We start from the raw sequence: 141854 nt of genomic DNA on the forward strand, positions 1-141854 counted from the left end.
TGTGACGTTGGAGCGGAATTACCTTATATGGGTCCTGAGGGCACTTCTCCCGGAAGAGCGCGCGCTCCCGTATAGCAGAGCAATGAGAGGCTGAGCACACTGATCAGAGCGAGAGCGTCGCAAAATGTCACAAAAGGAGTGTGTTTTTGGTTGCCAGGGCAAGACAACCCTGCACAGATTACCAAAAGAGAAACAGCATTAAGGGACCAGTGGATGGAGTTTATTTTTACAGAGCATCAACAGAGTTGCGCAAGTGTTTGTTCCCTGCATTTCGAAGATGCTTGTTTTACAAACAAGGTCCAGTTTGACGCCGGATTTGCACATCGTTTATTTCTTAAGGATAATGCAGTCCCAACGGAAAAGGGTCACGATCGTGTGTTGGAACCGCAGGCGGTGAGTAAAACTGCTTCAAATATCTCTGTGTTGTTAACTTAGCTATCGGCGCGTAAGCACATCAAGTAAACAACATGCGATGTTGTCATCAAACTGCACTTTCCACATGTACAGCTTAAAAAAAAAAAAAGACGACAAAGAAAGTGGAACTTAGTCATTTTCCAAAACCGCTAAGCAAATATATACAGTTTCAGTACATACCACATAGAGACTGATTGCTGATGCTGCTCTTGTTCAATTTCAGCCTCTGGATCTGATTCTGGATCATAAATATACACTGAATCTGACTGTTAGCCATGGTTTGTTTTGGTTGGTTTTGTCCTCACGGTGTCACAGCTTCCAGACGCGCTCAACGCAAAAGCCTACTCGCGCTCGTGATTCTTTAGCTCCGCCCACACGTCACGCCTCCAGCCACTCGTGTTTTTCCGGGAAAAATCGGTACAGACTATCTTTCTCTTATGAATATAATAAAACTAAAGACTTTTTGGAGTTATGAAGGATGCAGTACTACTCTATAGGTACTCAAGATTAACAGGATATTGAGTGAAAACGAGCATTTCACCCCCCCCCTTTAATTAAATTTCCCTCAGCATCTGAAAATAGCAATACACCTCCTTGACAATAAGACTTGAAATAAGTATCACTAACTGACAGTTCATTATTATTATTTTTTATTTTTTCCATCACCTGCAGTCATGCAAACTTACAGTCAACGCAGTGCAAGCATTTTAGAATTCTGAATTTTAAGCTACTCGGTTAATGATAAATAAGAAATATTTTCAAAATATAGTTTAAAACACAAAGTTTTTTCAATTTGTATTAATGTTGGTTTCATAGGATTTTGAAAAACTACAATTTATATATATATATATATATATATATATATATATATATATATATATATATATATATATATATATATATATAAATTCAATGTTTTAAACCTTAGTTATGAATTCCTTAATATCAATAAGTATTTGTTGATTTTTTTTTTCTGCAAGCTGTTTGCACCAAATTCATTTTACTGGTGGCTTTATTTTGAGGTTGACATTTTATTAAATATTACATGCTTTATGTTGTTAAATGTAATATTATTAATATTAAACCTTAACATGAATGATATGGATATTCTCTGAAAAAATAATAATTAAAAGGATGCCAATAATGGAAGGTAATGGCTTTTCAAGAGTTGAATCCCTTTACAGGGGGCTATTTTATTCATTATGATACCTGTACAGTTGTATCGTTCAGTCACTTTTTGGCTTTATGCTCCAGAACAAAAAAGGAAAAAAATCATTGAACATATCCAGACAAAAAGACATTGACCCTATTAATGCATTTGAACACAAGGTTAAAAACTCCAACACAGACTGCTCTATGATCTTTAATTACACATATGCAATCTTATAACCTGCATGAACAGCGGTGTCATATTGATTTGGCTTGAGAGCTCCTGGACTCCACAGAGAGTGCAGTCTTTGTTTGTTATTTTTGATGAAGCGCTGACTCCTGGCTTCACCTGTTTTTCTCTGAAGTGTGGCAGTGGCCGATGGTGTGAGAGTGTTGTTTCTGTAGATGTGCTTTTGAGTTGCCTAAGAGTGCTGATGCCATTTTACTGTCATCTTCTCTTCTAGGAGAGACACCTGGAGATCCCAGACTGGAGAGGAACTTTTGTGCTAAAAAGAGATTTCTAAAAAGTATTTTATTAGATTTTCTTAACTAATAATTAATTACCTAATTAGTTAGGACTTAATTAGAATTGCTTAATATAAATTGGTGAAAAGTTAAAATAAAACAATAAATGTATTGTTTTTTTTAAAAACTCTATCTGTCGATATCTGTAAAATTGAATAATGTAACATTGAGTATCACTGACACAAATCAATAAGACTTGCTTCTGTGAAAACACTTTGCAGTTTCCACTGTCCAAATGTACAGTTCAGTCCAGCTGGGCTTTTCAGTTCAATAATAATTTGTTATTTTTTTCCAGCTTTTCAGAATTTAGAAACATTCAGTGTGTTCTTTTAAAAGCAGGTGTTATGTAAAGGGTGGTGAGAGACTCATATGAGCTCTGGGAAAATGTCATTGACCCTCTTTCCCAATCTTTCCTGTTTGGGTCAGTGCTGTTAATACGTGTGTATTCAAAAAAAGGTTGGTCTTCCCTCTTATTCCAGGCATGTGCCATAATGCAGCCATCCAGGTGGAGAGGCACAGATCTCGGCAGGTCTGCTCAGTCAGAAATATTTGTTCACAGAATCTGGAAAGCATGTTTTCATCCTGTGCATATAGACCACATCTGCAGGGTTATTTGTCTCAGAGCTATTCTTTCAGTCACCCTCTCAATTATAATGCCTTCAAACACTCTCCTCTTTGCGCCTCTCCCCAAAGATGAAAACACATTTGTTTGAAAGAAAAAAAAAGGTCAAATTTAGTGCAAAAGTATACTTTCTGTGTACGTTTGCTATCTTTGGCTGTGGTTTGCCATTAAAAGAACAAAAGGAAAGGCACAGTAGCTAGTAATGGACCACTAACACATTTCAAAACATTTCCAGTCTTTTTCCAGTTTTTTTTTTAAGAAAGAAGATTTCTGTTGTCACATTTAAGCTGTCAGACAGTTTACAGGAATAACAATGTTTCCTGTGAGAACTCATGTGATGCTATAGCCGTTGTAAATATTGGTCTTGAGAGGGGTCAAGGCAACAAAAACAATTATGTTATGGTGTTTACTCTTGTCTTGCTCATAATGCAAGCTGTTTATAGCAATTTGACGTCCATTTCAGAAGCCAACATGGTCTAGACTCTAGAGAACAAAATGTTAGTTAATAGTCATTGCAGGCAGTTAGGAAACATTCTGAACATATGTCTTATATATCAGCACTGATATCCTTTCGCTCATAGTGTTCATTTGAACTTCAGTCTGTAGATATATAGAAGGAATAGAGATAGTTTTGAAGATATCAGTCCTGTTGAGTATATATATATATATATATATATATATATATATATATATATATATATATATATATATATATATATATATATATATATATATATATATATATATATATACATATATACATCCTATGGAGTCTGCCACCTAATGTTTGAGGATTTGGCTTGTGATATAAGCTGTCAACATGGAGCCCCAGGTGGCTGACAGTTTCAGGACCGTTGCCCTTGAACATCTGGGGGTTATCTAGTCCTACAATTCAGTGTTCATTAGGCTTCAACAAAGGATCTTTCAGAAAATATCTGATTTAGTCGATAGCCTATGCCAAAGATCTGCCTGCATGGACACTTTGGTGAAAAGAGAGGCTATGACAGTAGAATTAACACAATATTTACCCTATAGACCACATGTGACTTTTTTATTCCTATCATTTTAATTCAATGTAATGTTACGGAGCCCCACAAATGGCATGCGCAAATAAATAAATTGTGAGCACAATTTACTAATTCGTTCCCTCAATTTACTAAAACGGGCACACGATTACTATTGCGTTCCCTCGATTTACTATTGTGTTCCCAAATTAGTAAATAGTATGCACAATTTATAAATCGAGTGAACGCAATAGTAAATCGAGGGAACGCTATAGTAATCGTGCATTTTTTTTGTACATTGAGGGAGCGAATTAGTAAATCGTGCACACGATTTAGCCTTATATTTTTTTCTGTGTGTCATGTGCGGGGCTCCGTAGAATGTCATTTGACTGAATTAAATTTTTTCCTACTGATTTTGAGTGTCAAGTGTCAGTGTCAGGCCTACTTTATGAATTTTGAAGTTAATATCCACACAAATGTCCACACAAAATTGTATTTTGATCATTAAATTGCATGAATTTTGTAGGGGAGAATTTTTTTTTTTTTTTTTTTTTTTTTAAGGCAGAAGTGATCCGTTTACATACCTGAATTTATGTAGTCCAATCAAGTCATTCCTTTTTGCTGACAATTTGCTTCAAATAACAAATGCATGATGATCATTGGCTGTCAAGGTCAGTTGCAATTTTGCTTTGTGTATAAAAATAATAATACTTTTTTTTATTATTATTATTATTAGCTACATGTTAAGTGATGATTTATCCCAGTACCCTAGCATGCCAAATGACAAATCTAGCACCAAGTGTTTTTTTTGTGTGTGTGTTTTTTTTTATGTATTATCTTGCATAGTGCACCAGCTGAGTCAGGGCTATCACTGGCAGGCCCTGAAAAAAACTGGTGCTTCCCCTGGGCGTCCCGTTTGGATTATTTATAAGAACTGTTTTAATCTAAAAATACTCATTGAATTAGTCGTCTCCTATCAGTGTGGAGTTCCATTAGGAAAAATACACTCTAAATTTTGAATGCAGTAATTCCCTGGTAGAGTTAACAGCAGCACCTTTGTTCATTTGTTGCCTGTTGTGCAGGAAAAAAGGGATAGCAGTTTCCTGTTATGAAGAGAGGTTTTTAAAGAGCTGCTTTCCTCCAATCAGGCAACAGATGAGCAGAAAGGAAGCCTGGCCAAAGGCATTTAGAGAAACTGCATAACCTGTTTTCAGGAACATTTGTTTTTAAAATTTTCTACCAAATTTTTTTATTATTGTTATTATCTTACCTAATGATTTAAGCAATCATTTCTAGGCTATGAATCTAAATGGAATGGCAATGTGGTGATACAAACAGAATTGGATTAGAAATGACGAGTTATTATTATTACTTTACCAGTGACAGCAATTGAGCAGCTGTTTGTGAAATGGTTATTGGCTTTAGATGTTTTTCTCAGTGGGTTCAGCCATTGATCCTTGTATTACTGTGAGGGAGACTCGCTGTACCTCCCCAGGAAGCGCGCGGAAAACACCTCAGTCTTCAGTCTCCACGCGCAGATCGGAGCGCGCGTGCATCTCTCTCACTCCTTCAGGCGGGAAGCGCGCGGTTCTGAAGAGACCTTCTGCAACAGTCTCTAATAAAACTGATATCTTTTGGAAGCACGCCGTCGAATAAGTGATGAAGTGTTTATTGCTTACTCCTCAGGCTTTATGACAAATGTCACTGGAGTAAGTCCACGGCACCTCTGGATATATAATGTTGCTTCGGCAGAATATCAAGGAATAATGTGGAAATATATCAAATGCCATGGTGGATGACATCCGACAATGAACGCAGGTATGAAACCAAAACATTCAGAGTGAACTTTTCAGTACTGTTAAATTATGTGATTTAATAGTTCACAGCTCTGTCCGCAGTATTACATGGTATTCTTTGAATGCGTACATTATAGTGAAAAAAAAGTTTGACATAAGAAGTAACACTATTTTGACGGTGGCTTTCCCTTTTATAGAAAATACAGAAATATATAAAATGTAATTATAGTTCTTAATTTCTTAATTGAATAACACATAGATACGTGTAAATATATATATATATATACACACACACACACACACACACACACACAAAGCACTTTACAGCTCAAATCTCAGTTCATGTACTGATGGCTTTGCACAGTGAAGAGTGTGTTTCTCCCTTTATTCCTCCCATTGTGTTTAACCATTTGTTTAAAGGGAATTCTTGTTGCATAATTCATATCCTGTTATTTTGCCAAGGGGACCTTAGTTGGGATGTTAATGTTTCTCTTTTTATTGTTCTTTAACGCACTGAAATGACCTTTTCAGCCAAAAAATAAAAAAATAAGGGGAAAAAAAGAAGAAAAAAACAGTCTGGGGGTTGTGAGGGGTGGGATTTATCACTGGAGAGTGAATCATGGGAAGACTGACGAGAAGGAAGTGTATTTGTGTTGTGCAAAACTGCGCTCTTGTAGAAAAAAAATAGGGAGGGGGGTTTATAGAGGAGACGGGGTGCACTGTTAATGTCCTTCCCCTTTGCACTTCCTGTCCACAGTCCTTCCAGGAGAGTCTGCTGGAATAGTTAATTAGTTGTGTCAGGAAACAACATCTTAGTAGGGTGAGCACCAAGTGCATGGTGAGTTTAATAGGACGTGCGTCAAGGCAGGTAGCAAATAACAGGAAAAGACAAGGGGTGTATGAGTTTTGTTAACAGAAAGGGTGTGTTTCACCAAAAATGACCTTCAGGTTAACCCTTTTTGAGAAGATGCACTTTGAAATCAATGGATGGGATCTTATTAGTTGCTATTATTACCCTATTATTTTTAAGGTTGTGAAAATGCTGTGAATGGATTGAGCATATAATCACTTCATTATGTTCTATGTTCAAAGGTTGCAATTCATCAATCAAATGGTCAATGTAGATCAATCAATATGCTGCTCTAAAGGAGCAGCTCAGCTCATAATGGCATGTTGTCAGTCAGTTTGTAGATTATATCACTTATTTCTATTGCAAGGGCAAGGATATACAATTCAACAATGAAATGTAATTTTCTTCGCTCTTTTTGTTTGCAGATTTCTAGAAGCAATTTCAAACTTATCAACCAAAGACAAAGCCATTTGACTATAACTGTGTGCTCCACCCTGATGTCAAGGCCTTGTCCCTCCACCCGAGGTCCTAAACCTCATGTGGCACCAAAACCAAGGCTAGCCTCTGAGGTGAGCCAAAGCATGGTGGGCAATGGGGACATTACCTCCTCTGACAGACTGGAGCTGAACCAGGATAACGAATCAGATGTCACACAGGAAGAAGCAAATGCATCCAGAGAAAACTGTACAGATGATGACATCAAAAACAACTTATCTGACAAAGAGTTTATTGTAAATTATGACACTAACCATGACACTAGTTGCTATAATGAAATAGAGGAAGAATTACAAATGGCCGTGGATGAAACTGTGGGAGAGGATGAAGGTAAAATTCATCAAGCCACTGAAGTACAGCATGCAGCCTCTTCAGATTTATCGGAAGTGGTCGATAAAATTTTTGATTCAGCAGATGAGAACCACAGCAAAAGCACTGATGATATCAAACCAGCCGAGAATGGAGAATATGCTTATAATGTACTTCAGGACACCTGTGCATTTTCTGAGAATGAGACACTAAATATAGATCAGCCTGCAAGTGAATCTCAAAGTCTGTACGAGGAGTTTGAGGAACCACCATCAGACAGTTTTTATTGTCTCAATAATCAGCATGAAGAGGACACTAAAGCAGATGTAAAATGCATTCATGAGGCACAAGAAGATGAGACTGGACTTTCTTCAAAGGTTACAACCTGCAGTCAACCCTCACTATGTGAGGAATACCCTTATGATGTCATTGGCACATTGGATGACAACAGTACTTGGCAGGCTGAACGTGCTACCAAAGACCCATCTGGACGTTTCAGGTTTGCAGAGGAGACAGAAGATGCATTTGAGCCCTATTCTGTCATAGAGGTTGTGCCAAGTGATTTGATATGTACCTCTGATCCAGAAGCAAGATGCAGTGATGATGAGTCCAGCAAAGAGAAACCAATGGACTCTGAGATCGCAACAGAGGGAACGTCAAACCAAGAGCCTTACTACATATCATCAAATGATGTGGCAGAGTTGGAGAAGGAACAGGCAAATTTAGATAATGATGTCTCTCAACCTGCTTCTGAAGGTCAAGAGATGGCAAAAAATGAAGAAGTGGACGACTATGCTGATATCAAAGACAACGATGGTGAAGATCAGCAGGTGGAGTGTGTGTCATCTGAAGATTATGTCGAGATAGGAGATGAAGATGAGCCGATAAACATGGAGAGGAAAACCAAGGGTAAAAGTATAAGAGAACGAACAATAAGAAGGGGTCAAGCTCTTTTAAGTCAGAGGAATAGTTGCCAGCCACGTCTCAGACTTTGCAACATTACTGTTCCTGCTGACTTGGAAATGGGCAGAACTCCAGAACTTACAAACCGCTTGGTTTTTGCCCACACCACAGAAGCATTCGAAGAGGACATCGAAGAGCTGGACTGTCATATTGTGCCTTTCTTTGAGGACTCAGACACTGAAAGTGACGAACACATTTACGAGGAGGCTGGCTTCGATTCCGAGGGTGAGAATTTTATCTCTCTGGACAGGAAGAGCATTGTGACGAGATCCCGCTCGCTCTCTGGGAAAGTACCTGGATATGTTCCTGAGACTGTGCCTGAAGAGACGGGCACTGAGTACCAGTCTCACGACTACTACACTGTGGCCTTGGACCAGAATGGAGTTCCGCAGCCCAAGCTTTTAGATGAAACAGAGGCTGACCAAATAATTCCCTCACTGAAGCCAAGGCGCTTTCTTCTTTCTCCTCGGTTGCTTTCTGTTGAGGGCAGAGATTTACCATTCTCAGGGCACTTTGAGGGTGAGAAATCTCCTAGAGAGGAATGCAGATTGCAAAAAAAAGATGACACACTTTCTTTGCCCTGTGTGATTACTTCCTCTGGAAGCTTTTCTCAAAGAAGTCACCAGTCCTCCAGTGGTGTGTCGACACCTACATCTCTAGTTGATATCCCACCACCCTTTGAGTTAGCTTACATTACTAAGAGGCCTGTGACCAAAAGCTCTCCATCACTTCTAATCCAACATGAATCTCCTGATAACCCCAAAAAGAAGACTTCATTTAAACGTTTCTTGGCCTTAAAATTTAAGAAAAAATCTGAAAGCAAAGCCCGTGGAGATGGTAGTGTCCGCTCCTCCAGGTCATCGTCTGAATCTAGTCACCATGGGCCCATTCGGGTGCTGGAGCTTGATCGAAAGAGTACAAGTGACTCCCCACAGCTTCAGTCCCGTGTGGGAAATCCACAGCGTAACTCAGAAATACCTACCACATTTCTGCTTTACAAAGAGAGGCAAAGAAGGCAAGGTGCACCTAAAAGTTTTAGCAACAGGGGTATAGCCAGAGTGGAGTCTTTTGAGGAGCGCTCTCGGCCCCCCTTCATGCCCCTACCACTCACTAAACCACGCTCCATCTCCTTCCCAAGTGCAGATACTTCTGATTATGAAAACATTCCTGCAATAAACTCAGACTATGAAAATATCCAGATTCCACGTGGACGACCCACTCGGGCAGTCACTATTACAGAGTTCTTCGATGACCACAACTGGACAGCAGCTACTTCCAATGAGAACGATGGCTATGTGGACATGAATAGCTTTGCAGGAATAGAAAACAAACCCACCACTCAAGAGCAAGACCCTGAAAGGTATGGTCAGGTTTTTAATAAGGAACTTTTAAAAGGAACTTTTTTTTCCACATTATTAAAAATAATTGTAAAAATGATAAAAGGGATCTGAATATATTAGGAAGACTTATTTCTGTAGCATAAGATTGTCTGCAGAGTTAAATTTTGAATGTTGAAACCCCTTCCTCTGAACACACTGGCAGTACCATCACCCAAGTCTGGAGGAAGTGCTGGCCAAAACAATGTTAACAGGAAATTAGGCAAGTGTTTGGCCACTTTGATAGCTCAGCTTGCACCTCTCTTTGTCCAAAAACATTTTCTGTATTCTTCCTGGCTGAATAAACAATTCTTAGAGTGTTACAGAGATTCTAGTCTATATTGTGAATTACTGGAGAATGATATTGCTTTTTAGTTAAACTTAACATTTCAGAAGCATTATGGGCCAGTTGTGTTTCCAATCAAAAATAGTTGCAGACAAAGCAAAAGCAAGATCAACTGGCTGGAAATCCACTAACTGTTGTATACAGCAGTATACAATGATGCAAACTGACGTGCCAAACACTTACGCTGTAGGTGCTGTGTTGTGCATGTGGTAGTGGAGCAGCCTGTGGAGTTGAGTTCATGGGTTACAAAGACGGACTATGCTTGCAAGGTAGCTTATCTGATTTTCCCATTTGCAGGATTTGTTGGAGTACCTTATCTGTGTGAAAAAGAATTAAATGCAATAGTTCAGTGATACAAATAGTATTGGAAAAAGGTGAATTAAACATTAAGGCTATTTTTCACCTTTACTGCAATCCTCTCACAGCCTGGTGCAGCTGAGTGGAGGGGAATAGATGAGGAAACCAGTAAGAGATTTCTGTCCTCTGGGTGAGCATTTTAGTAGCATGTAGTGTTATTAAACCAAATTCCCCAAGTGTGTTTCTTTTATTGAGCTTTTGGGAGATTTGTGTAATTATTGAGGTTTAAAGACAGATGACTTTCTGACCTTCTTTTGAGAGTATGACCCTCTTTACTCTCACTTTACCACCCCAGAGTCATCATTAGAAACCTCTGCTCAATTACCTCCTGTGGTCAAAGACTCTGACTTTTTCAAGTGGCCTCTGGGTAGCTTTTTAATCAGATTTTCAGAGAAACACAAGGGAAAAGTTTCAGAATTGCTTATATTGATGTTAGTCTTTCCATTGTTTATCACTCTTTTTTGTCATTTGTTTGTCATAATTTTATTCAAAATAGAAAGAAATCTATTTTTTTATTGACTCTGTGAAAAAACATGTATTTAATGCTCACTTGTCTTCATTTATTCACATTATTTAGATTAAAATTGTATAGATTATGCATACATTAGTCATTGTGGATTTACTTTCCTAAAATAAAGCTCAGTACAGATTTCATGCTTTAATGCAAAATAAAATCCATTGCTAGAAGTAAAATGAAGTGATAGCATGATATAAAAAAATTCAAAATAAGAACATAATTCATCTGATTAGGTTCATTTGATATTTTTCCTATGGAAAATGACCAGGTATTTGTCGTTAAAATTCAGGTGTGAATGTCCATAATATCCTTTCCATAACGATACATTGTTTTTAGCTTTTCCCAGTAATTGTTATTGATTTATTTTTGAGTGCTGGGAAAAGTGTGAATTCATGCTGCATTTGGGTGTTAGTCTTGGACACAGTGTTAAGGTGGCACACTTTTGAGCATCCTCTATTATTCAGAAGATAATAAGGGAGCCAGGGAGCTTTTTTCTGGTGACATTATTGACTCATTGTGTTGCTGTGCAATCTAACAGCATTGCATTTTTGCAAATGGGCCTGTGTGTCTGCACCATTAGTTGCTCTGTGTCCCAAGAGAATCCTTCGTCAATGCTGATGTTCTGTGTGTTTTCGTTTGTCCTATTTTGAATGCTTTCAGAGAAAAATTGACATTGCCACTTTGGTGGATGGAGACACAATGACAGGAAAGTGATTGATTGCAGGTGCATAAAGCAAAAATTTGTTTCATGCCTAAGCCAATTACAGTGTAACACTTGGTTCTATCGGCAGAGGCTACACAGTTTAAAAATGAATTGTTTAAACATTTTAAATGTTGAATTTGCAGATAAAACAATAAGATGACAAATATAAGACAACAGAATTTGTATTACACAAAACGATGACACAGAACTAAAACAACACACTACATATCCAGAATGGTCAGTGTGTAATAGTCCAGACTCCAATGTCCACCTGTGTATACAATCCAGTAAATTTGATAATCTAACATGTAAGCAAAATATGCATCCTGGTTGGCAAGTAACTCAACTGTGGGTCCTCCACAACACAGGCAGAAAAAAACAAACAAACAGCCACCTGCTTCCAAGTTTAGTGCTGTACCCGAAAACTGGTGGTCAGTTTGTATGTACATGTATATTTCTGACTAACTTTTTGGACTTTTGATGTTCTAGTGAATTAATTAAATATTAGTTTAGTTATCACCAAAACTTGTTATATTTTGTTGTAGATCATCAGAGACAATCTCTTCAAGTCAAGAGATGTATTGTCACAAGAGAAATTGGTTACAATTTATTTTAAGGTGTCCTTGTCAGAGCGTAATTATACATTTAAGTACAGAGTAATATTAATTAACTACATGTATTTACTATATGGTTAGGGTTAGGATTAGGGTTTGGTGTAGGGTTTCTTGCATGTAATTATGCATAATTATTTGTTATTATAATAGTAAGTACATGTACCGTGTAACATGGACACCTTAAAATAGAGTGTTACAGAGAAACGTTTTGTCCTAATTGCTGATCCTCAAGGACAGTGGATTGTGTGAGGGAATGACTGAGGAAAGATATGATAGTCCTTTAGCATGATAGTGGGTTGTTTATAGTTATAATTAGTGTCTTTCGTGTATCAAACCCTCTATATTAACCCTCTACATTGCGATTAAATCACTTGCATATGCGACTACATTCTTCACTCTGGGTGACTAAATGATGTCTAATATTAACCATTGGCTAATAAATTCTCAGATTGTACTTACCAGTGTGTGAGTTGGAGGATAAGTATAAACACAGATATATTCTCACTCACAGAACACTTTACCTGAGCACTTCAGAGTTCTCTCTCCATCAAGCGATCTGTGGTATTTTTCATATCATTTCAATGGCTGCTGAGCGCACCTGTATTTCGCTTACCGTAAACTCAAGTGTGCTGGCACACGACTCACCTTCACTTAGCTTTTTTCTCAAACTGAAATAAAGAAACAGAGTGACAGTGTCTTACATAGCATACAGAATTAACACTCTACATGTAAACAATATTTTTAATAGTTTTTTCTTGTCAAAATACTGTGGTTTCCCATAGTAGGCGGAACTAATGCGCAAATGACAAGCACATTACTTGATACTTGATTATCATAATATCATATTATAGGCTAAAGCTTGACTGATTGATAAGAATATTACTTTCAGATATTTAAAAAGCTGTGCCATTTTACAAACATATATAGAGGATATTGTACATATTTATTATGTATATATAAATACAAATTTGTGCTATATTTTTAAGAAAAACATGTTATGTTTATATATTCAGTATATTTATATATACTATAAAATATAAGAATATAAATATATAATGTATATACATGTAAATATTTTCAAAATATATACTGTATGTTTGTGTATTTTGAAAAGTATTCATATAGAATATAATAATCAGAATTTAATCTATAATAACTTTAGAAATTATAGATTTGGCACTGAGGAAGGGTTAATACCCGAAAACGTTCTGCACTTGCACTTTTGCACTTCTTTCCACATATTTTTGTGACCTCTGTACAATAAATGGAATAAGCTTTATTATATATTATATATTATTTATTATTATAGCTTTATTGTGACAAGTGCGGATCTCTTTCATCTTTATATCTTTGTATATTTTGGATCTACACAATATATATATATTTTTTTGCCTATTGGATTTTTGGACGAGTGTGTTGAGCTCCTACCTTTTTTGTAAATTAGCCCATGAATTACTCCCCTTGAAGTCATCCTAGGTGTAAAGTATATGACTTTCTTCTTTCATACGAATCCAGTCAGAGTTATTAAAAAAATCGTCTGTGATCTTTCAAGCTATTTGATCCCACTCAGGGGTATTGCACTGCATCGGTCCATGAGAAGTTTAATAGAAAGCGCATTCATTAAAAAAAAGTGTTTCACATGGCTCCGGGGGATGAACAAAGGCCTTCTGTAGCCAACTCTTTTTGACTTTCTCCATACTTAAAACAATAATCACTGTTGTAAAATGGAAGCAGTTCCGGGGGAGTCTCGTGAAAACCAACATTTGTAAACAGGAGCAAAGGAAACAAATTTTCCTTACTTTAGCAAAGGAAAACCAGTCTCCTCTTGGCTTATATCTAAATCCTCTGACATTCTTCTTTACAAATCCTTGTTTTGTGCTTCTAATTAGTGACTATTGTTTTGTTTTGATCTCTCCTCTGCATTTCCACATGCATCACTTCTGAGTGGCGCATGCACAAAGTTGACCTCATACTTCATTCCCCTGGAACTGCTTCGGGATGAAGTATTCGGATGCAAGCTAGATTAAAATGACTATTAAATTTTTAATATGGATATTTTTCTCACAAAAACACATCGATTCACTACAGGAGGCCTTTGCCACCCCCGGGAGCCTAGTGAGACACTTTTTTTAAATGGATGAGATTTTTATTAAAATACTCATGGACCGATAAAGTGCAACACTGGGTTGCATCAAACAGCTTGAAAGATCAAAGATAATTTTTTTAATAACTCAATGAAAACAACTGAATTCATCTGAAAGAAGAATACACCTAAGATGACTTCAGTGTGAGCAATTTATGGCTTCATTTTCATTTTTTGGCTGAACTAACCTTTCAATATTGTCATTATTATTATTATCCAATTGTAATAAGAAAAATACAACATTCAGCAAACATAGCATCAAACCTAAAAAGAGGAAAAGAGTTGGAGATATTAAGATACTAAGAAATATAGTTTGAAACATAAAACCTACCAGATAACTGAGAGAAAAGAAACACATATTTTCATATGTGTTCTGAATGACTTTGTAAATGCATTTTGATGCTCACAAAGTTGGGTGTGGGTCTGGCCTGGTCTGTTCCGGTTCAAGTTGGGCCTGGTGCCCAGGGCTCTCAGGTCATTGCCAGGTTATCCCAAGAGGGGACGCACCCAGCCAAAGAGCCTCCACGCTGCTGTTTACAGGAAATGCAGGACCAGGGCGAGGGGACAGGGTCAGTGGGATGGGGTGGAGACAGGCAATACCGATCTCCCAGACTCCCCTGCGACCCAAACAACAAGACGAGGTGTGGCAGTCAGGAAAGCAAGGCTACCACAAAGATGTTGTTGTTGTCATTGTTCCCAGCTTTCTCCATGTCTTTCTAATATTACAGTAAAGGCTGAGGGCCAGTGTTTGACTTGAATAATATTTTCAATGTAAATATGTGTACACATTTTTGTGAGAAAGCAGATCATCTAAATTGAATGCAGTGATTTTAAAAGCCATATTTAACACAAAAGAAAAATTACTTGGTTCACAGATGACTATATAAAGAATAATCTCATATATAGATTAAATTAGACCCATTTTGAATCTTAGACCCACCAAACTAAAACCAAGCAGGAATATGCATCTCTCGGTTCATCTTACACACATGCTGCTCGTTGCTCTCTCCTCATCTGCATTCAGATACGTTTTGTTAAATGAAGTCTGGTAATGAAGTCGTCTCAGTGATGCTTATCTTCTATAATAGCACTATTACACAGAGTCAGACAGAGAAACACTGGGGTTTCTAATGTATATTTTATTATCAAGAGTTTAAATCAATTGAATTACATATAACAAGCCTCAGGAAAGCATCAGGCAGTATGACATATAGATGCGTTATAGGAAATCATTGCAGTCTCTCTGTAATTTTGTGTAGTAAATTTAGCTCATGGGTACCTTAAAGCAAACAGCTTAGAGAAGTACTTTGCTTCATGATTGCTTCTCATAAATGGTAATGTTGAAGAGTCAGGAGGATTGTGTAAATTGTCACTGTTGGCAGATAGAGAGATTATGTAGGATTGATGCACATTTTTACACAAACTTTATTTGTTCCCAATGCTTTTTTGTTTGTTAAATTTGTATTTTATTTTATTTTTGTACTTTTTTATATAATACTGTTTCTTTGAGATGTTTATTTATAGTATATTGTTATGTATTTTTTATTTTACTATATTTATATATATTAGAATATTGTGTTGTATTATGTTGTTGTTGTGTTGTGACAATCCCCTCTGCACAATGCAAAAGATGTAAATCAAATACCAGTCTATTATACAGATGTGTTAATAATTAAATCTTGGTTTTATTTGATCCTGGAGAGCTACATATGGGCAATTTCAGTTTGAATTCCTTTGAAAGGTGTTTGAGATGTAAGAATCAGCTTGTTTTGTCTTATGCTAACTCTCGTTCCCATTTCACTGAAAATGGAGTCCTCCGCTGGTGATTGTTGTGACGTCCTGCCAGAAGGCTTCTATATGGTTCATCTGGGGCCTCTAAACGAACTGTCACCTTAGCCATCCCAGTTCAGCTGGCTAAGAGCAATGAGCAATTTCCACTTCCAACATTACACATTTTGTGTGTGCAGTGTACAGTATCCTTGAGTAGTATGACACGCAGCTGGGCACCTCAAAATCTTTTGTACATTGACATTATGCATACACAGTAACTTTAAATGCTTTTTTTTTCTACGCCAAAGAGTTGCTTGCTAATGCCTTTAAATAAGTATAAGTGCAAATGCACTAAAAATGTCCCTCATGTGCATCTCATGTTCCCTCCTCAGTATGAGCATCTTCATTATGTGCATATTTGCGTATCGTCGGATCCTTTTTTTTTTTTTCGGTTTAAGTGCTCACCACAGGATCACCAAGCCAGCCCTTCATGCCCAACTGTAAATGTCCTCACAATCTGGCCCCAGCCATCCGTGTTACTACTGTAAGGAGGAGGTTGGAGGGGGGACAAATTATTCTCACCAGGGCTTGTTAAATGAAGAGGGGGAATCTTTTGTATGGCTGGACACCGAAGTGTATAATACAGTAACTAATCCATAGTGATCATAGTGCATTTAACATTTCTGTCATGTTTTTATCCATTCACAGTGCCTACACTGAGCCATTCCCTGTTTGTCCTGTGTCTGCCACTGTGTCCAACGAGGAAGACCATGGACGCACATCTGAGGAAGAGGATGGTTGTGGAGACCACTGCCATGACCGACAGGTCAGTTATCAATTTTATATTATCTCATGCAAATATTCTAATGTCAGTGCTCACAAAAATAAGATGTTTCTTGTAAGAAATTCTGCATTCAATTTGTTATAAAAGATGTTATTTTAAATAAATGCTGTTCTTTTGAAATTTCTGTTCATCAGACAGTCATGAAAAGATTAAGCACCACAACTGTTTTTAACATTGATAATAAGAATTTAAATGTGTGTTTGTGTGTGTGTGTGTGTGTGTGTGTGTGTGTGTGTGTGTGTAAAATCAGCTTATTAGAATCATTTCTGAATGATAATGTGACACTGAAGACTGGAGTAATGGCTGATGGTAATTCAGCTTTGCAATCACAGGAAACATTAAAATAGAAAAGATAGAAACAATGTTACTGTTTTTACTGTCATTTTAATCAAATAAATTCAGCCTTGATGAGCAGAGCAGAATAATAATAATAATAATAAAAATAATAATTTACGATACATTACTTACAGTACAGTACAGTACTTTTAAAACCTAATACAATATAAATATTATACGATATAATAAAACTAATTATAAACACAAATCTCTTTCACAGTATAAATGGATCTTTATACTTTAACATATTTAGCTTTTTTTTCATCACTTTTGTAGGTTACTGATAACAAAAACTGAAACCCGTGTGTACCCAAGTAATGACAGGTTTGCATGCTAAAGTAGATAAAAACAAGGACCCTCCCTGTTGAACTGGAATTCCCTGTGTGTGCAATTTTTGTGAGATTCAGGTTCATACGTCTCCTGGCAGTCAGTTCAGTGCTGGAGTGAGAGGCGGACCCCACCCCTTTCCTCTGCCACTGTAATATCAGCCAGGGCCCGGCCTTGTGACGCCTGTTTCGTTGTTTTCTTCGTCTTTAAAAAGAAAAGAATATCTGGGAGTAACCTATCCCAGCCTCATTTCAGCACAGCAACAAGCTGGAAAAAAGCCAGCTGCTCTGTAATTGGTTTTGTTATGGATTTTACATACATAAAAGTGAGCCTAGCACAGATATTAAAGACTTTTTAAGAATCTAAACATGAATATGTAATATATAGTATTAGCAGTGAAGTACCAGTCATGCAGTCATTTTCTCCTAAACACAGCCATTCAGTAGTAACACTTGTGTTCAGACAGCTGTGATTAGCTTGCAAATCAATGGTAGAATTGTGCTTGCCATGAACACAGCATCTCATCCATAATGCATCTGTGTTTAAAGGGGCACGTCCAGGAAAGCTTTCCCGTTTGCATTGTGCATTAATGAAATAATCTGTCTTCTTTTGACAGGATTGTATGAGAAATTAGATCAGAACATGAATCCCCCTATCACTCTGTCTTCATTTGTATATCTATCATTATTTTTATTAGTGTTGTTAATCGATTACAATTTTTACTAATTGTAAATTTTTCTGAATCCCACTTAACAATAAAGTTTTTAAATATACTTTTATATTTTAATAATTTCACATTCAGTCTTTAAATTAATGTAGAAATAACATCACTGATACCAATACTACTGATGTCTCTAGGAAAGGGTTTTTTTTTTCATAATATTTAACCATTGACTATTGCCGTTAAGCATAACAGTATAATTGAGAGCTATCAGTTTTACCATTTATTAGACTTTTAAAAAACAACTTCTTATTTAAGTGAACTTTTTCAATCTTCAAATAAACCCTATAATAAATATAATATTTTGCTACAGTACTTGTGCCCTTCAGCAAGTAGGAAATATACAGAAATTGAACTGAAGTTATCAAACACTGAATTAAATATAGATGAATCCTTAAAGCTACAAAAGTCATTTATTCGTCTCTTTGTTCTTTTGTTCTTTGATGAACAGACATCACAGCAGCGGGGTTATTAGGTTATTTTGGCTGGTTTTAAGAGCTGCAGATGCTAAACATAACGCGGATCTGACACGCATCATATTTTCTCTTTACTTTTTCTGACCCACTTCAGGTCTTAAAGTCTCTAATGAGCTGATGAGTTGAATCAAGTGTGTTAGATGATGGAGACAGTGCTGGGCTGCTCCAGAAAAGTTTTCAAAACATGTTCAGAGACATGTTTTTAAATGTGACTCATGCATAACAAATACAGTACATGCATGCACAGTTTTAAGGCAGCTTTAATTGCCTTTTTGGTAAATTCATGACTTAACTGATGACATAACTACAACATTGCATGCTCGTAGTTTCATTTGCACTTTAGTATGAAATAATATACAGCGTGCAGTTGCAATTGAAGAGCATGTGCAATGAGCATAGTATAACGGCTGATGGTTTTACTGACATATGTCCTGACAACATCTCATCTGACCGGGGTTCACTGTTGTTCTACTGGAGCTCCTCGTCACCTTTACCTTTTCCATGCTTGTTTGACTAGTGCCTGGCACTGAGGTAAAGTAAGAGTGCATGTCTGAAAGTCTCCCATTTGATGTGTTCGTAAAGATGTTCTGTGTCTAAATAAACAGAGAAAAAAGAGACAGAAGGAAGCAGCAGTTGTGGGTGGGGTGGCCAACCCTAGCTCCGCCCCTGTGTTAAATGCATTAAATATTTTTCATGTGTTAAACTGAACAAATTAATATCATGCTTTAACGTGCTAATTTTGACAGCACAAATTTTTCTACATACCATCTATATATTTCTCTTTAACATGTTCTGTAACTGAACTATGTGTACTTAAACACTGGATTTTTTTCATTTATCTCTCATTGCATTCTTTTCTATCACTCACAGATCGATGGCCAATCCAGAGCCTACTATGTTGCCAAAGACCTGATGGACTCAGAAAGAGAGTGAGTGTTTGTCTCTGTCTGGATTTAAATGCAATCCAAGTACAGTATTATTGTTTTTCATGTGATGTCCTTTAGGGATCTTCTTTATCTAGGCTCTGTCCACATCTTTATCACTGTCTATTCTTATTCACTCAGCAGCTCCTCTGATACTCAAACTGACAGCCTATTACTTGACTGTGTGCCTTAATATATTGCATTTCAGCAGTGACTCAATGGAGTCATTAAGTGTGTACAGTACATTTATTAAATGTGATCCAGCATCTAAGCAAGCCTGCTTTTTTTCCCCTAAGCCCTTCAAATGTTTTTGTTATGGATGTCAACTGGCTTCTTAATTTGGCTGTCGAAATGTTGGTATCACTTGGATGATCAAAGACATTCCTGTTTGACAGAATTGGACAGATGTTTTTTTTTGAGTCAAATAATTTATTGTTTTGAAATTTTCTACTAACAGTAATGTTGTCTCTTTTCAATAATCCACAGACATGTGAAGGCTCTGAAGATTCTTCAGGAGGTATGAAAATCTTTATAATATTCAAATTAATAACTTATAATTGTTAAGTATAATTGTGGCCGAATTGCAATTGTAATAGATACAATTTTTTGCATACATTATCTTTTAAAAGTTTGGAGTCAGTAAGATTTTTTTAAAAGAACTAATATATAAATAAAACATCAGCAGTTAATGCAGTAATAAATAAAAGTTTTAAGTAATGCAACCTTTTTCAACAGTGATAATAGTGAGAAATGTTTCTTGAGCACCAAATCAGCACATTAGAATGATTTCTGAAGAATCATTCAGATCATCTGATGACACTGAAGGCTGTAATGACTGCTTAAAATTCAGCTTTGCATCACAAGAATAAATTACATAAAAGTTATTGTAGTTATTGGAACAGTTATTGTAAACTGTAATAATATTATACAATATTACTGTTATTAGTGTATTCTTATTTAAGTAAATGTAGCCTCTGTAAGAGGAATAATTAAAAATCTTACTGACCCTAAACGTTTGAACAGAAGTGTAAATTAGGCATTCAGTTACAAATCTGTTTAGACATTAAAAAATTATGGCTGTTTACCACTTTGATAAATCACTCATGGGGCTTTATAACAGAGGCTTATGTTTAGCAGTGTGTAGAAATATATATGTCTTGTCTATCCAAGACCTCTGTGGATTATTGCTTATGTGAGGACGTTACAAGCAGGTTAAAGCCACTGAATCTATAAGCTCATCTCACACAATTCTGGCAATGTATACACCTCACAGAGACATTAAAACTGTCCTCAGCCAGTAAGTTTGCTACCAGCTCGTATGTGGGTCATCTCTTGATGATACTTTGCACTGTGACCAGTGAAATTATGTTTAATGAATTCAACCTTATTTTTAATTTAGTTTTGATTGTTAAGGCAAGCACCATTATTACCATTAGTCATACACATGCAAATTAAGAAATGCTGCAAATCCTCACAACACATGCATATAATGAAACGCGCTGCAAATCCTTCACAACACATGCATATAACGAAACGCGCTGCAAATCCTTCACAACACATGCATATAACGAAACTCGCTGCAAATCCTTCACAACACATGCAAATTAAGAAATGCTGCAAATCCTCACAACACATGCATATAACGAAACGCGCTGCAAATCCTTCACAACACATGCATATAACGAAACTCGCTGCAAATCCTTCACAACACATGCAAATTAAGAAATGCTGCAAATCCTCACAACACATGCATATAACGAAACTCGCTGCAAATCCTTCACAACACATGCATATAACGAAACTCGCTGCAAATCCTTCACAACACATGCAAATTAAGAAATGCTGCAAATCCTCACAACACATGCATATAACGAAACTCGCTGCAAATCCTTCACAACACATGCAAATTAAGAAATGCTGCAAATCCTCACAACACATGCATATAACGAAACTCGCTGCAAATCCTTCACAACACATGCAAATTAAGAAATGCTGCAAATCCTCACAACACATGCATATAACGAAACGCGCTGCAAATCCTTCACAACACATGCATATAACGAAACTCGCTGCAAATCCTTCACAACACATGCAAATTAAGAAATGCTGCAAATCCTCACAACACATGCATATAACGAAACGCGCTGCAAATCCTTCACAATACATGCATATAACGAAACGCGCTGCAAATCCTTCACAACACATGCAAATTAAGAAACGCTGCAAATCCTCACAACACATGCACATTAAGAAACAATTAATGAAGCATTGCAAATTTATTTTCATTAACCTTGAAATTATATTTAGCTGAGGATATTAAAGTTAGCCATCTTAAGTAACGTTTTACATTTAATCATGTAATAATTCAGCTTATAGGCTAATAATATCCAAAAGATAAAGGAATCATGCAATCAGGGTGTTAAAAAAAAAAGCTTGCAGTTCACCAACAACTCCACTGACCAGTAGCCACTGTACAATAAGCAAATCCCAGCTGGGACGACACTTTTTGGGAACTCCTTGAAACATTTACATTGTGGTCAGTGCTATTTGCAGCGCGTTTGTTAATTTGCATGTGTTGTGAGAATTTGCAGCGCATTTCATTAATGCATGTGTTGTGAGAATTTGCAGCGCATTTCATTAATGCATGTGTTGTGAAGAATTTGCAGTGTGTTTCGTTATATGCATGTGTTGTGAGATTTTGCAGCGTGTTTCGTTAGATGCATGTGTTGTGAGGATTTGCAACACTTGTGTTGTCAAACTGATGAAGATGTTTTGTTTTTTTTTGCTGGTGTTTTTTCAATTTGCATGTGTTTTCTTAAATTGCAGCGCATTGAGCTCTCTCGGCTACCGTATAATACCCAATTTATGTGTGTTGTTAAGCAGAGGTATGCTATTACTTTCCTAATCAATCGGACTAGAACATCTTAAGAACTAAACAATGCCATAGCAACACCCTGGGAACCACCCTAGTCTTACTGTAACATAATTTCATTGATATTTGCAAGGGCAAAACTCATGGATTTGAAATGACACAACCTTTGTAAAACAGCTAGATTTGATTTCATGAGAAAGGCAAAGGTCCTGTAAAAGGGCTCCCAAATTAGTATTGTACTGTTGCTGTCACATGTGTATTCTGTCTTGGCAACCAATTGCAAATGCACAAATGTACATTGAACCTTTACACACATATGTTTACACACATTGAGAGACACACACGGGTGGGGTTTTTTACAAGCCATTATCCGTGTTGTTTCAGTAACTGAGACTTCCTGGCCTTGACAACCTTGTCTTGAAAAAGTCAGCCTGTGAGTGACGCAATACCTACGCACCAGGCTTTTGTTTTGGGAATCTTCACGTGAGCCTTGTCACTTCTAAACATAAAAACACATCAGTTGTGTATGAGGCGCCGTGTAGGATTTAAATCAAACTTCGCTTATCAATACATACATAAAACACGTGCATATACACCTATAAATTACTCGCATATACATGCATACTACTGAATGTTCAAAAATACATATATAAAATACACGTGAACACTAATATGAAATCGATACCAATACATATAATGTTAGCAATGTATGCATACACACTTGTGAATAACTTGCGTATATAAACTTGACACGTGCATACACCTACAGACACTCACATATACATATTAACTTGATCCATGCATATACACCTATTAAACACTCGCACATACATATAAACTCGCTGCATACAAACACACCTGCACATACTCGCACATACATATAAACTTGATCAGTGCATATACACCTATTAAACACTCGCACATACATATAAACTCGATGAGCGCATACACATCCACAAAACACTCGCGCATACATAAACAATAACATTTACTAACGTATACAGTTCAGATGAGAAAAACATGTGTACATGTATATATGCGAGTGATTTCATATGTGGATGTGCGTGAATTTTCAGTATAAACGGAAGGCATTTCAGTGTAAACGGAAGGCGTTTAAGTGTGAACGGAAGTAACCAAATTTGCAATTATGGACAGGGATCTGTGTCATTCCTAATCGTTTGCTCAGTCATTCAAAAAAAAAAGTTTTTAATAACAAAACGAAATCGGAATGTTATATATATATATATATATATACACACACACACACATGAACTGGAAGATTCTTGATCACATTTTTTTTCCCCCAAAACTGATACATTTAGTAGATAAAATGTACTCTATAGTTAAAAAAGGTTGTAAAATGTCTTTATACACTTTGTTTTTGTCTTTAATCATATACTGCATTGTGGTGCACTTTGAGATGAATTGTCCACAGACCATGCTCTTTTTTTTTTTTACAATACCCTTTATTCACGAAACATGTTTTATTAGGTTGTGCTTGATTTGATTACCTTTGATTATCTTGATTTCAAAATTGTGGATTTCAGGAACAGAATGTAGTAAAACTTTAAAACTGGTTAATAAAACAAAATTTGTATCAAACAAGGTTTTTTTTTTTTTTTGCATATGATGTTTAACTATTACACTGATAAAGTACACATCCACCATCCCCTACATCAGATAATAAAAAACTTAATTCTGAGAAGGTTGGGTTTACCCATGTCTTCATGTATGTGTGCAGTAGTGGCTCATATATAACTTGAGAATGAGTCTCCCCCATTAGAAGAGCTTCTGCAAACTAGGAACAAAATAACAGGCAGAAGTGCAAGTATCAAACTCTGCTGATTTGTAACATATACATTAATTACAAACAAACATTCTCCACATGAACTGTAGGCTCTCATGCACTTCCATGTGAAACCTTTTTTAAGGAGAAAAAAAAAGTTAAATAGTTGTTACTGCATACGAGTCTTTATATATAGTTCTTTATTCTCAATGACACCAAATATCTCAGACACTGAACATTTCATAACACCGGCGAGTTCAAGGACCATAATATCACACTCGTCAGCAGTAAGTTAATTGGCAGTTTCCATCTAGAAAAAGGTGAGAATTTCACAATTTCACTTCTATGCAATCTTCACGAAATAGTCCCAGTCCCACTTGAGCTTAGCCATTTTCAGAAATAAAACCCTTTCGCACATGAGTTTAAAATATTCTAGCTAAGCCCCAGCGTGAGTTTCTTTAGGCGACCGTTATTTTAGAATGTACCGCCTTAATGTTTCCATGGCGACGCGTCATGCTTGTCATGTGACACAACACAGCCACAATAGATCTGTATGACACATGGATCGCTTTTATTTTGTTTTGTTCAAAATATTTGCAAACATACTCACTATATTATGAAGTTATGATATTCCGATTCTGTGCAAATAGCTTAAACACTTAATTTTGAAAATGGCTAAGTTCACTAGTGGGACTTAGTTGGGAACACATTTTATATTTTTTAACTAGAGGCAAAACTGTCTCTCTCCCTCTCCCTCTCTGTATGTGTGTGTGTAACGTTAACTTGCATAGCGTTTGGAAGTTATTTCGTGAAGATTGCATAGAAGTGAAATTCTCACCTTTTTCTAGATCGAAACTGCCAGTTACTTTACCACTGACAAGTGTGATATCACGGTCCGTGAACTTCGCCAGCGGATGATCGCATCGTTTGCGGTGTTATTGATGCTTTGTATGCCACCAAGGCTCGAAGGCCGAAACAAAGTGCGCGATTTAGATTGTGTTTCTGACTGCAGGCAGAGACTGCAGGTGAGCAGGCAACACAAACTGATGGTAATTGATCTTATAATAGTGGGCGAAAAAAGAACATTCCGCAAAATGCTTCAGGTGTAGCACAGTCCCGGTCCATGATTGCAAATGCGGTATTTAGACAGGTTACTTCCGTACACGCTTAAACGACTTCCTTTTAAACTGAAACGCCTTCCGTTTACACTGAAATGCCTTCCGTTTATACTGAAAATTCACGCACATCCACATATGAAATCACTCGCATATATACATGTACACATGTTTTTCTCATCTGAACTGTATACGTTAGTAAATGTTATTGTTTATGTATGCGCGAGTGTTTTATGGATGTGTATGCGCTCATCGAGTTTATATGTATGTGCGAGTGTTTAATAGGTGTATATGCACGGATCAAGTTTATATGTATGTGCGAGTATGTGCAGGTGTGTTTGTATGCAGCGAGTTTATATGTATGTGCGAGTGTTTAATAGGTGTATATGCATGGATCAAGTTAATATGTATGTGCGAGTATGTGCAGTTGTGTTTGTATGCAGCGAGATTATATGTATGTGCGAGTGTTTAATAGGTGTATATGCATGGATCAAGTTAATATGTATATGTGAGTGTCTGTAGGTGTATGCACGTGTCAAGTTTATATGTATACGCAAGTTATTCACAAGTGTGTATGCATACATTGCTAACATTATATGTATTGGTATCGATTTCATATTAGTGTTCACGTGTATTTTATATATGTATTTTTGAACATTCAGTAGTATGCATGTATATGCGAGTAATTTATAGGTGTATATGCACGTGTTTTATGTATGTATTGATAAGCGAAGTTTGATTTAAATCCTACACGGCGCCTCATAGTTGTGGCAATAAACCCCAAATAACTTGTCAATATGAATGAATTGACTCGAATTCCGACCTTTATTTTGACGGCACTGAGAAAGGCAGCGACTGAGCGCACACAATACTCACACTCTCCCTCTTGTTCGCTGTCTTTGTTAATAGTTCTGTCTAATATAGATAGAAGTCTGTCTAATAATCAGATAGAATGGTTAAACAAAGGAATTATATAACGATTTATTTTATGTAAGGCCTATTAGTAATTGAAAGGCAAACATTACATTTCACAAAACTTGCAAACTTGGTTGAATCCAGCTATGAGATCTTGTGAAGTGTTCATTTTTATCCAGCATGATCACGTGTTCTCTGCGTGATGGTCAGTCCATGTAAATTTAATGCTTTAAACTTTAAACTCGTGATTTCAAATTATGCTGCACTTTATGCATTTGCTCACTGTCATATTCATGTCATTTTCACTGTGTGCTGTATGTAAAATGAGGGTTACCCTGGCTTGATTTGAAAAATATGATTTCCAATGCACACAAACTTCCCAGATACTGAGTGCCCTATTGGTTACAGTGTTTACTTTTTTTATATTTTAATCTTATTAAATATGTATTTATTTGTGAAAAATACTGTAATCTAAAGAATAAGTATGATTCTTTTACACAATTATTTTTTTAATCCATTGTTAAATGATTTCAAATTTCTTAAATAATAATAATAAAATTATCTGCCCTCCTGCTTCCAAGATATTGGCATCGGCTGTCAAAAAACACATATCGGTCAACCACAAGTTAAAATAAATTATCTGTATGGTATTTTGAGCAGAAACTTCATAGGCACATTCAGGAGAGCCATAAGATTAATATTACATCTTGTAGAAAGGGTCATAAAAGGTTGCCTTTAAATAAAAAGGAAAAATGGTGGCTTGGCATCAAGCTTAAATGACTTTAACTTGTATTTCAAGTTAAAGTTATGTTTTTATGGTTTTAGTTTTAGTTAAATATAATAATCCTGAGCTACACACACACACACACACACATAATATATTTTAAAGAATGGTTGTGTACATGAATGTCAGTGGTTTAAAACAAAATTGTTCCCTCTTGACTTTTATTGGATGCAACACCGCCACTCCCTACATGCAGAGTATGCAGTCTGCGTAGGGCACCAACCTGGCTACTGTTGTAAAATGTTGAGAGATTCAAACAAATAGTTATCAATAAATAAAATTTAAAATAAATTTAAATTTATGCATTTAGCAGACACTTTTATCCAAAGCGACTTACAGTGCATTCAGGCTATCAATTTTTACATATCATGTGTTCCCGGGGAATCAAACCCCCAACCTTGTGCTTGCTTGCTTGCTAAGCAGTGCTCTACCAGTTGAGCTACAGGAACACTACAAATAGAACAAAATAAAAAAATAAAGACTGCAAGTGATGTCACTAGCGGAATTGCAAGTGTCTGAGAGTGCAAGTCTGAGAGTGCAAGACTGAGAATGCAAGTGCAAGTCTGCAGCCAGACCCTACTCGTTTTTTTCCATCATCATATTTGAGGAAGGGGGGCACAACAATACAATCCTGCTTAGGGCACCCATTTGGCCAGCAGTGGCCCTGATTGGATGAAAAAAAAAACATTGTATGGACATTTTTTTAAATAAATGACAACAGAATTATTTTTCTTTTTGGGTGAAATGACCCAAAACTAATCTCATAGATTCAGATTCATAGACTTCAGAATCTGATTAAAGGAGCGTTTTACTGTGTGTCTGAATTCATTGGTTCTTCACACTATACTTAATATTGCTCTGTCATGTACTGTTTCCAATTTAAATGATCATTTGTTTTCATTAGCTCTCCCACTCTTGACAGCCAAGTGTCTTTCTAACCTTGTTCCCTATAGGGCCGTGTGTGTTTGTGTGTTTATGTGTTTGTGTGCGCATGGCTTGCAGGGCCCGTGTGAGCAATGAGATTATCCGGAAAAATCTGTAACCTATTGTTTTAAACATTGCCCTCTATACTGTAACCTCATGATCAGATTTAGCACTTTTGTTTTCATGATTAATACAATATGTATCCCAATTATCACGTTGAGGTGGGGCTGAAGGAGCAATTTAACACAATCCAGTGTGAACTAGAGTTCTTCATATGGTGCACCTCTTGTAAATTACTGTACTTCATATTCACCATTTTAATTGCCTCATTTGAATAAAATAAGCCATAGTCAATAGAATCGCTGTCCTATTAACGACTAAAGAATGCTAATCATATACATTCCTGTGTGCCTCGTATGCATATGCTGTATTGTATTACTGTAGAACTGTTATTATAGCTCCCCTTATTCATACATAACGCTGTGGATTTGAATTGAGCAGCATAATGGGAGGGATCGTGAATGGAGCAAAATGAATAGGCATATCAGAGCATTGCTGCAATAGTATTTCATGTCTAGCTTTCTTTGGGAGAACGTTCAGTTTGATATTGATGTGCTATAAATATTAATACTGCATTTAACAATTAGTGAATATGTGGAAAAGATAAAGATTTCATTAATCACCCTCTCTGTGCTGTGCGGAATAATAATGAGCTGGAGGATCTGAGTCACCTTGATTCTCTGTCCAGTATGACATCATTAAAGGTGTCATGATGCTGCTAAAAAGAACATTATTTGGTGTATTTGGTGTATTGAAATGTGTTTTAAGCGTTTTAAGGTTCAAAAAACACATTATTTTCCACATACTGTACATTATTGTTTCTCCTCTATGCCCCGGATTCTGAATCGTGTCGATTTTTACAAGGCTTATCGGTCTGAAAAGCGAGGTGTGATCTGATTGGCCAGGTATCCAGCGCGTTGTGATTGGCCGAACGCCTCAAGCGTGTGACGGAAATGTTACGCCCCTTAAAATAATGTCTGTCCAGCTGGAGCGACGAGACATAAAAATAAAACCCATTATAAATGTGATATAAATATGATTTCAATTCGTGTCCTCTTTTGGAAGGGCAAACAAAGCAGTTCTCAACGAAAGTTCTCAAAGTCTTTCGCAACGAAACAGCGTCACACACCTCTACCTTGAGTGAGCGAAGGTCGGCTTGAGAACACACAGCGTCTATACGACATATCGGCAGCGGCAACAACAATACTACATCGAGAATAGAAGGTACGCCTTCTTTCTTTGTGTGAACATTTGGAGTCTTTGCAACTTTACAGTTCTTCTTTATGCACTAAGAGCTTGTAATACCCCAAAGAGAAAGGAAAAATTTAAATCGCATCATATGACCCCTTTAAGCCAGTGCTGGCTGCTGTCAACGGTGACTTTAAGGGTGTTTCCTTCCCCACTGTGGAATGGAGATTTATACAGTTTTTAGGTTTAGCATACATCTCTTAAATGTCCTTGATAGTACTGTTTGTATCTATAGGTGAAGAAGCTGAAGAAACAAAGCAAAATAGCTCAAATAGAGTCACTGCATTATATTTTTTTAATAAAAATGTATTTATTTTGTTCTCAGTGAGATAAAAGTAAATTGAGATCAAATGGAGACTTTTCCTTGGAAGTTCAAAAGAACAGTGTTTAGTTGAGATAGAAATCTTTTGTAATATTATGTCTTTGTCGCTTATGATTTTTTTTTTTTACGTCCTTGCCGAATTAAAAAAAGAAAAAATGTACACTATTTTATAGCTACAAACACATACTTTATGTCAACAATTGTATATATATTTTATTTCTAATTATGAATTTTAGGGAAGAAATCAGAATAAAAATATTTTCCTGGGTTTCTTGGCTTGTCATTCTTTCCATTTATTTATTTTATTTCTGTTTTGTGTACTCTGAAAGGAACAGAGTGCTCCATCAGAACGCTACAGGACAGAACATGTGCTCTATTGTTCCATTGTTTGTTATTGAATAACACAAAAATACTAAGAATTTCCAGAACCTGTCCCTAATGGGAAGTTTTGCTTTTAATTCAGGTTGCTAGTCATGTGATTTTTGAGAATTTGCAGCTTGGTTAATTTCTCTTGGTCTTGAGCGAGAAGTGAATAGCATGGAGAAGCATAAACGCAAATGAATACAAGTTATTTCCCACCAGCCAGTTCATTTCTGTGTCGTGGTTTATGCATCTGACTCTAGAAAGCAATAAAACTATAATGAGACTTCATCAAGGCAACTGTAAAACAAAGCACTTTCATTGCAATGAACGTCTGGAAATTTGTCAGGGAGTTTCAACTATTGAAATGCTATTGGAGGAAACAAGTTTCATAGTACATAGGAGGACTGTAAACAGCTCTGAGTAATTTATGAGGGCATTGACAGATGCTGACACGGCTGTGATCAATATGCATTGATTCATGTGTGAAGCTCAGAAATGAATTCCAGCATACCTCCAACCAGCATGATTGCTTACACATCTGTGTGCGCATGCATGTCAGATTTTGTTTTACGTCATCACTTTCCTCATAACGGATACACATACTCTATCGGCTTTGCCTCTGAAGACATTTCAGAGAAGATTTTACCCCCTTCTAGGCGATTCATTAGGTAAATGACGTGTATGTATAGTAGGTCAAGTAAATAAATCCTCTCTGGATCTAGCCATCAGGCTAGCGGTCCCTGAACAGGTCAGCTCATGGCCGCTCAATTTAACGGTCTGTTATGGCCAAAACAAATATATTCACCAGAAACTAATAACATGATCCCTCGACGGGTGGTATTGTGGGCAAAAATTATGTCAAAGTTGGAGGCTTGTGCACAGCTTTTAGCTCAGTCCAGTAGCTTAAGCCTGGAAGCTCATCCTGAGGGATGAATATGGTTAGAGCTCAATTTTTTTTTTTTATATGTATTTGCACGGAACTCTGGATCACTTTGTCAAGTTGGTATAGTTCTTTGCATTTTTTTTTTGCCACTGTTATTAATATAAATAATGAATATAAACAATGAATTCTACTGTATATCACCACTTTGAATGCCTAGCACAGTCACGGCTATCTAGCTGTTTTATTATAGAACAATATCCTTATGATGTTCAATCCAGGTGTTAGGCTATAGAATATGTATCATGTACTGTAACAAAATTTTTGTATAGTTTATTAAGTATGTACAATACTTAATGTGAACATCTGTTCATCAAGCTTCATGCATACTCAATCTAGATGTATATTACTGTACGTTTTTTAACAATAATTCTAATCATTTTTTATGTACATTACAGTATGTTTTTGATTAAATTTACTAATTTATTAACTGTCCTGTTTGATATTTGTGTATGTATATAAGTTCCTAGAGCTTCATTCCAAATTACGCGTGTTTGCACACTTGTCAATTAAAGCATATTCTGGTTTTGAAAATGGACTGCAGAGTCCTCTGGAATGGATTTAAACATGATCAGTTATGTCACTAGTACGCTTTTATTGGCAGCTGAAATCATCATACAGAACAAAATATTTAAGGGAATAGTTGAACAAAATGTAAAATTTGCCTGAAATGTACTCGCCCTAAGGCCAAACAAGATGTAAATGAGTTAGTTTCAGTACAGATTTGCACTGGGTGCCATCAGAATGAGACCGAACAGCCGATAAAAACATTGCAATAATTCACAAGTAATCCTCACCACTAAAGTCTGTCAATTAATGTCTTCTGAAGTGAAATGCTTTATTATTATAAGAAACAATTTCTTCATTAAGACACTTTTGACATTAAACCATAGTGACTGGCTAAAATACCAGTCCATAATCCATAATTAAGCTTCGTCTCACGTCACTGGTGTTGTGTGAATTACTTTTTATGCTTTTATCAGTTGTTTGAACTCTCATTCTGATGGCACCCATTCAATACAGAGTATTCACTGTTGAGTGATATAATGCTAAATTTCTCCAAATCTGTTCTGATGAAAAAACAATTATGAACCATCTTGAATGGCCGGAGGGTAAGTCAATTGTCAGCAGATGTTCATTTTTGGATGAACTATTCCTTAATAAACCTTAGCATTTATTGTTGAACTATGTAATTTTGTGATTCCTCATGCCAATCCATGTTCTTCCAGGATTTCAGGGCGGCAGTGGAGTCAGCAGGAGATGATGAGTTACTTCTGTTAGAAAATGGGAAGTTGGACGAGATCCTGAGCACTCTTCCTCAGGCCTACCACCTGCACAATGAGATCCTCAGTGAGCTAGAGACCCGCATTAAACATTGGTGAGAACACATAAACTCAAGCACATTACACAGATAGACACTTAAATAATGCACAATAGCAACTGCAAAATGTACACATTCATGCACACATTTTATAGCATGTCATTCCATAAAAAGTCCTTATTTGTGTTATATATAACATTTATCTTTTACAAGGTGCTAATGCATGCACACTGCATCTACTGTACTGTATGCATCTCCCCACCTGACCTGAGCCACATACTAATATGGACAAGCTGATATGTTCTTGCCCACATTACATTACACACTCTTATCTCTTTCATAGCAGTACATGTGATGCTACAGTAGCACAATCCATTATAATGCCAGCATGAGTGTCCTTGGATGCCCTCTTAGAAGTTCTCATTTTTCTCATTCATCTTCAGGGAGGACAGTCCGAGAGTGGTTGATGTCATATTAATGCGCCATGCTGAGTTTTCTTCCTTCGCGACCTACATCTCAGACTATGACCGCTGCATGTCACTTCTGGAGGAGACCTGCAAACAGAGTAAAGCTTTCGAGGATCTGGTCAAAAGGTTTGAGGTGAGTTCTGACACGCAAATGTGGGACTTTTGCGTGGTTTGTTTGGGAACTGATCACAATTTGATAATCTGGAGGAAAAAAAAATCAGCAAATCAGCAAGAAAAAACTTTTTATTTATACTGTGGAAATGAAAAAGCACATTTGCAAATGTAAACTCAGAATTATTTTTAAAAAAAAGTCTGAATTGCGTTATTTAAACAATTTATAAAAAACAGAATTCAGACTTTTCTTTTTACTTTATATCTTGCAGATCTGACAATTGGGAGAAAAAAAGCTTTTATTTTTTATTCTATTTTGTATTGGTGCTACCAGATTTTTGAATGCTTGTATACATGTTATTTCACATAATTTATTAATGTAATAAATGTATATAATTTTAAGATATATTTGTATAATTGTTTATATAGTATTTTTATGTAAACAAATTTCTAAACAACAATATTTATATTAGTTTTGTTTTAAATATGAAATATCAACATTATATGTGTTAATGTTGCTTAATAATATTTTATTCATATTTTTGCTTTTAAAAGAGTGTCTTCAAAGGCATATTAAACTTCGTTGTGAACTTGGTATTGAGAATCATAAAATCTGGTTTCATCAACTGCTGCAGTTTTGGTACCTGCAGGGTAGTAGGGACTTAATCAGTTTACCGTGGCAGCCATATTCACAACAGAGGCTCCGGTGCATAATTTAATTGGAGGATGCTTGGTGGAGTCACTGACCACACATTTCAGTGGTGATCGGGATCACCAACGACAAGAAGCCAGCTGTCCTCGCTCATTAATATGCATGAGCATCTGTATTCAGAGAAACCTCCGCGGGTGGTAGACTCAAAATTAGACCCTCAATGTATAGCAGGAAGAGATCAGGAAAAGGATTAAGAAAGGCTTATTTTGCCTTTAAATGGTCTTTAAATGTGGCATTGTCTTCAGCTTGCTCAAACTGAAAAGTAAAAATGTGGGTAGATTTCTTCTTAAAAAATGAACTAAGCTTAATGAAATGCTCACAGGTTTGTGAAATAACTTAAGGAGGCGTTTTTGATATTTTTTAGATCAAGGATTGCATCTTTAATAATGTGTGACAGCCTTCCATGTGTCTGTTTTTTCATGTGGCTTCAATAGCAGAGGCTTAAGATCCAAATAACCCCAGAGTAATGAAACAAGATTAAGATGTAATTTCTGTTTATAACAGCACATATTATTCTTCACAAAGCGTTTCGACATAATGTACTGTAATTCATTTCTGGGTGTGAAATGTGCTCACTCAGTCCTCTCAGTGAGTCCAGGTCAGTACGGCTGCAGTAACACTTATAGGCTTTCACTGGGTGATGTATGTACTGAGCATCACTGGTTGCCTCTGGTCACTCCGCACTAATGAAACCAATAGAGCTGACTCTCAAACACACACAAGTCTACAACAAGGAAGGCTTTTCCTTACATTTCTCTTATCCTTCTAGCCATTTGTCTAACCACCGCTGACTTGTTTTATTCACCCAGTCTGTGCTGTGATGCTTCTCTCGACTCGTTAAATGGGAGGAGATGCAGTTGTTTTATTGATCAGGGCCTGAAGGTGGGCAAGTCAGGAGTTTAAACACTGCTTGACTTTATCAGTATATGCCACCATTGCAGCTTTGTAAAAATGTTAAATGTTTTTTAAATGTTACTGGATCACTTCATCAAGAATATGTCTGGGTCATATTTCACCCCAAACAAAAAAAAGAACAACTAATTATGTTTAAAGAAATGATGCCTGGTTGAGGCACTATATGACTTTATTCCATTATGAAATTTAAGCACATTTTTTTCCCAATACTCATCTTAAAAATGTCATAATCTGTAATAAAAAAAAATAAAAAAATATTAAGGGCCCTATCTTGCACCCAGCGCAATTGACTTTGTACACCGACGCATATGTCATTCCTATTTTGCACCCGCGCAAAGCGCGCTTTTCCCTCCACAGAAGCACGTCGCTAAACTAGTGAATGAACTTGCGCTCCCTGGGCGGTTCAGCGCAAAAAAGGAGGCGTGTTCCGGCGCAAACAATCCCTGGTGCTATTTTGCTGTTCCATTAAACAATTGCGCCACTGACCAGAAAAAACCTAGTCTAAAGTCAGTGGCGCGTTGCGCGTTGTTCATTATGCTATTTTAAGGGCGCATTCTTGACCATAATGTATAGCGTGCACAACGCGCATACACTTTGCTCATGTAATCTACACAGATGCAACAGTTATTTTTGCAAATCATAAATTGTTACACTAAAAAAATATTAACACATGAGATGACGGAAATCACTGTGAAATCTTGCTTACAAATTATTCAGGCTAATTGTAGTAATTAAGGATCAGACCTGTTTGTCCGACAGTGGCAAGACATATATGTATATAAGGACATCTGACAAATTTGTTTGTCCGTCAAGAACCAGGAAAAAAAAAAAAAAATCGATGAAACAATTGTGGCAATTTCCTCCCACGCCTGTTTAACCGACGCTATTTTGGGTGGGTTTCTCCCATCCCCATACAGCACAACTTCTCTGTCTTTCACTGCTCTTACAAGAACATCAGTCTCCTCGGCTGTGAACCGCTCCTGGCGTGCGCCTGGTAAATACGCCATAATAATAGCAATCCATAATGGAACTTGCGCACCTGCTTTTAAAGGGAATGTTGGATGACGCTCCGATTGGTTTATTTCACGTTACGCCCAAACCACACCTATGAATAATGAAGCTACTTCAGACCAACCCATTTTAGATTTGCGCCGGGCGCAAGAGCCATTTATCCCGCCGGGAAAATAGCAACAGCGCCGAGACCCGCCCACAAAGTTACTTGCGCTTCGCGCTTTGACACTTGCGTTTCAGATCGTTAAAATAGGGCCCCATGTATTAAAGTGCATGACTCAAAGACTTTAAAAAATAATATGCTGTTTTACAGTAGTCTTTTGAGCTTCATTGAGAATAAATTTAATAATAAAAAATATTTAAAAAAATGTATGTTTAATTGACAGTAAAATAATTTGAATTTGAAGAAAAAAATAAAAAAGAATCAGATTTGGTAGTAAGGGAGTATTTGGGAGTATTAAAATAAAAAAATATTTAATTTAATCATAAAAGTATTATTGTTTTGCATTAATAAGAACAGTTACTAATAATATTATTCGTTCATTTCTTGTTAATTTCATTTTAATACACATTTGACAGTAAACCACTAAGTGAAGCATACAATATTTACTTTTATTAACAACAGTAACATGCAAAATCAAATTTTTTTATGTAGAAAATGTATATATTCTACTCTTATTAAATGTACCATTATTCTTCTATAGGGTTATACGTAACTGATCGACAGCTTTAGTGATCAAGAAATACTCTTTATGTGTGATTCAGTTGCAAATTGAAGAAAAGCTTGTTTTTCAAGGCACTTTGTGACTTTTCTCACTACATACACAAAAAAAAGAGCAAAACTCTGACAAAATGTGATTTCTTGATCATTTTATATTTTATAATAGTGATTTTATAATTTCAAAATATAAAGAAAAAAAAAGTAGTAGAAATTAATGACTAATACGCCAATAAGTGCCACTTACTGGTTAGATACTGGGGATTTAACATATAGTTTTTTAATTCAAGTGTTTGTTCACCACAAAGTATATTTAAGTCATCCCATTAAAAATAACATTCAAATTGGATCATCATTATAAAGTTCTGGCAATAGTTGTAATACTTGAAATGCTTGGAAGTCAATGAAAAGTACTTGAATTTCTCTCTCAAAAGGTTGTACAAACACTGAAATAAATAATGTAAAAACATCTGACTATTTCTGCCACAACACCATAGTTATGATATATGATTGATGATTATGGTTATAGTTACTACCTCTGGTTTTCTACGTCAGCGGTGTTTGATCTGTTTATTACAGAACTGTAAACAGAACTTGCATGTTTCTCACTAGATCTCGAAGCCATTCTGCAGAGAGTTCAAACGCCTCTCACTGTATCTCCTGCACTGTGCAGTAACAGTGTCACAATATCAACATTTGTTCCCAAATAAACCTGTTCTGAGGTCGGACAATGCTGTGGTCGCACCAGTGCGCCAGCAGACTTTGTAGTCACAGTCTGGATCCCTGCTAATCCTAGGTGTTTTCTAAAAATATAAAATGTATCTAAAATATTTGTAAAATATTTGATTTATTTTAATACATTTTTTAATTGTAATAAAAAGTAACAACATTATTTTTATTTATTTAAAACTTTCAGGATGAAGTGTGACCTGGACATGCTTTTATGATATTCATCCAGATATATTTGTCTATCTGTTATATTTATCTTGTACATTAGGAAATTAATGTTGATTTTACCATATGAGTTTCAATGATGTGGCATTTCATATTAGCAAATTTGAACTTTCTGATGAAGAATACTGGATGCATTGAGGATAGAGGATGCATTAGGAATTCTCTTCCCTGGAGCCGAGCTTGTGTAATCTCATTCTGTGCCTGCCTGTACGTGCTGGGTTGTTGACAGAGATGAAGTATCTACAGTAGCTGATCTGATCACCACTGTGGTCGGATAAGATTAAACCCTGTTCAGCTACACGGTTTACGAGGGTTTTCACCATGAACGTGTGCCTGTGTGTTTATAAGGGTCTGGCCGTGTGTGTGCAAAATGTGTAAAGAGGAAGGAGACAAAGGTGGGCTGTGCTGAAAGAGAGTGAGAGACAAGGGAAAAAATTATAATTTTATATATATATATATATATTTAGAAAATATAAATATTTATTAATTCTTGCATGCAAAATCATGCATGCACTATGAACAGGCATGGTCTTTCTTTGCATGCGTATTATTAGTACACAGTGTTATTTTTAAGTTGTACAGGTGGAAAGGACGAGATAAAGACAAAACAAGACACTGAAACACATAGACACAGATCTGGTATTTAGGCAATGAGGCAGTAAAAAGCTAATTAGCCAAGCAGTCTTCTTAAACAACCATAATTAAATCAGCTGTCCACGCAGACGCTGCTTCAGCCGGACCAATGCCTGATTTGTGTAGCCTGTCTGTTCTCTGGCACGAGCCGCTGTTCACTCTCCTGGCTGTGTCCCAACTCGACCAAATATCTGCTCTTACACACATACACAAAGACTGGCCCCTTCTTCACCACAAATGTCAACTGGATTGCAGTTTGGTGCATGCATTCAGTATGAGGCTGTTCATTAGTTCTATTGCTTTTAACAATGAAACCACGTTGTGCTTAGACACACGAATCTGACAGGCTTTTATGGTCATGATGAGGCTCACTGCAGTGAAGGAACAATACAGAGAGGAAGTAATTAGATAATGGAGGACAGGTGCAAGATATTAAGAGTTGACGGGGAGAGAGAGAGAGAGAGGCTATGTTCACACCAAAACATAAAAGTACTTAATGTAGACTTTCTAATTTAGATTAACTTTGCTTAACGTAACATCATAAACACATTTCATAATGTTATTTAATATGATTGCATATTTTGGTATAACACAAAATAATGTGCATTAACATTAACCTTATAATATAGATTTAGTGTATCAGTATTTATTTTAAACAAGTCTGTTTTGTACCTTTCTGTGTAATCCTTCATAGTGCAATTTACTGAATATTTTATACATTATTAAATTGTACTTAATGTCTGAATATTAAGTATTATATACTAATATGAAGTATTTGTTTTATTTCATTTTATTAAATTCAGTGTAGCATTAACTTTTTTACTTGTATTGTTACTATATTTGTAATTCAACAGTTTTCTGAATATTTTAAATATAAAATATTGTATGTGATTTTATTTAATATCTGAATATTTGAATAATTCATATTTTATTTTATTAAATGCAGTTAAATATATTATAAAACATTAAATATAATAGAAATTTCAACATAATTTTACATTTATTCAACCTTGGGTTAATATTATTTAAAGATATTTCAAGGTAGATTTGTGTAAAAACTTAATGAGTCAGTATGTTGTATTTTCTATGTAATTGTCAGATTTGTTTTTTGTTTTTTTATCACATTATCATCAGAATAACAGATCTGTGTTGGATCATGCAATGGATAAACTGCAATGTAAACGTAGACTAAGAGAAGAGAAATAAAGAATGTGATGGATATAATGTGAACTATGTTGATGAAGAAAGCGAGGTTATCATAGAGACACAGGGAAACTGAGAGAACTGTCATGGAAAAGATAATGAAAGCCGGAGGGTGTCTTTCTGAGGGGTTGCGGATATGATGTTGTTGCAGGTGTGCAAACCGGACAATCATTGACTGTGTTTCTAAATTTTCAAGCCACAACTCATTCACACCCCTCACAAGGTCATTAACAGCATCTCTTTTCCCTTTCCTCGTTTAAGATCTCAAGCATTGTCCCATGTCTCTGGATGTCTATAAGTCTAAAATGATTTGCCCTTATGTGCCCTTTACTGAGCTCTCACATCCCCTCTAGCTCCTCAGAGCTAGCATGAACAATGATGTGTCAAAGTCAATTAGGCCTTGATTGATTTCTTCTCACCGCATGTTTGACTGATTCACTTGTTCGCTTTTTCTCCAAGTGATTGATATAATTGGAATGAAATTGGATGGAATGAGGCGTACTCAGGTTTTTGTGAAGCAGGAAAAAGGGAAGGTCATTCAATAACCTTAAAACTGGCTTTTCTAAGTTGTGCCATTGTGATCTATGATACTGTATCTTGTGAGTCAAGAGGAAGCACAGGTGGCATGCAACTCTTGATTGTATGATTGTGCATGTGTTTGTGTTTGTGTTTTGGATTTTCAAAGATTTTAGATTTCTCTTACTTCACCGCAGTGACATCATGTAAAAACAACAAAATTGCAGTTTCTTTAAGTTAAAAAGGTTCTCCTGAGGAATAACATTTTATACATTTTTCAATAGCTTGATCTGCTATAAGTCTTATGTTATATGGATGCCGCATTACTATTTAATAATGCATTTTTTATTTATTTTCAAGACCTTCTGTATGCCTGTGTTTAGAGTTATAATATGTTTGCATGCATTGTATATTGTGTTTTTTATGTGTATTTGTGTATTTTATGTGCCGTTTCTCATATGCATGTGTGTTTGCATTCCAGACACAGAATGTAGAAGGAGTTCATGTTCCTCTGAAACACCAGCTGCTGCGGGTTATTGTGCGAGTGCTTCAGTACCGCATGATCCTCACAGGTGAACCCTGCATGATTCAAATATTTAGTCCAGATAACATTTTTCCATTATTTTCACATTTAGTTATTTAAGTAGAAGATGTTTTGTCTGTTTATCAGTAATTTGGTTTTCATATCATTCTACCCAGACTACTTAAACAACCTCTCTCCAGATTCGAAAGAGTATGAAGATACACAAGGTATTGTCAACTCTCTCTCTCTAACACAATGATGGCCACTGATCATGTTTGACCTGTGAAAACACTAATTGTGCTTATGGCGGCAACTCTTCGTTAACAGCTGCGCTGGTAATGGTGTCCGAGGTCGCAGACCAGGTTAATGACAATCTAAAACACGGGGTGAGTTGATTCTGTGTGAGAGCGTGTTGTATTGTTGATATATTATGTAAAAGAAGTGAGGGGATATGATGTCATCAAAGTGTCCCAGGTATCCAGAAACTAAGAGAGTAGTGTAAAATCAACCAGAAACAGGCATCTCCAAACACATAGCCATAGTCACATACAGACACAGAAACCTTATGTTTCTACCATTATTCATTTCCTTTTACTCATCCACAAATGAGAAACTTTGATTTTATAGTTCTATTTCTCATTCTTTCTCTATCGCAATCGCAGGAGAACCTGCTTCGTTTGGTGCACATTGACTACAGCGTAAGAGGAAAAAGAGACCTTCTCCAACCAGGAAGGGTAAATTTAGCTTCATATGCTGTATTTTTGGTTTGATGTTTATAGTTTATTATTGTTTTTACTCGCAGTAAAACCTGAAACATCAGTAACAGTTATTTGACAGTTTGAGTTATTTGAAGTGAACGACACAGTTACCCATAACTCACCTGGCCTATTACACCTGTGTGTTTTGCAGGTTTTTGTCAAGGAGGGCACTCTGATGAAGGTTTCTCGAAAGAGCAGGCAGCCCAGACACCTCTTCCTGGTATCTTGTCATGCTTCTCTCTACTCGCAGTGTGCTTAATTGTATTAAATGTCCGCTGTACTTGCAGATAATATAATACTAATTAAATATTAATGAAAAAGGCAACTTAAGTGCATCTAAAGCATGTTAATTTTCATCACTTTTTTACCATACTTAAGTACACTTTTAAAAAGTTTAATTTGTAATAATGCAATTGTCAAATAAAAATATTATGTTAAAGTACATTTTAAATCATTGTTTTAATTATCTTTTGTCATAAAGAAATACAGTTTTGATTTGTACTTCATCATGTATTATTTGATATTACTTTTAAAGTTAATATATTTTAAACATGCTAAATTGCAACTTCATCGTTACAAATGTGCAAATACAAATATATTTAAATACAAGTTTCATTAGAAATAAATTATATTTTAGTCTAGCATAAATGCTTGTCAGTACATTCAGAAGTTCACTTTGACCATAAAGGCAATAAAACTATTAAATCACTTTTAAAGACTTAAGTGAGTCAAAAAAGCACTCTTGAATAGTATTTCTGCAATAAGTACTCTTTTTGAAAGTATGTTGAAGTGGCTTTATTTACATTGCATTGAACAGGTGGCTTCAGGGCCGTTTGGAGCTCATCTGATTTTGCCCTCTTAGGTAGTTAGAGACAGGTATCTGTGTATCGCTGATATTTGGTCATTTAAAAAGGCAGTCAGTTTCCTAGAGAGTAAGCCAGCTGGGTTATGTATGCCATAACTGTTCACAAGAAACTGGAGGCCACATTAGCTGTAGCACAAGGCTACCCCCACCCCTCTTTATAGCACTCTTGTTTTCGAGGGTCTTACTTCCTCTCAGGATGTCTGCTGTTGGTCATTGGATGCCAGCTTCCTGTGCTGGGACTGTACTGACAGCACACTGAAGACTAGGCCCAGAGAACAACAGATCAACAGCACTGAGCCACCGCAGCTGAAAAACAACACTAAAAACAGGCTGAGCAGTCAGATCAGTTGTGTAGAGTCACTGAAGTACATTTGCTCCATTCACTTCCACTTTTGGTTTTCTGAACGTCTTAATGATAAGATATGATCATTACAGATTTGAAATCTTGATATTGTTTTGCTACAATGTTCTAAATAATGTTAAGTTACACAAAAAAATTATTTTAAATTGCAATAATATTTCACAACATCACTGTTGTTACCGTATTTTTGGTCAATTAAATGCAGCCTTTGTAAGCATAAGAAACGTAAAACATAAAAAAAAAAATACTGACTATTAACTTTTGAATAGTAGTCTATGTAGACCTTTAGGTGTGGAAAGAATTAATTCTCTTTAAAAAGCACATTTCTTTCCTTCGTTTTTTTTCTCCTTTTTATAAAGTTCTAAGAACTGAATAAACTTAATATCCCAAGTATTAAATTTTAGTCTATGACTAGGCTTAAGCCTTGTCTGTGAAACTGGGGATGACATAATATCATATAATAAATATAACATAATATAATATAATTTTTTATATTTATATTGTATATTTGGTATTAATTGTACATTGTGTGATTTGCAGCATTGTATGTGAGATGAGCTGGTCTTGGTGAAACTGCACTTGGCACAGAATTGTTAATAAAAAGTAATATTTTCACATTGGCAGTTTTTCTCTGAGGTTAAAGTTGTTAGAAGCAAAGCCGGTTTTAGTCTATGGATTTGATTTGACACCATTAGACTCATGTTCATACGGTTCAGTTTAATCCATGCTATATGTTTTATTTCCTTACTAGAAAACTAGCACTTGACAAATGTTAATTTTGGACTGTGTATACATACATACAAGAAGCTTTTCTGATATTGTGACACTCTTGGCTCTGAAGACCCTCGATACTGGGGTCTTTCTTCATCTTCTCCTGCTCTGTCCTCTCCCTGAATCGATCAAGTTCGGACTGGTGTTTTTATTTATGTATTTTTTAGAGAGAGCTTGTGACTGATGTAATAGAGTTCAGCACTGGCTAGGTGTAATATGATGATGTCAGAGAGTCCCCTGGTAATGATGACTCTTAAGAGATCGGGATTTAATTTATGGAGTTATAAGTGAATCAGCTCAAAAAAATCCTGCCAACCGTTTCCTCCGTCAAAACCACCCCTTGCTGCCTGTACTAATCTACAGTCAGCAGTAATCTACAGTAATCTTCTGCCCTACAACAGTTACAGTCAATGCATGCAATATCTTACATTGTGAACACTGAGACATGGTCATGGAAAATGTGACAGGGAATTTTTATTCTGTGATTTACACCATTTTGTTATTGTTTACTAAAGCTTAAACGTTTTTAATTGTTCCAAGTAAATCTGAAATGAACTAAAATATAAATATCAAATGAAAAACTTATATCAATATTAGAAATGCTACCTTGGCAACTAATTTAAATAAAATAGGTTGTTGATGTACTAAAATAATTCAAACTGAAATAAATAATCATTTTAATATATAAATAAAAAATAAATTAGGCTAAATAGAAATATTACTAAATGAAAAAAAACGTACAAAATGACAGAATACTGAAATTATTAATAAATACTAAACACAGTATACAAATAATACTAAAACAATGCTGGATTTACAGACCTGAAAAAGTCTTGATTAAAAAATATATTAAATTTGTATAATTTTCAGTAAATTGCATAAAAAAGAAAATCCGTCCCAGATATCCCTATAAAAATCATTATCCAGTAATCATGAACAACCAGACAAGTCGTGGTCAAGTACATTTAGCTGAGCTGAACTACATAAGAAATTTTCACAAATATCATACATCTTAATAGTTTAATAACAGGGAATTGTTGTTGTAGTTGTTTTTGCTACTGTAATTGTATCATATAGCTTTTGTTATTTTTTATTTTCTCTCCCATGTTTCAAGGGAGATAAACACACTAGTTAAATGCTGAGCTGAATTTAATGAATTGAAAAATGAGAATTTAGTAAATGTTTAAGGACAATATTGTGTCCGTTATATTCTCAGCTGTTTGAGGGTTGTTGTGGCTGTTGGTGTTGATGTTTTTGTTGTCTCTGTCCCGCCAGCCTTCCTCAGAGGCGTTCCTGGACCCGGCCTGTGAACTGCGGATGTTTGGGGCATGCACGTTGCGTGTCTGATGATGTCACCACTTTTGTTTGGAGCTATATATGTCTAGCAAAGACAATAGTTTGAAGTGTAGGGCTAGCTTGTTTGAGGGCATGAGTCTGTGTTCTTAGCACAGCTACTTCATTGTCAGGACCACAGCAAAGAAGAAAATATCCCATAAACTGTTTTTATCAAGCCCAACCTATTGTACTGAACATGTTCATGTACCGACCATGCTACACTTTTGGAAGAATGTGCATTGAGCAGACAGGAATAAATTAGTTCTTGTAAAAACTATTTAAAGCAGTTGTTTTCAAATAGGGGTCTGGGGCCCACTAGGAGGGCCTCTGCTAAATTCAAGGGGGCCTCAGGATGGCTTAAAATGTAAATAAATAAATAAAATGAGTTCTGAGTAAAATAATTTACATCATGTACTTACTATAGGTTTAGGTTAAGGATTAGTTGCTTGTAATTAGGCAGAATTTACTGTTACTATAGTAAGTGTATTTAACATGTATAACAAGGACACTGTAAAATATAATGTTACTGTGGTTTTCATCTATGGGGATGGGTTACATCTATGGTGGGGAGGGCTTCGAACATTGTAGACAGTAGGGATTCCCTTTTATTAAATCTTTTACTGCCTCCTTGTGGTAGACATAAGCATAACAGAGAGCAAGCATCACTATTTATTTGGCTCATACTGGGTTTAAATAATGTAAAATATTATTATTGTTATAGTTATACTATTCAATAGTAATAACATACTATAGTAACTCTAATATAAATGGATTAACAGAAGGCCAACATCACTATTACACTTGCTCACGTTTAATTTTAGGTTTAAATAAATTAAATATTAGTGGTAGTAGTGGTAGAGTCTATAGTAGTAATAATGCAACTAATTACTATAATAATAATAATATAATTGTCTTATTAAATAATTTAAACCTCTAATCTGAATGGTTTAATACACATTAAATAATTAAGTGCTCTATGCACTTATGTTATTTAAAATTGTGTATATAGTTGTACCCAGAAGATAAATCTGACAAAACCACCTTTTGGGTAGAATATATATATATGTGTTAAATATATATATTTAACACAGAACATGCTGTTTTGGGTTAGGTAATAGTATTTAAAAACAATTTCTAGTCTATGGAATGTCCCCATTTAGATGAGTGAGCATGTTTGTGCGTGTGTTGCAGATGAATGATGTGATGCTGTACACCTACCCTCAGCAGGATGGTAAATACAGACTGAAGAACACACTGTCTCTAAGTGGAATGAAGGTAAGGCATCAGCGTCTTGCAGGGGATCAGTTTGGTTTTTTGGCTAACCAACTGGGACACAAAACAGATTTAATAAGGTGATTTAAATTGTATTATCAAGAACTTATCAGTGTTTGCATGTGTCTGTAGGTCAGTAAACCTGTCATAGACAATGTGCTCAACACGCTCAGGATAGAAGTCAGCGACGTTACCATCACCCTCTCAGCGAGGTAAAGAGCATTTCCATAATGGTTTGCATGTGTCTGTACTGATATCTGCTGTCATACAATAACTTCAAGCACAGCTTCTTTATATCTCCTGTAGTTCTTTAAGTGAGCGAGAGGACTGGTTCCACACGCTGAGCCGGGCTATAGCAGATCACGCCGCAGGCCTCAACACCTTCAGCTGCTCTAGTGAGGTGTGAGGAAATGTCGTATGGTCTAGTTATATAGTTTAATGCATTAGTGTTCAATATTAAGTAACATAAATAATGAAATGTGTGTAATTAACATTCGGCAGGCGAGAGAGAAATTATGGATGTCTCTGGGAGAAGCTGCTCCTGTTCTAGTTCCTGTGTCACATGTGATGATGTGCATGAACTGCACGTCGGACTTCAGCCTAACACTGCGACGAAATCACTGCAATGCATGTGGAAAGGTTTGTAGAGAGATATCTGATATTCTTAAGTGCAAGACATATATTCTTTGGTTTGTTATAGCTTACACTCAAAGGTGGTCTTTACAGTGGCTCTGCAAAACATTTGAAAAACAAGTGCATCGTAATCAATTATCAAACAACAGGGCTATAATAGTGGATATTTCAGAGAATTATATGCATAGATTGTTTTATATATATTACTTATGTGTGTTTGGTTTACAACCCAAAAAAAAAATTATACCTTTTTCAAGCATTTTATTGAATTGTCATTATTTTTTGTCTTTTTTTCTGTGGTAAAATGAATAGGATTCATAGGTATGAAAGGATTGTTATTACTGATTGACTAGTACAGGGGTGTCTAAATCTGTCTCTGAAGGACCACTGTCCTGCAGAGTTTAGGTCCAACAGAGTTTAGGTCATCGTTTACTTCATTCAAAGTAATATGCTGACTTTATAGTGCAAAGTTTTCCAATATTCTTGTAAATTTTGAGGAAATAATGTAAAGTGGTTTTCAGGGATTTTGTTTTGTCAATAATTTAGTTGTAATTATTGAATAGTTTTATATGATACACACTGCTGTGTCTCTTATGCTCAGCAAGGCTGCATTTATTTGATCCAAAATACAGTAAAACAGAAATATTGTGAAATATTATTGGAAAATAAAATAACAGTTTTCTATTTTCCTGTGATGTCAAAACTGATTATTTTTCCAGGCATTATTCCAGTCTTCACTGTAACATGATCCTTTAGAAATCACTCTAAATTATCATTTAGAAAAAGAAAAAAATATATATTATCAATGTTGAGAACAGCTGTGCTGATTAAACTTTTGTAGAAATCATGATACGTTTTTTTCAGGATTATTCGATGAATAGAAAGTTCAAAGGAACAGCATTTATTTTAAATAGAATTTATTTGTAAAAAATTTATTTACGGTTACTTTGCTAAATAAAAGTATTTTTTTATTTTTTTATCTTACTGACCCCAAACTTGTTAAACAGTAATGCATACTGAATATCAGTATTAAATTGTGACCCTACATTCTCGATACTAGACATCTCTCTTTTTTATTATTATCTCTGATCGCATCTCATATTCATTATTCATCTGAGCTGTGTTGCTCTGTTTTTAGGTTGTGTGTCGCTCCTGCTCAAGGAACAGGTATCCACTAAAGTACCTGAAGGACAGGATGGCTAAAGTCTGTGACCACTGCTACGCCGAGCTAAAAAAGAAAAGTAAGAGCAAAAGGCTCCAAAATGAATCAGACTTCAAACAGTGTTAGGGTTAGAAATACTACAAAAATTAGTCATGTACTGTAAACGGTTCACTTTGATTGGATGCTGATCTGAACCATCACATTATCAAGAATATATTTATTTCTGTTATTTCTACATTATTCATCTAATATTGATTGTTGAAACAAATAAGCCTATTTCCATTTCAAATATCTAAAGCATCATAAGGGCTGTCTAGTAATGTCAGTGTATGATGTGTATGTAGGTGGGGATTTTCCAGGATCATGTGGGAGCACCAGTCCCTGCACACACAGGGCCAGCAGGCCTCTCTCTGCTGTGTTTCAGAGCCTACAGCCTCCCAGCTTGTGGAGGAACCGAAAGAGCACCTCACCTCTCACACAGGTACACACACAAATGCTTACATTCACATTCAGTTATTTAAATGTGGTATTTTAATGTCTCACCCAAAAACATAATTACTCAGTAATCTCTGTGTGTGCAGGTATCTGTGGGTGCAGAGGGGTCCACAATGAGTGGCAGTCTGCAAAGATGCAAAAAGAGCAAAAGGAAGTGGAAGAGGCTGTGGTTTCTGCTCAAAGACAAGGTGCTCTACACCTTTAAAGCACGAGAGGTGAGGGGACCCAGAGTCTCCCACACCAGCACAGACACTACATTACCTACTTCCTCGCATCATTTCTAAATCAGTTCCTGTATCAGTAACAAATAAACTGCTTTGTGTGACTGATGAAATGCAACTGGAGCTGTCAATATTCATCATTTGTTAACACTACTATTCAATAGTTTGGGGTCTGTACGGTTTTTTAAAAGAAGGCTGCCTTCATTTGTGAAAACATACAGTAAATACAGTAATGCTGTGAAGTATTATTACTATTAAGAAATTTATATTTCAGTATATTTTAAAATGCCATTTTTTGTGAGGACAAAAATGTGTGCGAAATAAATAAATAAAAATATTAATATTAATACAAATTAAATTTGTATTAATTCTTCTCAGACTGCATATTATCTGGATTGAATTACAGAATTAAACAATTATAATATCATATTTAGTCAATCTTATTAAAAACTTTTTTGTAATAATGTCTGAACTGTGCTGAATAAAAGCACATTTTTATCTGGGCCAGGTTCTGTTATATGCAAAATAATAACACTTTGTAGCACCAGAATATAGCACATCCCCTGCACACATTTAACCTCTCTCTCTCTCCCTCTCTCTCTCCCTCTCTCTCTCTCTCTGTCCCCCCCTCTCTCTCTCTCTCTCTCTCTCTCTCTCTCTCTCTGTGTGTTTTCTGTGCCTGCAGGATAAAGTGGCATCTGAAAGTCTTCCTCTGCAGGGGTTTACTGTGAAGCTGTCGGATCGATCAGAGGGGGAAGACAAAGACAATGTTTTCCAGCTGTACCATAAAAAAACACTGTATTACACCTTCAGAGCAGAGGACCAGCATACTGCACGCAAGTATGACACACAAGAGTCCTGCTGCACACCTTTAGAGAAATAAAATCATTGTGATGATGCATTGTTTATTCACAATCGAAATCCTCAGAATTATGATAAAGAAATGAAACTTATTTCTACAGGTGGGTAAACGCAATGGAAGAGGCCACAGTGTTATAGCATCCTGACAGCAGGACTCTGGGCAGGGTTCCCCAGACAGCTAAACCCATCATGGGCTTAAGATTACATCAGAGTCACCTGTGCCTGAGAAACCAGCGGAATCACACCATAAATACCTTCAATTTGATCTTTATCTTCCCTTTGGCTGCTGAAATTAAAGACACACAAGGCATGTCCCACTCAGTGTTTGTACTGTCCCAGGGCGAGTGCTATGCCTCACCTACTACACAGACACTTAGAAAAGTGCCATATGTAAAGGGTGCATTTCAGTGAAGCTCAGGCGTTGTTAATGATTGTTCGGAAACTACTCATCTGTGTCAAATAAAGGAGAATGTTCATTTTTTTAAAAACTGTAACTGCCTTTCTATATGCAGGTATAATTCAGTGCTGTCATTTTATATACTGATGTAAAGTTACAAATAAATTAAGTCATTTATTATAGTTTGGATGGATGTGATAAGCCAATACAGGCTTATTATAGACAAAATATTGTTCATTTCATTTAACAGCTAAATGTTTAGCATGGCATATCCTACCACCTCAGATATAAAAAGTCCATGTTTTATAGTAAAATGACATCATGTGATATATATGTATGTATATACACACACACACACACACACACACACGGAATTGCATAGTCTAAATGAAGCGAGCTGTACATTTTACAATTCAGCGTAATATATTAAATTTGCAGCTGTATTAAGATATTGCTATCATCCGCTGAGATTCATTTTTCTCCTCACATTTGGTAGTTATTTTACCGTGGTTCTCAAGCTGATCTGTTCCCTTACAAACATCAACTTGGCAACCATTGTTTTCACTGGAAAACCACTACAGTTAATGTTACTACAGTGAAGCTGTGCTAATATGATTTTAGCCACACTGACATCATACAATAAAAACATACTGGAAGAAAAAGCATATTTTGAATATGATTCTGTATGCATTAGGTGTAATCGTTCTTAATAACTAACTATAGTATATCGTCAGAAACTATGGTAATTTTATGTAAGGTTGATTGTATGTATATGAAGGCCACATTTGGTAAAACCTTGATGTAAATTAATATGCATTAATATGTTGTGAACATCTGTGTTGGTTGAACCTTTCATTAAAAAATAATGAAGTGTCAAAAGCTTTATTTACAGTAACAGCGTCAAGCAGTTAGGCCATCATCTAAAGCCATGTTATTCCCAAAAGACATTAAAAAAACGACAATTTTTTAAAGATCATAAATGATCAAAACATGATCATAAACCATTTTTTATTAGGTGAATTTTGTTGTTCAAAATGCCTAGTAGGACTCATTCTTCTTTTTCCTTTTTGTCTTTCAATGTTAAATTTGAAAACAGCTGTATTCTGTAAAACTAAAAAAGTGCCAGTATTCATTCTCAGTTATTTGTTTCTGGTATTTCCCAGCACATATCCTATTCCTACAGAGATGATCTCTTCCTAAATGCATTATTCAGTTTAAATAAAGACCCTGCATGAAGAACAATAAAAAATAATGTAAATATGCTTTTCAAAGGTAAGTAAAGTTACATTTTTACTGTTAAATTAGTTATTATTATTTCCCATAAAAGCAGCCGTTTCATAAGAAATGACTGATTATAAGATTTTTTGGCTTCATTTGTTTAGATATGTTTCTGTTTTAGCAAAAGATAACTTCTACACCATACATGTATCAAGTATTATAAAACCTTGAAGACCTTGAAGATACAGCCTCTAGGGGGCGACACACACTTTAGCTTATTGCCAGTTATGCGCTAATTATTTGCTAGTATTAATAGAAATAATTGGTCAGATTTCGATGTTGGTTTACATTCTACCCATCAGCCAGTTGCAATTAACATATCTGTTTAATAATTATACGTATTGCATTACAATATTGTATTTTCTTTATTGTAAAACCTAGCAACAAACTACCAAGCTAACAGTAATGGCATACGATGCTCTATTATCAAACTGCAGCCAAGTAATGCGATATAACTAGGTTAAGATAATTAACTTTATCAAAGTAGTCTGTAGCACTTCTGCATACAGACAAAGAGATGTTGATTAAGCAGCAGAATGCCTAAATAATTTATATGATAGAAAAGAGGCAGCACAAAACATTTCGGCCTATTTCTTTTCATCCTTTGAAATATTAATGATGCAGAGGTCCACAGTGCTATTGTAGACCCCTGAAACCTGTTATATTGACACAGACCTGGAAGCTTTTTTCCAAAGTTGAATATAATGCCTTTACTCACCGAGAATGGCACAGTACTGATTTCAGATCAGCATTCACTAACAGTTTCTAGTCGGCTGTCGAGACTAAGTAGACTTCATTAGACTGAGGTTTACTATAGGTCATTCAGGACAGGACACAAAGGATATAAAATAAGATAGAAAACAAAGGACAGGACAGGAACGAAGACTGAAAAAGAGGATCCAGGGAATATAACAAGAGTGTGGCAATGAGAAGGTGACGATCTGGCAAGAAAGAGAAAAGGGATGTTAAAGAAGAAAAGTGAGATAGAAATGGGACTGTTCTAGTTGCCACGCTCCCTTGAGTTCCCCTGACCCACTAATGAAAGAGTAATTGATCAATTCTAAGCATTTGATTGCTTAAAATGTCATTTCATTAGATTGGGGGCAGTATTTTTGTTAGCGTGTAATTTTTGGTGAAGTACTGTAGGTGTACAGGTGGATGAAGAATGAGCTCGTAACCAGGTTCAGACATTTAGACATTCAACATGGAGAACAAGGTGCTTTTATGACTCCACTTCCTCTCTTCGTGTGTCTGTACTATTCCCATTAAAAAAGTACCTTCAACAACTGCCTGTGCCTCATTTAAAGGAATAGTTCACCCAGAAATTACAATTTGCTAAAGATTTACTCACCTTCAAGCTACACAAGATGTATGTGTTTGTTTCTTCATCTGAACAGATTTGGAGAAATTTACGATTACATCACTTGCTCACCAACGGATCCTCTGCAGTGAATGGGTGCCGTCAGAATGAGAGTTCAAACTGTTGATAAGAACAATCCGTAAGACTCCAGTCCTTCAATTAATGTCATGTAAAGTGAAAATAAATAAAAGTCAGATCCCCTGTTGTCCTCTCACATCAAAACCCACCAATATATTTGTTTGATTAGTTTTTATATCTGTGCATATTTTTCTCCTGATTCAGATGAGATGATTTTCACTGGAGAAAGCAATATCATAGAAGACTCATATTTTATTCGGAAAAAACAAACTGAAGTTAAAAGCATCAGTAATGTCAGATTATTGCTTTGACTTCGCCATTTTTGTTGGTGGAGCAAAAAGTTTGTAAGTTACACAATTATCATCTTGTTTATTGAATCTCTGTTGAGTAGGCAATCGTGGTCATGTTGATATTTAAACCAACGGCAAGATTACGAGTTATTTTTATATGTGTAAGCCTATATTTTGACATTTTTAAAATGCATTCTATATATTTTATATATCAGTTTGTGGACCTCAAAGGTTAAACTTAAATTGAGCCATACATTAAGTCATCATATTTTAGTTTTACATTCATTCTGAGAGGATCTTATTATGATTTGAGAAAAGTGAACCTCAAACCGAAACAAAGGTTGACCACACACAGGTGTTCCTCTGTTCCTCAAGACTTAAAGCACAATGGGCATGAATAACACAAGATCTATTAGGGTTTCTGGCTTTTGTGGTTTCATGAATGAGCTTCACTTCCATTACTGGCTAAAACTACAGAACTTCAGAGTTGGGAGACCTTTTCTATTTGCCTGTTCGAAATACATATATTTGAATGGTAAATGAGCATCTTTTCTTTACAAACAAACAGAGTTAGTCTTATGTTAGCACTGTTCTCCCAAACCAGGTTGATGTATTACAGGATATTAGCACCTTTGCTTTTTATATCCCGTTATTTCCATTACCCTCAGCCATGACCAGATGAATATGTGCTATTTATCTCCAGTGGGAGGGCAGAGTTCCTGTGAGCTATCGCTGTATCCATGAGGTCACCACCATTATCAAGCTTTCTTTTGGAGAACACAGCCTGGACATTAACATTCCTGTCCTCTCTTTAAGCTGAGAGCTACCATATAACAACGTACAAAACATACAAACCCATTTATTATACTCTGTACTAGTTATTAAAATGCAGTGGTGTTCAGAATAACTCACGATCACTTGTCTATTGTAAAGGACATTAATTCTGGCATGGAATCCCACAGTCTTATTTGTACTTTTTAGTTATGTTTGCATTACATAATCAACATATGTATTCCTTCGGTGCCAGTTTTATTTAACAAAAAGATATCAGAAGGGACAGAACTGGAGTGAGACACAGAGTGAGGAATACAGTTGACAACTAGAAAAGTTGGGGGGGGGGGGGGTGTCCTCTTTGGAACTAGTGAGCCCACCAGGAGCCTATTAGTTTAACCAGGAAGGTCAAGGAAGTCGTTGCTATTAGAGTCCTTCCTGTTAATGTCTGTTATGATGGAGACAGTGAAGATCAGTAGTTTTTAATCGGTGGGTCCCCTGTTGAAGAAACAGCATATGATGGTAAGGTATGTTTTGAAGCATGGCTGCTGGTTTGAGCTGACTTAAACTGGTCTTTAACTGTTTATGAGCTGGATTAAGATGGTCATATGCTGGTCCTCAACAACTAGTTCCTACTCAGGAGGACCAGCTTAAACCAGCTCAAAACCAGCTCAAACCAACAGCCATGCTTTAAAACATACCTAACCAGCATATGTTGTTTGTTTTTTTTCAACAGGGAAGACTGTTCTGATATGGTCACATATGGTAAATGGTAAATGTGAATGACAACATGAACTGGTCGCACATGAACGTGTTCTCATCCTTGAAAACTTTGATGCAAAATAAGACAGTTCAGGCTATATGAAATACAGGTTGAGGAATAGTTCACCCCCCAAAATCTTACTACTCTAAGATATGCATGAGTTTTTTCTTCATCAGAACAGATAGAAATTCATCACTTGTTCACTGTTCTTGTATAAATTGTATAAAAAGGGGTGAGATAAGACAGAAAGGAAGAGGAGAGAGAAAATAAGGAGGAAATTTGACAGTAAAGGAGAAGATAGGAATAACTGCTAAGAAGCAGTTCTTTAAACAGAAGAGAAGTGAAACCATACATCATAAACCAACATGATAGTCCTCACTATTCTTTAAAACTGTGTATAATAATCTGTTGAATTGCAGTTTACACACCTAATTTGTAACACATAAACTGTTTGACTGGGGTGAACAGACAGTCATTGGAAATGATACTAAATATAGAAACACTGAAACTCAGAGCTTTATACAACACTGACAGACCCAGATTGAAGGGGTGGGGCAGTCTGTGAGTCAGCATCATGTGACTGCTGCTTCTTTGTGTATGTGTGTGTGTGTGTGTGTTTTGCCCATGCCTACTCCTTGTGTAGGTGTGGGGCGGGACCGAAAGGAGTTCCCAAAGACAAGGTTTCCTTCAGGATTCTCTTGCCTTCAGGTCAGCTTCCAAGAAGTAATCCATAAACCATTCATAATACATCTATTTGTATTTAGGACTTTGATTGTGCACATCTGATAAATATTTAACTATATGACATATATAGCTCTCAAAGACATGTCTCAGGCTTTGAAAACTAAAAGCCTTATGCATTAAACAACTGATAACTAGTGAATTTTGAATATATTTACTTATAAAGTGATCTGCCGTTTTGAACATAGATAGATAGATAGATAGATAGATAGATAGATAGATAGATAGATAGATAGATAGATAGATAGATAGATAGATGTGTAGATGTGATAGATAGAGTGTATAGAACCCTCTCTCTCTCTTTCTCTTTCTCTCTCTCTCTCTACCTGCCTGACGTCCCTCCTCCAGTATTGTCAAACCCCAGACACAGACACAATGAGCGGCTAAATACTTCCTCAAACACGCCGCGCCGTTCATTCTGCTCTCCACTCGCACAGCAACAGTGAGAACACGACGAATTACTGAAACCTCTCGGACTTTAAAGTTGGTAAGTTATGTGTTTGCAACTTTTTACTTTTAGTGCGCTTTGTGGGTGCTTATAAATACGCCCACCGAGAGCTTAGAAATGACATACAATGTATAACATGAAACGTCCACGTTGTCTGGCAGCAACCAATGGATTTCGTCTCATTTTCGATGTTTGTCTATCGGTGGCCGCGAGCATCCAGCGTCACATATCCAACAAATCCATAGCTTGTTCGGTGGAGACATTTCTAGACATTTGCTAACGAGAGATTAGCGACGGGCTTTTTTGAACAGGAAGTCGTTTAAATGTTTAATATCGTGTGTTCCCAAACATTCAAGCTCTGGAGAGGAAAAGAAACTTGATAAATAGTTTTTTTTTATTCGACTTCAGTTGCGCTGTCCAGATACGCGGAAGCAGCAGCTGTACTTTTCAACAGTGTTTCATAGAATGCGCTGCCATAGTTATGTAAACATATAGAGAGGGACTGTATACTGTCAAATGAACGCCGTTTAAACATGTTACGTACAGTAAAGTGTTGGCCTACTGTACGGTCTTGTTTTTCAAGTTCTTTGAGATGGAGATAGAGATAGAAACTAACTAGTCTTAACGACAATATATTATTCGCCTGACACGATAGGAAAAGTAATGGATAAAATAAACTGCTTCCTTAGTTACCGCTATGGCCAACGCGTTATTCACTGGCGTTTTAGAGGCTAGAGGTAAAATATTTTTTTGTCTACAGGGAGATCAGGCTCTCCTACACTAGTCAAACGCATTGGTAATAGCTTTAAGTAATTTTTCTAAATCAGGATTATCTGTTTTTTTCGAAAGCATTATCTGCCACCACAAAATGAGCGTTGTAGACTATTATCTCTGACAATATTTACCAAAGCATTCAGTATGACAGCTGTTCCTGCACAATCTGTACATCCACCCTTGAAAACAAACAGAACATGGGGGATATCTGTAGGCCTCGACGTTTGAGGTTTGTAGCCGAGTGGTGGTAATGGTTTGTCATGCTATTTATTTTATTTTTTTTTACAAAATGTATTTAAAAAATTTAATATTTGCATTAAAGGATTAGTTCACTTCCAGAATGAAAATGTCCTGATAATTTACTCATCCCTATGTTATCCATTTCTTCAGTTGTAAAGAAATGAAGGTTTTTGGGGAAAACATTCCCGAAAAGGCCCCGATTCATAAAGAATCTTAATGCAAAAAGTAGCTCCTAGTGACAAAATTCTAAGAAAATTCTTAGAAATGTGGGCGTTTACTCTTAAAATTAAAGAAAAAATCCTAGTAAAGAAAAAAGTAATTCAGAAAGCATCTTAACCCTTAAAAGAGGTCTTAAGGTCAAACTTGTTATTAGCACAGACAAGGACTTTTAAGAGGCTTAAGAGTTTCTTTAGCAGAGGAGAAAATGGCAGAAAGAAGAAGAGGCAGAAGAAATGTGTTGCAAACAATGGATGACAGGGAGTTAATTAGATGCTATAGATTAGATAGTGTCTATCACATTTTCTAACTGTTTTTAAATTCATTTTAAGTAAATGTTTTAATCATTTTAAAAGTTTTAAAATTGCTTGTTTTATTTTTGTTATTATTTTTCTTCATGATTATTTTACTTTCTTTTATGTAAAGCACTTTGCATTACCATTGTGTACGAAATGTGCTATATAAATAAACTTGCCTTGCCTTGCCTTGTCTTGCCTAGATTGTGCAGCGATCACGTTTGTGACTGATCTTATTAGAGATGTGCTAACATCTCCGACACAGCGCAGAAATGCCATAGCGGCCGAAATGAAAGTAATCACTACATTACGATACTTGGCAACTGGGAAAATGCAACAATGCAATATGATGACTTGGGTCTGTCACAACCTTCTGTAAGCAGAGTGATCACACAAACAATTACAGCACTTTCAGAACATCTTAATGTGTCGCAGTTCATTTCGTTTCCACTGGACATTCCCTCAAAAAACTGCGTGTGTGTGTAAGAAAGAGAGAGAGAGAGAGAGAGAGAGCGGTCAAATAGGAAAAATCACGCATGTAAATTCAAAGTGAGAATTAGAATAGACCCTATACTTAAAATCACTCTTTTTTTCCTTCTTGGACAACCAACCAATCACAGTCTTCAAAAGATTGTGTCATACATAGCAACGGGGTCAACCCTGCCTCCTCACTAAGATGAAAGTTTTTGTCTTTTCCTTACTCAGAGTTGTTCTCAGATCGATCCCGAATCGCTCTTAAGCCAAGACTCCTACGTAAAAGTTTTTAAGATAAATTAGGAGTTTTCTGAGAGGATTCTTAGATTCTTTATGAGTACGGGCCCAGGAGTTTTCTCTATATAATGGACTTCAATGGGAACCAATGGGAAGGTCCAAATTGCATTTCAGTGTGGCTTCAAAGAGCTCTACACGATCCCATGCGAGGAATAAGTGTCTTATATAGCGAAACGATTGGTCATTTTCTTAAAAAAATTAAAATGTATTTACTTTTTAACTACTCGACTTCACGCATTACGTAATCATATTGGAAAGCTCACACATGATGTAGGCGGAACCACTGATCCAGCGTTTACAAAACTAACATGCAAAAAAGTCAAATGCCCTTTACAAAACAAGTTAAAACAACGATGTCAGATGATTGGGAAGTTGGAGGAGAAAATGAGATGGAGTTTTTCGCCCCTACCCTAACTTTTTGGACCGGAGTACACAGATGAAGAGCTAACCAGTGTTACCTTTTTAAAATGATAACATCATGCGTTCATTTGCGGATGCGCATTGCGGAGCTAGTGCAAGATGCACATTTGTGGTTAAAAACTATATACATTTTTATTTGATATTTTTAGAAAATGACTGATCGTTTCACCAGACAAGACCCTTATTCCTTGGCTGGGATCGTGTAGAGCCCTTTGAAGCTGCACTGAAATGCAATTTGGCTTTTCAACCCATTGGTTCCCATTAAAGTCCATTTTATGGAGAAATATTCTGGAATGTTTTCCTCAAATACCTTGATTTCTTTCTGACTGAAGAAAGAAAGACATGATTTACTCATTCCCACATCTTGGATGACACGAGAATGTGTAAATTAAGTGGTCGTAAAAAAAAATTGTCACACTCATGGTCTTCGGTCAAAAATTAAGAATTCAGTACATTTGTATGTGTACAATCTACAAATACCCCTAAATGCAGATAAAATTGCACAGCAATGAAGGGGTGAAACTAAATCATCTAGAGTGCCAAATCAACACACCGACTCACACATGTGGACACACTTGTACACACACATACACACCTATAAACTCATGTGATTGTAACACTACAACTTTGTAAAATAAGATGAATAATTTGACTAAAATTCAGTAAAAATGACTTAATATACATTTAAATCCACAACCTAATAAAAGTAAACAATTATGTATAAAAACAACTAGGGAATTCACAAGCCTCTCTATAGAGTCCTATGCGGAAATCTGGTGGTAACACAATGAAATTACAGCTTACAGTTTTTTTGCTCTCATCAGGTGATATTCTGCCTTCAAAATAGGATTTTAAAGGCCTAATCTCTATTTTGATCTGAAATTCTGCATTAATTTAAAAATAATTTGAAAAAAATAGAAAATATATATATATATATATATATATATTTTTTACTATTTTCAATGGGAAAAATGTATCATAATTATTGCATAAATATTAATTAGTACCATGAAATTCTTTCAAAATACAAAAGAAAAAAATATTATTGACTAAAAATATATTAGGTTGATTTTACTGAAGAAAATAAATAGTGACATTTCAGGTTTCGGGTCACTTTTGTCCGTGAAGACCATGAGTGTGACTCTCAAATGAGGAGCGCACAAAGTTAAGTATACTCAGTATGCAAGTAACATTTGCAAGCAGTTGAGTACTTCTGCACTTCTCTTCTCTATTTTTTTTAGCTATTTCATTCTTTCATTTAGGCATGCACCAGAGTTGACAGAGACAACAATTATTGTTTTTTTTATTATGGCCAAAAACTGGTATGATGGCGATATTAAACTAGCTTTATTAGTTTTTGTGTCTGGTGTTGACACAGCTGTAGGTTGTTTATGGTTGCCAAGGAATACCATAACTTGGTGCATTAATATAGAATTCAACTAATGTGAACTATTTTAAAATATGATGCATCCATTCATATTTATAGTTTTGTTTTTACGTGAAGTTTTGTGAAGTGCTTTTTACACTATACTTAAGGTTAATCTGTTATTAATGCCCATACAATTTGTTTTGCATTCATCAAACTGCAAATATGAAAAAAAGAGAAAGTTGAAGAGTAAGAAGAGGAATGCCCTTTCGTTTAAAATTTATGTAAAACATTTTTGTATATAAAGTTTGGACTGCATATAAAACATTGTGAACCAGTGTTTTCAAAAGCAACTTCAGACCAGTACAGATAATAATAAATAAAAAAAATCCCATGTCAATATTGATCATTAAAAATAGTCAGCCAATTCTGGTACAGTCAGAGATATATTGTGCATCCCTACATGAAATGCATTTAAACTGAGCTTCTCTTTTTTGACTGGCTACACTGCATTGCACCATTTTCTTACCAACCACAGACCTAATTGTTTTTAATCTTTCCTTTTCAAGCACAAAGCACACAAGCCACCATATTGCACCATTTGATTCTTTCCTCTTTCACACATTCTCACTGGGTGTTTTGTTCTTGACATTAACCAGAGACAGCAATAGTTTGTCTCTTTTGTTTCATTGTATAATGAATGATTGTATGTCATCAGTCTCTACTGTATGTCCACTACCTGTACAGTGAACCGAATCAACACATTGTTCTCAGCCGGAAGGCACATGTTAGTAAAGGTCTTAATCAACAACATGCACCTCCTCTAAATTATTTATCTACCAAACTTCAGGGGAGAAGAAAGTAGCGACGATGGTGCACCCGTCACAATGTCTGTCAACATCAGTGTTGTTTCCGTAAACACACAAACACCATTAGATGTGTTCAAATCTATCATCAGCTTTGTTTAGAGTTTTTTCCATTATAGTGCCACTGGCAAACACAAATACTGCACAAAATTGTTTTGTAAAGAGTGCAACACCTGACAGTATTGTTTGTGTTTTGTACATTTTGCATGTCATTACTCATTTTGTCTTGTATCATTTTTTGAACGCGCAGCAACAGCGAAGATCTGTTGCATACTTTTATGGTAGTGCACACACAGGCCGCTCTCTGTTGATCTTGGATTAATAAAGCCTTTGTGAAGTGTGCGCAAGGCAGAAATGAACACCACTCTTATTGCACAGACAGACACAGCTCTGCTTCACCTTTAGGTCAACATACCAACATACAGACAAGTATTTGTGCCCAATATTTTTGTCGGGAACACTGCCGTGAGCGGATTTGAGTCCTAATATCACACACACACAGATTTGGTAGCACAGTAAGCAGTCACACAGTAAGCCCTGTTTCAGAGAGGAATTGGCTTTTCCACAGTAACCTTGACCAACCATTGTGTGCTTTTGTGTGTGTGTGTGTGTGTGTGTGTGTGTTATAGGCGAGAGCAAGAGGAAGACAAGCATAGGGTCTCTTGTTTCTTAGCCTAAGGGAAGAGCGGGATGAGAAATCAATGATACACTAAAACTAATGTCACATGGCACTCAGCACCCATCTGACCTTGAAGCCACTGATCTCTTGCTCTACATGTTACTCTCTCGTTCTCTGTCACTCTTCACACAAATGCTTCGTTGATGCATGTTATTTTAACCCAGTAGCCCTATGACATCTGTAGAGAAGAAATGGTTTTGCGTGGTGTTATGCAACAGACACACAATGACATTTGTTTTCTTGTGTTCACTGATCGGTAACTGATTAGACTCTCCTCCAGACATTTACATTTCATTCTAGATCTTGTGCGCTAAAACGAGGAATGCAAATTTGTATTTGTATTTGCTCAAAAGACTAGTTTTTCCAGTTTTAACATGACAAACAGTGCCCTAGATTTTCACTTAATGAAAATGAACACTATTTTTATTTTGTTTATTTTAATTTTTTTATGAATGTTCCTTGTTTTATTGTGGATGATTTGTCTTAAATCAAGGTAACACAATCTTTCTCTGAAGTATCATTCCACTGATGTTAATGATTTTATCCAATAGCAAAAAAAACAAAAACAAAAAACACTTGCATTCAGGTCTGGCTCCATTCTGGTATGTAAGATTTACTTTTCACATTCTAACACTGATTAGATGGATACGATAAAGAGATGTCCATTTACTTGCTGAATGTGAAGTTTTGTTTTTTACTTTGGCATCAGAAGGGGATTTTGGGAACCCAGGGTATTATTTTTGCTTCATGTTAGCAAAGTAGAAAAAGCATTATGGTTCCTTAAACTCTGACTATGAACTCTGTTTGTGTATAATTTGTGTAAAATTCCATGAATGCGTATGCTTTCCCATGTGTGATTACAGTGAAATGCTACCGCACCATCCGGAGTAACAGGTTTCCTGGTTTTCTCTGAATCATGGCTGTCCTCTTATAAATTTACAGGTTCTATGCACCATATTCTTTTTAAACTTTCTCAGCACTAAACCCCTGCATCACCAGTCTCATTTTCTGGCCTAACCTGTTTATTTGTTTTGTTCTTTTCTTAAAGTGACCGTCTACCCTTTCACATGCATATTATGTAGGCGAGTTGCAGTAGATCCACTGCAAGATCTTTCATTACTATGGAGACCAGTAATGAAAGATCTTGCAGTGCAAAGCAGTTTCTAATTCTACAACAGTGTCTTTTTTTTTTTTTGAATAAAACTTATGATTATCTATCATAAGTACACACAGCATTCTTTAGAATATAATATATAGATGTCTTTAAACCTTTGTTATTTAAAATAATTCAACTGCTTTTTACACACTATAATAAAAACAACCAATTTAAGTCAGAATGAGTCTTTCTTACCAACAAATCTTCCAGTGATCTAAGATATAAGTTATATCTTACTTTAATGCTACGTTTATACTTCAGTTTTTATAATGAGATCTGAAATCTGAAATATATGTGCATGTTCCAGCCCAGTATTGAGCGAGAACAGTTCGGAGACTGTGTAGGAAGTTCAGAAAAAAGGCGAGTGGAGCAGCTTTCTGGTGCAGGATAGTGAACAGAGTGAGTCTTTTGTACAAGGCTGGCACTACGCACTGTAATTCTCACCAATTACAAACACCAGCACACAGAGAGAGGTCTCCAGAACACAGCCTGTGTGAGCTGAGACTAATATCACACAGAAATAAAACCAGTGAAAGGGAGAAAACAATAGCTGGGGAAAATGTACATAATTCATGTTTTCAGTCAATATGGATTTTTAAGCCGTGAAATCAGTGAATGATAAAACTCATGCAAGTGAAATCAGTTAATGTGCTTTTAGTATGGTAGTTGAAAGCCCAATACCTTTGTCTCAATGAATACATAAACGTGAAGTTGTATAAGTTTAATGTGTGTGAGAGAAATAAATCAAAAATATAAGTGTAACTTTGGATTAATATGTATTTTCATTCATTCATTCTCCTAGTCTGCTATTGGTTGAGCAAACAGAAAGTCCCGTTCTAAAACTATGCCACTGGTTGAACCAGTGTTATTGGCTTTGTTTTGATTTAGCATGTTGGCTAACTTGAGTACAATTTTGATACGTGTCCAAAAATGAATTTCCTTTTCATAGTGTACATATTATAAAACAGATTTTTTTTAAAGTGTATTAGAACATAAATAAGCAATAATAAAGTGGAGCTCCTTTATTGTTCAATTTTGTCCATGAATTAGTAGGCTACACCAAACATCACCTAAAACAAGGGAACAAATAAATAAAGTGTGACCAAAAAGTGCCTTAAGTGTTAGTGAGGATCTGTCTGTTCCTCATTCTTCTACCTTAATCACAGGCATTTATGTAAACCCTATTTCTTTTGTTTACCACAGAAACATAGCTGTTACCAGTTTTAACATCATAAATGTAGTGCCATACACACATTACCACATGTCTACATAGGCATACCAGAGAGATGTGTATTAATTAAGCAGCAACCGGTCTGGGTGTGAGGGAGGTGACCTCTCTTGAAAGATTAATGGGGCGTAGAGGGAACTGAAGCTACTGGAAAGACACACACACACACACACACACACACACACACACTGTCTGTTGAGATACATACACTTATTCCTTTCATATTATAATTTCATGACTTAAAGCAAACTTAAAGCATGATTTGCAGATGGAGTGATGAATGCACTAGCCTACATTAGTAAGGCTGTCAGTCATAGTTGAATAGCTTTAACAGTCTGCATTTTTAGTAAGCACATTGAACTTCCAGTATGCTGCTCAATGCTTTCTTTCTTTCCTCCCCCTTTACTTTTCCCTCATTTTCTCTCCATCCCCTCCCTTGCTGCATGGGCTAATTTTTTCCACTCTCTCCAGGGACACATTTTTTTCTGTAGTCATATGCATTTGAGTCTAAGAGGTTTATGTTTGACTGAGTAAATGTTTCATTAGTTGATATTAATGCTTTTTTGTCATATTATGTGTGTGTAGTCCCAGAATATTCTGAAAGTTTCTCTCTCTCTATTATAGATGTACATGTTTGAATATACAAAATAATATAGTGAATTGAATAGACGTGTGGAATAGAGAAGATAAAACAAATGTATCGCCAGATTGTTTTTCCCTTTGTATTTTAAACTGGTTCTAATTATCTCAGTTTACCATTTTATGATGATATAATTCATGTATTCATGTATTATATATTATTTCATTTGTGGAGCAAGGCTCTGTCACAACATTTAGCAGTGATCTAAATCTACTCTGTATCAGTATTTAATACTGTGTTTTAAACCGATTTAGTTCAAAACCATTTTTAGGACATTTTAAGGCATTCGGTTTCTAAGCTTTGGAACAACAAGTGTTTGAGAGCATGATATTGTAACTATAGGTTTTCCCAATGAAACCTTCTGTATTTTGGGTTGAGGCTTAATGTATTCTTTATTGAATTGCTCTTATATAATGTGCTCTGTCATTCTGGGATGTTACATACACAGACTTAGTTTCTGATTGCCTGCTCTACTGATGTAAACAAGTTATTATCAATAATCTGAGTGGTTTAAACACTTTTTTCAGTTTTAAAGCACTAATATGGAGCTATAGCAAAAATATTCCATTTGTACATTAATTTCCCTGAGAAGTATGAACACTGTGGTTCTTTGTGGTGCTTTCAAATGTTGATCTGTCTGTTTGAGCATTGCCCGACAACAGAAACCCGGATTCAGCCAATGGTTTGAGTTTGGGGCAGAGCTATTTGTTTGTCTGACCAATGACAGATGAGTGGGTCAGGAAACCTGTTTGATAACAAACTATAAGTACAAGTTTAAAAGTTTGTCTCAGCTAATAGCTTTCCTTTAATTAATATTGTGACAGATTCACTGTATGCAAACAGTTTGTTTTTCATTTACTTCATTTTCCGTTGTGTTCAGTGTGTGTGCAGTGTGTATCTGAACTCTAAATCCCAGCGGTTAAACTGTGAAACCAAGTAAAGATTTGCAACTGGCCAGTTGTGCCCCAGAATCCTGTCAAAGGTCTGGGAGCTATTGTGTTTGCACGGCAGTAATTCCAGCAGGAATCTGGTTCTACCTGAGGAGTGGAATTGGAAAATGACGTGCCTATGAAAAATAACACATTATTTCGCTTCTACTCTACCATTGTGCCTAATAGAAAAAATGAAATTAGCTGGTCAGCAGCAGTGAAAGTGATGTAAGCAGAACCATCAAAAAAGAGTAGATTTCACACAGTCTTGCAAGTGTTGGCTTTTCACAACAGGAAGTTGAAGCAATAATCTTGAGAGTTTTATGAACCGTTCTTAAAAAATAATGTAAAACATACCATTCAGCTTCGCCATCACAGAAAATAAATTACATATGTCATTTTAGATTTTATTAATATTTCACAATATTACTGTTCTTACTATATTTGTGGTCAAATAAATGCACCCTTGTTGAGCATAAGAGACTATTTTCAAAAATGTAACTTTTTTGAGGTTTTGTGTAAAGTCCAAAATATTCAGTCATTTGAGTCCAGTAAATGTCTGTTTTTATTTATTTATTTTATTTTTGATATTTGCATTACAAATTATATTCTCAGCATTTCAACATGATAAAATATGCATACATTTCATAATTTCTCCACTGTATATTTTAGATAGTATGAACTGTTCACTCCGTATAGCCCACATCCCTTTCATTCTCACAGATCTCTACATCACATTTTGCTCATCTTTTAAAAAATACTGCATTATATTTCTCTGCCTATCACTGAGTATCTCTTTTATCAAAGCAAGTGATGTTCCTGCTATTTATGAAATAACAAACATTTTCTCTGATAGAGAGATGTTTGCCGACCTCCAGAAACCCATGAACTTCATCCATTTTTTCTTTTGTATGTTAGCAGAGTGATCTTTCACCATGGCTCCGTTCCTGCGGATTGCCTTCAATGAGTTTCAACTGGGAGACCTTCCCCCTATGACAGAGCAACCGTTCTGTGCCATCAAGATGAAGGAATCACTCAGCACAGGTCAGTGAGGCTTTTAAACCGAGCGTAATGCTTGCTGCAAGGTAAAGTTCAGTGCAATGCCGTAGAATTCGGCTTAAACAGGGAAACTTAGAATTGTATTAAAATATCATTAGCATTTATTCCTCTCTTTGTCCACCCAGAGCGGGGGAAGACACTGGTCCAGAGGAAGCCCACTATGTACCCTGCATGGAAATCCCCATTTGACGCACACATCTATGAGGGCCGTGTCATACAGGTGGTCCTGATGAAAACGGCAGAGGAGGCTTTGTCAGAGGCCACAGTTGGCGTCTCTGTCATTGCAGAGCGCTGCAAAATAGGAAACGGTCGTGCCGAGTTTTGGGTCGACCTGCAGCCTTCTGGGAAGGTGATGATGTCTGTCCAGTTCTTCGTAGAGGATACAGACCTAGGTGGGTACATGTAAGCATATACTGTACCCTTCAAAAGTATTTTGGGGTTAGTTTAAGGTTTTTGAAAGAAGTCTCATTCGAAGTTTATTTGATCAAAAACACAGTAAAAACTATATTTTTAAATATTATTACAACTTTAAAATAACTGTTTTGAGAAATAAATAACTGTCCTGTATTGAGACACTTCAGCGGCCATTATTCCAGGCTTCAGCATCAAATAATCCTTCATAAATAATATCAAATATAAATCTTTTACATATTTATAACTATGTTTACAGTCACTTTCAGTCAATTGAATGGATCCTTGCTGATTAAAATTAATTAATTTATTTCTACATATTTATTATTTTCTTAATGAACATAAACTATAGAAAAGTAGTAACGGTGGTATTTTTCTCAAACCTTTTTTAGATGACTAGATGAATAGAGAACTTTTATTGAATCAAATTCTGCCCTGATTAACAAAAAGTAATATTTTTAAAACATTCATTTAAACCTATGGAAGGCCTGTTTCTATAAGCAACGTTTACTCTCTGCTCCGCTTTGTTCCACTCTGGTTTTCTCCTGTTTCTTTAAATTCAGTTTTCTCTTTTTTTCCATTATCTAACCACCCTCAGATAGCAGCTTAGTCCTGTCAGCTGGTATCTGTCCTGTCTTTGCTTACTCATGCATCTTACTCATATTTTCATGCTGGTCCTCTTTCTGGCATCTGATTAAAAAAAAATTTCATATTACAGCAAATTTGCTTTTTGTGTTTCACTGTGTACTACCAGTTTACTGTACTTCAACTGTACTAATAAACGAATGTTTATTGTCAAGACTTATCTTTGAACTCAACAATAACTGGACTCAAATATTGTGACACTCCGTGGTAACGAACAGAGGAAAAACACATCAATCTCAGCCCGTGAGAGTTTTGTTTAGTTTTGATCCTTCTCTAACTCTTGGCAGCAAATGAGTTGATAGTGATCTATAAAGATGCTGATGGAACCGTAAACAGAAAAGTCATTATGCACCGCATAAAGTCAATGTTTAGGCATAAGGTACTAATAAATATCCCATTTAGGCATATTTAGTCCAGCAATTAAAAATCTGACAATATTGAATTTTGGGTGAAGTATCATATAGCAATGCGATTTAATATTAATGTGCAAGGAAAGTTAATGACTAGAAATAAACTGTCTATTTCAAATGACCCTGTCTTGACCTACTTCACAGATTCAAAGTCCTCAGTGACTGGGAAAGAGGACGACGGCGTCCTCACAATAAACAGAAGGAGAGGAGCCATCAAACAGGCCAAAGTTCACTTTATCAAGAACCATGAGTTCACAGCCACCTTCTTCAAACAGCCAACTTTCTGCTCGGTCTGCAGGGAGTTTGTGTGGTTAGTATAAAAATAAATGAATTAAAGAAAACATATGGAAGGAAATACGGAGACACTTTTTTGCACAGTGATCTCCTCATGTCTAATAGCTTGTGTGCATGGTAACAGTAAAAACTCCCATTTCAAAAGCAGATGTTGTCTTTAGAAGAATTTAAAATTTTTGGGGGGTTGTGGGTGGTTACCAGGGCTTTGCTAGTCATTTTGGGGCGATTCTAGATCAGAAGAGCCCACGTCTCATTATATTATATATGACATAATTGAGTGGTCCCTAGATATGACTTGCACATATGTTTCTTGCACATCTTTCACATTTAAAAAAAAAACACAATTAAAAAATGATGTGTTTTTTAGAGGTATCATTTCCATAGCAAAACAATACAGGAAAAGTTAGAATGCCTAATACTCATCACCATCAGAAATTATTCAAAATTACATCTCACGAAGGTTTAACTTAAAGCAATTTTAAGCAGCCAGAAGAGCATGGCAGCAATAATCTTAGTGTGTGTGTGTGTGTGTGTGTGTGTGTGTGTGTGTGTGTGGGTGTGATTGTAAGTCGTAGTATTGGATAGCATCTGTGTTTGTGCGCACAAGAGCACTCGGACTTTCCTCTGATATTTCAGCCGTCTCTTTCCTGTTCAGTGTGAGACAGCTTGTTATGCCTTAGTGCTTTGTTCACGCTGTGTACAGTATATAAATGTATATATATTGGAGAGAGTCATTGCTCCAGATTCTCCCTAATAAGAGTTTTAAATGTATGCCATTTGTGTACTAACAGTCCTTTATCACCCGCTGTGTATAAATATCAATACTCCAACACACTCTTTTTGCATTCCAGGGGTCTCAACAAGCAGGGCTACAAATGTAGGCGTAAGTATCTTCACAGCTTTTGTAGTCACTCGCATTTGGTTCTCAGTAAGGACCACACATTATACATGTTAGTATATTTGTTCCTTGAACAACAGATTAGTAATTTAATGTTACATTTTGACCTGTTTTTTTACTATGTGGCATATAAATGATCCTCCTATGGAATTAACATAATGGACTCTTTTTGAAATCTGTATATTTTCTGTTTATTTACTATTAAATTAATAAATTAATTACTATTAAAGGTAATTTGCACACGTTAAACCTCACTGCCCTCTTGCTCTTTTCCAGAATGCAATGCAGCCATTCACAAGAAGTGCATTGATAAGATAATTGGGAGATGCACAGGAACAGCAACCAACAGTCGAGATACAGTGGTAAGCATTAGTGTTCTGACACAGAAGCACACTTGATCAGCAAGGGGTCCGTGACCATGAGAGGGTCCAGTGCAGTCCCGTCGAGAGGCCCTTTATAGGATCTAAAACCAATTTTTTATAAAGAAACAAAACTTTTACTTTTATATTTATAATATTAGGTTATTTTAATTAATATACAGTATATTGTGTATATAATGTATCATGGTTTCCACAAAAATATTAAGACAATATCACAATAATAATATGAATTGATACATGAGCACCAAATCAGAATATAATATCAAAATCACAATAATTTCTGAAGTGACAATGAAGTTTAGAGTAATGGCTGCTGAAAAAGTCTATATATGTCCATATATGTCTGCATATATTGATGTAATATTTTGGAATATTGCTATTGTAAATAAGTATTATGACATATGATTATGTTATAATGACTTTGCACTCTAAATATCATAACACAGTTTTCTCTCTGATGCCAGCCTTAACTGTTTTGGACGTTAAAAAAGGACTTTTTGAAGAAAGAAACATTCACTTACAGTTCCAAAGGGCTGGTCCTTCTGTTTCCAATACCAATAGCAAACTGAGCAAGGATCAGAGTCTGTCAGTGATCAATAGAAGGCCAAGACACTGTAAAAGTAGAGCAGTCGAGTCAAAATACATCATGGTAACTAAACTAAACGCAGGCCATTTTAGCTTCTAACATCCAATGTCGATGATCAACATCTTGGCAATGGAGAGACTATCAAAATTGTTTAGCAGTACTTTGGTCGAGAGTCTCTGATGCGCAGTGGGCAGCGCTGCGGTCCATCAGGCTAGGAAGGACCTCTGTTTGAAAGTGCACCATAAAGCATTATGGTGCTGACGGTCTGTTTGTACATCTGCAGTTTCAGAAGGAGCGCTTCAAGATTGACATGCCACATCGCTTCAAGACCAATAACTACATGAGCCCGACCTTCTGTGACCACTGTGGGAGTCTGCTGTGGGGAATGGTCAAACAAGGCCTCAAGTGTGAAGGTAAGGATGATGTTTATTGATGATCGTCTTTCATCTGTTTTCCCTTTCTTTCTCAATGGCTTTTTGTTTCTTCTCGGTCTCTTTCTCCATTAATATTTAATGCAACTAAAGTCTCTCTGTTCAGAATGTTGTATGAACGTTCATCATAAATGCCAGACCAAAGTTGCCAACCTCTGTGGAATCAACCAGAAGCTCCTGGCCGAGGCTTTGACTCAAGTTAGCCTGGTAAGTGATTCAACCAATCAACCTTGGCTTTTTTTCAAGACATTTGAAGTAACAATTTGTTTTCATAAATCTAAAAGATGACATTATTTGGGGGTTTTCATGGGTTCATATCAAGCATTCTGCTGTTCTCTGCATCAGTATATAACAAAATCTAAAGTGCATACTGTTTCATTCATTGTGTTTAGAAATCTTCCACAAAGCGTCCAGATCCCCCTCTCTCGGAAATTGGAATCTATCAAGCCGTAGATAAAAACATGCCAGTGGACCCTAGTGGTGAGTCTGCAGTACTGCATATTTCCTGTTGCATTATTGCTTCCCTTAGCTTTGGCACTTTATATTAGTTTTGATTTTATTTGAAAGTAAATTGGCCCCAAACTGTTTCACACTTAAAACTTTCATAAATGCAATTTAATTAGATACAAAATATCAAACAAAGTGGCATCTGAAAAGAAATAGTTTTTCTCACCTGTGTCACTTTTGATCCATTTTTGCTGCTGGTGTTACTGCGAGTTTTATTGGCTGTATGAAATCACTTCCCCTCAAATTCACTTTTTGTGGCCTCTAACGAAAATATACAGAAAATAATCTTGTTTCAGTGCTATCTTTGAGATACTTGCGTAGTTTTTATGCATATTTTGAAAATAGTTTTCATTTTTATTTTGTTATTTTAGTGTTTTTTTATTTTATGTTTTCATTTCCATTTTTGTAATTTTGTGGTGTTTTGTCATTTTTTCTTTATATATATTGATGATGTTAAATCAAAATATTATTTTATTTCAATCAACAATTATTTTATTACAGATAAAAGAAATGTTTTAGTTTTATTTAGCTATTATAACCTTGTCTTGTGTTGATCAATGTATGAGAACTTGTGTATATTTGTATATTTGTGTTTATAAATATTAGCGGAGGGCTCTCAGTATGGAAAACTGTGGGACAGTAGGACCCCTGCCTCTCCCGGGACCACCATCACGTCCCGCGTCTCCATGAGCAACTTTGTGTTCCACAAGGTACTAGGCAAAGGCAGCTTTGGAAAGGTAAGAAACACACAGCAGACAGTTTTCTGCATTGTATTATAATGAAGTCCGCTTTTTAAGCAGTACCCATTTTCAATCAGGTGATGCTCGCTGAGCTCAAAGGAAGGGGAGAATATTTTGCTATAAAGGCCCTGAAGAAGGATGTGGTGCTTATGGACGATGACGTGGAGTGCACAATGGTGGAAAAAAGAGTGTTAGCATTAGCCTGGGAAAACCCTTTCCTCACACACCTCTACTGCACCTTTCAGTCGAAGGTGAGCGTGATTCCAAATAATAACGTTACACTTACACTGCCATTCAGCAACGACTGAATAAGATTAAGAAAATAAGATGTTTAATGTTACAAAAATTTCCATTTCAAATAAAAGCTCTTGTTTTCAACTTTCGAGTCATCAAAGAATAAAAAAAAAATATATAGTTATATATTTATTCCAAATATAGTTGAATGATATAGTTTGAATGATTATATAGAAGACTGCATTAAATATGTTAAATATTATATTTTTTATTCATTACTTTAGTGTTGCTAGAGTTGAAATGAATTTGAGTTATGAATATGGAATGTGGTTATGCAAAGGGAAATTTCTTCCTGTCAAATGACGCAAATTGTTGGATGGTTAGAGCAAAGCAAGTGCAGAAACAAAGCTTTGTTATCATTTCCATAATGTATGCTGAAAAACTCGTTTCCCCCGTTACACACGATAAGTTTCCATGACTGCCGGGATTCAATCAGCACGTCAGCTTGCTCGGCATGTGTGAGGGTCAGTGGGTTGGACATCAAACATTACGACAGGGACATGGAATGTTGTAAACACAAAATGGAAATGTATCGAAAGGAATAGCACTAAATACTATGTGAAATTGCCTTGCCTGCAGCTTTGATTTTCCTTGTTTGGCAGGCTCACAATAAATATCTAACCAAGATCATTTCTTTTAAAATGATATGCTGTGGTCATTCTTTCCAGTAAAATATATAGTCACAGTCCACAATCTCTCAATAATGACGATGATCTGTGTGTTTCTCAATAGGAGCACTTATTCTTTGTGATGGAGTATCTGAATGGAGGAGATCTGATGTTCCACATTCAGGATAAGGGCCGTTTTGATTTGTACAGAGCCACGTGAGTGACATCCGTTTTAAATAAATGATCTTAAAACTGTTAACCAATTGCTGTAGCATATCTATAACGTTTATCTTCCATAATCAAGAAATAAGGTTTTTTTGGTCAAAACTTCTTCCTGTCACAGGTTTTATGCTGCTGAAATCATCTGTGGACTACAGTACCTCCATTCTAAAGGAATTATATACAGGTAAATACATTGTATAATTGTGACCCTGAACCACAAAATCAGTCTGAAAAATAAATTGTATGGGTCAAAATTATAGATTATTCTTTTATACCAAAAATCATTAGGATAATAAATAAAGATTATGTTCCAAAAAGAGATTTTGTAAATTTCCTCCTATAAATATATTAAAACTTAATTTTTGATGATTAATATTCATCATGAACTTCATTTGGACAACTTTCTCAATTTTATGATTTATTTGCACTCTCAGATTCCAGATCTCGGACAAATTTTTATAAAAGTTACCCTTATGACTGGTTTTGTGGTCCAGAATAACAATTATATACATTATATAAGGTTCCTTTATGTCATTTTTTTCTCTCTAGCGTATTCTTTTTTGTGTGTGTGAAAGATTTTATATTTAATAGTTTTATTATTTCAATTAATCTTACTTTCTATTCATTAAGGAATCCAGAAAAACTTCATCACAATTTACAAAATACTATTAAGCAGCACAACTATTTTTTTACATTAATAATAATAAGAAATGTATCTTAAGCACCACATCAACACAATGGTTTATGACGGACCATGTGAATGAAGACTAGAATAATGACTGCTGAAAATTCAGTTTTGCCATCACAGGGTTAAATTATATTTTAAAATACATTTTATAACAATATATTATTATTATATTTTACAATATTACTGTTTTCATTTTTGTGTTCGTTTATAAATCATGTACAAGTAATTTAGCCATACAATGAAAATTACCAAACAAAAATGGGCCATAGAAGTCCATATGAATAACATTTCTCAGATGGACCTCATGCCTGTTTTCTGTCTAATCAGAGATTTAAAGCTGGACAATGTGATGCTGGACAGTTATGGACATATTAAGATTGCAGACTTTGGGATGTGCAAGGAGAACATGCTTGGAGAAAACAGAGCAACCACGTTCTGTGGCACACCCGATTATATAGCTCCTGAGATCCTGCTGGGACAGAAATACAGTTTCTCTGTGGACTGGTGGTCGTTCGGCGTGCTGCTCTTCGAGATGCTGATCGGCCAGTCGCCGTTCCAGGGCGATGATGAGGACGAGCTGTTCGAGTCGATCCGCATGGATGTACCTCACTACCCACGGTGGATTACCAAAGAGGCCAAAGACCTGCTGGAGAAAGTGAGTCTGACCCACTGGTGTATATTGAGGAACGGCGTCAGGACCGATGCTTTATGGATTCATTTATTGCAGGAAATATCTGTTGTCAATTGAAATCTGTGTCTTCTACATTTTCACAGTTATTTGAGCGAGATCCAACTCGACGGCTTGGTGTTGTGGGAAATATCCGAGGACATGCCTTCTTCAAGACAATCAATTGGCCTGCACTGGAGAAACGAGAGGTGTCACCCCCATTCAAGCCAAAAGTGGTACGGTTCTGATTTGAATGGATTTACTATTAAAAACGGCTTTCCTTAATATCTAGCTACATTAAAATAAAACGTAAATAATGGATGACAAATTGTAAACGCCTGCTTGTTTGAAATAGAAATAAATAAAAGCTTAATAGAAATAGAAAAAGATTACAAGCTTAAACTAAAATAATGAAAATAAATGCTAATTCAAAATATTAATATCTACTATAGTAGTATAGAAATAAGACTAAATTAACTCTGCTATGAGTGGTGTTAAGAGAGGTTTCACCTTCATGCATTCATCTTATAGTTGAATCTGATTCATTGCATCATTCAAAGTAATTCAATATGAAGGTAAATAATGAAAAGCGAGGTCTGTTTGTGTTTTATAGCTTATCGCTGTACTCTGAAATAAAAGGCAGTAGTAAAATATCTGTCATAAATGTTTGGCTCGTGTAGCGTTCATGGTTGAAAACTTGTGAAGAAGTTAATGACTAACCCATAACCTTTGCGCTCTAATGATGACGTTACAATAACAGGAAATGTCTTTTAAAGAGGCTGTATCATGAGCAATCAAATTTTCCTCACTCTGTTGAGATAAGAGTTGGATTTACGATGGAAAAAATACTGTAACTTTCAGAAATAAAAACCTCCTCTCCAGTCCATGTGAACAATTTATTCAGTCAGTTACTGACGTCAGACTGATGAATAGTATACTGTATGTCATCAGTGCCTATTTGGTATTCAGAAACTTGACCCGCCCTGTCATGGTATGGTCCTATTATTCCTGTTATTATTTCCTCATACTAATATTAGTATTCCTAAACTGCGGAAGAATTAATTATTATCGGCAGAATCACAACATTAGAAAAGGGTGTATGAATTAGTTTTTTAACAGGGTCCCTGATCATTTCACGTAGCTTCTGGAATCTTAACAGTTAGATATGTACAATGTACACTAATGATCAAAAGTTTGGGGTCACTAAGACTCAAAGGAAATTAGTGCTTTTATTTAGTATGCATGCATTAAATTGTTCAAAAGTGACAGGAAATACATTTATAATCTTACAACAAAAGAAAAACTGTTTTTTAAAGACCAAAATCAGCATATCAGAATGCTTTCTTGAAGATTTCTTTAAAAAATGTAAAGACTTTTAAAATGTAAAGAGCATTTTTAGTCCTACCAAGCTCTGTGTTAAGAGTTCTTAGTGTCTTTTGTTTATTCTGCTCATGTGAAAAAACACAACAGACACTGCAATCTTGCAGTTTGATCACCCACGTCACACCAGACAAAAAATGAAGTAGGATACAGTCTTGAAAGTGACTTCAAGATTATTTTCTGACATCTCTCTTCCTCAACTTGCAGAAATCCCCCAATGACTGCAGCAACTTTGACCGGGAGTTCCTCAGTGAGAAGCCCCGTCTCTCTCAAAGTGACAAGAACCTGATAGACTCTATGGATCAGTCTGCTTTTGCTGGTTTCTCTTTCATTAACCCCAAAATGGAGACCATTATGGAAAAATAAAACATTCCGACCTGGATAAATAAGACACTCTAAAGCTCCCTAACTCAAACCAGAAACAGTGTCCAGGAGCCAGGACTTCAACCAGTGTTACACTTGTTATACTGTCTGGATGGTCCAATAGATGATGCTGTATTTATGTCTTCTTTAATCAAATGATCAAAACTTCCAATCAAAAATTTATTTGATGATGTACTATATTTGTAATTGTAATATCCCTAACATATATATATCCCAAAGGAAATGGGACTGTATATTTTCGTCTGTTTAATATGCTGGGACTTTGCAATCTGATTGAATAGTGGCCTTCTTAACACTCTTGAATCCTTCTTGTTTGCCCTCATACAATGTTTCATTGTTAAACATAGAATCTCATACTAAGGTTTGATGTGGGATGATTTGGTGTTTATTTTATTTTTTATATAGCTATACTTTCTTGTTGATCTGAAATAAGTTTTACATTCTAATTTTGATCTTTAAGATGCTGATTTTGCCAGCATGAGCTGAGCATGCACAAAAATAGTATTTTTTTCCCCCACTATGGATCTATAAATAATGTAAGTCTTATGTAGGTAAACCTAAAACCTCTGCAATATGAAAACCGAGAAATATCAATGTCCTGCTAGACATATTGTTTATACATTGGGTTACTTTTATGGTACTGTAATAAGTAGTATATTGGTACAGCATGTTGGTGGGTGGAGGATATACATCTAAGCATGTGAGAGTATAAATATATGAACTATTATTTAATGTTGCTATTTTAATAAAATATGATACTGTATGTAATAATATATGTATATTGTTCTGAACTGTTGTTTTTACTGGAGGTAATAATGAGGCTTTTTGATTTTTACACTGAATTTACTCAGAACTCCACACCATTAAAGGTTTCTTCAACTTATTTTTTTTTTTACTTTATTGCCGTGTTTATTGCACCTTCATTCAACTAATCAAATCATACTTTCTACAAAAATGGCATACCTTTCTAATAAAATGAACAACCTTAAAAGTATATATGATAATATCCCAAATTAATCGAGGTTCAGAAACTTATTTTGATAACTTTGCTGAAGAGCTGACTGGAAGATGTTTGTTTAGTTTACTTTGTTTTGAACAATCATCATCGTCCGTCCATCACAGCCGCATAGACTCATTTTAAAGCATTGAAACGACTGCCATCTAGCGGATGTGAGTTTAACCTGCATGTTCAGCCTCGCTCGACCTGAAGATCCCGGAGCTTTTCAGCAAATTCAGCTCCGCCGTTAAAATGCGTGACTAAATGTTACTTTTGATGTTGAAGGGTTCAAAACAGTTATTGGTGTATTTTACACAGAGGTGCCAACTATATATCAAAGTGCTGACTGTCTTGATTTCATATGAGCATTTTTACATGGCGGGTGTAAACAGTCACATGACCAGAGCTGTTTAATTTCAGTTTGTCTCTTTGAAAGATTATGTGTGGGTCAAAGCTAGATAAAAGGATGGAAGCACGTGAACGTGGAGCATGTTAGTGTGCAGGTGTAACTATCATATATGATGCAAATAATATTCCATTAATAGTCTATTAATAGTAATAAAATGGCTAAAAATCAGGTACACAATGCATGTAAACATGTCAGTGGTCACATGTTTGATCAGTGGAAAGCCAGTTTTGAATAAAATACTGATTAATTCACGTCATAAAACTAGATTCAAAGGTAAAAACAAATGTGCATCTGTTATTTGATTATCAATTCCTTTTGCCACAGTTTCCTGACAGAAATAATAAAGTAGCCTATATGCTAATTTTTTTCTTTTCTTTCTGGTCTTAATCTGTATAGTTCCCAGTAATTGTGACCAGGAGTAAAACACATAATTTAATTTTAATTAACTTTACGACTTTCATTAACTTTTCTTTTTTTAATGCAGTTTGTTTTGGGTCATTCATAATTTCAAAATAAATAAATGCACCCACTTCTGAAAAAAGATGATTGAATAAGTAAAAGATAACTAGTTTACAAAAAAAAATTGCATCTGTTGCCAAAAGATTAGATAATAAGTGTGCAAACAAAGACTATCTAAAGGTTTTAATTAAAGTAAATTAGTAAAAAAACAATAATAATAATAATACTTTTAGTTTCTGTTTCGTTTTCCAATAAGCCCTGTATGGGATATATTATTTTGTCTGTACTTTATAACAAATGTAAATATATAATTCTTATTTCAAACCTTGCTTTGAAATGTTGACTAGAATTTGTTTAAAACAAACTTTCTGAATAAATCATTTAATCTTCATTATGCTATAGATGAATTAATCGTATATAAACTGTACATTCCGTGTCTCCACATGGAAGGATCCAGAAAGATTAATCACACAGAGGAACTGGCTGCTCAGCGTGGCGCAGTTGCGATAGATTAAGCTCTGTTACATTCTAACACTTTACTAAGCAAAAAAGCAGAGAGGCAGGGCGGTAAACCTTCTTTACCACATTAAAGGTTCTGTTCATTCAGATAATTTATATAATACAGAATAACCGCTAACCTCCGCGCGGTGAAGACCTGAACCGATTATGACATTTGCAAGCAACCGTTTAATATTGCATCCCAGCGATTTTATTGTTCAGTCTATGCATATTTCAAATAAAACCTCTAATAATCCACAAAAGTGGAGCTTTTACGTTATTTCAGTGTTGTTTCGGTGGGACAACATAAAGATTGTGTTGAAATATGTAGCAAGTTCGCTTTTTTAATCGCTGAAAGCCAACAAATATCAATCCCGGGCTCGCGGATGAGAGGCTCGCGCGAGAGGCGGCGCATGCGCGCTCACACTTTGTGCCATATTGGAATGAGGTCGTGAACGACTAGGCGGAAAAAGACACGGCATCTAAAACCGACTTGAAAAACTCCTCACTGGTAAGAAACGAAATGCATTCCCAAATATTTATGTATTTTACCCTTTGCCCTATTCGACCTTGTCTTTAACGAGCGATTTCGCGTTGCCTGCATCTTTTTTCCCGTCTCCAAAAAAAGGTGACTTGTGTTCGCTCGTATGAGTGCCTGGCTCTATTGCTTAAGCTATGACGTTTCAGTAACTTGACTTGGTCTCAGGCGTTTTTAGCATGTGCACGAAATCAGCCGCACTCACATCAACAGATAAAGCCTCACGAAACCTTGCCGGGAAATGTTTCCTGTCTAATAATGTTTAATTATGCAATGAGTCTTCCGAATTGAAAGTTGCATGGTCGGCGTGAATGTATTAAATGCTATTATCCACTTATATGTGGCTAACCGAACACACTGCGCTTGACCAGCGAACTAATATCATCATTTATTAGCTAATTTCCATAAATTGCACTCACTAAAACGAATCGGATTATATATCAGATATTAATATTATTACCGTCTAAATTGCGTTTATTTGAGCTTTGGTTCTACATAACACTGATGCGTTATCTCCTGTGGAAATCGTGTTGTTTTGTGTTTTTGTTTTTAGTAATATCCGTGTTTAAAAGATCAAGTTTAATGGGAAGCTTTCTCAAGCACTTTCAGAAACTGATGACAGTTTCATTACATAACAGGAGTTGTGTTGTGAGTCGCAATCACTCTTATTGTGAAGCTCTCACTTGGCTTCATGCTGCCCTGGAAACACAAGAAAACATATTAGATGGTCTTCAGAAATAGAAAAGTGGATTTGACTTTAGAGCTGACAAGTTATCTGATCAAGAAAAATATAATTCTTATGTGAAAGTCCACTGGATAATGCATAATTCGCCAGATTGACTGGTTCGTGCACGTGATAACGGTCAATGCGTCATGTGTCTTCCTTGAGTCTTGTTTGGCTTTAAGTCATTTATACTCGCACCCGTTATTCGCTTGATCAATGGAGGGGAGTTGTCTTCAGGGTGAAGTGATGGAGCGGCAGAGTTTGGCAGGAATGTGCTGAGGGTTCATAGACACACCAGAATTAGCCTCTCCTCGTTCCCTCATGTGTGGCGTTGTAACATCATAGGTTTAATTGCATGCATGATCAGAACAGAGGAAGATGTTGTGTTTCATGTTGATTAATGATTGTTAAATAACAGAAGTGGTATCATCTGAATCAGATATGCATGCTTGATGTGTAACATCCAAGGATTTTTCCTCTACGTTTGACAAAACTATGCATTATTGCTGTTAATTTGCTTCTTATATTCAGTTTTATTCCTAAATGCTTCCCAGTTGAATTCAAAAAGTTTAAAATGCAATGATAAAGGAGTGGTTTGGGGATATAAATAATAATTTAGAGCGAGTAATAATTGGAATGAACACAACAAAGCTCTTTCGACTTTATTTTATACGGTTTAGGGACGTGTAGTAACATTTCTAAACTATTTTGTTGCAGACAGAAGAAGAAAACATTATAGCAGAGCACAAAAACGCAGAGAGACAGAATCTGAAAATAATGTCCTCTCTTACATCATCTCCGTACCTTTCCCTTAAAAAAATCACCATGGTAACCATAGTTTCTGCCAAACTACCATAGTTACTACATTATCTGTAGTGCTCTTTTAGTCTTACTGCTGTAAAACTACAATAAATTAATAGTGTACTTCAAATAGTTAAAAGCTTTTAGAATCTGACCTTATCTTTTTTCTTTTATACAAAAAAAAAAAAAATCTATACAACAATGCTATTTTATTTGCATTTTAAAATTCTGATGTTTCCCCTTTGTTTTCCATTTTTTATTAAAATGTTTGAAATGCAATGATACAATGAGGAAGGAATGGTTAGGGGATAGCATTAATGCATTTTAAAAGGAATTTGTAATTAGTAGAGTAAATGCATACACAAAATGAGCAGATTGATTGTAACAGCAGTTTTAGAGTTAAAGAAATTGAAACAAAGTTTAACACTCTCCATAAACATAATCACTATGGCGACCTCCAAAATACCTTAGTTACTACATAATGTGTAGTTTTATTATGATGACCAAACAGGCTTATTGGGTAATTTCTTCCCATAATGCTTTAAAGTTCAGTTGATCGTCATACTGAGGGACAGCGACATGCTTTTTTAAACAGCCCTGGCTGCTCTTTTCAATCCCTTTTGGAGACCACCGTGACCCCAGTACATTGTGTCCGTGGCCCGGGCTGTGCTCCAGGGCTCTGGGGTGGTGCTGGGGTCGGGGGGGGGGGGGTGGACTGAAAGAGTTTATCCCAGCAGAGCATGAGGGTCGTGGCCACCAACGGCTGTCAGGAAGAATGTCCGACTCTCTTTAATAGAGACGTCAACCTTCACAAAGACAGCTTGACAGCTCCGGGTGAATAGACTGAGTTAATGCAACTTCGTTAGCCGTTTTCTTTCTTTTTTGCATTTTTGAAAGTGACATTTCAGATTGCATGTTGAGTTTGAAACTGAACTTTCAAAGCTGTTTCTGGCTCTTTCAGTTGAGTATCTTATTGTTGGTGTCCATCTCTTTATAAATGTTATATATGTTGCATTATTAAAGTGTAATTATTATTACTTCCCAGCCATTTCACTTCGCAAAGCTATATTGGGCATTGTGTTGTATTTTTGATTCTCAAAGGTGACATCTGAGTGACAGAAGTGCCTTTTATCTTTGAAGATACGCACTAAGAATTCCTCCTCCTGTTTACTTAAATGAAGTAGCCTGTGTGAAATGTGTGCAAGTCTCCTCATGTTTCTGTCTTGTCACATGCTTTCTCTCTCACACATGCAAATAGTTTTACAGAAACACTTTTATATTAATGATACTTCTATTATCATAATTTGTCTCTCTTTTTTCATTGTTTGTTTTCCTCTCACTTGATTTTTCCCTCCTTATTATTCATGTAGAAACTGTTTGATTGTCCTCCAGGGGCTTCAGACATGAGCCTTGAGGCGCTGGAGTCTGGTAAGCTATTTATTTTCTTTCATTCTGCTCTGTTGCTCAATAAATTGAAGAAAAATAAAACCATAGTCCATCCTTTGACAGTGGCACAGTGTCAAAGGAAATTGCAGTGGCACAGTGTTTGTCTTTGACAGAGAAAGTTGGACATTTCTACACATTCCTGTACATTTGCGCATGCTCCTGCCTATTATAAATATATATATAAGCACTCACGTTCCCACTCTGTTGATATGGTTTGATGTGAAGGGATAAGGCTGTGTGTGGAGAGAGCTGAATGGACTCTGCAGTGTTTGAGCTATTGGTCATTCAATGTTTCAGATGCAGACTCTGGACAGGATGTGTCAGAGTTTAACTGGGATGACTACCTGGAGGAAACTGGGGCGCTTTCTGTTCCTCATCATGCGTTTAAACATGTGAGTAAATGAGGCCAGCCTGTGTTCTACACCGTTATAGTGAATATAGTGAAGAAATTATAATTTAACCAAGCTGAAAGCTTTTAATCAAATTTGATAACAAACAAACATGTTTTTTATTACACTTATGCTGGCAGTTAAAGTAGTCTGATTCATTTTAAATTTGTATGCATTTGGCAGAAACATTTATCCAAAGCGACTTGCATTGCATTCAAGTTTAACATTTTATATCAGAGCATGCAGTGCATTGCATTTCCTTAGGAATCAAACCCATGACCTTGCTGCAAGAGCTACGTGAGCTACCGAAATGATTCATAAACGAATGACTATTTTGAGCTGGTTATTTTAATGAATCACTCGAAAAAGAGTCAGGTTTGAATCTGCTTGTACTCAATTAACTGATTGAGACATTGTGTTCTGTCATGTCCAATGCAAAAACAGAAATGTTGAGTACACTAGAGCCCAGCACACAATAAAATTATCAGCAAATTCTGAAGTCAACACTTAGATTACTTGCTATGCATTAGTGATGTATTCCTATTCTCATGGGATCTGTAAGACCAGTAAGTGACCATTTAGATCTTAAAGAATTTATTATCTGGGTCAGAAATTAACCAGGACATGGGGCAAGAATACAACTGAAAACTGACTGCAGGGGCAATAAAGGTCCCGTAGTCCATTCCTCTGATTTGATGATTTTCATCATAGTCTATATACTACAATACTAAGGTTTAGTGAGGATTTAGTGCCTTCAGAGGTTACTGAATGACCTATGGCTGTCAGATTGTCGCTTCATGTATTTTATGTTGATAATATAGGTAACCATTTTTTTTTTTTTTACATTAAAAATGTACTTCAGTATTTTGCCATAGATGGATGTCATGCAATGTGCTTATATAGTTATAGGGAAAGAGAAGCCCTCATAAAGGGAAATAAATGGCCATTTAAAATCAGTTCCAGAGGGCAAATATTGTCCCTTAAAGTCTGTGTTAAGGCAATTCAAAGAAAATGTTTCTAAGCACATTTTAAATTATAAATAAAATCAAGTCTCGATGACACAACGGATCCACTGAGCATGGCCCCTCCCCTAACACTTCTAATAAAGAGGTGTGTTCGGCTTGAAGTGGCACTGCACAGAACGAATGTTGTAGGACATCAAAGTACAGTGAGCAGATGGCTCCTTATGCTTTCGAAAGCCACGATCGGTGCATCCTGACAAAATAAACACAAACGTATAACAAAATGACTAAAACTTAAACTAAAAATTACATTGAAAAATGAAAATCTAAAAATGAATGCTAATTTAAAGTCATTAAGAGACCAAAATTACACTCTTCACCATTATCCATGAACATGCTGCCCTGTTGGCCATGTGTCTGTTCAGATCTTCTGCTCAGACTAGTGTTTTTGTTTTTTAGGTGGACCAAGGCCTAGAGACCGGGCTGACTCCAGGTATGAAGCTGGAGGTGTGTGTGCGTCCTGAATCAGACACAGCGTACTGGGTGGCCACAATAATCACCACCTGTGGACAGCTGCTGTTGCTACGATATGAGGGTTACCAAGATGATCGACGAGCGGACTTTTGGTGCGACATCATGACTGCTGACTTGCATCCAATCGGATGGAGCAAGCAGCAGGGTCGACCAATGAGGCCTCCAGAGGGTGAGCAGAGAATTGTGGTGACTTAGCAGTTTCACTGTGCTGTCTAAATTATGATGAATAGACCCTAATTGTTTCATTCAGTCACTCACTCCAGAAAGTGTGGCTTTTTAGGTAAAGATGTTTTGAATTCAGATTCTCCTCTCATTTCTGAAAAGCTTTGTGCACATCATCCACACAGAGCCGAATTTGCATATTTCTTTACATTCTTCAAGTGCTGTATTGCTTGCCGTGTAGTGCTTATTCCTGTATGTGGTTGTTCACATTCGATTTGTGGGCATATTCAGGAAATGGGGGATGGGTGTTTGTGTTGGGGCTTTTATTTAGCTTGCAGCTTGCTGATGGGCACAATCTTTACTCCTCTAAAATTATTAAAAGACCCGTTTTAATACTTAAAGCTTCATTTGTTAATGAAGCAATGCAATGGAGTGCAGTAGGTGCAGGCTTGGGGGAGTACAGATGCTTGCTGGCATTTTGCTTCTGGCTGCCTTTGCCTTATTGACAGCTGTGCTTATGGCCCAAAATACCATGTCAACAGTGAAGCCATCATAAGCACAAAATGGCATAAATCTGTCAGCAGGATAGTCTGATGATCTGCTATATGGTTAAAATGCTCTGTATCTGTGGTCAGGTGTTCGTGAGAAGCATCAGGACTGGGAAGCGCTGCTGGAGAAAGCTCTGGCTGAATCCTGCAGTGTTCCTGCTAGTCTACTGGAAGGGGTAAGAGATATGCCTTACACGTAAAGGGAAAATGTATAGTGCGCTGGTCATTATTGCAAAATTAACTGATGCAATGATATGTAAAAATTTAAACTTAAGCTAGAGTTGCAAAATTGTAGGCAATTAGCTATTATAAATTGCATGGAAAAAAGGGAAAGTTGCATGAGAGAAAGATTAAGTGTACAGTTTAAAAGTCATAATACAACAGATGACCAATCAGAATCAAGTATTTAAACTCAGGTCAGATATTGTATTTACACAACTGTACAAAATGCTGAATTTATTTATTTATTGAAAGAAACTTTAACTGAGCAAAGACACATTTAACTGATGTGCCACGTGAAGGCATTTAAAATATTTTATTTCTAATAAATGCTGTTCTTAAAAAATGCTGTAAAAAAAAAAGGCAACAAAACTATTTTCAACATTGATAATAAGAAATAAATTTTCTTGAGAACTGAATCAGCGTATTAGAAAGATTTCTGAAGGATCGTGTGACTGCTGAACATGCAGCTTTGCATCGCAGAAATCCATTTAATTGTAAAATATATTACAAAATAAAACAGTTCATTTAAATTGAACAGTACAACATTACTATATCTTACTGTATTTTTGTAGTTTTATAAATGAGTATAAGATTTCAAAAACATTAAAAACATCATACTAACCCAAAGTGCTGTACAATTAAAAAAACTAAATATTAAGATGAGGAAATAAGATATTACAATAAACAAAACAAAAGACAATAAAATCGTGAGAAAAATTAATAATTGCAATTAATAAAAAAAACAAAAAAATCAGTTAGAAAAGGCATGATCATTTACATTTTTCTAACTCAATATACTCTCAAACAGTATTTTAAAAAATATAAATTCAAAATTTAAATGAATGACGCACTGCTATAGCAGTGGTCTTTAAAATGATGTTTGGAGCACAACAATGAAATTTCCATAGTTATTGCTAAAATATTAAATATTGCATTATCCTTGTGCATGTATCTTTTGCTTGTATGTTTGTAGGCTCAGCGTGGCTGTAATCCTATTGATCTGTTAAGTCTGGGTCTAAACGTTGAGCTAGTGGACCGTCAAGATACTGGGGTGGTCTGGTCTGCAGTTATTGAGGAGAACGTAGGGGGGCGCTTGCGACTCCGATATGCCGGCACAGACGGGCTTCCTGACACCCAATCCATCACATGGGTCTTCTACCTGGACCCCCTGCTTCATATGCCGGGCTGGGCACAGGAGCACAACTGCACCCTTAGACCACCAGCAGGTGGGGGTTTTTATCATATATAAAAAAATCGCTATCAATATACATATCTTGAAATATCAGAAATCAAATTAAATGTCCTTAATAATGTTACTTAGTTGAATGGTATATAATTTTTTTTTTTTTAAATAGAATGGACTACACAGTGGATGATTTTGTTACTAGCATGGCCAGTTTTCATGTTTATGTGCTCAACGCTGTACTACATCCAAGCACTAGCTAGCTTCTGAAGTATGTAAGTGGTCAGTGCAACTAAAACCATGGAAACAGAAGAAGAAACTGGAAATAAATGTGGATGGTTAAAGATGTAGTTGCTGCTGTGGCTAGATGATTCCTAACAGTAGATGAATAAACAGACCAACAGGATTCACAGTAGAGTCTTCCTGACCTATTAATGTGCAAATCAGCTTAAGTGTTCCATGCTGGAAGTGTAGTTCATGCACAAAAATGTAGGCAGCCTGAATTGTCCTCATAAGCACTACTAAAGTACTTTTACCCTAGGAGATCTACATATTACAGTTTAGGTAATCAATAGTTGGGATTGGTGGATGGGGGAAGGGTTTACAGGGGTTTAGATCAGAGTCCACTAGCTTTTAGAAGATAAACATGTGATGTGGTCAGCAGAGAGGTAATCGTGTGTTTGTGTATGTTTGTTTGTAGCTCTGCTCCCCCTGCGCACTGAAGCTGAATGGGAGGAAGTTAAGAAGACCGTTTCCTCTCAGGTGCAGGACTCCAGCATCAACGAGGAGTTTTACAGGGTCAGTAAATACTGATTAACTACCACGTTTGGTAGAACTTGACTCTGACCTGGAGTTTGCTTATTTGAACCCTGTTGGTGTGATCCATAAACTGGAGAGTTTTGGAGAACCACTGTGACCTTTGTGCCCTTGAGCAAAGCACTTAATTGTAGGTTGAACCAATGTGATTGTCCCTGTAGTAAGTGTACTATATATAAGTCAGCTTGGATGGAGGGATCTTTTGGGAGCTGCTTATGCAGAATGTTTTTATTCCACTGCACAACTTGTCCATTGTTTTTTATGTAAGCATCTTTGACTGTTCTTATGGAGCATGTGCACATGAACACAGCATCAAGTTAAAAGAAAAACAAACCTTTTTCTCATTCCAATGCCCTATATCTTGTAAGTTTTGTGTGAAAGGCCCCTTAAGACAAAAGTGTAGTACATTATGCATGCACTATGATGATATGATGCATGCTGTGTAATTGTATACACAGTGTATGTCAATCTTTATGCAGTAGATAATATCCATAAAATCCATTTCCTGTGTTATTGGTAAAAATCGAAATAGTTTCAAGTTGCTATTAATTTTTATAGCATCTTTTTAACTTTATAAAAAACTGAAAAAACACTAAATATATATTGATGAATCTCGCTTAATTTTAATTTCATTTGTTATAGTTAGCTTTTATATATTTACGTATTTATTATTTGTATATATTGTTTTCTGTCAGTATGTGTTGTGGCTGGGTTCAACAATAACAATGATAATGTCTGTTTGTTATTTGAATAGGTTTAATAAAGTAAAAAAAAAAATCATGTTGGAGGTATACAATACATAATGTGTAGTATAGAATGTTACTGATATTTCATTCCAAATCAAGGTATGATTGCTATAATAATAGTTTGGATGAAAGGCTTTTCTTCTTTCTGTATTCAGGACAGATCAGCCATCAATCCACACTCCTTTACTGAAGGGATGAAGCTGGAAGCTGTGGACCCAGCAGCTCCTTTCACCATCAGTCCAGCCACTGTGGCGAAGGTGATGTAATGGACCCTACTTCCCCTGTGCTATAATCACCCCAAAATGGGTTCAACACACTAAACTGTTATAGTTAGGACCTGTTACCCTAATACTGTGCAAGTACATAAAACTCTCTAGAAATGACTTCTACTTTTCAGTTAGTATTCAGTCAAACACAACCTTCGACCAAAAGAATTAGTCTCCTTATTGTTACCACACATGAAGGTTAAACTTTCACACTGAAGGATGGGTGTTTTCCATAAAGATGGGTGTATTCCAGATAACTGAGTGCAGGTTGAGCAGGAAAACTAGTTGTAGATCTGTGCCCTTCTTCTTAGATCTGTAATCTTTATTCATTTACCTGTTTGTTTGTGTATGATAGGTGTTTAGTGAGCAGTTTTTTCTGGTGCAAATGGACGATATGAGAGACGAGGCACAGAAAGAGGGACGCTCTTTCCTGTGTCACAGAGACAGTCCAGGAGTCTTCCCTACACAGTGGAGTCTCAAGAATGGAGTCAACCTCAGCCCTCCTCCAGGTTTGTAGATTCAACTTGCTTTTAATCGTCATATACAGTAAGGAAGGTGAAATAATACAAATTACTATTAATTAACGTTACCATAATAAACATGGTAAATGCAACCAGGAGAAATCAGACGTCAGCTTCTTATTCTCTATCACAATTGTGTATTTATTTAGTAACATATTTTATCTGTTACGAGTCTCGTATCGAGAGTTTAGCTCCGCGTAACATATGTCATCAAAATATAATAATGATTTGTTCGGGAGCTTTTATAAGAATAGATTCTAAATGTGACGTATAGGCTACTGTGACTACAAATAAACAGAAACAGACTCGACTGAATGAGCAGGCTATTTTCATAAGCGTTAAAAATAAATAAATAAAATAGAAATAAATGTATTTCTGTGTGATTAATTTTGAGTCCTGATAAATTATTTAATTATGATGAATGTATCACTTATTTTATAGTAAAACTTCGATGCTTTTGAATTTGAATATTTAACAAAGCATGCAAACAAACGGCCGCTTTTATCATGTTCCTGTGTGATCGCGTATGTTCCAGTGATTTATTTCTTAGTTAGTTTTAGTTAGTATTTAGTTAGTAGTTAGTATTAGATTTCTGATAACTTCTCTTTGTTGGTAAAATGATGAGGTTACGTGACGTTGTTCCTGAGAGGCGTGTAAAGGGTGGGTTTTAGTGAAACTATTCTGGGGCCCCGCCCGGCCCGTTTTAAGCCCTGGCTCGCACTGGCCCCACAGTGGAAATGCGGCTCATGAAACATTGGTTTTGTAGTAATACGCACTCATGAGTGAACAGTGTTTTTACAGTAGGATGCTCCCTGTCCTGAAAAATGGCTTCATTCACTGGCAGTTATAATGCTCAGCAGAACAGTCATTAGACCTAATGGCTGGTGTGGGACGACTTGCCATGTCGTTATGGAACCTTCCCCTTTTTAACAGCTGGAAACAGACACTGAGGCTTCAGTCCGTAAATGCAGTTTATCATTTTATTTTGATCTGGTTTCCAGGTGTTTTTTTTGACACCAGTTTGTGTTGATATACTGTGGTTTATCAACTGGGAGGCCCTATTTGACCCCTTTGAAACTTTGTTGCTTTGAGCACTCACAAATCAAAGTGTTTATTGTCAGTTCTCCTTTACACCTCACATGCTGCTAATCGCCAATCAACATATTGATTAGTTCATCGTTTGAACAGGTGAACTTGTTGACCATTGTGTGGTTGTGTTGGTGTGTGTGTGTGTGTAGGGTTCCAAGGCCAGGACTTTGACTGGGCAGACTATCTGAAGCAGTGTGAAGCTGAAGCAGCCCCTCAGCAATGCTTTCCTCCAGTGAGTTTCTCTTTCTGCATATTTAAATATGGGGCAATGGTATGACACGAGTACATTAAATACATTATACATTACAAATACAATAAAAATGCTATTTTTAACTATTTAAATACACATCTTTCATGGTTAACAAGTTTGACATTTTTTTTAATTGTTCAAAGCTCATAATAATAGCACTAATAATAATCTCAAATTGAAGCATGACATTTTTTGGGGGAAAAAATTAATTTGATTTATTTGGAGAAATCTTTTAAAATATCATTAAAATATTTGACATTAAATTGTAAGACCTAATTCTTTTATTTATTTTTATGTTGACAACATATATGTATTTAAAATATATATTTTAAATTTTGATAAAAAAGTTCACCCAATAATCAAAATTATGGAAAAATTTTGCACTTATGCAAAATTATTCATTTGCGTTCTGTTCTGACATTGCTATTTGCGGGTATACCTGAAGTGCGCACACACTAAAAAGCCTGTCAGACAGCACCTGATTAATGGACTAAGTTATATTATGTGTTTGCTTGTGGTAATACTGTCAAAAACTGGTCATGTCTAAAGTGAAAGTAAACAGTTGCTACAGAAAAATTCAAAACATGCTGCCGATTGTCACTTTTCACCCAAAAATGTAAATATTGTCGTTATTTACTCACACTCATGCTGTCCAAAACCATTATTGATTTATTTCTTGTTCTGAACACAAATTAAGATATTTGGAAGAATGTGGGTAACCAAACAGTTGCTGGTCCCCACTGACTTTGATAGTATTATAGAAAAATACTATAGAAGTCACTGGGGACCAGCAACTGTTTGGTTACCCACATTCTTCAAAATACATCCACGACAGAAGAAAGAAACTCATTCAGGTTTAAAAGAACTTGAGAATGAGTAAATGATGAGAGAAATTTCAGTTTCGGGTGAACTCTCATTATTTTATTAATAAAACAACAAAACACAAAGAGAAAAGTCACTCCCTGCTCTTGACTGAAGAACTTTAATACAGTTGTTTTAATAAGAATCAAAGTATAATTTCTACAGTGAAGTGTATTTAGTTTTATTTTTATATTTATATTTATTAATTCAGTTTCTTGAATGCTGCTGCAAAATACACCTACTCTACCTGAAAAATAAAGCATATTTGTTTTTAATTTTTAATAACAAAGATAAAATAATGACATATTTTTATTTTCACCCTCTTTGGCCTAAACATCTGCCATTCTTTTTAATTTTATTTATTACCTTGAAAGGCTTTGTTTTTAAAACAGGGAAATTAGTTTGACTGTCTTGCTTAGACAACTTGTAAATTAATAAAACCAACAAAATGACAAAGAATCGTGATAAAATTTAGATTTCCTTGAAAAAAATTGTGATATATTTTTGCCTTATCTCGCCCCCTAGTTTATCGCATATTTACTCAATAAAAGTATTACTTTCTTTAAAAAAGATTTAGATTTCTTGCAAGACTGCTACAAATCTCAGTTACTTCTGGCTTTTTGTCGCTGATATGACTTTATAAAATGTATTTTGTAAACTTCCTTGTAGGACCCTTCTGATCAGTGCATAAAAGAGTCCATGATGCTGGAGGCTGTCAACCCACTCTGCCCTGGAAACATTCACGTAGCAACTGTTATCAAGGTCAAAGGTCAACACATGTGGATACATTTGGAAGGTGTGACATCAACTCTCTTTTATTCTGCAGTATGGCAGCTGTGAATGAGCAAAAATAATTATGTAGTGTCTCCTTGGACTGGCTCCAGAGGAAACAAAAAAAAAAAACAGAGTCCCTGATTAAAAATAGCAGAACCACTAATGGACTAATATAAAAGTGGGATTATCCCTTTATAGACATCACAGGTCAGTAGACATGAGGATTAGTCTCATATATCTCTCCCTCCCACTCTTTGTTCAGGTCTGAAGCAAGCCATCCCAGAAATCATAGTTCACACAGACTCTATGGATATTTTTCCAGTGAGCTGGTGTGAGACCAATGGCTATCCTCTTCATCACCCCTGCAAGCCCAGAGGTCAGTTTACAGCACAAACTTCTCAATGCCAAGGTGCTGTGCACACAAATTACCTTATAAATTGATATTTGATATTGGCTTGTTAAGAGAGTTAAAAAATGTGTATTTTATGTGTTCTTTGCAGTGGAGAAACAGAGAAAGGTTGCAGTTGTTCAGCCAGAGAAACAGTAAGAAAGACACGAGTTCAAGTATTTTTGATTGTGGAAAAACACTCATTTATCTCTTTCATCGCAGCTGGATACCATCCAAAGACTCCTCACCTGACACTACCAAACAACAGACTAACAGCAGTCAGGCTGAGATCGGTGAGTGCTAGATACATATCTGAACACTGTACACGTGCATGGTCTTCCTTTCTCAGCCGTTTACACAGTCATAAAAGCTCAACGGCCTCCAACATTGTACTATTTTAATCTTGTTCATGTGCAACCAGCAGGCCATGCAAATGGGAAATACTGTTGCCCCAAGATCTATTTCAACCATCGCTGCTTCTCAGGGCCCTATCTCAATAAGGGCCGTATTGCAGAGCTGCCGCAGTGTGTGGGACCTGGGAACTGTGTCCTGGTGCTGAAGGAGGTTAGCCCTAAAAGATACTATTCAAATACTTTTCAAATTTCAAATCGTTTTTTACTGTATATGTGATCAGTTAAATTCAGAATAAATAAATCTCATTCTGCCATATGGACATTACTTTGACCATGTCACATCTGATAACGGATGTATCATAAAATGTGCTATACAAATCAATGTGAGTTGATCAGCTTTTCTCTGCATTTTGTAATCACTCTGAACACGGCTCAAAATCTGGAGTTGAACTATTCTAGTGTTTTGTTAAGACTTATGAATACCTTAGATGCTGACCTATTGAGCTGTGGCCTGTACAGGTGCTGACGCTGCTGATAAATTCTGCCTATAAGCCCAGTCGAGTGCTGAGAGAGCTGCAGTTGGACCAGGAGGACCGCTGGCAGGGTCACGGAGAGACACTTAAAGCCAAGTGAGTATATGGTGCCCCAAACACTTATTTTTTGCAAAAGGGGAAAAAATAAAAAACACTTTTACTGAAGTACCTGTGAAAGGCTGATCAAACAGGTTGTTGAAACAAGTTTGTTGATAGAGTATTAAAGTTATGCATATGTTTTCTATTAATGTCTATAATAATTAATAAATGAATTTTGAACATAATTATGTAACCTAGTTTGCATTTGATTTTCTGACCAGTCTTTGTGCTTCACATACAGGTACAAAGGGAAGAGCTACAGAGCGACAGTAGAGATTGTTCGCACTGCAGACCAGGTGGCTGATTTCTGTCGGAAAACCTGCATTAAGCTGGAGTGCTGTCCCAACCTGTTCGGCCCAAGAATGGTTCTGGAGCGCTGCTCAGAAAACTGCTCTGTGCTCACCAAAACCAAATACAGTAAGCATCTTTTGTCTATTAATTATCTAATAATTCCAATTGTTTTCAACATTGCTGGGTAGATTTAAATTGTTTTGCTAATGTATGTTTTTTTTCTAATGTATGAGCTAGTGTTGTCACGGAACCAAAATTTCAGTATTCGGTACCGATACCAGTGAAAATCCACGGTTCTCGGTACCAATGCCGGTACCAAAGCAAAACACAAAAATATGCTAATAAAAAATATATACTTTTTATCACTAAAAATAAAACCAGTGCCATTCTTTATACTTATTTGCATAAAGTTTTTCTACAAACTTTATTTGCATAAAGTTTTTTTCTACTTATTTGTTTAAAGTTTTTCTACAAGTAATATAATTATGAAAAACGGTAAACAAGTTTCACCCAAATTTAATTTGTCTTTTAATTATTTTTTGGTAAATAAAGGGGATTTGCTATTAAAACTTAAACATGGAAGAAAAATTGTATGATTTATTTCTTTAAAAAGTTTTATTAATTTTTTCAACAGTAATAGCAGTATCACACATTCTACTAAATAATAGTAATATTTCTAGCACAATGCCTTTATGTAAAAATGAACTTTTATTTTGACGGGTTACCATGAATACCTTTAAATTTACACTGGTTTTACTCAAATGAAACGGTAAAATGCTTGTGAAGTGACTCAGAGCAGTTCTGGTGATGTTGTTTATGTATTAATGTCCTCATTACTGCAAGCATCACGTGCTTCAGTCTATGTAGTTAACAACCCTTACGAAAGGAAAATATATTTACCAATATATTTCTTAAAATATATTGTGATATATTGTAATATATTATTTTCCCTTTTTATTTTCTAATATTTTATATATTTGAATACATTAATAATAATATATTGATGATACATATATTATACAATATATTGCAAAAAACAAATGATTGCCGCTTTCAATATATTGCAATATATTGGAAAAAAATAAATATTTATAAGAATATATGCCTAATATATTACATGATATTTTCCAATATACTGCAATATATTTTTGTTTCATAAGGGAAACCCGCACGTCTCTGCCATTCATTCATTCCCACAGAGTCGCGCAGAACATGCAGGATTCATATTTCAACCAACTTTTGCGGCTTAAGATTTACAGATGCTGGTCCATATGGAGATTTAATTTGATTAATTTATGCTAACTTTGACAAATTTCGTGACTGTCCATGTTAAAATGTAAGTTTCATTTTCATGACTGGATTTTGAGATTCCGTCCGTGTTTTCTGCTTCGCGGAAATCATAGCGCTGTATGTGTCAAGAACCGGGATGACCGGTTACTCGGTAGCACCGGTATTATAAGAAACCTGGTACTGTCACATTTTCATTTTTTTAGTCCCGACATGGTACCGAAGTACCGGGTCTTTTGACAACACTAGTATGAACAAAAAACTAAAATTTTCTGAAAATATGGATCTCTTGTTTTTATGCAAAATATAATTTCTTTTTTATTTTGGGGTTAAATATGACCTGGACAAATTCATCGATGCTATTTAGTTGGCTCTGTAAAACTAAAAGTAACTGTTTTATAGCATATTACTATGGGAAGAAGAAGTGCAGGCGTGTAGGCCGACCTCCTGGTGGACACTCCAACTTAGAGGGAGGTGTGAAGAGACGAGGCAGGAGGAGGAAGAGGAGGAAACAGCTCTTTGTCCACAAAAAGAGATGTTCATCTGCCTCTGTGGACAACACTCCAGCAGGTTCCCCTCAGGTAACAAGAGCCAAGTTGTGGTGTAAAGATCTGAGAGCTCTTCTGGAAATGTTTCTTTTTTGCATTTTTCTAATTTAATAAAAATGCTTCCAACTATAAACATTATCAGCATATATAATGTACAAAAATGATTTTATTGTATTTATTATTATTAAATTGCAGATTTCACGAGTAAATGGTCCAGATTTGTAATTATTATTATTTTTGCTTAATTTTAGATGTTTTGCATTTAGTTTACCTCTTGAACCCAGATTTTCAGATGTTTGGACCACACTAAATACAAATCAAATATGTTTAGAGTAACTGCTCAACAAGAACCATCTTCCTCCATCTTTTTTAATGTGGTCATTAGAATGTCAAATGCACAGTCTGGTGAAACATTTTCACTCAGAGTAAATGTCATTCAGCGCATGAGCAGAATTCAGATTTTCCACCATCACAGCATCAAAATGAACATTTTGGTCGTTAATATGAAATATATGTAAGTTAAACCAAAAGAAGCGTTAAACTGGATCTACAGATGTACTAATGTCACTGTTTGGTCTCACAGGGCAGCGGTGATGAAGAAGATCTGGATGAGGATGACTCTCTAAGTGAAGACACAGGCTCTGAAATGCAAGATGAGTTAATGGATGACTCTGAATATTCAGAGAAGAAGTCACAGCCACCCACCCCCTCCCCATCCCCTCCAGAAACCCCCCGTCCCACACGCAGACGGCGCAAGGCTCGCTCACCGTCCTGCTCAGATGATGAGAACAGACCTCCTTCACCCAAGGTAACACAGTGGTTTCTAGAATAAGTGGACAATAATATAATAATAAAGATTCATTCACAGCAGTGATTCTCAAGCAGGGGGCAGGGGCCCACTTAGGAGCCTCAGCACACTTCCAAGGGCTGCCAAAATGGCTAAAAATTATTTAACATAAGACTGAATATGCTTCAATAAAATAAAAGCTAAAACAATTTAAAATCAAAATGTAAGCTGACATAATTTAAAAAATTAGTTTCTTCAACTACTCTGCTATGCAAAGGCAAAAGGCTACAACTTAGTTTTTTAATAGAAAATAAGTTATTGATATTTTATGCGACATTCAAGACCTCCTTATCACATGGATAAGTATCTTAAGTCAATTTTGTTGTTGTGTTTTAGATAAAATAGTGGCTTGTCTTAACAGTAACTTCGAAAATCCCAGGAGAAACCAAGGCAGAACACCATATAACACTTGTATAAAATTACATGTATAATAAAATTGAGTTACAGTACTCTGCTTTTGTTTACCCGTATGTCAATATGAAGTTAATGTGCCGGCCTGGAGTTATACAGTATTCTGCCTTTATTTTACTCTCCATTAAAATCTGTCACGTTTAAACTACAGTGTAACTTGTGTATTTCATACATCTCTCACTGAAGCACTTCATTAGACAAACGAATTAGATAGATTGCTATCTAACTGCTCAATATAACAAAGCACTGTAAACATGCAAAGTCTAGATAACTTGGCAGCAAAAAGTAATCGTAAATAACCTTTAAAGTATTTTCTTTTCTTTAAATAATACAGATTATTCACTCGGTGCCGGCCTTTCAGTTTGGGGCTCCACCCATGTGGACTCGAATGTCGTGACAGCTTAGCATGATCATAAATAAAATCAGTAACAGTTCGAAGTTAAATCCATATCCTTCCTTTTCTCATAACCCGATAAAATCCATGACAATTAATGTCATCTGAGATTTTTAATCACAAGCATTCTGAGCATTATTCCTACTTACTGGCGTTCACATCAATCCACAAGTCATCTTTTAAGGCTAGGCTGTTTTTATTCAGTTCAGTGTAAAAGCAATTAGGCTATGTCTTGCGTACTTTTATGTTAGTGAACATTGAAAATACATTTGTTGCAAAATGGTATCCATTCACATGTTTAACTTTTTGTCTGGTTGTTACGGTCAGAAGAATGATTAATACAGTCACATTACTATACAGCTATGTTATAGCCTGTCCATGATCACAAGATTTTATACAGGTGTTACTAAAATGATTTTGTTAATGAGGATCAGCAACCAAATATTGATCATGTGGAAGTTACTGCCTTTTGCCTTGGTGTGACATCTCACATTTTGCAGACAATGCAAAGGCAGGGTACAGTTAACTTCAAAATAGGGGTGAAAATCAAGTCTGAGTATAAATGAAAATCTTTAAAGTCATTTTTCTCAGTTCCACACTCCTGCGAGTTAAGGTATTTAGCCTTTGTAGGGCAGCACTGTCATCTTTATTTATGGACCAGTATTTGCAAATAAAAAGTGTAAACCCCGAAGAACATTTAGTTATTGAAACTTCTGGAATGCAATTATTTTCATTTTAATGAATTATTATTATTATTATTATAAATATTTTTATAAATATTTTAATATTTGAATGAATTTAAATAGATACTTCTAGTTTTTGTGAAAATAAAATGGAAAGCTATCATCATAAGTACCACAAATATCACGGGGCCCTTTGAATATTGTTTTTGAGGAGCCTAGAAGTCAGAAAAGTTGAAAACTGCTTAACATTTAGGAAAATAACTCTCTTTATAACTAAGTTTTGTACTGTTTTGTGTTTGATAAGTATGCAGTACTGACTGTTTTGCTGTCTCTCCTGAAGACACCACGTACTGAAGTCACTCCGAAGCTGTGTTTGGACAGCAGTCCACTGGAATGGAGTGTCAAAGATGTTGTGCGTTTCATCAGGACCACTGATTGTGCTCCACTGGCACGCATTTTTATGGATCAAGTAATTGAACACACACCTCTAATACATCCATAACATCTGTCTGTGATGATCCAGTCTCAAGTGATCAGGAAAGACACATTGCTATTTATGCCTGGTAGTAGTCTCCTGTGAGCACCTTTGATTGGATTTTAAAGTGTTTAAGATTTTCTGAGTACATACTTGCAGTAAAACTTTGTAGGTAAAAATCAATTTCCATTTCAAGCTGAATCTTAGTTTTTTTATTTTATTTTGAAAAACAGTTTTTTTTTTCAATATTAAAGGGTTAGTTCATCCCAAAATGAAAATGATTCCATAAATTACTCGCCCTCAGGTCATCCTAGGTCAGGGGTAGGCAAGTTTGGTCTGCAGTGTTCAGCTCCAACTCTGAAAAAAAACATCATCTGCCTATACAGGTGTGTTTGATTAGATAATTGAAGCTGAACTCTGCAGGACTGAAGCTCTCTAGGACCGAACTTGCCCAACCCTGTCCTAGTTGTATTTTACTTCTTTCAGGCGAATCCAGTTAGAGTTATATTATGAATTGACTTTGATCTTTCAAGCTGTTTAATAGCACTCAGTGGATGTTGCATGCATCAGTCCAAAGGAAATTAAATAAAAAGCGCCCGTCCATAAAAACAAAAGTGTCTCACATGGCTCTGGGGGGGTTGAACAGGGGCATCCTGTAGCGAATGGATGCATTTTTGTAAGAAAAATATCCATATTCAAAACATAATAATCACTTTAATGTAGCTTGTGCCAACAGTTGTACACAGAAGCAGCTCATTGGCAGATGACGTATGAGGTCAGCGTTGCGCACGCGCCAGTTAATCTTTGAGAAAACCAACGTTTATTAACAGGAGCAAAGGAAGCAAAGTTTCCTTACTTTAGCAAAGGAATACCAGTCTCCTCTTGCCGTATATTGAATCCTCTGACCATCTTCTTTACAAATCCTCATATTGTACTTCTAATTAGTGACCGTTGTTTTGATTTGATCTCTCCACTGTGTTTCAAAGTTTGTCACTTCTGAGCGGCGCATACATAAAGCTGACCTCATACGTCATTCACCTGGAACTGCTTCCGTTTACAACAGTGAGCGCAAACTAGATTAAATTGATTATTACATTTTAAATATGGTTATTTTTCTTTCAAAAACGCATCGATTCACTTTGTAAAATTATTTTTAGGGAGGAGCACTTTTTATTTCACCTTTTTTTGGAGTGATGCACTGCAAGACCCACTGAGTGCCATTAAACAGCTTGAAAGATTTTTTATATAACTCCGACTGGATTCGTCTGAAAGAATAGTCATATACTCTATGGATGACTTGAGGGTGAGTGATTTATGTGGTAATTTAATTTTTTGGTTGAACTAACCCTTTAAATCAAAAATCAAATGAAGGAATGATACACAGATTTAACTTGTAAAACAAGGGAGCAATTTAGTAAGTCATGGGAACAGTTTACATAACATGAGGGAACACATTAGTGCAGCAAATTAAGTTGTGAGAATTCTTAATTTGTGGCTAGGATATCAATTTCTTTTCTCATGTCTTGTGCAGAGCTTTGTGGGTTTGAGTAATTTGATTGCAAAACCTTTTGGGCCCCATTGTAAAATCATTGGCGTACATTAAACTACATGTTCTGGCTCACATGCTTATTACGGATGATTTAGGATCCTACCTCTGTATGTTTGTCAGCTCTTTTTCATTTACCTTTGCTAGGAAATTGACGGTCAAGCGCTGCTTCTGTTGAATCTTCCCACTGTCCAGGAGTGTATGGACCTGAAGCTCGGCCCTGCCATCAAGCTGTGCCATCACATCGAGCAGGTCAAGCTAACTTTTTACCAACAGTTTGCCAGCTGAGGGTGACATTCTGTAGAGAAGAGTAGGGCATTTGACATTTTGGGATACTTTCCTAATTTTTGTGATCTTCCTTTTGCTCTATGGATCACAGAACCTTTAAAAATCACTTAGCGCTTTAGACGCTTCCCGTACAATAGAGATACTACTGGAGGGGTGTTTTTCAACAGGGTGAATCTGGCACTTGCTGGGCTCTTCATCTCAAATTAAGCCTGGACTACTGTTAAGTTTGTCCTCTTTTTTTAAAGATTAGTTCAGCTCAGGTTACAATTAGACCTAAGTCAGAGGAACTAGTCCATTCATGTCTGCAACAATAAGAAAAGGTCTTGTTTTTGAAACCTTCATTAACTGTATAGCGGATGACAATGCAATTACCTTAAGCACAAAAAAAAAAAAAAAATTACCCATGTACTGTAAGTGGTATGCAAACATGTACATACAGGAGAATGAATGTAAATACTGTAAATAACCAGATGTTAATTTTAGTGGGACTGCTTTAATGCTCCCATTTCGGTTTGGTTTTCTATTAAACCTTGGGAATTACACTGTAACACAAACGTGCAAAAGATGAGGTCTCTGTAAATACTAATAATAATTTGCTCATTCTAACGACGCATTATTAAATAAAAGTGCAGAGTAATAAGAAAAAAAATGAAGTGTTATGGTTAAGACATAAGCACACAAAGAATTCAGGTTGTCACTGACTGTGATAGGGAGACTAATCATAGTGACAAATCCAGGGTTTATCAACAAAACCAAACTGCAGAGTCTTGTACTCTTACAAACACAATATTTTAATTTTAAGTAGAATGCAGCATCTGTGTTCAAATGCATATACTGCATTAAATAATTTCAGGAGCCTAAATGGTCTAAATAACTAGTTTGGTCTTGCATTGCAAAGCTATGCCCCCATTCAACCAGATAGCATCATTTGATTTATCTATTGATTGTATTTGAATTGATAATGAGATATGCAACAGTCTCCCTTTTCTTGATTTAACTGTCCATTTCCCTTGATCCTTCTTCTTTAAGCATTTTGTGCTGGAATGGTGAAAGATGCATTTGAAACCTTGTTTTGCCACATTCTGTTTTATCCATTTCCTTGTTTTCATCCATTTGTTTAAAGGTTGTTAAAATAATATTGGTTTAATATTTTTTTTTATTTTTAAGTATATGTTGGTGGAAAAATGTTATTTAAAAGAAAATAAATTGAACGGAATCTTGCCTTTGGTTTCTTTCTTCAGGGGGTTGATTTAAAGAAAGGGGTTGAGTCAGTGATGACTTTTTTTTTAGACCATAGATATTAATACTTGGGTAGATTATTTTTTGCATTCTGATTATATAGTCTTCTGTGTAGGCTATTGCTTTTTTAGATTTTTTTTAAGTGTTTTTGAAACAAGACTTCTGCTCACCAAGGTACCGAGCATTTATTTGATTAACAATACTGTAAAACTAATATTGTGAAATATTACAGTTTACAATAATTGTTTCATATATTTATTTTTTTCTGTGATAAGTCTGAATTTTCATCAGCGTTTTTCAAGTTAGTCAGTCGTGGCCTACTGGTTAGAGAGTCAGACTTGTAAACTGAGGAATTGTCGGTGGGAAGAGTGAATAACTAGTGCTCTTTTCCACCTTCAATACTACGACTAAGGTGAGTCCCCTGAGCAAGGCACTGAATCCCCAACTGCTCCCTGGGCGCCGCAGCACATGGCTGCCCACTGCTCCGGGTGTGTGTTCACTAGTGTATGCGTATGTGCAATTGTATGGGTTAAATGCAGAGCACAACTTGCGAGTATGGTCACCGTACATGGCCACACATCACTTCACTTTCACTTTTTCAGTCTTCAGTGTCACATGACTATTCAAAAATCATTCTAATACAATATTTGATGCTCATGAAACCTTTCTTCTTATTACTTAGTTATTGGTTTTCAGGGTTATCTGATTAACAGGAAGTTTGAAATATATATTATATTTTAAATATAAATCTAATATGTATTTACTGTTTTTTGATCAATTTAATGCATTCATGCTAAATAAAAGCAATTTCTTTTGAACAGTGGTGTAAATTTGATTATACTAATGTATTGTTTGCCACTTTCTATTCAATCTTTTCAAGCAACCGGTCCATTTTAATTCCAGCTCACAAGTGTGACCAATGGCACTCAGATTTATTCATCATGGGAATAAACAAATGCATTATAGAAAATTATGCACTATCAGACCCTCCTCTCATGCTGCATAATCAGAGATGCATCAGCTGAGTGCATGAAGTGTCGAACAATCCACACAAATTTGTTTTTTATTTTTTGGTTATTTGAGTGCATCATCTGGGTATTGCAACTTTCCTTTTTCGACTTTTCAGTGTGAACACACTAGTTCAGCCATTTATACTACAAAACAGCACCGAGTACTTTACGAATTGGTACGCACCTTTTTTATTTATTAGAATTTCGTGAATTGCACCTGCTGCGACGAGGAATCTCCAAGAACTACATATCCCATCATGCTTTAGTACGACGTGACGTCTATGGACGTGACAGTGATGACGAAGTAGATCGTCGCGTAATGAGTGTAAACGGCACCTGAATACATTGGAAAAGGAAGTCTCCTGCCATTACGGATAATATGCGTATTTACCGGATACGTGGTAAATGTGACTAGTTTGGACACAGACCTTCCTGAATCTGCGCATATTTAGAATCAACTCGTCTCCTGGAAGCAGCGGTGGCAGTTTTTTCCTCAGCTGGTTTGCTAGCAGGAAGCGCCAGACTAGACTCGCTAAAAACAGCAGAACCACGTTACTCAAAGAGCTGCCTATTATTTGCCTTTCTAAACGAGTTACGAAAGGAAGTGACGTTTTTAACAAAATACTTTTTGACCTTATTCAACTGTAAAAGTTTAACTGCTTTAATTTAACCACAAGGCCACAAGTTTTGATTTGAATTTTAGCGGCTAACAGCACGCGCTCTATAATAATATAACCGATAAATGTCTCCATGACAACGTGTATGTAACGTTACATAGACTGAATGGTGTTGTAGTATCGAGAGCATCAGCCGCCAGCTACCGTTAAAGTCCATAGCATGTTTACTCGATGCTGAAGGAGATGTTTTTACAGCACAACCTGCTGACAGATAATAGGTAGCTCCCAACTGGATGGCTTCATCGAGGTCCAATATGTATCACTTAAAGTCTGCGCTTCAATAACCGTGACTGGAGGCTCATAGGAGAGTCTTCATTATGTACCTTAGCTGCGTCGCCGTCCTAGACTGATACTTTGTGGCTTTTCTAAACACTCGAGATCCTCTTAAGTGTTGCGCAATGGCGGATGTTGGGGTCAGTGTGCCGTCTGCATCCTCCAACTCCTCACCCTCGGATTCTGATGCCCAGGGCTGCTCCAGAGGGGACTTCATGAACTCGTTTGGCATCTTCCTGCAGGGCCTGCTGGGAGTGGTGGCCTTCAGTACCCTTATGTGTAAGTATAGAGAGGGCAGCTGCCTTTATTAATGGAGTTGTTGATTTAAAAAGTGAAAAATTGCTGAAAATGTACTTGTCCTCAAGCCATCTAAATAGATTAGTTTGTTGCTTGATCGGAACAGATTTAGAATAATTTAGCATTACTTGCTAACCAGTGGATCCTCTGCAGTGGATGGGTGCCATCAAAATGAGAGTCCAAACAGTTGATTAAAAACATCACAATAATCCAGTCCATCAATTAACATTTTGGGAGTGAAAAGCTGCATGTTTATAATAAACATATTCATCAATGGAATATTGTGATGGTGTTATCAGCTATTTTGTACTCTCGTTCTGATGGCAAGCTCGGCTACATCTTGGATGGCGTGAGAGTGAGTACATTTGACTTTAGGCAAATTTTTTTATGAGCTATTCCTTTAAAGTCTCTATGAAACGAAAAGTCACCCTATCTGTTTCCTAAATATATATTGTGAGTTTTTATAAAGTTTTTTTAGGCTAAATAAAATATTCTTGCCCTCCTAATATTTAAGCAAAATGTCATAACTACACCTTCCCGTGAGAACGACAGACTTCTCTTTGGTGATATATTCAGGACTTGTCCAATCATTTAGTCCACTTAAACTTGCATCCACCTGTCTCTGCTTTTAAGAAAAACGACATAATCTAAAATCTTATTAACAATGATGCATTGGACCAAGTTGATAATCGATAATCTGTTACACTGAAGTATACGTCATAATATAGAAGAAAATATCTGTCTGTCTGTAGTTCTATTTTATAGCAACATTTAAGGGACTTGATCAGTTCTGGTAGACTTATTGAATGGTTTGGTCTTAAAAACAGGCAGGTCAAGGCGTGTTAGTGAATCATGGAGTGCCATGCATGCTCACCACTGTCAGCCTTAAAGAGTACTTTAAATAAAGCACATGGTTTGTTGTGTAGGTCATTTACAGACCCCTGGTCTTTGGGCTTGTCTCACTGACAAGAAAGATTCTGTGTCAGGAAGGAATGATGAGCAAGAATGATGACTATAAATTAGGTCTGTATGATAAAATTATAATGGTAATTATTTTGATATAATTTTCCATGATAAAAGGATAACAAGAGTTCAATAAATGTTTGATATAATGTTTATGCACCAAAAGTGGAACGAAACAATACTACCAAGAATGATGAAGAAAAAAAAACCAAAAAAAAAAACGGTATTATAAAAGTCCAAGTTTAAACCACACTTCTCATTAAAAAAAAAAATGAAAGAATAGACTTTAATAAAGCATGCTTCAAAGTTTTTACTACTTGTCAATGTTTACTAGGGATGTAATGATTCACTCAACTCACGATTCGATTCGTTTTACGATTTAGATTTCACAATTCCAGTTTTTTAAATATTTTTTTTTTACAAAATGAGATGGAAGACATTATACAGTAAATGAAAAGGTGTCATTTGATTAGGCTATTGCTGCACATTTCTTTGTGAAATTGAAATGGAACAGAACTTAATGTTTAAATTTTAAAACCAAACCCACATCGAACAGGTAACAAATAAACGAAGTCTCTTGATGTGAACAAACTAAGGCTTTGCCTGGGCTCTTTCCATTTAAAATTAGAGGCAACCACTGGATTTTAATAATGATACAAAGATACAGCATACATGCAGCATGAGTAGTTTTTAATCTAAATTAGACTGCATAATTTAGAAATTTGATGCAAAAACAGAATGGTCTGACTTTAGTTTTGTGAAACAATTCTACATAAAACATATCTGATCGAAACCGCAGACGAGCTGAATAAGACGCAGATTCACACTATATGAGATGTGTGAAATTGTAAGTTGTGTGTCATCTCTCAGTGGTTATGTGAGCAGTAAATGTAAAAGAGTAAGAGATTGTGTTCAGGAAACACATAGTTAATAGCTGTACACAAACAAACAGCCATTGTGTGAAACAGGCTGCCCTTTATTTCTGTGAACCATTGGGTCACGTTTGGCAACTAGGGTGACTGCACTAGTGGTTTCCACAGCCCAAAAATCAGCAGTCCTCACTTACTTCTTTAAAAACACTGCCAGCAATTCTATTTGTTTTTATCTTTATTACTATCCTCTTTGTTTACAGTGATTTTGTAGACGGAATCAAAAAATTCTGAAACATAAAAATGCAGATCACCATACATTCAGTACACATCTTCTGTGGTTTTAAATTTCTTTAATTTAGATATTTTGATTGTATTTTGATGGAGATATAAAGTAACAAAAATATATTGTATAAAAATTTTATAAACTGGCATATTAAACGAATGGGGAAAAAACCCTTATGTAGTATGGTGCAATCCTTTATTAGTATTTATTTGGGTAAAAAAGCCTTGTTATGAATATTTCAGTTACAGATTGTGTTTTGCATGCGAGTGCAGAAAACACTTTACACCCGTGATGAAGCAGTTCCTCATTCAGCTCTTCCTCTTTTGAAATGTTAATCTCATGTATCATTTATTGACCTCAGTGTTTTCATATCACTGTATCTGAAAGAGCAAGGAAAGAGTTTTTTGCATCAGCACTACCCCCAAGCGGCAGACATTATTGATCACCCCCACCCCTTCTACTAATGTGAAAGCTTCTGTTACCTTTCCACAGTGAAACGCTTCAGGGAGCCCAAGCACGAGCGGAGACCCTGGGAAATCTGGTAAAGTGCCATTTTATATCATTAGCAAGCACTAAATTCTTAAACGCATGCACGGTCAATACAGCACTCCACTGACCTGAGATCGGTCTGGCGGTCCTCTGTAGCCCCGTTCCCCTTTTGACTTAACGGTGAGTTCTAACCCAGTCTCCTCCCTTTTCCCCTTCACCTCTCTCAGGTTTCTGGACACCTCCAAACAGGCCATAGGGATGCTGTTCATTCACTTTGCCAATGTCTACCTGTCCGATCACACAGAGGACGACCCATGTTCACTGTGAGTCTGTGTGTGCGTCGTTGTTTCAGTGTTTCCCCCACATCGTTGTATTTCCCATCTGTGTCTGTGATTTTTACATATTTATCCACATTATTGTTTAGCGACCAACTCCTTGTCATTTTTCATAGATACCTGATCAACTTCCTTTTGGATGCGACTCTGGGCATGCTGGTGATCTATGGCGGCGTGAAGGCTGTTAGCGCTGTGGTTGAATGGAGACAGTGGGATTCACTGCGTTTTGGAGAGTATGGTATGAGCCTTAACATCAGTTGATAGCACTAGACCCATCCACTGAGCTTCTTGATGTAAATGTGTCAACAACTGCATATAAAGGGTTGTGGGATCTCACAGGCAGTGAAAGATACCACTTATGATGTTTGATGAACAAGAAATTATATTTTCTAGCAGTGATTCTTAACCTTTCTCACTCGAGGCCAGGGCCCCCCCATAACAATATTCAAAGACCATGTGATTTTTTTGTGATTTACCAAATAATGCCCCCTGGTTAAGAATTTTCAAGTGTCGTATTTCTACTGTTTGCATGTAGGTGAGCCGGTTCAGTGCAGTGCCTGGGCGGGTCAGTGTGCTCTCTACATACTCATCATGATGTTTGAGAAGGTCATGATCATGTTTGTCCTCCTCCTCCCTCAGTGGAAGAAGGTCAGTCAGTCAGGATGTTTTAAATGTGGTTTGTGGTTCATGATCTGAACTTACTGACATGTTTGGAGATTTATTATCATCTTGTTATCTTTATAATACTGCTTTACTAATTTGCAGTTAAGAAAATGTTCCACCCAAAATTGAAAACTGTCATTAAATTATGGTAGTTTTAAATGTTTTGGATTGATGTATTAGTTCTTTGTGTGTTGGACAGCTGGCTACGCTCAACCCCATAACAGACCCGCATCTGGAGTTAGCTATCGTCATGCTAATTGTCCCGTTTTTTGTGAATGTAAGTGACAACCCTTTAAGTATCTTGTGCTTACTGAGACGGCATTTTTTTAATCAAAATTCTGTAAAGCCGTAATGTTGTGAAATGTTATACGTTTTTAAAATAACGGTTTTGTTTTAATCAAATATATAAAAATATATAAAAATTGAATTTTCAGTAGCCAGATTACTCCAGTCTTCAGTGTAACATGATCCTTCAGAAATCATTGTAATATGCAGTTTTTATCAAGAAACCTTATTATTAATGTTGAAAACAGTTTGCAGGAGATACATTGTTTAAAAAGCTTTTAAAATATAAATATTTAGTAACATCATAAATCTTATTTAATATCACTTTTGATCAATCTAAAGCATTCTTGCTGAATAAAAGTATTACTTTAAAATATATATATATCTTACTGACCTCAAACTTTTGAATGATGGTATAATTGCTTCTTTACATAATTTTTTTGCATTTTTAATATAGTTATTTGTATATGTATTTGTACATAACTATCTGTATTTTTTCACTGCTTGTTTCTTATGTAGAGAAAATGTGGCTTGCATGCTCTAAATCATCTATATAAATCTGTATGACTGGTGGTTCTGTCATTGTTGTAACACATGTTTATGTCTAAATGTTTGGCCCTGTTTGTGTGTGTATCCAGGCTCTGATGTTCTGGGTGGTAGATAACTTTATAATGAGGAAGGGCAGAACAAAAGCCAAATTGGAGGAGAGAGAAGCAGAAGACGACCCTCGAGGCAGCAGCAAAGTGCGCTATAGACGGGCACTGTCGCATGATGACTTTGAATCAGAAGTAAGTTACTCTTACTGAATCAATTTAAATAACAGCAGAATGGGAGAATAATTATTACTAGGGCTATTTATGGATTAAAATATAATTGAAAAAGAACTGCAAGCTGTTATACGGTTCTAAGATAGCTACGCAACCTACCTACCTGCCTGCTTGCATCTATCTATCTATCCATCCATCCAATAATTAGCTCTCCATCTATCTAGATATCAGATGAGATCATTCTTAGGTTAAATGCCTGCAACAGAAGCAATTTCTGCATAATGCCACAGTACCATTGGGTCTGAAAATGTTCCACATGGGATTCGAACCCCCGACCTGAAAGATTCAGGGCCTGTGGCTTAGCAGAATGTGCCGCTCAGTTGATGCTCATTCATCAGTGTGGGAATGAGCACGTGAGCGCACACACACCCACACCCACACGCACGCATGCACACACGCTACTGAATGTGATCAGAATGAGGAGAGTAATCAGATGAACTAAGCTTAATTTTTCAAGAACAAATGGTTCAAAAGTGATGCGCTTTAGAAAAGTGATTCTTTTTAACCAGTGGTGGTGCTATAGAGTAAAAATTGGTCAAATCACAGTTCATTACCATCTCTACTATTGTGCCACATTTCATAATTGTCTCATGTCTCTTTCATGTGGCTGGCATAGACTCCCTTATAGGAAGAAGAAAAACTAAACTTCAATTGTGACTTGGCCCCTAATTAATTAAATAATAGTTTGTGTTAACATTTTGATTAGAATTAGATTATTTGTATGTTTAAACCACAGAATAAAACATATCTCCAAAAAAGAAAATCATAACCAATATCATAAATAACATTTAATAGTTCATTGAATGTATGAAACACTATCAAAACAATCAACAGAGTCTAAACATTGGAGATCTGAATCTAGACATAGACTTGATTTGGCAACACACTTTTGCTGCTCCTTAAACAACCATTAAACATGACAGAATTCATATTTTAGGCTTTCTCTTGACCTACAGTGTTATATTCAAAATCATCCCTCTACCCAAGTCCTAGATGGGACATCCGCTTTATTTTTTATTTTTTTTCTCAGTACATCTGCATTACCATTACAGGTGCATGACAGCTCCTTTCCCAACACTTCAGACTGGAAGTATGTGTAACAATGATAAGTCACAGTGAGTTTACAATCTAAAGAAGCAGCACTCTAACCCTATTTTGAAAATATGCTCATTTTCCAACTCCCCTAGTTAAACAGTTGAGTTTTACCATTTTCTAATCCATTCATCTGATCTCCGGGTCTGGCGGTAGCACTTAAGCTGCAGCTCAGCATAGATCGTTGAATCTGATTAGACCATTAGCATCTCACTCAAAAATGACCAAAGGGTTTCAGTATTTTTCCTATTTAAAACTTGACTCTTCTGTAGTTACATTGTGTAATAAGACCAACGGGAAATTAACTATGCTCTCATTCCGGCTTAATAATCAAGTAACTTTGCTGCTGAACCATGGTTACCAGGCTGGGGACTATTTTCAGGCACTGCATAATATCATTGCGCCTGTTGGACCCATGGTACATCAGCAAAGTTCCTTGATTATTAAGCCGGAATGAGAGTATAGTTCATTTCCCGTTGGTCTTATTACACAATGTAACTACAGAAGAGTCAAGTCTTTCTCACTGACAAAGGCATGAGCAGTTCAAACAAAATGGAATGGAGAATGCCTACTTATTAAAGTTTTGCAAGGTGTATTACACTTTTTAGAAGTGTCAGTATCATCTGTGTTTTAAAAAAAAGATTAGTTGAACACAGTCTTTTTCTCTTTGCTCTCTTCCTCCTGTGCTGGTCAGATTCTGTTCTCTGCAGATGATGAAATGGAGGATTCAGATGGTGACGACGATATACGAAGACTCACAGGGCTCAAGCCTGTTAAGAAAAAGAAGCACCGTCTTGGTATTCAAGTTTGAATTCAAATCACTTAAGACTTGAGGCCTCCCTCATTCTCATGAGCCCACCTCATTTACCTGAACATCGATCAGAAAGTGAGGACCATGAAGGCTAACTCGTGCTCCAGTAGACAAACTTGAGAAGTGTACGGACATCACTAAAAGGTTTTTTGCTACCCTATGTCAAAGGATTTTGGCTTAGCGGAGATGAGCAGACCATAATATGTTCAGTCTGTCAAGGTTTTTTGTGCTCATTCATAATTCTGTGCTGTGGCTCCGTTGTCATGCTGAAAGAACATGTGATTCTCCAGTGGATATACAACAACTATCTCCTCCTCGCATCTGCCAAGACTTTGGACAGCACAAAACAATTCAAAACCTTTTAAAAAATAAAACTTACTGATTTACCACAAATAAGTACCTTTAACTATATGCATGTGACTTGTCACACTGACTTGGATAAACTTTTCAGGGTCACTCAAAGCTCGTTCCAAAGCGTGTTTGTGAGCGTAGCTATGGCAGAGAGTTTTGTGTGTCAGCCATGAGGAATCTACTAATAAATGTTACAGAATAACATTGGTCAGCAGTGTTATGTGCCAGCATTGTAATACAGTTGGTACAGTCTGCTTTCAATGTTTTTTTTTTTTAACCATTCAGCAGCAGATGATTTAAGATGGTACATGAATTCAGGTTTCAGACCCCTGACTGGAATGGTTTGTCTTCCTTTTTGGCTTTTCAATGTGTATCTGCCTCAATTCAGTTTCTATGTATTCTAACATAAATTCCTCCCCTGTATTTATTTGTCACCTTTATTGTTGTTTGTGTGGCCTCTTAAAAAGGACAGTTCACCCAAAAATGAAAATTCAGTCATTTACTTGCCCTCATGTTTTTCCAAACTTGTATGATTTTCATTCTTTAGTAGAACATTATGAAGAACATTGCGGTCCAAAAAAACCATTGGACCCCACTGACAAAGACAAAATTTTTGTGTTTCACAGAAGAACAAGTAATACATTTTTTTGAACAGCACGATTAGGAGTGCACAACGCTTTTCATTTTTGGGTGAACTGTCTTTAAACTTTTTGTTTCTAGTTTGGTGTGGATGGCTTCTGTAACCTCTTGCACAGTTTGATGTTACATTGCTGTATCACCTTCAAGTTTTCGGTTTCAAAGCATTACCCTTTGCCTGTATATAATATTTCCCACTCAGACACTGTCAAACTCTAAACACCAAACCAGCAGGCCCTTTCAAATGCTTTCTCATCCACCCTCACACTTCTGTGCTCTATGGAGCATTTGATTTTATTCCAACACTAAGGCACACATCCTTGGAGAATGATGAATTTGCACCATGTATTCTCTGCAAAAATCTTAAACGTGAGACCGCATATGTCAGATTATTCTTTGTAATCTTTATTCTGAAGATGGATGTAATGTGAAAAGGAAGATGCCTGTAGGTTTAGAGTTGGAGTGAATGTAACTGGGGTACAGGAGCAGTTGTCTTACTGTTAGTCTTGTCAACCTGATATTTAATGGACCAAGTTTATGGGAGTACTATATTTGCACATGGTATGCATTTGTGTTTTACAGGGATGAACTGAAACCAGGCTTTCTGGTCAGGCCTGCTGGATTCAACAAGGTTACTTATAAGGATTTTGTCTAGGTGGAAATATAACTGCCTTTACCTCTCCGGGTTTGATTCTGACTTTTTACAGATCAATTTTGGTTACAGTTAGTGGAGAATGAAACAAATTGGATGTGGATAGGGATGTTAAGTACTCAACATTATTAGATGGTTAAGATTTACTGACAATTGTGAACTTATGTATGCTTTTTCAATAAACTGTGTAAAAATAGCTATTTGTATGTTTTTATTATTACACAACATTTCACAGCCTGTATATATATATATATATTTATATATATATATGTATTTATGCATACACACACACACACACGGCCCCTGCTGATTTTCATACATACAGTAGGGTAAATATTTGGCCCCCTGCTGATTTTGTAAGTTTGCCCACTTATGGTAGGGTTTATTTTAGGGGGGGGGGAGGGGTTGGGGTGAAATGCTCGTTTTCACTCAATCTCCTGTTAATCTTGAGTACCTATAGAGTAGTACTGCATCCTTCATAACTCCAAAAAGTCTTTAGTTTTATTATATTCATAAGAGAAAGATAATCTGTACCGATTTTTCCCGGAAAAACACGACCGACTGGAGGCGTAACGTGTGGGCGGAGCTAAAGAATCACGAGCAGGCTTTTGCGTAGAGAGCGTTTGGAAGCTGTGACATTACCGTGAGGAAAAAACCATCACCCAAAACAAACCATGGATAACAGTCAGATTCAGCCATTTATTTATGATCCAGAATCAGATCCCGAGGCTGAAACTGAACGAGAGCAGCAGCAGCAACGACTCGCTCCGAGCGGGGCTCGAACCCGGGTCTCCGATGGGAGGGGACGCACTAACAAGGAGGCAGAGATATTTGAAGCAGTTTTACTCACCGCCTGCGGTTCCAACACACGATCGTGACCCTTTTTCGTTGGGATTGCATCATCCTTAAGAAATAAACGATACGCAAATCCGTCGTCAAATTGGGCCTTGTTTGTAAAACAAGCATCTTCGAAATGCAGGGAACAAACACAAACACTTGCACAACTCTGTTGATGCTCTGTAAAAATAAACTCCATCCACTGGTCCCTTAATGCTGTTTTTTCTTTGGTAATCTGTGCAGGGTTGTCTTGCCCTGGCAACCAAAAACACACTCCTTTTGTGACATTTCGCGACGCTCTCGCTCTGATCACTGAATGCCTGTGCTCTCATTGCTCTGCTATACGGGAGCACGCGCTCTTCCGGCAGAAGTGCCCTTAAGACCCATATAAGGAAATTCCGCTCCATCTAACGTCACACAGAGCCATACTCGAAAAAAACTTTCCGAAACTTGTGATAAACCGGAAGGAGTATTTTTGGAACAGAAATACTCCTTCAAACGTACAACTTAATTTTTGAAACTTTGTCCATGTTTAGCATGGGAATCCAACTCTTTAACAGTGTAAAAAACTCAGTATGCATGAAATAGCATTTCACCCCCCCCCCCCCTTTAACATATAAAGACAGAATACCAACTGACAAATCCAGAAAAAAAAAACATTATATAAAGGTTAGAAATTTATTTGCATTTCAGTGAGTGAAATAAGTATTTGATCTCCAAGCAAAACATGACTTAGTACTTCTTGGCAAGCACAGAGGAAAGACTGTAGTTGGTAACCAGGTTTGCACACATCTCGGGAGGGATTTTGGTCCACTCCGCTTTACAGATCCTCTCTAAATCCTTAAGGTTTCTTGGCTGCCAATTGGCAACTCAAAGTTTCAGGTCCCTCCACAGATATTCTATAGGATTGAGGTTTGGCTAGGCCACTAAATTACCTTAATGTGCTTTGAAGACCCATCCATGACCCATCTTCAGTGTTCTGGCTGAGGGAAAGTGGTTCTCATCCAAGGTTTTACAGTACATGCCATTGCTCCATCCATTAGCCCCTCAATGCGGTGAATTTGTCCTTTTTCCTTAGCAGAAAAACATCCCCAAAGCATAATGTATCCACCCCCGTGCTTGACTGTAGGGATGGTGTTCTTGGGTCATAGTCAGCATTTTCTCTCCCTCCAAACATGGCAAGTCGAGTTAACGCCAAAGAGCTCAGTTCTGGTCTTCTCTGAATCATTTTGATGTTCTTTGGCAAACTTTAAACGGGCCTGTACATCTGCCTTCTTGTGCAGGGGACCTTGGGGCAGGATTTCAGTCCATTGCGGAATAGTGTGTTACCAATGTTTTGCTTGGTGACTGTGGTCCCAACTGCCTTAAGATCATTAACAAGCTCATCCTGTGTAGTTTGGGGCTGATCCCTCACCTTTCTCGTGATCATCCTCACCCTATGAGTCAAGATCTTGCACGGAGCTTCAGACTGAGGCCCTTTTACGAATAATTGTTCAAAGAGTTGTCTCCTCCTCACCAAGCATCTTCCTGATGGTCTTGTAGCCCATTCAAGCCTTGATCAGATCTACAATCTTGTCTCTGACATCCTTTGACAGTTCTTTGGTCTTGCCCATGGTGGTTGGAGAGGTTGGAATTGAAGATACAGATTGTGTGGACAGGTGTCTTATACATCTAAAAAGCTGACATTGGGAGTAACTTCTTAAAGTGTCAGGACTAATCTTTGTTCCATGTGGGCACATAACCAATCTGTGGGAGCCAGAATTCTTGCTGGTTGGAAGGAGATCAAATACTTATTTAACTCACTAACATGCAAATCAATTTCTAACCTTTATATGAACAGTTTTTTCTGGATTTTTTGGTTGATATTCTGTGTCTATCAGTTAAAATAAACCTACCATAAAAGTTACAGACCCATCATTTCTTTGTATGTTTAAACTTACAAAATCACAAGGGAATCAAATAAATATTTTTAATTAACACCACTTTAGCTGACAAACTGTGAATCCGAATAAATGTAAAACAGAATAACAGTTGAGTTTAAAGAACTTGAACATTTAAAGTGGCATACAACAATTTCTGTATGCTCTTATTATAATCAGAACAGTTCTGTGCATTGCTGTGGACACTAATTAAGTTACTGTTATAGTTCTTGATGTCATATTCTTGATTTGATTTAAACATGAAAAGTAGGTGTTTACAGATCAACACCCCAAATGAAACATGGACAGACTTACTTTATGTCATCTTCTTTAATTATATTAGGTATGCGGGTGTCATCTGTTGGTTCTTCTGAGCTGTATGGCCACCCCTCTGGGGAATCCTCCATGCGTGGTCTTTTAATTGGTGTTAATGTGAATGAAGATTCAGATTTGACGGGAAAATCCTCATCGGAGCAGGACACACTAGCACAGTGACTCACAAGAGGTCTCACCTGAATGGCTGTTATTAAACCACACAAAAATTAAAATCAAACCGTTGAAGCAAAACAAATGTGGTAACTCACAAGTAAACTTTTAGCTAAAAATGCTACCTTTACTTCTCCGTTTTGGCTTTTTTTGGGTGCGCACTGCTTGGACCGCCACACTCTTCAGAACTGGAGCATTACATTGGCAGCCTACCTCTCGTGTCATTGGCTGTTGGAAAGCAGTACAGAAATAAAGCAATGTAAAAATTCTTTGTATAGCTCTTCTGTTATGGACATTCTGACTACGTTTTTTTAATGTTACCAGTACAACCTGTTCACAGAGACTACTGTACTGTTATTTGAACACGCTACCATTGTATTTTTGTTTTAGTAGTACATTAAATTTCAGAATTATCGACTTTTGTTTCTTCTATGAAGCATAGTAGAACTTTTTTAATTTTTTTTCAATGAAATAGAAATCAATGGTAAAGAAAACTGATTTTGGTGTTTGGTACAAACATTCTTCAAACAATCTTCTACTGTGTTTTACTGAAGAAAAAAGCCATACCTTACATGCTTGGAACATTATGAGGTGAGTAAATAATGACAGAATTGACATTTTTGCGGTTAACTGTCCCTTTAAATGCATAAAACTAACGTTAACGTGGTTTGTGGTTTTATGTGTCAGTCAGGCTGGTCAAAGTTGACGCATGGGCGGTTCTTCTGCTATGTTTATTTTACAGACATTACTACTACTTACCTTCACAGTCGGTGCCGAACCAACGGTGTATATCGTCGGGACAGCCATGTCTATCAAACTAAGAAAGTCAGCGAAGCCCATTTCATACTGCTGTAAATTTGTGAAGCATTCTCGGGCAAAATGCTTCGCACACAAACGCGAACTCTCTGATATTCCTCCTTCCTCAAAATGCAAAAATTCGAGCCAGCGGGCTCGCAACCACGGTAGCTTGGGAAAAGGGAACAAGGTTTTGTGCGGATAACAACCCAAAACGCACCTCTTCACCATATCTATCGCTTGCTATGCTCGCTCAGTGTTTGGCAATCCGACTCTTTTCTATGGCGCGAATGGGTTCTTTTTAGCTGTCTGTTTCAAAGAATCGGTTCGAAAGATCCGATTCAAATGATTCCTGCGTCATTATGCCGCTACGTCACTCAGCAGACCAGAATGTGTAGTAGTTTTACTAGTTTATAAGCTAAAAAAAAAAAATCTGAAATTGTTCAATATATTTGTAAGTGTTCAACAATTCAAAAAATACAGTTGTTTATATTTTAATATTATATTATGCATTGTTATTATTTAATAATAATAATGCGGAGAGTTTTGTCACATTTTGTGAAAGGTTTTAATGTAATGCCCCAGAAGCTTCTGAAGACAACAATACTTAAAGGGTTAATTCACCCGAGAATGACAATTCATCCATGTGCTACTCACCCTCGAAGCATCCTAGGTGTGTGTGACTTTCTTCTTTCAGAACAATCCAATCGAAGAAAATCTGGAAATGTATCTTTAAGAAACACATGGATTTGCTACAGGCTGGATGGCTCATCAATATTTTGTCCCATTTTGCCGTAATCGCTCCTTTTAAGCTGAAATAAAATAAACTACACATTTTTGTGTGTGTATCTTTAAGTGCAAATGAGCTGCTGCTCCACCCTTCCCAGTAAAGAGCTGTGCATTTACAGCAAGTGCTTCTGACAGACGGATAATAACTTTAGCAGGATGTGAAGTCGGATCACGGGCAGTTAATTAAAAGCTTTGATATGAATCCTGCATTGTATTGACCCTCATTTATAAACAGTCTGATGTAAAATTGTTAGCACAAACTTTTAGGGAACGCGCTTAAAAAATAAAACAAAGGCAGGTCTTAAGTGGCTCAGTTGCCATTGTTCATTATTACAGATAACAACGGAAAAAGATTAGATTGTTTACCACATAGCTGAGACATTCTTGAGTTACATCAAGCTAATGGGGCAGATCTTCACCAGTTGTAGGCGGCTTATGCCAGTGTGACGCAAAATTGGGTTGCAGACACAAACGGCTCATTGGTAGACATGGGGAGACATTTTTGTACTGAATATATTTATAAAAAGTACAATAGCTCTATGTCTCATTCAAAGTTTGTTTTTTATTTTATGTAAATGCTGGAATAGTAAATAAAACAACATCATTTTACTTGTGTAATTCTATTCCCCATTGCAAAGTATGATGACGCATGTGGTAATGCTCCAGACTCCATCCCGTGGAGAATGTATGTTTTTAAGGAATGACACAAGTAAATTACATGTAGTACTGTTGTACTATTTTCGCCATAAGTAGATTAAAAAAAAAAAAGAATTAACTGTGAAAAATACAAACGGTATTATTTGTCATATTTACTTTAGCAGACCAACATGACAAGACTACCTGTCTGATTTTTCTTTTATTATTATTAAAATGGTAAAGTACGTCTGTGAAACACAAATTTTTCTAATCTCCTCCTGGAAAACCGTCCAAATTTTACTGATTTGCTGCTCAAGAAACATTTCTAATTGTTATCAATGTTGAAAGTTAATATTTAAATAATAAAACTCTACAATTCAGTACTACATACTAAGTCTTTGTAACGTGTTTTCAGCAATACATTTATAATAGCCTACTTATAATATGCTTAGAAACAATTCTCTGAGTTGCCTTTACACAGACTTTAAGTAGCAGATCAGTAGGTTGATTTTACAACATTACAGTTTTTATTGTATTTTGGATCATATTAATGCAGCCTTGGTGAGCATAAGAGACCAAATGTTTGAACAGTCACAATGATGAAATTAAAACTTTCTGAATATCTATTTTTATTGGTGCATGCATGAGGATGGTCCCTGCTCATTCAGGCTGACTCACCACCCCAGAAAAGTGTGTAGTGATTGGGTTATATAATCTGTGTGGCATGTTAACATCAATCATTACACACATTTGTCACAACTAAGAGTTTTTTTTATTATTATTATTATTCAGATCTATGTTGAATTATATCAGTTACTGCTATTAAACAAACCTGATTAATAGATAAGGTTGAGAGTATCAGATGTCAAAAACCGTATTTTTTTCACAAGTTTGGCCTGCAAAAAAACATATTCTTTAATCTACTCATCACTGATCCATGAGGAGGGATGTGAGGATGTTTTGTCTGTAATGTGTTCAGCTGTTCATAGTAGTCATGCTCCGAAAGAGGCTTTCTGACACTGACTGTACAGCTTATAATATATAATGAGAAGAGAGAGGGGGAGGGTGGGTTACACTGAGCTAGTAACAAGGATATAAAAGACGACAAAGAACGCAACGTGCCAGCTTGTTCAGAAACCAGACTGCAGACATACAGAATGTCTCAGGTATGAACATATCAGTTCAATGTGCAGATTAGATATATATATATATATGTGTGTGTGTGTGTGTGTGTGTGATGATTTAAGTGCTAACAAATGTAGGCATTTCTCTTTTGAAATGATATTTCCATCAGCCAGAGGTTAAGAAGAAGAAGAGGCCAGTTGTGAAGGAGGAGGACCTGAAAGGAGCCCGCAGTAAACTGGGGCTAAATGGAGAGATCAAGAGCAAAACATACGAGGTCATGGTCGAGTCTGGTAAGTTTGCCATGTTTAGAACATAAATCAGAGACAGTTAAGATTAGAATAGAGACAGTGTTTTAAAAAATATATTTTTTAGTTTTTTCAAGATTTCAGAAAGTTGCTATGGTATATGGTTGAAAAATTGCATTGTATTATTGTAAAATATAATTACTTTTTAAAGACATTTTTAAGACCAAGTAAAGAAAATGTACGCAATAATAGGGAATACAATAGGTCAATATGTTCTGTAAATGTAACTAAGGAGCAGATAATGTATTAGCAACACTTGAAAGTTTGAAAATACTATTTATAACAGATCTCCATAAATAAAATAGAATATTGAAAGAACTTTTACAGTACCTACTGATTACCATGCAAAAAGTGATGTTTCTTCTCAGGATGTTTCAGTGCAGAATGTCTAAAGATTATAGATTTATTGCAAAGATAAACTAAAAGGTCTTGTTTTCTGATCAAAATGAAGTGAGTTTGTGATTTAAACAAGAGTAAATACCTGAAAAAATACAGTTAATTCAAAGTTTTCATACCTCACTAACAGATATTTGTTCTTGATTTAGGTATAGCTTTTTAAGGACCTAATTTGTGGAGGGGTGAATTAAAAATCCTTTTGTGCCAGTTTCTAGTCTCATGTTTTCTACATGAAAAAATAGCTAAAAGTATCTCCAGAGACACCAAGTATGATTTCTTTGTCATGCTGCATACTGTACAAACAAGTCTGATTTCAAACCATGTGAGCAAATATTACATCACACAATGGTGATGTAATGAAATTGTTGTGTGCAAATTAAAAGAAGGAGGGTGGAGTCAAAATGAAAATAGATGCTCATTAAAGGATGTAGTATAAGAATTCATTTTCGAGTTTTGGTTGTTATTCTGTATGGATGACTGTTCAGTACATCCATGAGACATTTTTAACATACTCAAATGTGAATCATCACTAAAACAAGCAACTCCCACATATGCAAGGTGCTATGTCGGGTATTTTGCCATCAGCTGATAAAGTGACAAAAGAAGTACAGCTGTACATTAATTTATTCAACATTTTATGACCCGGATGAGTAAAAATATTGCGTAATCTTTGTAATTTGCCCTGCAGTTACATGCACAAGGTTTAACATACCTTTGTTTTAATATCAGGACTGCAAACTGTCACACTTTCACTCTTATACACTCTTAAAAATCAATAAATTACTAAATCAACAAGTGACCAAAATTATATTGTTCCCAAAATCAACAAAAAATTGCTGTACAGTCCGAATGTGCCAAACCGCATAAATGCAAAATCAGGCTCGACTCAGCAAGAATGAAACAGTTAAAAATTGTTTTTGTAACCTTTCAGCAAATACATATTGCAATATATTTATCTGCAGTACAGTTTTATAACAAATTTGCCCTGATATAAATAAAAACATCTGTCCCAAGATAAAATAATTTATAAAAAGATAAACTGTATGATATTGCTTATTCCAAAAATGTTTTACAAATTACCTTTCAAATAGGATAAAGATGCTAAATGTTAATATGAAGAAGTATATCAAAAACCCTGCATACTTTAAAGAACTGGACATCTTACCTTTCTGCCTGACATGACAATGAATAAACATTTTAGCTCCAATTAAAAAGCTTGCTTATCCCAAAACCTGTGATTTTACAAATGATTTTAGCTCTATATCAAAAAGGGAACTTTACTAAATCAACATTCCTAAAACCAAAAGAGGGTGATGGGGGATGCATGAGGAAACTTAAAACCTGTGATCTGCAAAGTGAAGGCACAATATTGCTGCACTCCTGGTGCATTTGAACCGTTCTGAATCACAATTATTCAGTCATGCAACTTTGCATTTTTAAAACCGCGTGTTTATTAATTTAGTTTTAAAAAATAAAAAATAAAACTAAAAAGGACTATTTCATTGTCGCTATAAGAAACAGTACGGAAGCACTGAGAGTCTTTGAGCATTTCTAGCTCTTCAAGTATGTTCGTTCTGTTCATATACCAGAGGACTGTGCCTCTTTGAGGACATGGGGCCGGAGACGAAAAGGAGCCGACTCGGGTCCAGAGTGTTCCTCTGCCCATTTGATCAAACTCCAGATGCCTCCTCTTCAACAAATCCATCGTTTCCTTCATTCAGCAACAACTGCAGTGAAGTCCAAACAGCAGCAAATGGTTTCAAGTGGGAAGAGTGAAGTGATGAGCACAGGACATGAATCAAGTTAGAGATGTGAGACAACAGTAGAAGAGACAAATTAAGAGAAATTAAAGAAACAGCTTGACGTTAGGAGGGAAGAGAGCAGTTAATATGGTATAAAAAAAAAATGAGGAGAAGCATCTCCATCCAGTGCACGTTAAAACCACTCCAGTCAATTCAATGTAATGCAACACTCAGGAAATTGCATAAATGTATATACTAACAATAATAATTACGAGAACAATGGACAAACATGGCTTGCATCATTTCCAACAACAAATAAAAGGAAACTCAGCAATACTATTTGTGTCGACAAAAAAGGATCAAAATGTAAACAAATTCACTCCTGTTAAAGAAACAAGATAAAGAGGTTGTAGGATTCGTCAGTGTCCTCTACTCTTTTGCCGCGTCCCTTCATACTAAGTGCAACTGAGGCAGTGTTAGTCTCCATCTTTGAATAAAAGTCCCCAACCTCCAATCCCTTCATGAAACGACAACCACAGCGCACCCTGTAGGTCATCTGGGGTGCAGCAGAAACTGGTCCAGGTACTGCGACATGGCTTCCCAATTCCGCCACAGAAAAGCCATGATTATGACAAGGAGCAATGTTGAAAGCGTACGACTACGTGTTTTCATCAGCGGAACTACACAGTTTGCCACCGTTGAGACGAACACTAGGAGTACCGCCATGACGGCCAGCAGCACATTGATGAGTTTGCCAAGTAAAGTGCGTGCGGTGGCGTTTTCCAAACCTTCCAACTGAACCACTTGTTGATGCTGCTGCTGAAGCTCCATTTTAGAGATGCGCGTTTGACAGGCCTCCAGCGCCTCCTACAGGAAGGGAACGAGAAATGTGTTATGAGTGAAGCTGCCTTGTCGCAATCTCTGACCTACTCCACACATGTAATCTTTTATTTCAAGTGGAGACTAGTACAGCATGGAGTTATGATCATATGTGTACGCAAAGGTTTCAGATCTGATAGCTGAACTATCTATTTAAGAGAGAGAAAATGTGAAGTAAATGTAGCTGATACACAACATACATTCTAGTTAATGTAAGACGTAAATGCTAGTAAAGTGTAACAGAGCAGAACATGTACATTTTATCTGCATCACATTAAGAATAAGCCCTCAAAGAGTACTGTGAGTGGGTTGCATATGGATTTCATTAGGAAAACTAAATTAGAAGACTAAATGTCTGTCAAATCGATACAAAATTGGTTTATGATAACAGCTAATGTTCTTTCCCATCAAACTCAGCATTAACATTCTCCTGTTTCACTTAGAAGTTTAGAGTTAAAATAAGACTGTTTTTAAAAAAATCGTAGAAATATCTTTAAATAATCCATTTTTATAAGACTGGTCCAAGATTTTTTTTTTTTTTTTATCAGTAAAAATCAGTGAATGAATACGAGTGATAGAGTCCCAAAATATGCTTCAGAGATAATGGACTCAAAAAAATCAAATAATAATATTGATAAAATCTAATTTAAATTATGAATATATACTATATAAATCATAACAAAATAACACTAATGTTGGACATGAGTACCTGTATGTCTCTGGCTCGTTCATAAGACTGGTAAGCAATTTTCTCCTCCATGCTGGCCAGCTCCTGCTTCAAGTTGAGAATCTCATTTTGATGCAGCTCTGTTAAATCATTCAACTGCTCCTCTAGACGTTCACACCTAACACATGCACACATAAAATGAAATAATACAACAACAACAAAAAAAAAGGAAGAAAAAGTTAAAAAAGGCCAGACAACTAGAACATCGTCGTCCTCTTCATTACTTTCTCAACAGCATGCCGTTTTGACTGTGAAACCTCTACGCAGACCTACACAGAACACATAGCAGTGCCAGCAGAATCTGTTTCTATAGTAACATGCACCTGTATCTCTCCTCTTGCAGCGCCTGCATGATTTCTGTGTAGTCTCTCTGATAGTGGCTCTTAAGGTTTTCGAAGGATTCTTCTAGCCGACTCTGGTTGTCCTTCAGTTCCTGGATCTCGTGCAGCAGTGCATCAAAGCCAGAGCTCTGGCCATGCTCCAGTGTATTACCCTTTGAGCTCGGAGGGCCTCCAGGAGCCCCCGTGGTGCTATTTGCTCCTGCTGACCCTGACGTAGCGCTGGAGCAGTCGTCCTCACTGCCATACTTTGGGCTGGACTGCAGCTGCCCAGATCCTAGGGTCCTAGTGCCTGCTGTCCCTGTACCTGTTACAGGCTCGTCTCCTTGTTGTTCCTCCAGAGAGTCTTTTAGAGCAGAGATGTTGTCTGCACTTCCAAACTTGTTGCGGATGAGAGAGGCAATCTCACGAGGTTTGGACACAACTGCTCCTGCGGCAGAGTGAGTTGCCTGAGAGATAGTTGAGAGTCCACCAGTTACCTGACAGAGAAAAATTATTTAGTCAAATAAACTTAATATAAAAAATAAATTGTGAAACTCTGATCTTGATGGGTTTTGTGGGTGGATGATATGAAAATCACTGTTATTTGAAGTTGCAAAATAAGATTAAACGTTGTTGAATAAGTTGAGAATATTCAGAATACCAATCTGAAATTTGCAAGTATTTTACGACTGAAGTCTGGTCAAACATTCTTTAAAAATGTTTTAGTAAAAGTGTAACAGTGATACTAAAGCACTGCTCCAAAAGCTAGTTAGCCGCCTACCCAGGCACCATTTTAAGGCATCATAGGCATGCTTCCAAAACACAGGCTCTGAAAGGTAGGCAGCAACATTACAAAAGGGCAAAACTGAATTCTTCTCATAGAAGGCAATCCACCAGAATGTGCTGCAACAAGCTCAAGAGAAAAAAAAAATGATTGAAGATGGTGGACCATTAATAGTTAATAATTAATAATAATATATTTTGTAAAAATAATAATTAAACGTATAAATAAAAATGCCATCCTTTTTCCAAACTGCTCGCCCAACAGTATGTAACGTCACAGGGATGTTGGCGTTTAGCATCTCATGCCATAGACAATAACAAATGTCATAAATAATAAAAAAGGTTCAATCTAATTTAACATTTGCCAAATATTTTTGTTTGCTAGGCATGTTCTAAAGTTATTAGAGTAATACATTTTTAAAAAAAAAGTGAAGTGACATTCAGCCAAGTATGGTGACCCATACTCAGAATTTGTGCTCTGCATTTAACCCATCCGAAATGCACACACACAGAGCAGTGAACACACACACACACACTGTGAGCACACACCCGGAGCAGTGGGCAGCCATTTATGCTGCGGCGCCCGGGGAGCAGTTGGGGGTTCGATGCCTTGCTCAAGGGCACCTAAGTCGTGGTATTGAAGGTGGAGAGAGAGCTGTACATGCACTCCCCCCACCCACAATTTCGTCCGGCCGGAGACTAGAACCCACAACCCTTCGATTGAGAGTCCAACCCTCTAACCATTAGGCCACGACTTCCCCACAGTCGTGGACTAGCAACAAGCTAACAAGTGTTTTTAAGTAAAGATTTTTGTGGCTTTTACTAGGGCTGAATGATATTGAAAAAAATGTGATAACTTATGATAAATCATTTAAAGCGACATACGTTTCACATTCTTTTTTTACTATGAGATCATCAAGATGGCATGCTGATATGGCATCGGAGGACACACACGTCACACACACGCCCAACTATCAGAAGCATGCCCAATCTCTGCTATCTGCAGTGAACTTTTGTGACTTATTGAACTATTAAACTCATTCAGTTATGGCAAGACATTGCAATCTGTATGTTGTAATTTCTACATTTTATACATAATTTATCTGGTAGCCCTATCATGTGTAGTTGCTTTGTAAAGCATTTAAAATGATGCTCTATTTACGTTAGGATAATGCCTTAAGGCTGGAAAGCACTACAAGCTTCTCAAATCTGTACAGATTTTAAAACACTAGGCAGCACACACTTGCAGATTTTGTAAATGGTTACAGTAGGGCTGTGCAAAAAAAATCGAACGCGATTTTCATGCACATCTCTTCAGTAAAGATGCTCCTGTAATTAGAAGTATATCTCCAGCACGTGCGTTCAGATTATGGTTTCCAGGTTTTCACAACAAATCCTGCCCAGTTGCTTCTCGAAACTAGTCCAAAATCGCGTTTCCAGGAGGTTCCCCGATAAAAAATTGCTTTCCGGGGTTAAAATGTAAGTTTTATGGCATGGTTGCCTTGGTGAAATTCACATTTTAGGGTCTAAATATCAGGTTATTGGTATTGTCGCTTGGAACCGCGGACATGAAAAACTTACCACAGACTTGGCAACATTGGTTGGCATTTACTACACAGAGCCGTAATTCACTGACAATCTACACAAAATCGATTTTAAAATCGGTGGCGATTCTTTGTCGATTTTGAAAGCGATTTTGTGTTAGTTGTCGGTAGACTACGGCTCTGTGTAGTAACTGCCGCTCCACCTGAACCAGTGTTGCCAAGTCTGCTGTAGTTTTTCATGTCCGCGGTTCAAAGCAACCCCAATACCAAATAACGTGATATTTAGCCCCTAAAATGCGAATTTTTTACAAGACAACCATGCTAAAAAAAAAAAAAAAAAACTACTTATATTTTAACCCCAGGAAGCAATTTCTTTTTTTTATCTGGGAACCTCCTGGAATCGCTATTAGTTTTGGACTAGTTTTGAGAAGCAACAGGGCAGGATTTGTTGTGAAAACCTGGCAACCCTGATCTGAACACACGTGCTGGAGATAATACTTCTAATTACAGGAGCATCTTTACAGATGAGATGTGCATGAAAATCGCATTCGATTTTTTGCACAGCCCTAGGTTACAGAGGAAAACTGGGCTTGATAACCTAAACCACAGGGGATCACACACTACCAGACTTTTTAAAATCATTCCAATATGCCTTGTTTCTAGGAACTGAGAATGCAAATATAATGCAAATATAAATTAAAGCTGCAAGCAGCGATGATCGGGCCCTCGCACCCGGGCTCACCGCCAGCAAGCGGCTTTTGAAAAAAGGCGAACGGCGAGAAATATGCATTTAAAGTCGTAAATATAAGTGGAATATGTCAAAGTAATTTATATGTGCCAATCTTCCTTTTGCCAGCAGGTGGCGCTATCATTATAATGGAATATTTTCCTTCAGATGTATTCAGGCCAAGACTCTTATCGAACATTTGAAGTTTGGGGAAGATTGAATATTTTATGCCTGAGTTACAACAACTTCTCTTCCTAGGGCGAGACATCAATTTTGTCATGGCGCCATGGACACGACCTTTAACAAAAACTCAAGATAGACTGACCACAAAAAAGATATTAATGTAAAAAAAGTTCTAGGCGTAGTTTGTCGCAACGTAAAATAAGACACTTCCTGTTGCCAATAGGGGGCACTATATATCTTTTTTGTTCTGTCCTTTCATCTGCTCACTGCATTTGTTAACTGTGTCTTACAAGCGTTTTTTAAAAGTAAAAATTACTTCCATTTCAGTCTCTTTCAATATAAGTGTTTCTATAAATGTTAATTAAAGCTTAGTTAAAATATTTTAATACATTATTAATAATAATTTTTTAATTACATTTTTATTTTAAGATTAGTTTATGTACTGTGAAATAACATAAACAATAATATTTTTAATGATAGGAATAACTAACATAAAAAAAGATTTATAAATTATCTGAAAAATAGATTGTTCATTGTTAGTTCATGTTAGTTAATGCATTAACTAATGTAAACCAAAGAGAGCTTATTATAAATTGTTGCAAAACACTTTTCATGATCTATAACCATTTTTAAAAATACTTTTATTGATCTATAAACATTTCTGAAATTATTATATAAAACTATATTACCAGTAAAATTCATTGGCTTTTTAAAATACATATTATTTTACTTTGAAAGATTTTTATAAATGATTTAAATGCTGTATACACATTTCTAAAACAATTAATTAAAAGTAATCCTATAGCTCCATCTGGTGGTGGCCATTATAGGTATTACACACTGCACGTTTGGTGTTGCTATCTGAACCAGTCTGAATGAAGCGTTCCTAAATGTAGCAGAGAACAGGACAGACTGTGCATATGCCTATGCAAGGCCAGGTTCACAAGTTCTATCTGTAATGCATATTTTTTTCAGAGCCCATGTTAATGGTTCAGAGCATTCACACTGCACATGGTAAAAGATGTGAACAGAAAAGGTTAGAAGTAGAAAGGTGTGAAAAGAATGAATATCTAGCACATGAGCATAGAGAGTGTTGTGAGTGCACAGGACACAGTTTGAGCAGAGGAAACGGGTTTTAAGTGCGCGCACGCTCTCCGAGCAAAAGCAGCATGTATCAGAGGACGTGTTTTATGACAAAGTAAAGGAAATGTGCATGCAAGTGGAGAGATTCATGCTCGCGCATTATTTTAATGTTTTTTTGCGTTACAATAACATGCTCTCGCTTCTGCGTCTGCACCACATACACATACTGTATACACTCTGCAAACAGTGAACCTGTATAATGTATAAAAAATATATTTCAACACCTGAAGCATCGCTACAATGAGCTCTGACCAATGCATGACAAGAAGACATGCCTAAATATTCAGCACTCCTGAATATGAGCTTTACACTTCCAGCCTTCGAGGACAATTATATATATCACTCATAAATCATGAAATACCAAATCTATAGAATTTATTGAGATTGATGTGATTTAAATTGGTAAAATGTGCTTGGAAAAAAAATGTCATCAGAATATCAACGTGACTTATTATTATGCACTTTGTGAAAAAGCATTTTTAATGATTTTATTGATCTATAAGCATTTGTAAAATATGTTTGCCTGCATAACAGCTTAGTCTTTATCTGTGTGCTGAACTGTTTTACTGTTAAATCAGCAATATTGTGTAAATTCAGGTCATGTCATGTCATGTCACAGAATGTCTGTCATAGGTCAGTATCAAATGTTTAAAACTATTATCAGAACAAAAAAATATATACAAGCCATCGTGTATGTATTTTTAAAATCGTTTTTTATTTTGCAATTTACATAATTCTTAACCTAATTATATAAAATCATTTTGTATGAGCCCTACAAATTGTACTAGGTTTTTTTCGTCCCTAAAAATGATAGAAAATGATAGAGAGATTTCTTAAGCTGTAAGGATGAAAAAAATCAACAACACACAATTACAGTTTTTTTCTGATGATTAAAGAGATGTTAACTCTCTCTCTCTCTCTGTGAGGCAGGCCCTCAAGCACCACTCCCCCTCCCCCTCCTTTCCCTCACACAGAAAGAATGCCAGAGAGTGAGATCAGATGTCTGACAGTTGTATAATTTTATTTTAATCTTACAGTGTTGTAAAGTCATGAAACTATGCATATTTCCTCAGAATCGCATGTTCTCTAAATGAAAAATGGTTTTGAAATATTTGGAAGCTGCAATTTAAAAATACTAGACAATTAATGTTTCCCTTTTTACTGTTATTTCAAAAAATCACCACGGCAAAACCGTTCAAGCTATCCAAAATCCATTCGCAATTTAAGTTCCTCAATGTTTTTTCAACATGTAGACAAAGTTTGGTGTGTACAGTGCACTTCCCCTGTGAGGAGTATGCATTAATTCACAGCCGAATTTGCCCAAAAATACATATTCAAATCAAAATAGCTGACTTCCTGTTGGTCGTAGCTTATGACTGTGAATTAGAAAATTGTCCGTCTTGAAAAGAACAATTTATGTACCAAGTTTGGTGTCTGTAGCTAAAACTAACCCCCCCACTTTTGACAAAAGGTGGCGCTGTAGAGTGCCTCCATCACGTCCTTTTAAAAGCTTATGCCATTGTCTAGATATCATTAATACTGATATGTGTTCTGAGTTTAATGTAAATCTGAGCTTGTTGTCTGCCTCAAAATCACCATAACAGAATATTCAAGTTTGACACGTTGCCATGGCAACACTATATTAGATATCAGTATACCCACAACAGATTTACATCAGCTGTGTTTTGTCATTATTCTGATGAAGTTTGAAGCAAATCGAGTAAAAATAAGACGCTGAATTAAAATTATTTAGAAAATGACACACTTCCTGCTGCCAGTTGGTGGCGCTGTAACTTTGACACCTTATAGTTACATTTATGCGAGCAACATATTACAATGAACAAACCGATGGAAGTTTAATGAAACTCAGGAAATTTATGGTGATGTTATTAGGCACTTCCTGTTTCAAATTTTGTGCCCTAAATTCAACGCCTCACCATGGGCAAACCGTTCGAGATATCAAAAATCCCCTCGCAATTTTTCATCCTCAATGTCTTGAGATCATGTTCACCAAGTTTTGTGGCGAACGGGTGGAAAACCTCAGAGGAGTATTTCAAATTCCAGAGCATGCTTTTTTTAAACAGCCCTGAATAGCTGACTTCCTGTTGGGCGGAGCCTATGACATAGAGTGTGAAAGTTGTTCGGCTCAATGAGATCTATAAGTGTACTGAGTTTCATATAAATACATGCAAGTATGTGTGAGCTATGGTTCAGGATTTTCTGACGGTGTTCCAGGGGGCGCTGTAGAGCCCCTGTGCCACGCCCGGGTTCCAGTCTCTGCGGCGACCTGATGGCCGCAGGTTCCAATGTGTATGCCAATTTTCAAGAGTTTTTGAGTATGTTAAGGCCCCCAAAAATCCCCGGAAGGTTAAAAAAAAAATAAAAATAATAAGAATTAAAGCTGCAAGCAGCGATGAACGGGCCCTCGCACCCGGGCTCACCGCCATCGTGTGGCTTTAGTAAAAAGGTGAACGTTGAGAAATATGCATTTAATGTCTTAAATATAAGTGGAATATATCAAAGTATATCCCATATATGTGCCAATCTTACCGTTGCCAGCAGGTGGTGCTATCATTATAATGGAATATTGGCCTTCAGATGTGTTCAGGCCAGGACTCTTATCAAACATGTGAAGTTTGGGGAAGACTGAACATTTTATACTTGAGTTACAACAACTTCTCTTGCTGTGACAAGACATCAAATTTTGTCATGGCGCCATGGAAACGCCCTTTAACAAAAACTCAAGATCTCCAAAAGTTAACATTGCACAGGCATTTAGATTAGACTGACCACAAAATATATGTTAATCTCAAAAAAATAATAGGAGTAGTTTGTCGCAGCGTAAAACATGTCACTTCCTGTTGCCAATAGGTGGCGCTATGACTATAACTGAATGTGGGCATGTAAAACTGTTAAGGGCAGAAGTTTTATCTAACATGTGAAGTTTGGGGCAGATTGGACATTGTATGTCTGAGTTACAGCAACTTCCTTTTTCATGGCGAAACATCGAAATTTGTCAGGCCACCATGGACACGCCCTTTAACGAAATCTAAAGATCTTCGCAATTTAACATCGCAAAGGGCTTAAGATTACACTGACCAGGTTTGGTGTTGATCTGAATAAATCTCTAGGAGGAGTTCGTTAAAGTACAACCCCTGAAAATGGCAAAAACAACGCCAGTTTTGCAGAGAAAATTCTAAATAACCGACTTCCTGTTGAGATTCGGATTTCGTACCAAGAGACTTTTTTGTAGGTATTGGTGTGTTACATGTGTATACCGATTTTTGTACATGTACGTGAAACATAGCTCGAGGCGCACTCTGTTGAAAGTGTATAGGTGGCGCTATCGAGCCATTCTGCCACACCTGATGGAATTTTGGCCTTCAGATGTGTTCAGGCCAGGACTCTTATCACACATGTGAAGTTTGGGGAAGATCGGACATTTTATGCCTGAGTTATAACATCTTTTATTCCCATGGCGAGACATCGAACTTCGTGACAGCGCCATGGACACGCCTTTTAACGAAAACTCAAGATCTTCACAACTTAACATCGCACAGGCCTTTAGATTAGACTGACCACAAAAAATACATTGATGTCATAAAATTTCTAGGAGTAGTTCATCGCAGTGTAAAATATGTCACTTCCTGTTGCCAATAGGTGGCGCTATGACTATAACTGAATATGGGCATGTCAATCTGTTCAGGTCAGGAGTCTCATCAAACATGTGAAGTTTGGGGCAGATTGGTCATTGTATGTCTGAGTTATAGCAACTTCCTGTTTCATGGCGAATCATCGAAATTCGCCAGGCCACCACGGACACGCCCATTAACGAAAACTCAAAAGCTTCGCAATTTAACATCGCAAAGGCCTTCAGATTAGGCATACCAAATTTGGTGTTGATCTGAATGAATCTCTAGGAGGAGTTCGTTAAAATACAACGCATGGAAATGACAAAAATGACACAAAATTTGCTCATAATATTAGTAATAACCGACTTCCTGTTGGGTTTCGGATTTTGCTCCAAGAGACTTTTTTGTAGGTATTGGAGAGTTACATGTGTATACCGATTTTCATACATGTACATGAAACGTAGCTCGAGGCGCACACCGTTGAACGTGTATAGGTGGCGCTGTTGAGCCATTTTGCCACACCCACTTCTGAAACCCATATCAGACGTAAATTTTCGCCAGTTCTGAGGTGTGTGCAAAGTTTCATGACTTTTCGAGCATGTTTAGGCCCTCAAAAATGCGATTCATTTTGGAGAAGAAGAATAATAATAATAAATATAGCTGCAAGCAGCGATGGCGGGCTCAAGCCACCAATGCCATCGCCACCCCGGTGGCATCAGGTAAACTGTGCCCAGCGGGCACATGCATTCACAATATCCCTCTGGCAGTGAGGTTTTAATGGATACGGCAGTTAAAGGGTTAATCCGAATCATCTAGACTTTAAAATCACATTCACAGAACAATATATATATTAGTAACACTGTACAATAAGATTTCATTTATAAACATTATGTTAACATGAACAATATTTATATAGCATTCTTTCATGTCAGTTAATATTCCAAACTTAAACATGAAAACATTGTTTTATTGTGATTTTTTTCCAAGTACATTTTACCAATTCCAAACCATATAAATCTTAATAACTACCATTATTTTTTATTTAATCATTTATGAGTGCTATACAATAGTCCACGAAAGCTGGAAGAGAAAAACTCCTTATATTCATGTGTGCAGAATTATTAGGCATGTTTTCTTTTACAGATGAAATGCGCTAAAATAGACTTTTAACTCAAACTGTAAGGTCGAAAATTATGAAATACCCATGAGAAATATCAAACACAAATGCAATACAGAAATGGATAAGTTAAGACTTGACCATTGTACAAAAAATACTGACTGGGTCATGAGGTCAGAAAAGAAGAAGAAAAAAAACAGGTCAAGAAGAACTGACAAAAAGAATTGCAAAATAATTAGTAATTAATGTGAAGATTAATTTTTAGTCAATTCTGCAAGACAGACTTTTCAGGAAAGGAGGTGGAATAAAAATGAGCTCCTAAATCTTAATCCTGGATTCTGGAATATATATTCCTCAAACCATCGAACAAAAGGAGGTGGTGCTGGTCCTTCACGAGTCACTCTAATCTGTGCATAAAGCCTATATATAAAGACTTAATATATAGTATTTCACAATACTTCATGGTATTCTAATTAAATCATTTTTTGGAATCTTAAGTCTCTCAGAGCCTGACACCGAGTAATTCTGGAGACTCCAGGAAAGTGGCAGTTCTGTAAAATGTTGGCGCTGGAGACTAAATGCACCCTGATAGTTTCACACCTAATTTACTTAACACACACACACACACATTACCCACAGTGACAGTGGGACTGAGTGACATCAGATGTATGATAGTTTTTTTTAATTTTCTATCATCCATATAGTGTTGTAAAGTCATGAAACTATGGTCATGAGACCAGTCATTCTGAGGAAATATGCCTCAGAATGACTGGTCTTCTATGTGTACATTTTTTTTTTTTTTAAGTGTTTAGAAGCTGCACTTTAAAAAAATAAAAAGACATTTACTGGTTCCTTTTTTACTATTATTTCAAAAAATCATCACGGCAAAACCATTCAAGCTATCCAAAATTCATTCACACCTATTCTGTAAGATTAATTCTTTAAACAGTGGTAAAAGAAGATGTGGTGCTGAACCTTCAAGAGTCACTCAAAACGTTATCTGTCCATAAAGCCTATAAAGAATTATTCTTAATATACAGTTCAAAATACTTCAGCTTGTTATTCTAATTAAGTGAGGGTCATTTTATCAGTAAAATATATACAATTCATTTTTTTTTGAAAGATTTCTATAAATGATTTAAATCATACTCGTTTCTACAATAATTATTTAAAAGTAATCCTATAGCTCCCTCTAGTGGCCATTATAGGTACTAAGAATTGCAAGCTTGATTTATAAGTTATGATAGTTTAAATTTTATGCTGGCTCTTGAAAGTGATAAAGCTATGAAACTTAGTGTGCTTCCTTCAAATGAGGACTTCTACTTATATAAAAAATTATGAAGATTTAGAATGAAAAAATTGTAAAGATATAGTAAAATAACTATTGTATTTTTTAATGTTCCTTTAATAAATCTCTATGGCAACACCATTTAAGCTATCCTAAACCCATTCACAATTTAACATCTCAGTATATAGGCATAATGTTGTAAAAGGAGTATGGAGTAGTATGAGTAGGAGTATGAATTCATTTGCAGGCTTTATCATAAATCCACAATAAAATTTCTGAGTTCTGTATCAATCTGTGTTGTTGTTTGTTTATTTTTGTCTTTTATTTTTCATAGGAAGATAACTTACTCTCATTTTTAATAAATGTGCTTATAAACCAAGGACAAGCTATTTATAGTTGTATTTATAAACTGCTTACTACTGACTATTAATATTGGGACAAGGCTTTATAAAGCATGAACTGACTATTTAATAATGAGTGCAGTTATTATAAAGTGTTATCAATGAATTTGCTAATGTTAACAAATTAGACATTATTTTACAGTGTTATCAAATCCTTAAATGACTCATAAGCATTTGTGAAAGTTCTGCTTGTATTACAGCTTAGTATTGATCTGTGAGCTGAACAGATTTACTGTTACATCCATGAGATTATGTAAATTAAAATAAATATAATGTCACAGGATGTCATAGGTCAGTATCAAATGAGTTTGAAATTATTATTTGCAGCACAAATAAGGTTTTTTTTAGGATTTTTAAAAATCCCTAAAACTGTCAGAAAAAGGTTAAGGCCTAAGCTATTTCTATGTGAGTGGCTAATTTTATTTTTGTTTTTATAATTGTAATACACAAACTATGAAATTATACAAAATGTATAAAAAGATAAATAAATAAATACGCACACATTAAAAAAGCAGCCAAGTCGAATGAGTTTCCTTTTTTATATAGATTAAAATTGAAGACAGAAGCAAGTGGTAAATGTGGTCACTTTAATATTCAAATCCAGTAGATCCAGTTTATGTTCACGTGGCTGTTTTCGTTTATAGTCGCCAAGCTATTATGTGTTTTGAAATAATCTTGTCCGTTATGTGTTCGTTCGTACGACGAAAGCCAGAATCCTGCAGCTCGAGAGATATGTTATTCTGCCAGTCGCGCTTTCAAATAGTCTTGCACACTTAAACAGGTCACAAACACCTGCATTTAGCTCTTGTTGTGTTACAATGGGTTTATTGTGTGCATTTGTGGTAATATTTTATTTAAAAAAAGCTCTTAAACAAGAATAAATTCGTTTGTTTTGAGCTGGACACTGTACGCGCTGATCGGAGGCGGTGATTTCAGATAGGCAGCTGCAAATATTTCATTTTCACACAAACAGTTCAAAAACATCTTAATTCAGCTCTTGGTGTGTTCTAATTGGTTGATTGTGTGATATCGCTGTAATAATTTATTTTTAAAAGCTTTAAAACAGGAATAAATTCGTTTTCTCTGAGCTCTTTACTCCAGACGCTCGTGATCACAGCGGTGATTCATCTCTCCTATTTCTCACGTATCTCTGGCCAGAAATAATTTATCCATGAGCCCTGAACCGGTAATAATCAGATATGTTGGTTTAGCTTGTCAGTGTGAATTAAATCTAAGTATTTGTTTGTATTTTTAACCGATTTAAAAGTGAAAGTAAAAGTCCGGGAATTGAACCTGTAGGGGCGCTATTTCTCTCAGACAATGGAAGTCTGAAGCACATATACTCAAACAGAGGGACAGAGTGAGATGAGATGTCTGACAGTTTTTTTAATTTTCTGTTATCCATACAGTGTTGTAAAGTCGTGAAACTATGCATATTTCCTCAGAATGACTTTTTCATCTGTATGAAAAAATTCTTTGACGTGTTTGGAAGCTGCAATTTAAAAATACAATAATGATTCCCTTTGTAAGGTCATTTAAAAAAATCACCACGGCAAAACCATTCAAGCTTTCCAAAATCCATTCACAATTTAAGTTCCTATCAGAAATACTGATGTGTGTTCAGAGTTTTGTGAAATTCTAAGTATGTTATTTGCCTCAAAATCACCTGAGAAGTATTCCAGTTTGACATGTTGCCACGGCAACAATTTTTTAGATATCAATATCCCCCTTGCAGATTTATATCAGCTGTGTTTTAACATTATTCTGATGAAGTTTGAAGCAAATCGAGTAATAATAAGATGCTGAATTCAAATCATTTTGAAAATGACACACTTCCTTCTGCCAGTTGGTGGCGCTATAACTTTGACTCCTAATAGTCACATATATGCGATCGACATCATACAACGAATAATCTGATGAAGTTTGATTAAAATCAGGAAATGTATGTGGATGGTATTAGACACTTCCTGTTTCTAATTTCTCGCCATAATTTCAACGCCTCGCCACGAGCAAACCGTTCGAGATATCAAAAATCCCCTGGCAATTTTTCATCCCCAGTGTCTTGAGATCATGTTGACCGAGTTTGGCGGCAATCGAGAAAAAAACCTATGACAAGTATTTCAAATTCCAGAGCATGCGCTTTTCACATAACTCTAAATAGCTGACTTCCTGTTGGGTGGAGCCTATGACATGCAATACGAAAGTTGTTCGGCACGATGAGATCTATATGTGTACTGAGTTTCATATGAATATGTGCAAGTATGTGTGAGCTATACATCAACATTTCTGACTGTGTTCCAGGGGGCGCCGTAGAGCCCCTGTGCCACGCCCGGGTCCCAGCCTCTGCAGGCTCCTAAAGGCCACAGATTCCAAAGTGTGCGCAAATTTTCAAGAGTTTTTGAGTATGTGAAGGACCCCAAAAGCCCCCACAACTTTGACGAAAAATTTGAATACTAAACCCTAAATAGCCAACTTCCTGTTGGGCGGAGCCCATGATATGCAATACAAAAGTTGTTTGGATTGATGAGATTTATATGTGTACCGAGTTTCATACGTCTACGAGCAAGAATGTATGATATATGGCCCTCCATATTCCAGGGGGCGCTGTAGAGCCCCTGTGCCACGCCCGTGTATCAGTCTCTGCCCGGCCCTAATGGCCGCAGGTTCCAATCTGTGTGCCAATTTTCAAGACTTTTTAAGCACGTTAAGGGCCCCAAAAGCCCCCGAGACGTTGGAAAAAAATAATAATAATAATAATAAAAAATAATCCTAAGGAAAACAATAGGCCTCTCGCCCTTTGGGCTTGAGCCCTAATAACAAATAATCCTAAGGAAAACAATAGGGCTCTCGCCCTCCAGGCTTGAGCCCTAAATATAGCTGCAAGCAGCGATGTCGGGCTCAAGCCATCAGTGCAACGCCACCCTGGTGGCATCGGGAAAACTGTGCCCAGCGGGCATAAGCATTTACAGTAACCCTCTGACAATCAAGTTTTAAGGGATGTGGCAGTTAAAGGGTTAATCCGACCAATCTAGACTTTGAAATCACATACACAGAACAATATATATAACTTTAGTAACACTTTATTTTAAAATGTATAAAAAATGTATAAGGTGTGCATTGTAGCTGACACCTATATGAACACATTACAATTGTTTTGTGACTACAAGTCTTTCTTCTCAAATGCTATTGAGTGGTCGCGAACGCGGATGGGAGAATGGCGCATATTTGTTTTGTTTTTTTTGAGCAACTGGTGCCCCCTCTGGGAGTTGGTGCTCTACGAAGACTGCATACTCTGCATATAGGGAGCGGCGGTACTATCTGGAAGATATATTCCTCAAACCATCGTACAAGTGAAGGTGATGCTAGTCCTTCAAGAATCGCTCAAAACCTTTTCAAGTGTACAGTTTCCTTTTATTGCATCTTGAAATAAATATTTCTGAATTCTGAATCAAACTGGGTTGTGTTTATTGATTTATTTTATAAGACAACTGAAACTTTAATCTCCTTTGTAATATATGTGCTTTTAAACCAAGAACAATGTAATTAGAGATGTATTCCTGCTTAATAATGACTATTATTAAGGGAAAAGGCTTTATAATCATGAACTATTTACTAATGCTTAGCTAATGAGTGCAGTTATTATAAAGTGTTACCAATGCATTTACTAATGTTAACAAATTAGACATTATTATACAGTGTTACCAAACCCTTTAATAATTTATTAGTGTTTTGTAATGATTTTAATGACCTATAAGCATTTGTGAAATAGTTTTGCTTGCATTGCAGCTTAATCTGTCAGTTGAAGAGTTTTACTGTTACATCCATGAGATTAATAAATGTCATGTCACGTCACAGGTTGTCATAGGTCAGTATCAAATGAGTTTGAAATTATAATTTGCAGCACAAATAAGGCTTCTTAGGATGTTTTTAAATCCCAAAAACTGTCAGAAAAGGATAAGGCCTAAGAGATTTCTTAACCTGTAATGAAAGGAAAAAAAACACCACCATTAGCAACAACAAAAACAATAACAATTTAAAATATAGATTTTTTTTTCCTGATTATTAAAGGAATGATTAGGTCTCTCTCTCTCTCTCTCTCTCTCTCTCTGCCAGACAGCCCCTCCCTACAATCCACACACACTGTCAGTCACCAAAGATTCACAGTCACCAACCCCCTCACACTCACACTCCCCCTCCCTCTCCCCCTCCCTTTCCTCACACAGACGGAGTGGCCAGAGTGAGATCAGTTGAGAAGTCTGACAGTTTTTTCTTTTCTTTTATCCATACAGTGTTGTAAAGTCATGAAACTATGCATATTTCCTCATAATGATTTGATCTCTGTATGAAAACATGCCTTGAAGTGTTTGGAAGCTGCAATTTAGACATACAATACAATTAATGTTTCCCCTTCTTACTGTCATTTCAAAAAATCACCACGTCAAAACCGTTCAAGCTAACCAAAATCCGTTCGCAATTTAAGTTCCTCGATGTTGTTTCTTCATGTAGTCAAAGTTTGGTGTGTATAGTGTACTTCCCATGTGAGGAGTATGCATTAATTCACAACTGTAAAATCTCAAAAATACACATTCAAATCAAAATAGCTGACTTCCTGTTGATCGTAGCTTATGACTGTGAATTAGAAAGTTGTCCGTCTTGATAAGAACAATTTAAGTACCGAGTTTGGTGTCTGTAGCTAAAACTAAATAAAATGCATTATTATTATTATTAGCTGTACACTTGCGAAACATTTTTAAATATAAACTTATGCAATTGTGTGTGTGTATATATATATATATATATATATATATATATATATATATATATATATATATATATATATATATATATATATATATATAAAAATAAATTCAAGTGTACAGTTTTCTTTTATTGCATCTTGAAATAAATATTTATGAGTTCTGTGTTTGTTTATTTTATTTATTTTATTTTTTATTTTACATTTTTTTTAGGGAGATTACAGCCTTTAATCTCCTCAAAATAAATGTGCATATAAACCATGAACAATTTAATTATAGCTGTATTTATAAAATGCTTACTAAAATATTAATTTTGGGAGAAGGCTATATAAAGCATGAACTGACTATTTACTAATGCTTAGCTAAGAATTGCAGCTATTATGAAGTGTTACCAATGCATTTACTAATGTTAACAATTGAGACATTATTTTAAAGTGTTACCAAATCCTTAAATAATTTAAAAGTGTTTTGTTATGATTTCATTAACCTATAAGCATTTGTGAAATAGTTCTGCTTGCATTAAAGCTTAGTCTTCATCTGTGAGCTGAACAGTTTTACTGTTACATCCTTGAGATTATGTAAATTCAAATAAATGTCATGTCACAGGGTGACAGAGGTCAGTATCAAATGAGTTTGAAATTATTATTTGCAGCACAAATAAGGTTTTTTAGGATTTTTTTTAATCCCTGAAACTGTCAGAAAAGGATAAGGCCTAAGATATTTCTTAAGATGTAATGATAACCGCACAATTAGCAACAACTACAAAAAAATAACTATTTAAAATACAGTTTTTTTTCTGGTGATTAAAGAGATGTTTAAGTCTCTCTCTCTCTCTCTCTCTCTCTCTCTCTGTCTGTCTGCCACTCAGCTCACACCCCTCCCCCACTCACACTCACACACACACACAGAGTCAGCACACAGAGTGACAGAGTGAGATCAGATGTCTGACAGTTTTTTAATTTTCTTTTAATCATACAGTGCTGTAAAGTCATGAAACTATGCATATTTCCTCAGAATCACTGGTTTTCTAAATTAAAAATGTTTTTTAAAGGTTTGGAAGCTGCAATTTAAAAATACAAGACGATTAATGTTTCACTTTTTACTGTCATTTAAAAAATCACCACGACAAAACCGTTCAAGCTAACCAAAATCTGTTCACAATTTAAGTTCCTCGATGTTTTTTCTTCATGTAGACAACGTTTGGTGTGTATAGTGTACTTCCCCTGTGAGGAGTATTCATTAATTCACAACTGTAAAATCTCAAAAATACACATTCAAATCAAAATAGCTGACTTCCTGTTGATCGTAGCTGATGACTGTGAATTAGAAAGTTGTCCGTCTTGAAAAGAACAATTTATGTACCAAGTTTGGTGTCTGTAGCTAAAACTAACCCCCCCACTTTTGACAAAAGGTGGCGCTATAGAGTGCCTCCTTCACGCCCTTTTAAAAGCTTTTGCCATTGTCTAGCTATCACTAATACTGATATGTGTTTTGAGTTTCATGTAAATCTGAGCTTGTTGTCTGCCTCAAACTCACCATAACAGAACATTCAAGTTTGACACGTTGCCATGGCAACACTATATCAGATATCAATATCCCCACAACAGATTTACATCGGCCGTGTTTTGTCATTATTCTGATGAAGTTTTAAGTAAATCGAGTAAAAATAAGATGCTGAATTCAAAGCATTTGGAAAATGACACACTTCCTGCTGCCAGTTGGTGGCGCTATAACGTTGACTCTTAATAGCCACATATATACAATCGGTATCATACAACGAACAAACCCATGAAGTTTAATCAAATTCAGGAAATGTATGTGGATGTTATTAGACATTTCCTGTTTCTCATTTCTCGCCATAAGTTCCATGCCTCGCCACAGGCAAACCGTTCGAGATATCAAAAATCCCCTCGCAATTTTTCATCCTCAATGTCTTGAGATCATGTTCACCGAGTTTCGTGGCGAACGGGTTGAAAACCTCAGAGGAGTATTTCAAATTCCAGAGCATGCTTTTTTTAAACAGCCCTGAATAGCTGACTTCCTGTTGGGCGGAGCCTATGACATAAAGTGTGAAAGTTGTTCGGCTCAATGAGATCTATAAGTGTACCGAGTTTGATATAAATACATGCAAGTGTGTGTGAGCTATGGTTCAAGAATTCTGACTGTCTTCCAGGGGGCGCTGTAGAGCCCCTGTGCCACGCCCGGGTCCCAGCCTCTGCGGCGTCCTGATGGCCGCAGATTCCAATGTGTGTGCCAATTTTCAAGAGTTTTTGAGCATGTTAAGGCCCCCAAAACACCCCGGAAGGTTTAATAAAAAATAAAAATAATAATAACAAGAATAATCCTTAGAAGAACAATAGGGCTCTTCGCCCCTTCGGGCTTGAGCCCTAATTAAAGCTGCAAGCAGCGATGAACGGGCCCTCGCACCCGGGCTCACCACCAGCGAGTTGCTTTAGTAAAAAGGTGAACGGTGAGAAATATGCATTTAATGTCATAAATATAAGTGGAATATATCAAAGTATATCCCATATATGTGCCAATCTTACCGTTGCCAGCAGGTGGCGCTATCATTATAATGGAATATTGGCCTTCAGGCCAGGACTCTTATCAAACATGTGAAGTTTGGGGAAGATTGAACATTTTATGCTTGAGTTACAACAACTTCTCTTGCTGTGGCAAGACATCAAATTTTGTCATGGCGCCATGGAAACGCCCTTTAACAAAAACTCAAGATCTCCAAAAGTTAACATTGCACAGGCCTTTAGATTAGACTGACCACAAAATATATGTTAATCTCAAAAAAATTATAGGAGTAGTTTGTCGCAGCGTAAAACATGTCACTTCCTGTTGCCAATAGGTGGCGCTATGACTATAACTGAATGTGGGCATGTAGATCTGTTAAGGGCAGAAGTTTTATCTAACATGTGAAGTTTGGGGCAGATTTGACATTGTATGTCTGAGTTACAGCAACTTCCTTTTTCATGGCGAAACATCGAAATTTGTCAGGCCGCCATGGACACGCCCTTTAACGAAATCTAAAGATCTTCGCAATTTAACATCGCAAAGGGCTTGAGATTACACTGACCAAGTTTGGTGTTGATCTGAATAAATCTCTAGGAGGAGTTCGTTAAAGTACAACCCCTGAAAATGGCAAAAACCACGCCAATTTTGCAGAGAAAATTCTAAATAACCAACTTCCTGTTGGGATTCGGATTTCGTGCCAAGAGACTTTTTTGTAGGTATTGCTGTGTTACATGTGTATACCGATTTTTGTACATGTACGTGAAACATAGCTAGAGGCGCACTCTGTTGAAAGTGTATAGGTGGCACTATCGAGCCATTTTGCCACACCTGATGGAATTTTGGCCTTCAGATGTGTTCAGGCCAGGACTCTTATCACACATGTGCAGTTTGGGGAAGATCGGACATTTTATGCCTGAGTTATAACATCTTTTATTCCCATGGCGAGACATCGAACTTCGTGACGGCGCCATGGACACGCCTTTTAACGAAAACTCAAGATCTTCACAACTTAACATCGCACAGGCCTTTAGATTAGACTGACCACAAAAAAGACATTGATGTCATAAAATTTCTAGGAGTAGTTCTTCGCAGCAAAAAATATGACACTTCCTGTTGCCAATAGGTGGCGCTATGACTATAACTGCATATGGGCATGTCAATCTATTCTGTTCCAGAGTCTTATCAACCATGTGAAGTTTGGGGTAGATTGGACATTGTATGTCTGAGTTATAGCAACTTCATTTTTCATGGCGAGTCATCGAAATTCTCCAGGCCGCCACGGACACGCCCTTCAACGAAAACTCAAAATCTTCGCAATTTAACATCGCAAAGGCCTTTAGATTAGGCATACCAAATTTGGTGTTGATTTGAAGAAATCTCTAGGAGGAGTTCGTTAAAATACAATGCATGGAAATGGCAAAAATGACACAAAATTTGCTCATAATATTAAAAATAACTGACTTCCTGTTGGGTTTCGAATTTTGCTCCAAGAGTCTTTTTTGTAGGTATTGATGTGTTACATGTGTGTACCAATTTTCATACATGTACGTGAAATGTAACTCGAGGCGCACACCGCTGAACGTGCATAGGTGGCGCTGTCGAGCCATTTTACCACGCCCACTTCTGAAACCCATATCAGACGTAAATTTTCGCCAGTTCGGAGGCGTGTGCAAAATTTGGTGACTTTTTGAGCATGTTTAGGCCCTCAAAAATGTGATTCATTTTGGAGAAGCGGAATAATAATAATAATAAACGGAGCAATTCCAATAGGGTCCTCACACCATCGGTGCTCGGGCCCTAAATATAGCTGCAAGCAGCGATGTCGGGCTCAAGCCATCAGTGCATCGCCACCCCGGTGGCATCAGGAAAACTGTGCCCAGCGGGCATAAGCATTTACAGTAACCCTCTGACAATCAAGTTTTAAGTGATGCGGCAGTTAAAGGGTTAATCCGACCAATCTAGACTTTGAAATCACATACACCAGAACAATATATATAACTTTAGTAACACTTATTTTCATATTTATAAAAATGTATAAGGTGTGCATTGTAGCTGACACCTATATGAACACATTACAATTGTTTTGTGACTTGCAAGTCTTTCTTCTCAAATGCTATTGAGCTTCAAATTTGCATTTGAGCCCATGTGAAAAAGTAGCATAATTTACATATGACTTACAGTTTTTGTTGTAATAAATATCAAACATTCAATTTAATGTGCATTATAGCTGTCACCTACATGATTGTAAGTCATTCTCTTCAAATGCTACTGACGTTAGAAAAGTGTATAACAATATCACATGTAACTTAGAGACCGGCCCAAATTTGAGACTCTAGAAAGTCCAATGTTAAGACAACTTTATGCCTGTTTATTTTTCTTTAGTTTTCTTTTCTCTGTGCCGGATTGCTGATGTCCTATACCCAGGCATAGATGTCATCCATCAATTACGAACATTCAGCGCAAACATGAGGTGTGAGCGGTCGCGAGCACAGATGGAGAATGGCGCTTGTTTTTTTTTTTTTGAGCAATGGGATGGTGCCCCCTCTGGGAGTTGGTGCCCTACGAAGACTGCATACTATGCATTATAGGAGCAGCGACTATCTGAATATATTCCTAAACCATCTTACAGAGGAGTGATGCTTCCTCAAGAATCGCATAAAAGCTATTCA

The 141854-nt window shown here is 36.3% G+C and overlaps 6 protein-coding genes across 11 annotated transcripts; 4 read left to right on the forward strand and 2 right to left on the reverse strand.

The window, feature by feature from the left end:
* The first annotated feature begins 4856 nt into the window (after window positions 1–4856).
* Window positions 4857–49882, forward strand: LOC113055277 (FYVE, RhoGEF and PH domain-containing protein 5-like). Of its 2 annotated transcripts, none has more exons than XM_026221452.1 (21): window positions 4857–5532; window positions 6786–9487; window positions 16662–16779; window positions 19528–19586; window positions 20067–20097; window positions 32139–32287; window positions 32674–32830; window positions 39952–40042; window positions 40170–40220; window positions 40321–40379; window positions 40656–40727; window positions 40903–40971; window positions 45275–45358; window positions 45488–45567; window positions 45662–45755; window positions 45857–45994; window positions 47127–47229; window positions 47495–47631; window positions 47732–47860; window positions 48552–48706; window positions 48829–49882. In XM_026221452.1, the coding sequence occupies exons 2-21, from the start codon at window positions 6858–6860 to the stop codon at window positions 48863–48865; spliced, it is 4443 nt and encodes a 1480-aa protein (XP_026077237.1). In that variant the 5' UTR covers window positions 4857–5532; window positions 6786–6857; the 3' UTR covers window positions 48866–49882. The 2 variants fall into 2 exon arrangements, with proteins under 2 accessions (XP_026077237.1, XP_026077238.1); XM_026221453.1 differs by having other exon boundaries at window positions 47732–47833.
* A 4856-nt stretch (window positions 49883–54738) lies between these two features.
* LOC113055278 (protein kinase C delta type-like) lies at window positions 54739–75921 on the forward strand. 2 transcript variants are annotated; one of them, XM_026221454.1, is made up of 16 exons: window positions 54739–54892; window positions 65353–65478; window positions 65619–65885; window positions 67104–67269; window positions 68105–68136; window positions 68428–68513; window positions 69401–69530; window positions 69655–69755; window positions 69941–70028; window positions 70662–70792; window positions 70873–71046; window positions 71822–71913; window positions 72041–72103; window positions 72935–73262; window positions 73382–73510; window positions 74862–75921. In XM_026221454.1, exons 2-16 carry the CDS (start codon window positions 65370–65372, stop codon window positions 75018–75020), a joined length of 2055 nt encoding a protein of 684 aa, XP_026077239.1. In that variant the 5' UTR covers window positions 54739–54892; window positions 65353–65369; the 3' UTR covers window positions 75021–75921. The 2 variants fall into 2 exon arrangements, with proteins under 2 accessions (XP_026077239.1, XP_026077241.1); XM_026221456.1 differs by having other exon boundaries at window positions 54743–54892; window positions 65356–65478.
* A 1844-nt stretch (window positions 75922–77765) lies between these two features.
* LOC113055279 (scm-like with four MBT domains protein 1) lies at window positions 77766–99597 on the forward strand. Of its 3 annotated transcripts, none has more exons than XM_026221458.1 (21): window positions 77766–77912; window positions 80857–80892; window positions 81208–81302; window positions 82721–82964; window positions 83593–83681; window positions 84701–84953; window positions 85611–85708; window positions 86628–86729; window positions 87094–87247; window positions 88498–88580; window positions 90129–90255; window positions 90496–90609; window positions 90734–90776; window positions 90844–90914; window positions 91043–91185; window positions 91494–91603; window positions 91848–92023; window positions 93587–93765; window positions 94316–94540; window positions 96408–96536; window positions 98236–99597. In XM_026221458.1, exons 2-21 carry the CDS (start codon window positions 80868–80870, stop codon window positions 98374–98376), a joined length of 2601 nt encoding a protein of 866 aa, XP_026077243.1. In that variant the 5' UTR covers window positions 77766–77912; window positions 80857–80867; the 3' UTR covers window positions 98377–99597. The 3 variants fall into 3 exon arrangements, with proteins under 3 accessions (XP_026077243.1, XP_026077242.1, XP_026077244.1); XM_026221457.1 differs by having other exon boundaries at window positions 77809–77912; window positions 80835–80892; XM_026221459.1 differs by having other exon boundaries at window positions 77809–77912; window positions 80835–80892; window positions 91046–91185.
* Window positions 99598–100868: 1271 nt separating this feature from the next.
* Window positions 100869–110327, forward strand: LOC113055280 (store-operated calcium entry regulator STIMATE-like). Its single transcript, XM_026221460.1, has 8 exons — window positions 100869–101854; window positions 104483–104531; window positions 104707–104802; window positions 104931–105052; window positions 105350–105462; window positions 105677–105754; window positions 106401–106550; window positions 108376–110327. Exons 1-8 carry the CDS (start codon window positions 101701–101703, stop codon window positions 108490–108492), a joined length of 879 nt encoding a protein of 292 aa, XP_026077245.1. The 5' UTR covers window positions 100869–101700; the 3' UTR covers window positions 108493–110327.
* Window positions 107607–114479, reverse strand: LOC113055281 (uncharacterized). Of its 2 annotated transcripts, none has more exons than XM_026221462.1 (4): window positions 114133–114479; window positions 113499–113601; window positions 113203–113407; window positions 107607–108451 (listed from the first exon to the last, which is right to left on the reverse strand). In XM_026221462.1, the coding sequence occupies exons 1-4, from the start codon at window positions 114397–114399 to the stop codon at window positions 108409–108411; spliced, it is 618 nt and encodes a 205-aa protein (XP_026077247.1). In that variant the 5' UTR covers window positions 114400–114479; the 3' UTR covers window positions 107607–108408. The 2 variants fall into 2 exon arrangements, with proteins under 2 accessions (XP_026077247.1, XP_026077246.1); XM_026221461.1 differs by lacking the exon at window positions 107607–108451 and adding an exon at window positions 111628–112735.
* A 3549-nt stretch (window positions 114480–118028) lies between these two features.
* LOC113055282 (transmembrane and coiled-coil domains protein 1-like) lies at window positions 118029–121602 on the reverse strand (the record flags this gene model as incomplete). Its single annotated transcript, XM_026221463.1, has 3 exons — window positions 118029–120028; window positions 120750–120885; window positions 121091–121602. Coding segments are annotated over 3 exons (963 nt in total), but the record flags the coding sequence as incomplete, so codon positions are not given.
* Between the last annotated feature and the right edge of the window lie 20252 nt (window positions 121603–141854).

The sequence above is a fragment of the Carassius auratus genome, chromosome 36, assembly GCF_003368295.1.
Source record: "Carassius auratus strain Wakin chromosome 36, ASM336829v1, whole genome shotgun sequence".
NCBI lineage: Eukaryota > Metazoa > Chordata > Actinopteri > Cypriniformes > Cyprinidae > Carassius > Carassius auratus.

What these genes read in the sequence shown, in the direction of transcription:
- LOC113055277 (XM_026221452.1), top strand. Translation starts at nt 6,858, where the DNA reads ATGTCAAGGCCTTGTCCCTCCACCCGAGGTCCTAAACCTCATGTGGCA. An exon ending in CAAGAGCAAGACCCTGAAAG is followed by an intron (nt 9,488 to 16,661) that starts GTATGGTCAGGT and finishes ATCCATTCACAG; the next exon opens with TGCCTACACTGAGCCATTCC. An exon ending in ACACCTTTAAAGCACGAGAG is followed by an intron (nt 47,861 to 48,551) that starts GTGAGGGGACCC and finishes CTGTGCCTGCAG; the next exon opens with GATAAAGTGGCATCTGAAAG.
- LOC113055278 (XM_026221454.1), top strand. Translation starts at nt 65,370, where the DNA reads ATGGCTCCGTTCCTGCGGATTGCCTTCAATGAGTTTCAACTGGGAGAC. An exon ending in ACAAGGCCTCAAGTGTGAAG is followed by an intron (nt 69,531 to 69,654) that starts GTAAGGATGATG and finishes CTCTCTGTTCAG; the next exon opens with AATGTTGTATGAACGTTCAT. An exon ending in CCCCATTCAAGCCAAAAGTG is followed by an intron (nt 73,511 to 74,861) that starts GTACGGTTCTGA and finishes CTCAACTTGCAG; the next exon opens with AAATCCCCCAATGACTGCAG.
- LOC113055279 (XM_026221458.1), top strand. Translation starts at nt 80,868, where the DNA reads ATGAGCCTTGAGGCGCTGGAGTCTG. An exon ending in GTTGTTCAGCCAGAGAAACA is followed by an intron (nt 90,777 to 90,843) that starts GTAAGAAAGACA and finishes CTTTCATCGCAG; the next exon opens with CTGGATACCATCCAAAGACT. An exon ending in GCTCACCAAAACCAAATACA is followed by an intron (nt 92,024 to 93,586) that starts GTAAGCATCTTT and finishes ACTGTTTTATAG; the next exon opens with CATATTACTATGGGAAGAAG.
- LOC113055280 (XM_026221460.1), top strand. Translation starts at nt 101,701, where the DNA reads ATGGCGGATGTTGGGGTCAGTGTGCCGTCTGCATCCTCCAACTCCTCA. An exon ending in GAGGACGACCCATGTTCACT is followed by an intron (nt 104,803 to 104,930) that starts GTGAGTCTGTGT and finishes CATTTTTCATAG; the next exon opens with ATACCTGATCAACTTCCTTT. An exon ending in ATGATGACTTTGAATCAGAA is followed by an intron (nt 106,551 to 108,375) that starts GTAAGTTACTCT and finishes TGTGCTGGTCAG; the next exon opens with ATTCTGTTCTCTGCAGATGA.
- LOC113055281 (XM_026221461.1), bottom strand. Translation starts at nt 114,399, where the DNA reads ATGGTGAAGAGGTGCGTTTTGGGTTGTTATCCGCACAAAACCTTGTTC. An exon ending in GCCAAAACGGAGAAGTAAAG is followed by an intron (nt 113,408 to 113,498) that starts GTAGCATTTTTA and finishes GTTTAATAACAG; the next exon opens with CCATTCAGGTGAGACCTCTT. An exon ending in ATTAAAGAAGATGACATAAA is followed by an intron (nt 112,736 to 113,202) that starts GTAAGTCTGTCC and finishes CCTTCCAACCAG; the next exon opens with CAAGAATTCTGGCTCCCACA.